This window comes from Festucalex cinctus, chromosome 5, assembly GCF_051991245.1.
Source record: "Festucalex cinctus isolate MCC-2025b chromosome 5, RoL_Fcin_1.0, whole genome shotgun sequence".
Lineage (NCBI taxonomy): Eukaryota > Metazoa > Chordata > Actinopteri > Syngnathiformes > Syngnathidae > Festucalex > Festucalex cinctus.
In genome coordinates, this window is record NC_135415.1 from 10,715,649 (window position 1) to 10,859,827 (window position 144,179).

Genomic DNA, 144,179 nt, shown 5'->3' on the forward strand with positions numbered 1-144,179 from the left:
CTACAGATAAGGGATTATGTGAGGAGACATCAGCTTGACAACGAGGCTTGTGCCCCCACCTATCTTGATATATGCCTTACATTTGACCCGAATTCAGAGAAGCTAATTTCTCGTATCTATGCTCACTTGTTATTGTTGGAGCCAGTTAAGTCTGTGTTATTAAAATCAAAGTGGGAGGAAGAATTAGGTGTGACCATCACTGAGGTACAATGGGAAGAAAGCCTGAAGTATATTAATAGATGCTCTCGTAATGCAAGGCTCTGTTTAATCCAGTTTAAGGTATTGCATCGCCTTCATTTCTCTAGAGCAAGGTTACATGCCATCTATCCAGAGGTGTCCTCCACTTGTGTGAAATGTTCTTTGTCAGAGGACACTCTCAGTCATAGTTTTGTTCTGTGTCCGAAGGTTCGTGGATTCTGGACGGAAATTTTTGAAATGATGTCTGAAATCCTTCATAATCAGTTGGAACCTGAACCTTTGGTGATTATTTTTGGATGTTCTGATAACATTGTAAACTTGAGTCATGCAGAACGTTGTTTCGTTTCTTACTGTATTGTAATTGCAAAAAGATTGCTTCTAATCCACTGGAAAAAGAAGGACACACCATCACCAAGACACTGGCTAAGGGATCTTACAAACACACTTCATCTGGAAAGGATACGATTCATTCTCTCTGATAATCTCTCATCCTTTACCAAAATATGGCAACCACTCTGTGATTATCTTCACCTGTAACATATGAGGTTTGGGCATGTGTTTCTTTTTACACAAGTGATTTTTATGTATGTTGGGACAGATAGGCAGCTGGATGTTGTTTTTTGTTGTTGTTGTTTTTATTTTTTTTTTTTTATTTTTTTTTTTTTTTGTTGTTGTTTGCTTTTTTCCTTTTTCTTAAGTAGTTTTTTTTTTTTTGTATTAATATAAATGTGCAGATGCATACTACTTTCTTTATTGGAATTTGTACTGTACTATTTTGTTTTCTGCTCAATAAAACATATGTTAACAAAATAACATCAAATGAAAAGAAAAAAAAGGAGTAGGAAGAGGTACATGTTGTTGTTATTATTATTATTATTATTATTATTATTATTATTATTATTATTATTATTATTATTATTATTATTATTATTATTATTATTTCTTTACAAGCATTAAACATTGGTGTCCAAATTACAGCCTGGGGGGCCATTGGTGGCCCGCTATATATATATATATACATACATACATATATATGTATTATACATATATATATATATATATATATATATATATATATATATATATATATATATATATATACTTCAACACGATTTATCGCAAATATACAAGATTTTTTTTTATTTAAAAAAATGTTAAACTGATAGAAATATGGCTGAATCTTTTCGTCATTGATGCAGTAATTTCATCATCATTCACAAAATTGAGTTAAAATTAAAGAGATGTGATATTGATTTGTGTTGATTTGTGTTGTGTTTGTGTTGTTTTTCTGCCACTAGATGGCATAATTGCATTTGTAAGAAATTTGTGACAGCTCAGTGTATTTTTCTTTTTATATTAAGAGCTATCTCATCTTTAACATGAAGTAACTTGTGAAATTCTGCACATTTTTAAAAATTGTAAAATACAACCTGACCCCAGTTTCCGCTTAACGCACTAATTTTGACACCCCATATATATATATATATATATATATATATATATATATATATATATATATATATATATATATATATATATATATATATATATATGTGGTTGACTGGTTAGCACGTCCCCCTCCCAGTTCTGAGGACTGTTCGAATCCAGGCTCCGGCCTTCCTGGGTGGAGTTTGCATGTTCTCCCCGTGCCCGCGTGGGTCTTCTCCGGGTACTCCGGTCTCCTCCCACATTCCAAAGACATGCATGGCAGGTTAATTGGGCGCTGCGAATTGTCCCTAGGTGTGCTTGTGAGTGTGGATGGTTGTTCGTCTCTGCGTGCCCTGCGATTGGCTGGCAACCAGTCCAGGGTGTCCCCCGCCTACTGCCCAGAGCCAGCTGAAATAGGCGCCAGCACCCCCCGCGACCCATGTGAGGAATAAGCGGTCAAGAAAATGGATGGATGGATGGATATACATATATATTAGAGTTGTCAGTCGATTCAAATTTTTAATCGAAGTTAATAGCATGAATTCAAAATAATTAACTCACAATTAATCGCACATTAATCGCACATTTTATTTCTCAATTTATATCTAAATATATAATACATTACATGTGTACATTTTTTTTGTTCTAATTTTTCACACGCTTGTTAACATAAATTGGGACGAAATGTTAACCTAATAGAAATATGTTTGCATTTTTTTTAGTCATTGATTCAATAATTTCATAAGAATTCATAATTTTTTTTACTAATTAACATTAAATTAACATCGTTCCTTCGAGGTTTTTTGTCTTATTTATTTTTTTCTTCCATTCATCCCTCCCATCCGTCCACTCACAATTGGAACACACACACACGCACATGAAGTGATTTTGTGTGTTTGAATGTGCGGCATCCTTATTAGCGTGCGCGTTCTTACTGGCCAGCTGTCGAACCCGGCCGACGAGTCCCCGCGGGAATCTCCTCATTATAGCGGCCAGGGAAGCGTCGCCGGCCGCAGGAAATCGGGTCCTTATCTTGCCTAGATGGCCGCCCTGAAGCGCTCTTTTTGATTGATTGATTGATTGAGAGGACTGCACGCCGAGCGAGGCCGGAAAGCGTCAGATTGGCTCCGTGGCGGATGATATCCGAGGAGGACCCGAGCAGGCGAGCGCTCGACACTTTTCAAGCTCATTTGTACACTCCAATGTGCAAAATGGAGCTTCCCGTGTGCTTTTCCAGCTCTGCTCATCGAGTTCCTGCTGCTGAATGAAAATCGATCCCGTTGAGGGGCTGAATTTTGACCAATGTCACTCACAGTATCATTTTTGTCTTCCAATTAAAATGGCAGACATCTATTTATTCTCAGGCAAGTCGAGCGCAAAGTGAGTGTGCGAGTTTCTTTCTTTTTGCTATTTTGTGGTGCTGTCACTATCGATTATTTTTAGGATCGATTAACTCATTTGCTCCCAAAAACGTATAAATACGTTCTATTTTAAATATTGCCATGCTCCCAAAGACATATTTATACATTTTTTTGATTTTTTTTTGTATGCTAGAGCTTACAGAAGGCTTTGATGCAGCCTCTCAATTGAAAACAATAGTAACAGCAATGGTAATAAAAAAAATAAAAAAAAAAAAAAGCCAGCAGTTGGCAGAAGAGTATAAGAGATCAACCAAGGCCATGTCGCAACGAGCTCTTTTTGCCAGTGTTTTCAACAGGTTTGTGAATAATGATGAAACATAACTATATTCTAATGCTAGTTGCTACAAAAATGGAAACAGAAATATGGCAAAAATGGCTGCTGGGAGTGAATAAGTTGAGATTACTCAATCGATTAATCGGATTCATTTTAATTTAGCATACAAAAGCTTTACTTTTTTACCCTGGTGACTATTTATTAACCAGTGATTGTGGGTTATTTCGTACTTTGTATTCATATTGTGATTTAGTGGGGGGGGGGATTGATGTTGTACTATGGTAGTGGTTCGCTAATTGTTTTCCAAAGTAAGAGCAGATATTTGAAAATGTTTTATTTTGATGAAACACAAGATAATTGGCCTTCTCTCATCAAGGACTACAGAAATAGATTAAACAATGACTGCTGATATGCTGACAATAAAAAAAAAATGGCTCCAAACGATTACTCGATTATTCAAATCGACAAATTTGATAATAAATTAATTGGTTAATAATGGTTTGCTTTTTAGGTCATCAAATATGAAAACAAATGCAACTTGACACGTCACATCCCAAATATATTGACGACATTTACATTTATAGAACGTGCGTGATCTTATATAAAAAAAATAAATAAAAAAAAAGTCTCATCAAGTTTACCATTGCAAGAATGTTTTTTTTTTGTGACAGAAGTTTGTGTTTGTGCTTGCAGCAAGGAGGGAAACCCTTTGCTTCAAATCGAAGTGGAGCCCACTTCCGATGTGAGTCAATTTTTGCTTTTTCATGTCTATTTCCATAACTGGATACGCATTGTTTTGCTCTCATGGCTGCAAATAAAAAAGAAAAAAAAAGGGGAATGGTTTGGGCCCTCAGGTAAGTTGTGCGTCACAAGCAAGCAAACAAAAGACTTGCTTACCGTAAAAATGAATGACATATTTAGCTGAACGAACGAGCGGCCATGGAAATTGCCTTGAAAAATATATTCCGGCAGGCGGGCGTCTCGGAATAGATCGTTTTCAAGCTCGCAATAGAAAATATGCTTCATAACACATGGCAATGAATCATACATTTAGTTACCCCCCTCTGGCTTGTTTTCCCCTTTCATAACTCCCTAATTTTTTTGTATCCATCAAGGCCTAAACTGGAGTCATATTTCAAAGCAAAGCAAGAGGAAATGCAAATGTAACCGTCTCGGCATCCAAATAAGGGCGTTAATTTACTTGCTTCGTCTTTCAGCGACCAGATTTAGAAAGAAATCTCGGCATCACGACATTTCTGGGCCCGAGTTTCATTTTTGAAGGGGCCGCATATGGAAAATGAGGCTACAATAAGGCCCGTTGGAAACAAAAAAAGTCTTTCTCCATTTGCAGGAATTGAGAAAATCAAAATGGAAAAAAAAAAAAATCATCAATTTGAATTTGTGGAAACATACAGAAAATATTTTAAATTTTTATATTTTTTTAGTTCTAACGAGAAGTTTCCAGGAGGGATGTAATGATAGCCAAATATCACAATACGATATTATCACGATATGAAGCTCACGTTACGATAATTGTCACGATATTGTGGGGAAGTTGGCAATATTTAAAAAAAAAAAAAAAAAAAAAAGTCACAATATTGTAAAAAAAAAAAAAAAAAAGCTCATACTAAAAATAAAAAAGCACAATATTGTGCTTTTGTACATAACATCAATGTTATGTTTTTATTATTACATTTTATTATTATTATTATTATTATGTTATTATTGTTATGCTGTTAATGCACGCACAGTTTTTCCACATATTAACTTACTTCACAAGCATATTATGACGATCATCTGACGATTAGCGTGGATTTTAAACATAAAAGGGCCAAAACATGGCTTGTAAAAATTAAATTGCACTAAAAAACTAGCCACCAGAGGGTGCTAGAACTGCACAAATGGAAATCAACCCGACTTTTTGAACAGATATGTTGCATTTAAATATCGTGACATGACGACGACGATATATTGTGGCAATTTTTAATATTGCGATATCACCATTATTGCCATTATCGTTACATCCCTAGTTCCTAGTGTTAGCAGTAGGGGGTGGGAACCTCTCGATACCTCACGATACAATGCGATATGCGATACAAGGCTTACGATAATGATTATCTCACGATATGACGATACTGTGATTATGTACTCTTATGAGGCGCTCCCCCTAGTGAACCGCCAAGTAATTGCTCAATAAGTCATCAACAATGGAGCCGTTATAGTGGCGGTAGATTAATGACAAATATCGCGATACTGGCGTTAATCTATCGGGAGATAAAGTATCACGATTTATCGTGATATCGATATATCGTCATACTCCTAGTCAGCAGCGTGACTTATGAGTTAACTGAAAATGTAGACAAATCCCAAAATAAAAATTCAGTGAAGTTTTCAAATATGTCGCTGAGCGACCAATTCTTGCGAATGTAGTCAATTTTGGCCTTTTGTAAAAGGTTGCAAAAATGTCAGTGAAAAATTGTCTTGAACGTGTTCAAAATTTCTAGACGAGTAAAATCTTTTACAAACATTTGACAAACGCTGACGAACAGGTTGTTACGTTCGCTAGCATTCCAGTGAGATAGCGGCTTTTATCCACCTTAAGATTTGGAAACAATGGCAATATTGATTTGTCAAAATGCCAACATTCATCACGTTGACCATTTGGTGACCTTTGGGCGGCGGCGCCGTTTTCCCAGAACGAGGAGGCGAACGAGGAGGAGTCGGGCGACGACGAGTTTGAGGAGATGAACCTGTCGCTTCTGTCGGCGCGCAACTTCCCGCGCAAGGCCAGCCAGACCAGCATTTTCCTGCAGGAGTGGGACATCCCGCTGGAGCAGCTGGAGATGGGCGAGATGATCGGCCGGGGCCGCTTCGGCAAGGTGTTCCGCGGCCGCTGGCACGGCGAGGTGGCCGTGCGCCTCATCGACATCGAGCGCGACAACGAGGGCCAGCTCAAGGCCTTCAAGCGCGAGGTCATGGCCTACCGCAACACCCGACACGAGAACGTGGTGCTCTTCATGGGCGCCTGCATGAGTCCGCCGCATCTCGCCATCATCACCAGGTCGGTGACAAAGACCCAATGATTCGTTTTTTTGGGGTTTTTTTTTTTGGAGCTTGTGGATTATTCATTTTTGGGTTACGCGAATTAAGCCCGTTGAGTCGGGCTCAAAAATGAACGGAGCCAACTTCTTGAGTTGTCACACAAAGTTGTGTCAAATGAAACCCACAAAGAATCTCAATTTTGGTCTGTTATTAGATAATTCGACACAACTTTTGAATTGGGTCCGAAATGAACCGAATGAAATTCATAACCTTCGAAGCGACCCAATTTTTTTGACTTGTTTTGTGGGTTTTTCATTTAACTCATTTTCTTGGTTTAATTGAATTGGGTCAGAAATGAACCAACCCAACATTTCGAATTACTTAACCCAAATACTTGGGTCAAATTAAATTCATAGCCCTCGCAGCAACCCAGTTTTGCGACTTGTTTTGTGTGAGCCAACTTTTTGGTTTAATTGAATTGGGTCAGAAATGAACCGACCCAACATTTTGAGTTACTTAACCCAAAAAGTTAACCCAAAAATGAACGGAGCCAACTTTTTTAGTTTGCCACACAAAGTTGAGTTAAATGAAACCCGCACAGCAACCCAATTTTGGTCTGTTATTAAATCTTTCAACCCAGCTTTTTGGGTGAATTGAATAGCCCAATTGAATTGGGTCAGAAATGAACCGACCCAACGTTTTGAGTTCCTAAATAGTTGGGTCAAATTAAACGGAAAAAGTTGGCTCACACAAGAACAAATCGCAAAATTGGATTGCAGTTAACTTTTTTGGGTTAAATAGCGCAAAATATTGGGTCAGTTCATGTTTGACCCGATTCAATTAATCCAAGAAGTTGAATTAAATGACGAGCCAACAAAACAAGTAAAAAAAAAAAGGGTTTTGAGGCTTTGAGGGTTACGAATTTCATTGGGTTAAGTAACTCAAAAAGTTGGGTCGGTTCATTTCTGACCCGATTGAATTAAATTTCTAACCCTTGAAGCAACCCTTTTTTTTTTTTAACTTATTGGTTAAATTAAATTCATAACTCCCACTGCAACTCAATTTTGCGATTTGTTTTGTTTGAGCCACCTTTTTTTGTTTAATTGAATTGGGTCAAAAATGGACACAGCATTTTGAGTTACTTAACCCAAATAGTTGGGTCAAATGAAATTCATAACCCTCAAAGCAACCCATTTTTTTTTTGTTCTTTTGGCTGTTCATTTAACTCAACTTCTTGGGTTAATTGAATTGGGTCAAAAATGAACCGACCCAACATTTTGATCACCCCCCCCCTCTCCCCAGTGCAACCCAATTTTGTGATTTGTTTTGCGTGAGCTAACTTATTGGTTGAATTGAATTGGGTCAGAAATGAACCGACCCAACTTTTTCAGTTACTTAACCCAAATAGTTGGGTCAAATTAAATTCATAACCCTCCCTCGAAGCGGCCCAATTTATTTATTTATTTATTTATTTATTTATTTATTTATTTATTTATTTCTAACTTTTTGTAGGCTCTTCATTGAACTCAACTTCTTGGGTTAATTGAATCGGGTTAAAAAAGAACCGACCCAACATTTTGAGTTATTTAACCCAAAAACTTATATTTGAGTTTTTTTTAATTCAAATTTATTCCATCCATCCATTTTCTTAAACCGCTTATTCCTCACAAGAATTAATTTCATAGCAACCCCCCCAAAATTGGGTTGTTTTGTGGGTGAATCGTTTTACCCAACACGCTTCACATGCACGTTCGCCGTCGACAGTCGTTGCGTTACGCACGTACGATAGCATCACGCAGTTACATCATCACGGATGTGTACAGTGGAGCTCATGGAGCTTCCAGGCTTTTGTTGGCGATTAGTATGCATGAGTCGTTGGCTTGATGTCTTTTTTTTTTTTTTTTGGTCCTCGGCCCAACTGCGTGCGTGGCACAGTCAGGGTGGTGCGGGACTTTCGGTCCTCAGGTGCACGCCAGGGGGGGGGCGGTGCTAGACCTTTCTATTAATACGCTGCGGCGACATTGCAAAGAGTGATGCACCTCGTCCACAAACGTTTTTTCTCGAAAGATAAAGTTCACCTTTATTCTTCTCACAAATGGCTCAGCAGAAAAAGTAGCGGACACGGGAAGTTTGAAAAATGGCATCCGAGAGATGTCTGCTACGAGAACTATTCCGCGTGTGTCGCAATCCAATCTCGCCAATGTTCCGCTCGTATACTCCGACAGCTGCTGGTGGCGAGCAGGAGCGGCGGCGGCGGCGGCGGAATCTGTCAGATTGTCCTGTGGGTCGGTGGCGGGCGGGGGCACTTCTCCTCTCATATGTGTTTTCTCCTCCTCACAGCTTGTGCAAAGGCAGAACGCTTTATTCGGTGGTGCGCGACGTCAAGGTCGTCCTGGACGGCAACAAGACGCGGCAAATTGCGCAAGAGATGGTCAAGGTAACACTACAACAGCAGACAACAACAACAACATTCATGTGCCGAATGCTTACACATTTATATGTATATTTAAGCATTTGGAACACCGTGGAAAAGTGAAGAAAAGCCACTGATGTGCATATATGACTGGATAGCCTAGACATGCCCGTGCAAGCCGTAGAAGTCGCAGGGCGGCCATCTTACCACTCCCATCTCGCAAGCAGACTACTGTATAAACTAGGGGTGTGAATTACCTTGCACCTCGTGATTCAATTCGTATCACGAGTCATAGGTGACAATTCGATTTGGGATCGATTAATCCCGATACATATGTCAGTTGATTATTGCAATATTTTTTTTTTAAACTCAAATTTAGAAAATACTAATCAGTAAACTCGTGCACTGTAAAAATTGTATGAAAATGTGTTTATCTGAAAACTTCAGGCTTATAACTGTGAGCCACTGTATTTAACAAACAGGTTGCAATCTGTTTTATGTTTGAACAGCATTGAAAAAAAATATTAATCTTTAATGTTCCATTAATTCTTCCATGCTTAAATTGTTAACCCTAACCCTAAGTAAGATGTTTCAAGACATATACAGCTCATAGGCTCTTTTGCTGCATTCGAGGATGGTTGGAAGTCGGATACATATTTTCTCAATTTTGATTCATTTATTATTTTTAATCATAGTTCATAAGCATTCCACACAATTAAACAGTATAATTTCATGCCGGGAGACAGCGGCATACTGTCACGTATGTTGCGTAACGCCAAGTTATGTCGAATATTTATGAATGAAAAAAGCTATCTAGTTTTATACTCAAGTAAATTCTGTTTTGCCATTCACGGTCTGTGTTTTCAAAGGGGAAACCATCGTAGAGTGACGTCACTTGTAGTTCGTTGGTGAAGTCGGGGGTCCTTCTTTTTTTCTGACTTTGCACGTAGAATTTCCGAGTTTAAGGGGGCGTTCCCGTACACACTTCCTGGTTTGAACTCGGAAAAGTCCCACATCTGACCATCCTTGAATGCAGCATTAGTATGGGGCCGAGGTGGGGGGTTGTGTTGGGCTGGTCAATATTTTTTAATAAGTGGACAGTTTTTGAAGACTCCCTTTTTCTTTCACCGCTCAGTTCCTTAGACCCCGATAATAGATCTTTTGTTGAATTACAGTTATAATTCTTTCATATCAAATATACAAGTTTCCTCCTGTAAACATCATTAACTCATTGACTGGCAGCCATTTTCAGTGAAGCAATCCCGTTCGCTCCCGGCTGTTTTACTGGATTTTGAATGATTTTGCATGGCCCACAGAATATTGTGCTGTGTTGCGATAAAAAACATCGAATTTACCAAAAGAAAGATTAAAGTCTCTTCTTTCATCATGAAAAAATTGTATCTGTTTCCGTTTTTCAGCAGTTGGCATTAGAATATAGCTAAGTTTATAATTGTGGGGAAATCTGGTTGATCTCATACTCTGCCACCTGCTGGCAGTTTTTGTCATTACTACCATTTTTTTTTTCACCCGGTCTTTGCAGTTGAGAGTCTGCATCAAAGCCTTCGGTATGCTCTATCATAAAAAAACAAATAAAAAACCTAAAAACAAAACGTATAAATACGTCTTTGGGTTACACATTTAAAATAGAACGTATTTATATGTTTTTGGCAGCAAATGAGTTAGGTATATCATTTATGCATGTATTTAAGGTAAGTTGTCAATTCAGTCCCCTTGTTTATGTTTTATTTATCGGCTATCCAGTAACATAGAGATCGGTGTGGAAAGCTCTGTAGCGTCCGGCGTCATCCCCTGACCTCAACCCAATTGTTGCGTGTCGTGTTTGCAGGGCATGGGCTACCTCCACGCTAAAGGCATCCTCCACAAGGACATGAAGTCCAAGAACGTCTTTTACGACAACGGCAAAGTGGTGATCACCGATTTCGGCCTCTTCACCATCTCGGGGGTCCTGCAAGCCGGCAGGTGATTGGTCGCAACCTGAGCTGACTCGGTGGCGACAAAAAAACAACAAAACAACGTTTGTTTGTTGTTGTTGTTGTTGTTGTTTTTTTTGTTTTTTTTTGCTCCCACGTAGCCGTAGAGAAGACAAGCTGAGGATCCCGAGCGGCTGGTTGTGTCACCTGGCCCCGGAAATCATCCGGCAGCTCTCTCCCGATACGGAAGAGGACAAGCTGCCTTTCTCCAAACAGTCCGACGTCTTCGCCTTCGGGTGAGCCTCGCAGACGCGCGCCGACGCGCGAACCTACCTCAAATCCAGCAAGCGCTCGCGGCACGGAAGACGATCACTTTTTCACTCTTTGAGCTCGTCAGTTCACGTTTCGGCTTCTTGGTTGTGAATTTTGCACTTGGGGAAAAACTTGACCGACTCACAACCGCCAGTAGATGGCGGTAATGCACCATTTCGAGTGCGATGAAAGCTCTTTGATCATGACGGTGTCTCAGCGAGAACTGATTGGATGATGATAAGAAGCTCGCAATGTGATTAGTGGAAAGTTACAGAAATAATAATTATTATTATTTTATTACTATTATTATGATTGTAATGATTATTCCATCCATCCATCCATCCATTTTATGAACCGCTTGCTCTTCACAAGGGTTGCGGGGGGTGCTGGAGCCTATTTCAGCTGACTATGGGCAGTAGGCAAGGCAAGGCAAGTTTATTTGTTTATTATTGTATAGCACATTTCATACACAAGGAAAGACAATACATAAGCATCAACAACACAATAGTTAACATTCAGAGGAAGAAGAGTAAATAAAAGTAGGTTACAAAATTTACTAGGAGAACATACAATGAAAATATTAAAACATTATTCAGCAAACTTTAAAACATTTAGCGTAAGGAATGTTAAAATAATCATAAAAATAATAATTAAAAAGAAAAAAAATAATTAAAGCTGTTTAAAAGTCCCTAATCAAAGGTATCTGAAAAAAGCAAAGTTTTTAACCTGGATTTAAAAGCATTTACACTCGGGGCTGACTTCACTTCTGTTGGCAGCCTATTCCATCTGTGTGCAGCATAATAGCTAAATGCAGCTTCACCATGTTTGCTGCGAACTCTGGGTTCCACTAGTTGGCCCAAGTCTGTGGATCTCAGAGCCCTGCTGGGTTTGTACTCAATCAGCATTTCTTGGATATATTCAGGACCCAAACCATTTAGTGATTTATAGACGAGTAGCAGAACTTTAAAATCGATTCTACAGCTGATTGGGAGCCAGTGTAAATCCTTAAGTACTGGAGTTATATGTTCTGATCTCTTTGTTTTGGTCAGAACTCGAGCTGCAGCGTTCTGAATGAGCTGCAATTGTCTCATGTTCTTTTGAGAGAGTCCAGTCAGAAGACCGTTACAGTAATCTAGTCTGCTGGAGATAAAAGCATGGATAAGCTTCTCTTGGTCTGCTTGAAGCATCCAGTCCTTCAGTCTGGATATGTTTTTCAGCTGGTAAAAGGCTGTTTTAGTGATGAATTTAATATGATTGCTGAAGGTCAGATCTGAGTCTATTAGTACCCCAAGATTTGGAACTTGGTCTTTAGTTTCTAAAGACAGTGACTCAAGCTGTTTTTTAACAGCAATCCTCTTTTCTTTATTGCCGAAAACAATGACCTCCGTTTTGTTTTCGTTCAGCTGAAGGAAATTTTGGTTCATCCAGTTGTTAACTTGCTCTAGAGAATGACACAATGCGTTAATAGAACTGCTGTCATTTGGGGACATTGATAAATACAGTTGTGTGTCATCTGCATAACTATGATAGTCAACATCGGCGTTCTGAAGCATTTGACCCAAAGGTAACATATACAGACTGAACAACAGGGGTCCAAGGACTGACCCTTGAGGCCTGTCATGGCCTTTCGATCAGATTCAAAATTTCCAATGGTCACAAAGTAACTCCTTTCCTCCAAATAGGACCTGAACCATTTAAGGACTGTTCCATTTAACCCCACCCAAGTTTCCAGCCTGTCTAACAGTATACTATGATCAATCGTGTCAAATGCTGCACTGAGGTCCAACAAGACGAGCACCGATACCTTCCCTGCATCAGTGCTCAATCTTATATCATTCAGTACTTTAATCAGAGCTGTTTCTGTACTGTGATGAGGTCGGAAACCTGACTGGAATTTATCCAAAAGTCCGTTTAAGCTCAAGAAATTGCTGAGTTGATAAAAAAACACTTTTTCAACTATTTTGGTTAGGCGGGGTACACCCTGGACTGGTTGCCAACCAATCGCAGGGCACACAGAGACGAACAACCATCCACACTCACAAGTACAACTAGGGACAATTCGGAGCGCTCAATTAACCTGCCATGCATGTCTTTGGAATGTGGGAGGAGACCGGAGTACCCGGAGAAGACCCACGCAGGCACGGGGAGAACATGCAAACTCCATCCAGGGAAGGCCAAAGCCTGGACTCGAACCAGAGTCCTCAGTACTGGGAGGCGGACGTGCCAACCAGTCAGCCACCGTAATTAATTAATTTTAAATTATTATGATTATTGTTATTAATATTATTATTATTAGTATTAATAATTAATTATTACATATTTTATTATTATTATTATTGTTATTATTATTATTATTATTATTATTATTATTATTATTAGTAGTAGTAGTCGTAGTCGAAGTAGTATAACAATAATAATAATAATACTACTACTACTACTACTACTACTACTACTACTACTAATAATAATAATAATAATAATAATTATTATTATTATTAGTATTTTTTTTTTCTTGTAAAAAGACTTTGTTCCTTCCATGAATATTACTTTTTTTAAAAAAAATTTGGATGCCCCACCCCCATCAACTCAAGATTCCCAATGGGATCAAGGGATCAAAATTACATGTACATGAAACTTTCTCATCCGGACAAGAAACATTTTATTTGTTTCTCTCCCATATCACTTTAGGGGCTCCGTAGATGTTGTCCTCGGTGTTGAGATGGTACAGCCCAAGTTTGAAGTCAATTGGGTTCAGCGTGTAGGACAAGGGGGCAAAAGTATGACATGTATAATAAATGAAAAAACTATATTGTGCTATTTAATGAGTAAATAAAAAACCAACATATTTTTAATGGAAAAAAAGAACATATATGACGAATGAAAAGGCATTTATAACAAAGTAAAAATCACACCAAAATGAAAAAACATATGCTGTTTAATCAACGAAAAAAATATATGTAATTAACGGGAATTTAAAAAAAAAAGAAAAAGAATGCGGATTTCCATAATCGCGGGTAGATTTTTGTTATGTAACACCCGCGATAAACGAGGGAACACTGTACTTGAAATTCATCACTTCCTGTTCATTTTCCGGTATTTTTTTGTTTTGTCCTGCCTACGTTCTGGTGCACTTTCTTTTTTTTTTTTTTTTTGTGGTGCTCTTTTAAGTTGGGAAGCACAAAAAATTGTCAGGTCCACTTCATCCTCCTATTTTGTCTCGATATCGTGTCGCAGAAATAAAAAAGGCCACATTGTGCATAATACAGTGCGAAAGTGTCGTTTTTTATTTTATTTTATTTTATTTTATTTTTTTTACATCAATTGGCCGGCTTGTTAAGTGAGAAAATGTTTGAGGATGCTGTCAAGAAAACGAGCGGCGGCGGCGGAATTAGCATCCTTAACAAGTTCCCACCTGGCCCCGACCGTCCACTCCTGAAAGTCATGCTGAGGTGGGATAAAAATAGTCTGCAAAAAAATCAAAAAAATCATGGAGAGCTCATGAATATGCAAAAGCACCATCGGCGTTGTGACCTCTAGGTGGCAGGACAAAGGCGGAAGGGCCATCTGCACCTTTTGAGCTCTCTCCATTTGGACTTGAAACCATAACCTGTGTTTTGAAATCCGCTTTTGAAAGTTGAACTCGCCATTGAAAGTCTAACCGGACCCGAGGCGCTCATGTCAAACCTTTTGAAACGCTTCTTTCAATCCCCGAAGTCTGACTTGTGAGGCTTATCAAGTGTCAACTTCCCTCCCTGCGTCATGTGACATTTTCCCGCCTTCTCCCGTTTCAGCACCATCTGGTTCGAGCTGCACGCCCGCGAGTGGCCTTACAAGAGTCAGCCGGCGGAGGTCATCATGTGGCAGGTCGGCAGCGGCGTCAAGCCCAGCCTCGCCCACGCCGGCATGGGCAAGGAGATCCTGGTGAGGCCCGCCCACCCACCACAGAGTCTCGACTGAGTCGCTGGGCACATCACTATCGAGCAAGGTTATTTTAGTGAACTCAAACTAACGAAAAAAACTAAAACTAAAATTCCCCAAACAATTTTGCTAAGGAAATAAATTAGAAATGAAATACCTTTTTAAAAGAATGAAAACTACCTGAAAATACATTTGATGTTTACAAAACGAACTAAAAGTAATTATATAATAATTACAATTATTTTTATAATTATTGTATAATTAATTTTATTAACTAATTAATTTATTAATTAATTTTATATTAATTAATGTTATAATTAATTCTAATAATAGCAACATGTCCTTGGTTTTAGTCTTTAATAATTACTTGAATGCATGAGCCTTTGGGATGATTTTAAATGAGATTTGAAGTCGATTTATTTTAATACTAACCGGAAAAAGGACGTTTGAAAATGTGTCACACAGAAGTAACGTCATCTCGCAGCAGCCAATAGAAGAGCACCAAAAGATGACATCGCTTCCATGCTAGTTTTTTTTTAACATTGCACACAAGTAATCCACATTTTTTTAAACTAAAACTAATACTGAAACTAACTAAACCTAAACTACAACCAAGCATTTATTAAAAAAAAAAAAAACTAATAAAAAGTAACCTGAAACCACCCTGAAAAGTAATTAAAACGAACTAAATGTATTTAATTTATTGAAATTTGTTTTTTAAATAATGCGTACAAGTAATACACATTTTTTAAAACCAAAACTAATACTAAAACTAACTAAAACTAAACATTTATTTAAAAAACTAAAACTAATAAAAACTAACCTGAACCACTCTGAAACCTAATTAAAACTAACTAAATGTAATAAATTAATTAATTAATTTTTTTAAAAATATTGCGCACAAGTAATACACATTTTTTAAAACTAAGCATTTATTAAATAACTAAAACTAATAAAAACTAACCTGAAACCACCCTGAAAACTAATTAAAACTAAATTGATTTAATTCATTTAAATTTGTTTTTCAAATATTGCACACAAGTAATACACTTTAAAAAAAAAAAAAAAAAGTAAAACTAAAACTGAATCTAACTAAAGCTAACTAAAACTCAGCATTTATTTAAATAACTAAAACTAATAAAAATTAACCTGAAGTCACCCTGAAAACTAATTAAAACTAACTAAATTTATTTAATTGATTGAAATTTGTTTTTTAAATAATACACACAATACACATTTTTTAAATCTAAAACTAATACTGAAACTAACTGAAACTAAACTAAAACTAAAATTTATTAAATAAATAAATAATAAAAACTAACCTGAAACCACCCTGAAAACTAATGAAAATAACTAAATTTATTTATTTGTGTTTTTTAAATATTGCGCACTAGTAACAAATTTTTTTTTAAACTAAAACTAATACTGAAACTAACTAACTTTTTAAAAATTTTTTTTTGCTTTTTGTCAGGACATTTTGCTGCTGTGCTGGGCCCTGGAGCAGGACGAGCGTCCCAGCTTCTCCAAGCTGGTGGAGCTGCTGGAGAAACTACCCAAGCGCAACCGCCGCCTTTCGCACCCGGGACACTTCTGGAAGTCTGCCGAGTACGTCAAATGAGTTGGACTCACACCCGCACATGTACACGCACACGCACGCACACACACAAAAAAAAAGAAAAAAAAAATCATGGGTGGCAACTTCCCGTCCTTTGCGAATTCCTTTTGGGGCAAGCTTGCAACGCCGTATTTTTTTTTTTGCAAGTTTGCTCTTTTTGACTTTTTGCGCGTCCGCCCGCACATCAACATTGAACAAAAAAGCTTTAACAGCCGTTCGGCTTCTTTCTTCCGTTCCACCCCCCCCCCCCCCCTCGGTTTTGCACATTGGCGCCCCAGCGCATGAATGTCAACCCTTCATCGTTTTGGGTTAAGATATCCACATGGGAAAACATAAATATCAGAATTTGTCTTCAGTTTAGTGAAATTGCCAATGTGGAGGGAATCAACATTTTGGATATTCAAACGTACTTGGAAGCTAAATGCGAAATGCTACGTTGTGTTAAAGGGATACTTGACTTCATTGAGACATTTTCAGCAGGAAACAGTTCATATTTTGTCTATAATAAATGTGGTAACTTCATTATTTTTCATGCACTATTAATGCCTTTTAAAAAAGTCATTTTTCTACTTGCTGTGGACTGATGATAACATCACCTGTGCTGACGACCAATCGTGGCTCACTTTGCTGACAAACCACAGAAAACAGGTGAGCCGTGATTGGCCGTGACCTACTTCCTCAGCACAGGTGATGTCGTCATCATCAGTCGACAGCAAGTAGCAAAATTGATTTTTAATAAAAGTATTCATTGTACAAAAAAAATTTAATGACATTATCAAATTCATTCTGGACAAAATTTTTCACTGCTAAAATTTGTTCAATAACTTGTGCATGAACAAGTAAAAAAAAAAAATCAGCTTTTTTTTTTTTTTTTAGCATTTTCACTTTCATTTAATAAGAACATAGACATTTTTTATTTGTCATTTTTATTATTTATTTTTATGCCCACACGGCATAATTTCCATTTGACATTGTTTCCCATAATGCCACGGGGTATTTACTTGCACGTGCACAAACGTGGCTGACGTTATACCAATATATTGGAAAATGAAGTATGTAAGTTAAAAAAAAAAATGTTTATTGGTAATGTCAATGATTTATTATTCTGTCTGCAGAACATGATTTTCCTGTTCGGCATCTTGCGCCGAGGTATTGACTTGGCACGTGCGCGTACCTCAAAGCCATTATGGGAAAATAAATGATGTTAGTAAGCCTTTAGCGTACAAGTACCTTTCACCACATTTTCAAATGCAATTACACGTATTTATTTGTTCAAAGGGACTTTTGCAAAGCCTCATTTCCATCCCAAAATTCCGATTCTTTAAGAAAAAAAAAAAAAAAAGAACAAGCAAGTATGTATTTAACTCCAAAATGATGACTTTTCAATACAAGAATTACACTTTAAAAAAAAAAAAAAAAAAAAAAAAAAAAGATAGCCAAGTAGTTATGCAGCATAAAAAAATATATATTAGAAGCCCAAAATTAATCATATGAATTAATTAATTAATTATATTAATTATATATATGTATAAATATATATATATATATATATATATATATATATATATATATATATATATATATATATATATATATTTATATATATATATATATATATATATATATATATATATATATATATATATATATATATATATATATGTATGACTTCCCCCAAGTGCTTAATTCAACATAAAAATAAATTAAAAATCAGTGAGTTGGTAAATAATTGATTAATAATGAATGAATTAATTTTTTTAATTGTTTATATCAATCAACCATCGTTGATCAAAATCGTTTGATTGACAGACGTCTCACGGGAGGCGAAGATTGCTTTTCATTCCCTCTTAAAAAAAAGAAAAAGAAAAAAAAGAAAAAGACAATCGCACCATGTTCATTCAAATTGTTGCAACCCCCCCAAAAATATATATTTAAATTTATTCTTATGTGAGCTATTTAGCTGCTGCTGATGATGATGTTTTTTTTGTGTGTGTGACTTTTGTCGGGGACCGGACGACCTGCATATATGCCATATAAATTCAGCTCAGGAAAAATTGAAGAAACCACAAAAAAAGATGCAAAATGGAACTTTCCATTTTGAGAAAATAAGAAACAGTACATGTGCGCTTTTGTTTTTTGGCAATTATAGATTTCCGCGATTGGCAAATTGACATTTCGTTTATTTTTCGGGGAGCTTTTGGGAATTCTTGACTTGTTGTTTTAGTCGATTACTCACTTATTTGCAGAAAGCATTTAAAAAAAAGAAGAAAAAAAGAAGTTGCATTCATAAGGGCATTTGAATTATTGACGCAGATTCATGTGTCGATTTTTTGTTGTTGTGACAATTATAAGGGAGAATCAAAAATGTTTACAGATTTTCCCCTGGTTGCAGATTTTGAATCTTTCCGGTGTTCTTCATGGAATCCATCCCCATTTGTGTATTTAAAAAAAAAAAAAAAAAAAAATTGCTGGTCATTATAAGGGAGAAAAAATTATACACTTTCCCCCCCCAGTTATTTAATTTTAGAATGTATGCTCATTTCCAACTAATTTGTGGCAAGTGGAAAATATGTACGATATATAGTTTTTTGTTTTCTTTCTTACATTTTTTTTAATGGCAATTATGAGGGAGCGTAAATTAATCATGACCTCTTTTTTTTTGTTTTTTTTGCATTTGTAAAGTGTGTCAATTATTAGTAGATGTTCATCAATACTGGTGGTCGGGCTTGTTCACATTGCCGCACAAATGATCGCGCTGTAAATAGCAACGTTGGCCAAAAAAAAAAAAAAATCATATTTTTGCAATTTTGCAGTGATCTCTTCTTTTTTTCCAGAGCTGTATTTATCAAAATTATATATATATATATATATATATTAATGGTGTCAGTTAAACGCGTTTTTAACGGCGTTAACGCAACCCCCTTTTAACGGCGTCATTTTGTTTTTTATCGCGCAATTAAAGCTCATTTGGAGCTTTCACCTGGCAACTAGATCATTTGTCTTTCACTTATGGGAGTTCGCCACTGTGTATACAGATCAGCGGTAAATGCAAGGCTCTCATTACAATACTTAAAGCTGATTGGGCAATGACAACATGTGCGTGGTCTACCAAACTTTTGTTTTGACCAATCACGGTAATGGATGAAAAGTTTGTCTGCGTTGACATTGCTGGTTAGGAAAAAAAAAAAAGCAACAACAACGGGGAAAGAGAAGCATCATGGCGAGCCGTAAAAAGGATATAAATTCAATTTTGAACGGCAAGTTTACTTTAAAAAAATTACCTAATGGTGGCATTGACAAGAGCAAAGTAATTTGTATGTATTGCCATCGCGAACTGAACTACCATCGCAGCACGTCCAGCTTAAAATACAATTTGATAGCCAAGCACACCGTTGATGCCGATTCTCCGACCCCTCGTCAAACCCAGGCATCCGTGGATAATTTCCGACAGAAACCAATGGATGAATCAACTAAGAAGAGACTCACCGAAGCGATTACTGGACGTCTCTCAGTCACCACAACTACCTCGGGGTAACTTCCCATTATTTTGACACTGACTGGGTGCTTCGCTGCCATGCTTTGTTATGAAGACCGAGGACCGGCATTTCGCCAATACTGTCGCAGAGCACTTCAGGCAGGTCGCTAGTATATGGGACATCAAATCCAAAGTCTAACTGACCACATATGGCGCGCGCAATATGATCGCGATATGAAGGCGAGCTTCCCTGTTGTCTGAAAATGTTAACAGGCTTGTCTGTTTGAGCAACTGGCTCAAAGCAAACTAGGATGCTGTTAGCCATTTCAGTTATTTTTCTAATCAGAAAGAAATCAGAAACTGGGTTGAGCTGGTAAATAATGACCAATATATTGCTGCTAAGTTTAAAACAAACTTTAGAAATAGTTTGCTGCACTATAAGCAGAGTCTCTGAGTTTACATTTCATATGCACTTTGTTGGCATTTTACATTGCCCCAATTTTAATCCCTTGGAACGGGCTGTTGAGGGGCTGTTTGTGTGACTTTGCGTGTGTTGAATTCAATACTTTTTTTCAATAAAAAAAAGAAAAAAGATTTGCATACGAAAATCAATCCTCTTATTCACGTTAACGATGTTACAATTCGATAAAATAATGGGACAGAAAAAAAATCAAGGGATTTTTTTTTTTTACAATAAATAAAATGTGCGATTAACTATTAGTTAACTATGAAAAAATGTGATTAATCGCGATTAAATATTTTAATCGCTTGACAGCACTAATATATATATATATGTATGTATTACGGGTGTCAAATTTAGTTCATTAATTTAAAGTTCTGCTATTCTTTGCCTGAACTAAGGGAATTCAACGCAGCAGACACGTCCACGTCAAAATTTAACAGTAATAAATATGATAATAATAATAATAATAATAATAATAATAATAATAATAATAATAATCATAACAACAACAACAACAACAATCATAATAATAATAATAATGCATATATTTGTGGTAACTGTGTTCTAGTTGTATTTTACATTTTTTTTAAATGTGCAGAATTTCACAAGTTGCTTTTTTTTGTTAAAGATTGGATACCTTCTTAACATGAACATTAAAATGCACTGGGCTGTGTCTTACAGATGCAATGATGCCATTTAGTGGCAGATAAATGACCGAAAACACAAATCAATATCTCACTTGAAAAAGTATTTTTTAATTTTAGGAATTATTTATGAAATGACTGGATCAAATGACGATGATGAAAAAGATGCAGCCATATTTCTATTAGTTAACATTTTTTCCCCCACTTTTATGTTGAAAACTTAAAAATATTTCATTGCACATTTTATTGTACATTTAGAAATACCCACTACACCCCCCCCCACACACACACACACACACACCCACACGCACACGTGTGGAGTTGTCAAGCGTCAGCCGACGGTTGCTTGTGATGCTCCGCCCCCTCGTCAATATGAAAAGCGAAAATGCAAACGAGCGGCCGTTGCGTGGCCAACACATGAAACATTCGTGCCAAGTGTACAGAACAGATTGTAGACCAGCTTTTGCCGGATGATTATATGATTATTATCAATAGAATGATTATCATTAGCGTGTTTTTTTTTTTCTCTCTTCTTCAACTACTTTTGAATGTAGAAGAAGTTTATTGTCTTGTTGTTATTTTTGCAATTTTGTTTGGCTTAATTTTCTTTCCTGGATGTGTTTTTTGTGTTGTAGCTTGTAAACAAATATACGGTATCACGTATACGGAAATATTCTTTTTGGGAATTGTGAATGTGAAGGATGCCTTCTTCTTCTTCTTCTTCTTCTTCTTCTTCTTCTTCTTCTTCTTCTTCTTCTTCTTCTTCTTCTTCTTTCTTTCTCTTTTCTTCTTCCTGTTTGCACCGGCTGATTTGCACTCATCCTTTGTCAACGTTTGTGGGTGACAATTAAAAAGCTCTTTTTCTCTTTCTTGTATGTCGTCTTTTTTTCCCCACATAGAAATAAGGAATTTTCCAGGGTCAAATTATTATTATTATTATTTTCACGATTCCTAAGAAGAATTTTTGTGTAGTTTTAGTTCCAAAAGTTTCTTGATGGCTAAAAACTACAAGCCACAACTTTTCAAAAGTAAGAGAAGAATGTGAGAAAAATGCTGAGTCACTTTTGAATATTTTGTTCATCAGTTGTTATTTTGCAGCAAATGAACAAATGAATCGTATTCAAAGAATTGAAGAAAGCAATTAGATCCATTTTTGAACAGTTTTAAATTCATATCAAGATTTTACTCAAGTCAATCTGTTACAAGCTTCTTACACAATCGTAGAAAATTTTATTGTTATTATTATTACATTTATTATTTATTAACATTAAAATAAATAAATAAATAAAATTATTAAATTATTATTATTATTAAAACATTTGAAATGTGAAAAATTTCTCCACTTTTTTAATGATTATTATACTTAAATTTATCATTAAAAAAAGTAATAAATAAAAAAATATTAAAATATTATTATTATTATTATTATTGTTATTATTGTTATTATTATTATTATTATTATTATTATTATTATTATTATTAAAACATTTGAAATGTGAAAAATGTCGCCACTTTTTTATGATTATTATTCTTAAATTTATTATTAAAATAAAATAAAATAAATAAATTTTATTATTATTATTATTATTATTATTATTATTATTATTATTATTATTATTATTATTATTATTATTATTAAAACATTTGAAATATGAAAAATGTCGCCACTTTTTTATTTTTTATTTTTTATTTTTATTTTTTAAATAACTGATACCAGTAGAAGTACTCAACTCTTGAGTAGTCACTGATACGGATATCAAATTCAATACTCGAGAGCGTATATTCTTCTTCTCTTTGTTTGTTTATTTACACAACCTTAAAAAAAATAAAAAATAAATACAAATATGGCAGCAAAAAATTACAAATAAATACAACATGTGATGGTGAGGTAGAAACCAAGGTTATTTTAGTTAACGAAATCTAACGAAAAAACTGTCGGGAACGAAATAAAATAAAAATGAAAATGCTTTTTAAAGAATGAAAACTAATCGAAACTACATTTTATGTTTACAAAACTAACTATAATGATAGCAAAAATGTTGTTCGTTTTAGGTAATTAATTTAATGCGTGAGCCTTTGGTGATGATTTTAAATGTGATTTTTAAGTCGATTTATTTTAATATTAAGCGGAATATGGACATTTGAAAGTGTGTCACACGGAAGTGATGTCATCTAGCAGCAGCCAGTTGAAAAGCACCAATTAAGATGACGTCGCTCCCATGCTGTTTTTTTTAAAGATTGCGCACAAGTAATACACTTTAAAAACAAAACCAAAAACTAATACTAAAACTAAGCATTTATTAAATTGCTAAAACTACTAAAAACTAACAGAACCACCCTAAAAACTAATTAAAACTACATTTATAAAACCAAACTCAAAGCTGAATCAAAACTAACTCAAATGAAAAATTCCAAAACTATAAATAATAATGCTGCTAGAAATTTCATTACGGGCTTATCAAAGACCCCACCTAAGAAGAATAAACTAACATTGAAATACCACAAATATGCTACTTCCTCTTCCTCTTCACTGTCTTGGGTCCAGCGAGTTGGGGTGAAAAAGAAAAAAATAAAATAAATAAATAAATCAGAATCTGTAGAAGGCGCACCTCCATAAAAGGCACCAGAGCGTAAATGTTTGGGTGCGCTTCATGCTGGCTGGCTAAAGTGATAAGACCGCTGACAAGTTTGGCAGGGAAAAAATTTTGTGCTTTTGTGCTATGACTTCCGCAGAGATGCTGAAATTTTTCTTATCGGAGCTCAATAAATGGAACGGAATTGTCATGAAATGAATTGCGACGCGCTAAAACGACCACTCGGACTTGCTAGTTGTTCACTTGAGACTTGCTTGTTAGAAAATGATCCACTGTGATCCTTAACCGCCTACTTAAAAGTCTCGCTACAGTCGTGAAGTTCAGAAGGTCAGGAGAACCAGAGGAAAGATCAAAGGGAATGAAGATTAAGCAAAGTGAAATCCAGCAGCAACCAAGACACCACCTGCGCACCCACATGGTTACAAAAACCGGAATCTTACACCAAACCCAGAAACCTTTTAAATTCCAACAGATTAGGGAGATCTCAAGAGACCAGAGGAAAAACTAAAGAGAGGACAGAGGGAAGGATAGATGAAGTCTGTTTTCCTTCCATCTGAGGTGTACTAAGAGTGGATATGTCCTGAGAATCGGGTCCAAAATGATCCGATAATCTTCAGTATTAAGGTGTTCAATATTTTAAGAATTATTGACAACTATATTTAGAATCGATTAATCAACTAACTGGATTCATTTAAATTTTGCATTAAAGTGTATTACAAAAGCATTTTTCTCCCCTGATGACTGTTTATTAACCGATGATTGGCGGTTATTCTGTACTTTGTATTTTTATAGTGATTTTTTTTTTTTATTGAGGGATTGGTATTTACTATAAAAAAACAAATTTTAAATAAACAATTACTGTTGATATGCTGAAATCACAGGATTTTGACAATTGTAAATAAGTGGCTCCAAACGATGAATCGATAATTCAAACTCAATGAATCGATTTATTATTATTATTATTATTATTATTATATAATTTTATATTATATATTTTGTAATTATATTATATATATATATATATATATATATATATATATATATATATATATATATATATATATATATATATATATATATATATATATATATATATATATATATATATATTAGGGCTGCACAATATATCGAAAATATATTGATATCGTGAATATGCATAATCGCAAAGACATGCAATAGAGATTCATATGGAATTTTATGCTTTTTATCGGAATTTGCCCAGTCAGCCGCTAACTAAAATGTGCACCGCCATCCAATATAGTTGAACATTATCGAGAGGTAATTTGTCGATTAATTTGATAATCGACTACTACATCGATTAATCGATGAAATTTTACAGCTCTCGCAGTAACCTTCTGTGGTAGTGTCTAAGGGTGCACCGATCGATCGGCCGATTTATCGGCCCTGATTTCCTTAATTTTGGAAGATCGGTGGTCGGCCGATCCCTTAAAAATCAACTGATCTTTTCCACCAATCTCATCTCTGAAAAAGTCAGCCACTGTCCTCTTCTTTTGAGATGACTAAACGGATTTTAATTTTTATTTGAGAGAACTACTTCATGTGCAGTTAAAACAACCCATTTGCATTATTTCGCCGATATTGTTCAATGTTTTCCAATAAAAGATTGGAACACTGAAGGTATATGCTGCTTGTAATGAAAGAAATCGGTATTGGCAAAAAATCGGAATCGGCAGGTCAGACTTTTTAGAAGATCAGGGATCAGTGATCGGCCAGAAAATTGGGATCGGTGCACCCCTAATATATATAATGAATCAGTTATTCGATTTGCTAATCGATTACTTGCTGATTAATCGATGAATTTTGACAGCTCTAGCAGTAAACTTCTGTGGTAAGTGTCACCAAAACACATGCACAATAAAAAAAAAAAAAAAAAAGGAAACGACAGATTGGCAAATGATGGCCGATTAAAAAACGTTATAAAAGGTCCCTGAGTGAAAAGGTCGCAAATAAAATCTAGTGCCTCAATAATCCAATCATAAAAAAAAAACCGTGCATTTTATTTCCTGCCGACACCGCAAAAGTACCCTGGAGCCACTTTAGCGCTGACAAAATGTTGAACGAGGTTCAAACCCCCCCACCCCTCTCCTTCTTTTTCAAAGACGCCCACGGAGCTCATTATGTCCGGGAAGCGTTACATTAGACGGCCAGCTTTGAGGCGGGAGAGCAGAAGGCGGGGCGAAAAAAAAGCGCGTCCCGCCGGGGCTCGACGGATGTCCTGAGGCCAACCTGCACGCCGTCACCGCCACCGCTGAACGTGCGCCTTATCCTCGCTCTAATTATCCGAGAGTCCCGTCGGGTGCGACTCCATCTACTGGAGAGTAAATCGTCTGACGCTCGAGACACAACCGTCCCCAAAGAAAATAATCCCGATGTTACGTAATAATCGCAAAAGACGACAGGATGTGGCCCTCGCCTCGCCCTCGTCTGACCTGCAGCCAATCGTATGCCGGCCCATCTGCTCATTTGCGTGCAAAATGCGTTCTGCGGCTCGTCAAACGCGGATTCTCCAACAACAGGGTTCGTTCTTTATCAGACATGCAGATGAGCTGATTATCTCGTTTGCTCCCAAAAACGTATACATCTGTTCTATTTTAAATATATTAAGTGTCCCGAAGACATATTTATAAGTTTGTTTCTTTTTATGCTAGAGCATACAAAAGGCTTTGATAACAGCCTCTCCACTGCAGTGAACGGGTGAAAAAAATGGTAGTAATGACAAAAACGGCCAGCAGGTGGCAGCAGAGTATAAGCGATCAACAAGGTCCATGTTGGAAAAAAGCGAATAATGATAAAACTTAGCTAGATTCTAATGTTAATTGCTGCAAAACAGTAACAGATACAAATGTACTTTTTTCCTGATGAAAGAAGACTTTAATCTTTCTTTTGGTAGGTTCTATGTTTTGATAGCAAAAGAACACAATATTCTGTGGGCCTTGCAAAATCAAGTCCAAATCCAGTAAAACAGCCAGGTAAAAAGGGGGTGGCTTCACTGAAAACGGCTGCGAGTGAATGAGTTCCAGTCACAAAACCGAAGACCTCCTTTCATACTGTCGAGCTCCTCCTTGGCCTACCGCTGCACAGGAAAACCAAGACGCTCTGAGCCGACTGAGAAAAAAAAGTCTGTTCAGTCTCTCCGGTCTGCGTTAAGTGTTGTAAAACCTGAGATGGGACTTGATTTCAAGACCACATTTTCAAGGACTTGGTTTTGTCTCCAACTCCACTCGTGAAAATCTTGGCCATGTCTGGGACTGCCCGACTCTGGAATTATTAACCCTAACCCCTAACCCCAAAAAATGCAAAATTCCAGTCAAGTGTGTCTGTTCAAATTTGAACTAGCTTCAAAAATTGACGCCTCCCGGGCTATATATCGTCTGACTCCACATTACTTACAGTATTTGCACAATTTAACGATTAAAATTAACTTCTCACCATTCATTTTCAATAGGACAGACATTGAACTTTTTCCAAGTATCACTTTTCATGCCCACTTCCATACATATTACTGATCATCATTACCAGGTGTCTGATACTGCTCGGTGGCCCAGTTGGTAAAGTGCATTGTGCAGTAATCAGGAGGTCATAACTTCATAATTTATCTCTCAATTTACATCGTCTCATTCCACATGCATTCAAATCTTAGCATTCAGCTTTCAGTATTCCCACACAATTTCCACAGAAATTGCACTTAGTCTAGTTCCTTGTAATCTTGTAATTTTTTTTATAAGGTACAAAATTGCATATTTTTTTCTCATAAATTTGTAAAGTTTTCTTCTTGCAAATTTGCCACTTTATAACGTCACAAACTGGCGAGTTTATTCCTCGTAATCTTGCAAGTTGTTTTTCTCGCAAATGTGCCATTTATAATGTCATAATCCTGCGAGTTTATTTCTCGTATATTTGTACATTTTTTCCCCCACAAATTTGTCACTTAATGTCACAATTGTGCGAGTTTATTGCTCGTAATTTTTTTTCCTTGCAAATTTGCCATTTATGTCATAAATCTGCGAGTCTATTGTGTGAATGCTGAATGTTATTGTGATTTTTATTCTCCACACTTTTTTTGCCATGTAACAACTGTCACATAATACTTCCGATTTACACTGTTCAAATTTCAACTTGCTTCAAACATTCACATATATCGTCTGATTCCACATTACTTACTGTATTCGCACAATTTAACGTTAAATATCAACTTTTCACCATTCATTTTCAATGGGACAGATATTGAACCTTTTCTAAGTATCACTTTCCACACCCACTTCCATACATATATAACTTATCATCATTACCAGGTGTTTGATACTGCTCGGTGGCACAGTTGGTAAAGCGCATTGTCCAACTAGTAGGTTATAATTTCACAATTTATCTCTCAATTGACTTCATAAGCATTCCACATGCATTCAAATTAGGGGTGGGCGATATGGTAAAAATGTCATATCACGATTCTTTAAAAATAAATTCACGAGTTCGATTTTATCCCGATTCTTTTTTTTTTTTTTTTCTACATACTTTTAGACTAATCTTCACATTTCTGAACAGTTTTGAAAATTTAAAACATTTAAAATGTATATAAAACCCTAAAAGAAAAAAAACAGACATCTAAAGCCAACTAAGCTTTCTGAACATGTTTCAATTGAAATAGTGCAAAATTTTTATCAAATTCAAAATCGGGTACACGTCACCAGCTGTGGTCGATATTCTCCCAGACTACAGCAGGCAGTAAAGAGTGCCAACGGTGTATGAACAGCGCTTAACACCACTATAGAAATTGAAAATATTTTATCCTCAATCGACAAAAAAAGTTTGGAATGAGTTAGCAAAGTAAATAAAACACAGAATTGGAAAGTAGAAAACACTGTTTACGACAGTGTTTGCTCGTCCGCGACTCCGCATAGTTTACAAATTCTCGTCGGTGCGCGTGTGGTCAATGTGGATGTGCCGCGGCGCGGGGAGAATTGCGTACCCGTCGGCTGTCGGGTAGGGTTCCGAGTTGGACGGGCCGTGCTGGCACCAGCGGGGGAGCGTCCCCGCGCCGGCCGCGGCCCCAGGCCGGGGGGGAGCCCAAACCGAGCTGGCCGGCCCGTCCGCCTCCCCGTGGCTCCGGGCGGCAGCGGCCCGGCGGTCGTGGCTCCCGCGAGCGTCTGACTCATCCGCGGCCGCGCGCACCCTCGGCCTCTCGTTCGAACGTTATTTGCCCCACAGATGCGTCGGGCTCCAGGTGGAGGAGTGGAACCGTCACTTGACTTCGGTGCTGGGGTCCATGTAAGTTTATGTACGTGTTTGTGTGTGTGAGTGCGTGGAGGGAGGGAAAAAAAAAAAAGACCACATGGATGCATCAAGCACAAACCAAGCTTGAGCCCGCATAAAGTTGAACTGTATAGAATGTGCCACAGACGATCTTGACGATCTGTCAGCTTTATGAGATCGCCAACACATTAAAGTTCTTAACGATCTAATATCGTCATATCACCCACCCCTAATTCAAATCTTACCATTCAGCTTTCAGCATTCCCACGCAATTTCTCCAGAAATTGCACTTATATCTTGTATATTTGTGTCACGAAGCTGCAAGTTTTTCTCGTAGATTTGTGCGTTTTTTTTCTCGCAAATTCACCACTTTATAAGATCACAAAACTGCGAGTTTATTCCTCGTAATTTTGGAACTTGTATACTTACAATGTTAATTTTGTACTTGCTTTACTTATACTTTACTGCATGACCGATTTCAGTTTCATGTCCAGCACTTTGGATGTAGCAATGCGTGATTAAAAAGTTAAAGTTAAAGTTCTTTATAAACAAAATTGAGCTGAGTTGAGTTGAGTTATTGCGATATTGATATATCGCCGCACTCCTAATTTTGAGACGAGGTTTAAGGGTTTCCAATTAAGACAGGAGATGAGTTGAAAACAATGATTTTTTTTTTTTTTTTTTTTTTTTTTTTTTTTTTAATGTGTGAATCGAGCCAGGGTTAGCGTTTCCAATCCACATTTCAAGGCAGGTCTTTGCCAATTTGCCGGTCCACAAATGAACATTTTGTGCACCTGTGAGACAGCACAATTTGACTCCAAAACTCCTAAATAGGAGCCGGCGGAGATCAAACGTGACGAGACAAAAACATCATCAGGACGGGGCCGCATTGCATCTCATCGCTCGGGCCTAATAGCCGCCACCCTGCTCGCTCGCCGGCTCATTTGCAAGCCGTCGTTGGTGACACGGCAGAAGAAAAACAAAGAAAAAAAAAAAAAAAAAGAAGATGCTTGTTTGCCTTCTGGCTCAAGTTTGCACAAACAAAAACAGGCCTGCATGTATTACAATCTCATTTCCTGTCTCCAGGAATTCAATTGCAATGCAAAGGAAAGAATAAAAAAAACAACAACAAAAAACACGTCAGCTCATCCGCGGGCAAGACGGCAACAACAAAAAGTTTACCAAAGTAAAGAATAGCCAAAGAAATCATCATCTTGAAAAAAATAAAATAAATAAATTGTAACGAGAGAATGCATTTTTCTGGAGAAATTTAGCGTGAAGACTGACAGGAAAAAAAAATTGGTTGTAGTTGTGTGTAATGATATTAAATGAGCTGGAAAGAGCCGAACATGTTGACGTCAGAATTAGGAATGCACGATAATGCTATTTTTAACCGATACAGCAGTCATTTAGAAAGTGCCCATGTCGATAACCGATAAGTAAGCCAAGGATAACTGCAAAATTTACTTCAATACGATTGAAATCAAATTGGTCAATAATTGCCAATAATTATCAGCGGATTTCTCTATTATCTGGCGTATCTGTATGATTGGTCGATAGTTGCCGATAATTTTTGGCCAATTTCTTTATCCACCGGTTTATATGTATGAAATCAAGTTGGTCGATAGTTGCCGATAATTTTTGGCAAATGTCTTTATTATCCGGTTAATCTGTATGAAATTAAATTGGTCGATAGTTGACGATAATTTTCGGCAAATTTCTTTACTATCTGGTTTATCCGTATGACGACAAATAGGTCAATAGTTGCTAATAAGTATCGGCCACCGATGTTATCGTTAATCCCTTGTCGGAATGGTTTGAATTGGTCGACGAAGGTGATCAGAACCAAAAAAACTGCAGAATAAGAAAAATGATGAGGAAGCACGGAAAGAAGGAAGTGGTTGGGCAGATCGATTCAAATATTGATATCGTCGATACCAAGTTGGTGTTGTTATTGGCTCAATACGGGCACAAAAATATCGATATCGTAGTTTCGTTTCAGTTTGGCTGTTTTATGCACTGCTGCAGTTCGGTCAAACGTATAAAAGGCATGTCACAGGAGCGTGTTTCACTCGTGTGCCATCATGTGACTTAGCATCTCATCTTTGTAGTAGATTGCATGAACGCATACAGTGTTGTACTTGGAAAATTTTATATATATATATATATATATATATATATATATATCCATCCATCCATTTTCTTGACCGCTTATTCCTCACAAGGGTCGCGGGGGCTGCTGGCGCCTATCTCAGCTGGCTCTGGGCAGTAGGCAGGGGACACCCTGGACTGGTTGCCAACCAATCGCAGTATATATATATATATATATATATATATATATATATATATATATATGTATATATTGCATGTTTAATGTTTTATATTTTTGTTGCATAATAATCTTTAACCCCTGGGCACAAATATTATCTTGTTTAAATTCTTGTGATTTTGTCCAAAAAATTGATTTTTTTTTTAAATTTCAACCAATCAAAATGTTCAGTGGCACTAGACCTAACTATACATATGTAGTTTTATTTATTTATTTATTTTTAATGCCCCTCTGGACAAATAATAGCAGTATTATTCTAATACTAAGATAAGAACGACCTCAGATTTGTTTTTTGTTTTTTTTAATTTACATTTTGCGTCATCATTTATCATTTCCGTGTTTTTTTTTTTTTTAAAGCCCCAGTGTGTAGCTCACGACCGCCATCTATCGGTCAAACAAGATAATGCAATGATTTTAAGCACACGAACTACGGCGTCCCAGAGAGACCCTACTTCAACAGCCTACCACCAATTTCACCGGAACAGAACGCAAACTTCTGGTATTCCCTCGAGTGATGACGTAAGTGAATTGCATTTGTTAGACATACTGTACAGATCCCTAATAATTGTGATTTAGTCATTTAATTTCAGAATTAATATTTTTGTCTGCATTGTTTGGAAATACTGTACGTCAGCTAATGATAATGGCTATCTATGTTCATATTTGTTAGTGCAACTAAACCATGCAACAGAGAACACACAGTTATGTTATATGTTTTATAGACATGTGGACCATCTCAAAGAGGGCGAGGAGGGGCGAGAGAGACGACGAGGAAGAGAACGCGGAAGAGAACGCGGTGTCTCGTAACGTACAATTATGTCATCATGGAAAAATAATTCCATTCGAGCATGCATGTGAATGGCTCAAAACATACCTTTGCTTGGAATATGTGGTATTTAGATTACATCGTTTGCTGATATGTTTAGTATATCGTGCAAAAATAATGGTGTTAACTGAACTAACACATCTGCAACTCAGACTCGTAATTCCCCCCGTGTCTTGTTGCTACTAATCACTCAGAAAAGTGCTGCTTACAAAAACATTTGAAACCCTTTACTCAGATATCGATTTGTCACCATGTTGAACAATTTTACCTAATAAATATCACTAAGCAACTTAATTAGTTTTGATTGAAGATACAACAGCTTCCTTGTACTTCGATGTGCAGGAATTTACATGGCTTTCACAAATAGTCTTGCTCATGTAATGTGTACTTCATTGGCTCAGTGACTTTCAGTTCATTGTTTGGTACCTCATCTGACATACAATTGTTACCTTCTTGCAGAGACTTGTACAGGAAATGACCATGGAGGAACATGAAGATATCCAAGTCCAGCTGATAGACTGACAACAAGAAATACTTTTTGACACATTGCTGGCACATCAGCACCACCATGATTTCCTGTACCTGGATCCCAGACTGCAGCACCTTGGTGACTTGTGGCAAATAAGTGACACTTTCCCAGATCCTCGAGGACAATACAAAGGTTTTTTACCTGGCATATAATTAGTCCATGTCTGACACTGGTTGTTGTAGTTTGTATAACTTGTATATTGTTGTTGTGTGTTAATTTGTACATTTTGAATAACTAAAAAATACTATTTCCTTTGGCGTCAACATGCAGTGTTCATTCGACACCTAACCTAACACTATTTTACATGACTAGAAATGTAAAACATCAAAAGCCTGGAGAATTATTATAAATGCTTGCAATGACAAGGAATTCTTCATTGGCCAATGAATGTAAGGTACATGAAAATGAATGAATAAAATAAAGTAAAATAAAAGTCTACATGAAATGAACATATTAACTAAAAAAAAAAAAAATGCTGTTAGAATATAATGAGCGACATGAATTGCAGTTGATCCAGAAATTTACCAATACGCTGTGCATTTCAGAATATGGAAAATAGACATACAGGTTTGGGCCAAAAGTAGTGTTACAGAGCAGGTATGTGTTGTACACAGCTAAAATATCTGATTAACTCAATACCATGATGTTTTTGTGTGTGTGTGTGTGTGTGTGTGTGTGTGCTGACATTGTCCCCCATTAACATTGCAACATTCCTCAAACTCTCCCGAACACATAGTATGATCTGTAACACTACTTTTCGCCTACTCTATGATGTTATTGGGGCAAAATTAAGGAAGGCTTGTCCATTGATTGTGTGAACAGACTGCAGTAAAAAGGAAGTCACTTCAATGTTTGCTGGTTTTATTAAGTTTGACATGCTCCTTGACTGCACAAGTACATGTTATGGAGTGAGGGCATGTTCCCACCAACGATGATATCATATTCTTCAAAGGCTTGCTGAGGAAAGTGAGGGAGGAGTCACTCCATGGCTTCAGACACCTGGTCAGCAGGTCCTGTGTAAAACAAGTGGTGCTTGTACATGTGACCATTCCGTATTGCTTCACACAAAAAGTTCATGTAGTGTGTAATACCGTCCATATGTAAATGACATACCAAGACGTCGGCTGACTTCAGTTTGTTGCAGCTCAGATATGGTAGGTGGAGATACTGGTGGTACAACACCGAAGCCTTCTGGGGTCCTCCATTCAAGTGTCCTCATTCGGGGCATTCCAATATGGCTGCTGACTCTCCCCTTGATATTTTTTTTTCTTGCAGGTCGGTGATGTATTTAAACGGTGCATGAATGCTTGTATACATCAGAATATGGTTCTGGAATCCCTCAAGTTTGGCTGTTGATCTAGTGTGACACAAACAAAAACACAATTATAAAATAAAATAGAATAATTGATGATACTACTATATGTCACCAACTTTCCAACAAAGCCCCCAAAATAGAGGTAAGATCTTTAGTTTTTGGGCCCAAAACATTGTATTAGCTAGATAAAAGTAACTTGACTGCATAGAATATGCAAAGGCTGCTTGCTTGTCGAGTTTCCGTGGAAAACGTAGCAGCCTGTAAATTCTTGTGCACCCAATTACACAATGGACCAGTACACACTTGAGTGAGAGAGTTCAGACTCTAGCAGTGCTTACGGTACAGCCAGCATTTAAGTCCAGAAAGTTATTCCCTGCCGAAAATTAATTTCGAGAACACTATTTTCACCAACCACAACGAAAATAATTTTCAACTCCTCCACTAATACAGTATGCTTTAGATTCTCCATTGAAGTTATGGGCAAATATACCTCCGAAATCACAGTTACATTACATTGCACAATAACTTGCGCATTTACTCTAAATATAACGTGCCAGCGGGAATCTTTTTTTTTTTTTTCAAAGCAAGTAGCTTCATAACGAAAACGTTCGAGTGGTGCGGAGTTGCTAATCAACAGATACAGTGATCGTAAAACAAAGGTACGAACATCGTATTAATTAGTACGGTGTATACTTTTTCTCTCGCTCTCAAAACGTAAACACAAAATGTACTCTTACTTACCGGTCAAGTAGAAAGCAGTCGAAGGCACCGGCACGTCCCAAACCTAGTCTGTTCCTCATTTCTCTCCATCTGGCAAATGCGGCTACAATATAAACTCTTGTTTTGTCGCGCTGAAATAAAATAAATTCCCAAAGTAAGTGTGATGCTTGATAATGCTCTCTTCGGGGACCGGAAACTCTTCTTCTTCGTGGACATGCGGTCGCCATACAAACCGGAAGTGCGTTCCAAAAACGCGTTAAGAAATGGAGCGCTGAAATTTGTCTTTGACGGCACCCGTAGCAGAAAGATGGCGGCGAAACATGGCGGACACTAGCAGGCGAGGCCCGGACATGTAAGATAATTTGCGATTTCTAGACTAACCGTTATATTTTAAAAAAGTACGTTTATGCGATACAACATATCTTTTTACATACTACTAACACAAACAATTTATTTATTTTTTCGAATGATTTATTGTTTCACCACTAGATGCCACTGTATAATACTGAGTGTACCTTTAAGAAAAAAAAAAACACCCAAAAATGTTTCATGTCACAGGATATATGACATAGCTTTACTTTCTTTTTCTTTCTTTTTCTTTGTCTTTATTTTTCTTGTCTCTTTTTGTTTGTCTTTTTCTTTCTTTTTCTGTCTTTTTCTTTCTTTCTTTTTGTTTGACTTTTTCTTTCTTTCTTTATCTTTCTTTATCTTTCTTTCTTTATCTTTCTTTTTCTTTCTTTTTCTTTCTTTTTCTTTTCTTTTTTTGTTTTTCCTTTTTATCTTTTATTTTTCCTTCTTTTCTTTTCTTTTTTCTTTTTTCTTTTTTCTTGTTTCTTTTTTCTTCTCTTTTTCTTTTCTTGTTTCCTTTTGATTTCATTTTTCATTTAACTTTGTTTTTCTTTCTTTTATCTTTTCTTTTTCTTCTTTTTTCTTTCATTTTTCTTTTTCTTTCCTTTTTCCTTTCTGTTTTCTTTGCCTTTTTTTCCTTCTTTTCCTTTCTTTTTCCTTTTTTTCCTTTCTTTCTTTTCCTTTCTTTTTTCCTTTCTTTTTCTTTTTTTCTTGTTTTTGCTATTTCTATCTTTCTTTTTGTTTTTTCTTTTACTCTTTCTTTGTTTTTCTCTTTGTTTCGTTTTTCTTTTCCTTCCTTCCTTCCTTCCCAAGCAAGGGTCCCTCGACGTACGTCAGCCGAGGTCTTATTCCGCTAGCAGCGGAGTCGCCGCTTTTCAAGTTTAATTGCCTCCAATTAACGTTTTCTTGTTCTCCTTCTTTAAAAGAGACCCGGAGGGAGGAGCCTCCTCTTGAGTAGCGCTCTGCTCTGTTCTAAAAATAGCTCATCAGTGAATCGAAACCAACTTGCAAAAGAATTCAAACACAAGAAGAATGTATTTATTTGAACGTAACATGGTACAGGTTTGTGGTGCAACAAATATTCTATATTTTGTTTCAAAAAGTTGTTTGGAAATGAATGGAAATGGGTGCGTGTGGGGTTATTTACTCAAATACAGTATTGTAAAAAAGGGCAACAAAAATGGCGGATAATTCAATTCAAATGTAACATTGTAAACAAATTCTCAAATACACGTGTGTGGTTCATAAGTGTCAATAAATGAAATATAACAACAGATTGGGTTTGGAATTGTCTCGAAGGCCTTCCTGACAAACGTTTTGCATGACTTCCCGTAATGTTTACAAAGCATCGCAACGCCGAACGACACACTGACGGTCGGCGCAAGTCGCGGCCCAAAATGTGGACGTGTCTTAAGTCAACAGTAAATAGTCAACAAAAGTAACAGGATATCATTAGGGAGCGGAAACAAGAAATTATCAGCATATTCAAATCTCAGTACGTTTTTTTTTTTTTTTGTTGGCGGTTTATGTAAACTGTGTGTAAACTGTTTATTTTTTTAAATGAATTTATTTACATTTTTATGAATTATGTATTAGTTTTGGAACCTAGCCCCAGCGAAGAACGAGGGAACATACACATAGTCTTTCTTGTTTTCACTAAACCTCAATAGTATATTTCTGAAGAATACTTGTGACGCGGTTCGGGTAAAAGTTAGACCGAACGAACGCGTCTGGCAAATTCCGCCAGGTCTCGGAGGCGGTGAAAACGAGGACCTGCAACGTCTGCTCACCAAATTGTTTGCACTTAACAATCTGTCATGATGCCGATGCTTTCTGTTGGTGGTGTTGTTGTCTGCTGGCGGAATCGCCGCATTGGACGTCGCCATGGAGACTGAAATGAATGCCAAAGCTGCCTAATGAAGGAATAAATAGGTGCACACCTGTACAAGCGACAAAACAACTCGCTGTCTTCTGGACCGCCTTCAAACTTTCCTTGGAGGAGTCCTCAATTTGCCTTCCTTCCTTCCAACTTTCCTTCATTTGCTTTTCTTTGTTTCCTTTGTTTCTTCCTTCCGTCATGCATTTCTTTCTTCCTTCCTTCTTTTCTTCCTTCCAGCTTCCTTCCTTCCTTTCTTTCCATATCCTCCCCGTCCGACCTTCCTTTGTTAATTTTCTTCCCTCCCCGCCACCTTCCCTTGTTCTTTCCTTTCTTCTTTGCTTCCTTTGTTTATTCCTGTTTCTTCCTTCTGTCATGCATTTCTTTCTTCCCTCCTGCCTCCTTTTCTTCCTTCCTACCTTTATTTATTCATTCATTTCTTCCCTCCCTCCAACCTTCCCTTATTCCTTTCATTCTTCTTTGCTTCCTTTGTTTATCCCTGTTTCTTCCTTCCGTCATGCATTTCTTTCTTCCCTCCTGCCTACTTTTCTTCCTTCCCTGCTTACTACCGTCCTTCGTTCTTTTGTTCCTTTCTTTCCTCCCTGCCACCTTCCCTCGTTCCTTTCATTCTTCTTTGCATCCTTTTTTCCTTCCTTCCTTCCCTCCTCCCTCTCCTTGCTCATTCAGTCCTTCATTGTGTCCTTCCTTCTTCATTGCTTCCTTCCAACTTTCCCTCCTTCCTTCATTCCCCCCTTTTTCTCATTGCTTATGTACTCTTTCCTTCATTCCTGCCTTCATGGCTTTTCCTTGGGTCTTTCCTTCCTTTCTTTTGTGATTTGTTCCTTGCTTGTGACTTCCTTCCTTTGTTGCTTCGCTAATCTCGCGAAGGGCCTTTGAGAGTCATTTTGTGACGAAGGAAGCAAATCCGCCTATTTCCCGTCTCCGACAACGTGACAGACAAAATCTGAAAGTATTATATTTGTTCCTTTTAGTAAGTGCATGTGACGTGCGGGAACACGGAAGAGCCTCCGCCGCCGCCGCCGTCTTGGGTTGTGCGCGATGATGGCGCTTAAGCGTGGGTGGTGGTGGTGGTGGGGGCTTTGCACGGTGATCCGCACGCGTGGCTTGATGAGAGGGCAGATGGCGGCACTCAAGCAGGAAGTGATCGACATAATGACATGCGTGTGTGTGCAGGCGCAGGCGTGTGCGCACATAAGCACCTTGCTTAAAAACGCAATCGAAAGTCCCAAACTGTTGAATTGCACACGTCTTGGTTTGCGTTCCTTGATGACTCAAAGAGAGAGAGAGAAAAAAAAAATGTCAATCATGTTTGGGATTTCTTAACGGGCAATGCCAATGATCTTTTTTCAAAATAGGACGTCTGCTTTTACTTTGGAAAATGGTCACCATTGTTTTTACCGATTTTTTTTTTTTTTCTTTTCTTTCCTTGTGTCCAGCGAGACAAACGCGTGGGAGTCATTTGCAAGATAAGCAACTTAAGGAGAGCGGAGCTGCTCTGCCATCTTTGGAGAAATGAAAGCAATTATGTGCTTCGATTCGGCGTGGAAAGCGTAACTTCACACGAGCGATGATGATGATGATGTTGATGATGATGATGATGATGATGATGATGATGATGATTAGGGCTGGGTCTAAAATATTGGTATCAAATCAATATTCCTTTTCATAGCACAATATTGATTAATAAAACCATGAATCGAAACTTTTTTAACCCGGCTTAAAAAAAATAAAAAATATAATAAAAGATTTGGACTTTTTCAAATGTAAATCGAAATTTGGAAGATGATGGTGTTCTGTTGTAACATATTGCAATAACTTGTGGATACATAGAAGAAAGATTTCAGATGAAATCAAAGTTTGATACTATGTGAGATGATCTATTTTTCAGTTAGCTCATGATCGTGAACCAAAAACAAAATGATTTGATGTTAATTTTCAACCAAATTATCGTCTTCTTTCGGACTTCTTAATTTTTGTTACATGCTAATATCACATTCTCCAGATCTCTCCTTTCGCTCTTTTCTTTTTGATCTCTTCTTGCTCTCTTCTCTCCACTCTTGCACTCTTCTTTCGCTCTTCTTTATTTCTTGCTCTCTTCTTTCTCGTTGGTCGCTCTTCTCTCGCTCTCTTCTTGGGCTCTTCTTTCGCTCTTCTTCCTCTCTTGTTCTCTTTCGCTCTTTTGCTCTTTTTGTCTTGCTGTCTTCTTTCTCTCTCCTTGCTCTCTTTCACTCTTTTTGCTCTCTTTGCTATTTCACTCTTTTCTCTTCTTGCGCTCTTCTTTTGCTCTTCTTGATCTTTCTCTCCTTTTGAGCTCTTTCTTTCTTGCTCTCTTCTTTCTCCTTTCGCGCTCTTCTCGCTCTTCTTTCTCTCTTCTTGTTCTCTTCTCGCTTCTCTCTTTTCTCCTCTTTTCTCTTTATTTCTGTTTTTCTTTTTCTTTCCATTCCATTTGTCAATAAATAAATGAATCAACCTTGGTGTTACCAGAATGAATTGCTGCTCATGTTCAATGAATCCATCAAAAAAATTGTTGAGCGGACAATGGCATATACATGGTGGGGGTTGGCGGTCTCCAGAAGAGGACGCAATCTCCATCTTTCAATTCTCTCGCTCAAATACCCCCCCACAACTCCACCTCTGCCTTGGGAGGGCGAGGATGAGGACGAAGAGTCTCCCGCCGCGAGCTGAGCGATGACGACAGGCAGGCAGTGGCGCCGAGCGCCCCCCACATACCCGAACACGTACCCCCACCCCTACCCAATCCGCGCTGGTCCCTCTCTCTCTATCTCTCTTTCGTGTTGCTTTAAAAGGCGCCCGAGCGCTGCGCTGGCCACAAAGCGAGCCTCCAGAGAGGCAGAGCGCGAGCACAAATCTCCGCTTCATTCCCACACACCCCCCCTACCCGCCCCCCCCCACCACGACAACATTTACCCTTTTGGACACCCCCACAACCGTTCCTCCTCTTGCTTTTTGTGGGGGTGTGTGAGGGATGAGCCACGCGTACAGCTGAGGAGTTTCACACCAAGTTTTTTTATTTTTATTTTTTTCATTTTATTTGAAGGGTGCTGCTGCACATCCACTGAGCTTTTGCTCACATTCTCAGCGGGTGAGTTGATCTTTTTATTTATTTTTTTCATTCTATGTATGTGCGGCGCGTTTGCGCAAATTTGTGTTTGTGCTGGTGCGCGCGTGGAGGCAACTTGAAAAATGTTCGACTTCACACCTCCGCTGCTTGCTGTTATTCCCCCCGCCCACCTGCTCCAGTGATGGAGAACTTGTTGCTGAGTAAAAATCATCCACACCAACACGATTGTGCAATGTTTTTTTCTTTTTTTAAAAGGCCAAACTAAAGCAAGCATCTCGAACATTGCATAACAATTGCGGAATTCAGAATGCAAATGCACTGCAGGTGAATTTCAACTCATCCAGCCCAAATTGTATTTAGAATTGTCATTTTATTTTATTTTTTTAATATGTTACGATGAGTGCAGAGAGAGGTTTTGGTTTTGTGTACATCTTGTGTGACAAGATACGGTTAATCTGTTTTTTGCAATCTTGTTTATGGAAGCTAGCGTGCGTCTTGGACAACAAAATTGTCACTCCTGTTGATGAAAGCGTGAACGTTAGCATAACGTTTGAAGACTCAAAAGTGCCGTCAATGTTAAGAAAAATATCAAGTCAGTGAAGTCATCGATGTTTGCCATTTCTGATGTCCATTTCGAATGATGAAAACAATGATGGACGTTGAATTTTTTTATTTATTTTTTGTTCTGAGCTATCGACGGTTCGGCTTGAAATATTTCTGATGACTGTTGACGAATGCCGAATGACCAAAAACATACTTGAGTACGTTAAAGATTAAATTGTCGCCAAACACTTGTGATCAGTTTTGTTTACGAAAAAAGATGAGACCGCTGTTAATTGTGAAGGAAACAAACGTGCATGTTGACTTGTGAACAAGAGGAACAAAATAACTCGAGAGAGCGGTGAATGTTTGCGAACTTGAGTGAAATGTGTTTTCTTTAGGGTTCCTCAAATGTTACAAAGATGTTCACAGGCAGTTCTTCTCGTCACAAAAGACATTTTGAACATGTTCTGACAAATTTTCACCGTTTGCGAACAACCTTTGAACTCTGATGAGAACCAACATTTGCTATGTTCACAAAAGTAGAGGGCTACCAGTTTAAGAGAACAATTTCAAACTGGATTCATTTCATATCACTTTTTATGAAAGTTTTTATTTAAAATTTCACTTTAAAGGGATACTTGACTCACTGAGCCATTTTCAGCAGTTAAAAAGTTAAGATTTTGTCTAGAATTAATGTGATAACTTCATTATTTTTCATGTACAATTAATACCTTTAAAAAGTACGTTTTCTACTTGCTGTCGACTTTAGACATCACCTGTGCTGAGGAAGTGGCGAACGACTTATAATGACTTAGTTTACTGACCAAACCCAGAAAACAGGTGAGCCGTGATTGGTCGTTACCTGCTTCCTCAGCACAGGTAATGTCGTCATCATCAGTCGACAACAAGTAGAAAAAGAAAAAACAAAACGCTTTTTAAGGTATTAATTGTACCTGAAAAATAATGAATTTATCAAATGAATTCAGTGCTGAAAAGTATTCCTTTAACTTTATAAGATGCTGCGTTTTGCTCTTGTTGAAATTAAAACTAACATAAGTGAAAGTTGAACATTTCAGGGATGTTAAAATGTGGGAATCTATTTACTATAGAGAAGTTTACTGTTTTGTAAGAATTTTAAAACAAAGATAATCTTATTTGCTCTGTTATGCTGTAAGAAAAAATATTAAACATTTGAAAATTTGGAAAGTTGTTTGAAGAAACATGCTTTTTTTTAATGCTAATAATTTTTTTAATATATATTTTACTACAAAAGAATATCAGCTTCAAATATTACCTCCTTGCCTGCTAATAATCGGTATCGAGATCGGATTTATCGCTATAAATGACCGAAACGACTGTCGACGTGACAAGGAGTCGACTGAACTGCTATCTTGTACACAAATATGCAAATCTCTATTTACACAAGTGTGTGTTCCATCCGAGCGCGTGTGAATCGACGTTGCCACTTTTGACAGCGTCATCTGCTCGTTACCAAGGAAGCGAGCGTGAGTCAAAGCCACGGGAGGCGCCCGATGGCCAGGCCGCGCTGGCTTTCATCCACATTCGGGCAATCGGCTCACTTTTCGGTCATCCTGCGTCTCGGCGGGGGGGCAGCCCAGCCGGCAAAACACCGGCGTGGGATTCAAGGCCTTGATTTATTCGTTCGCCTCGGGCTAACAGCGCTGCGTTTTGGTCTTCATGGAAACGTGCGCGTTGAAGACTGACTCATCGCCGTTTATGGAATCACAAACGTTTTCTTCCATGGAAGGTTCAGTCGATATTTACCAAAACGAGCGCTTTTACGCTTCATTGACGGCAAAAGGGGTTGCTGGAGGCACGCCCCACCCACCAGGAATTAGTATTAATTTTATCCGCCAGTTTTGATTCATTTGCTCCCAAAAACGTACAAATACGTTCTATTTTAAATGTTTTGTGTCCCAAATACATAATTATACGTTTTTTTTTTTGTTTTTTGTTTTTTACAGAATGCTTTGACGCAGCCTCTCAACTGCAAAGAACAGTGATAGTTATTACACAAATGGCCAGAAGGTGGCAGCAGAGTATAAGAGATCAACCAAGGCCTTGTTGAAAAAAGCTCAATTACTCACAATTCTAAATAGATTTGTGATTAATGATGAAACTTAGCTATATTCTAATGTTAATTGCTGCAAAACGTAAACAGATAGGAATATATGAAAGAAGAGACTCTAATCTTTCTTTTGATAGGTGCCATGTTTTTATAGCAATAGATCACAATATTCTATGGGTCTTAGAAAATTAGTCAAAAATTGAGTAAAACAGCCAGGAATGAAGGGGATTGCTTCTGTGAAAATGGCTGCTGTGACTGAATGAGTTAAATATCGTCTCAGTTTTATTCCAGTCTCAATCATGATTGATTGTTTCTGTCACAGTTAGTCAACCTCATCCCGATTTTATTTAGTCCATTTTTAGGTGACTGTAAATGTAGCATTTTAGTCTAGTCTAGTTTAAGTCATCAAAAATGGTCGTTTTAGTCAGGACGATCATTATAACACCTTTATTTTATTTTATTTTTTTGGACAGCAGCTAATGTTGAGCATTTCGGATCTAAAACTGCTTCACATAAACGATATCAACAAGTGGCTAATATGGCTCCATGCTACGAGCTAGTAAGTTAGCCAACATTAGTTAGCAGTTGTATTAAATGGACAGCACCATGAAAAATCAACTTTTTAGTACTTTTTGCCATGTTCAAATGCTAATTCGTCACCAAACACATGACTGAAGTGGTGTTTTCCTCCATTGGCCCCTCTGAGAAATTCTCGATCAGTTTGCTCTTCAAGCAGTAGCCCCTCCCAACCTGAGAAAACGAGCGAGAGCTCACTTTATGACATCATAAAGTGCGGACCCACCCCCCGCATCCCCTCTGCGTACTTAACGCACGCCCACTTTCCCTGAGACCTCCATGGGATAGTGACAAAAGTAGCCTTAATCAGTAAACTTTCTGTCCAAATGAATCGAAAGCAATCGATTATTCTTCACATTTGAAATGCAAAAGTGCAATGACAATTGGTCTTAAAATCACACGGTTCAGGCTGACACTTGTGAAAACTACAAGTCAAACATATGCACTGTTGAACCTACCTGAACGAATAGTATTGTGGTTAGTGTGCTTGTTCGGTAAGCAGCAAGTCACCGGTTTGAAACCAGCCAAGTTTTAGTTTTTTTTTCCCTCTTCCTTTCCTCTCTCATCTTCTCTCTCTACACAATTTCTTGTTTCAAATGTTTATTGAAGAATTGACTTGCATCAAGTTGCGTGGCGTACTCAGGAGTGCTCCAACAGCAGCGTCAATCACACAAGGAAGAGGCGGGGTTTTACTGAGACTGGAATTTTACTTCCGTATTACAAATCTAACCAGCAAAACACCTAATAGTTCATAAAAAAAAAAATTTTTTTTAAAATGACATCGCCATGGTGTCAAAAGTAAGATTTCACCATTTTTGGCTATAGTTAACTTTTGGAAGGGCTTCAAATACCGTTGTGTAATCCCTTTAACATTATTGTTGGAATGTTATAGCCGTTGGATTAATGGTACATTGTAATTATATTTGTCTTTTTTTTTTGTTAACTTTTCACAATGAATCCACTTCTTGTCTGTCCCGTGTGTTTGTGCATGTTGCACTCACAAGCTGCAGATTTGAAAGGGGGCGTGTCACTTTGTGTCACATGACAGTGTTACAGTGGCAGATTAGCAGAGATAAGATTTTACAAAATCATATCGTTTTCGTTCATAAGCTAAAATGTACATCGATTTTAGTCCAGTTTTCATGAAGTGAAGTACATCTTCATCCCGTCTTCATTAGTTGATAAAAATACATACTGATTTAGTCCCGTTTTATTGTATTATTAATGAGGGTTTTAGTCTGGTGAAAAATGTGTGTTGACGAAATTATTTTATATTATTTTTTTGTTTAGTTTTCGCTGACAAAATTAATACTAGCAGGAATGGTGAATGCTGAAAATAAAATCATTGTGTCTTTTTAGGTGGGACAAAAGGATGGACTCGGGTCCCGATTCCCATTATTCAACCTGTCGTGACATATTTTTAAGTGCCGTCAAACTGTCCACATGGGTGGAATTTTCTTTCGTTTTGCTATGTTCCTAGACTTTGCACGGGCTGAATTTGGCGTAAAGGGGGCGGTTGCGCCGTTGTGGGATGGAAAATAGCTGATTCCGAGCCATGATAAACCATTGGCGAAGGACTTTTTAAGCCTGATGGACTTATTTAACCTCGTGCAGCGTGTGTCCGCTCCCACACGTGAAAAAAGGTCATTCTTTAGATCTGGTTCTTGTTTATGGTTTCCCAGAGTCAAATCTAAAAATAGTGGACAATGTGATATCTGATCATATGGTTGTTGGCCTGAGTCAAGACGCAGAATTTTTAACCCCCTCACTGCTGGTCAGTTCTCTGATGCCTTTGATGAGCTTTGTATTCAAACTTCAAGGAGGAACTCGGCTTGTGGTTCCACTCACGCTGCCTCGATATACTCGATTCAGTGGCTCCATTCAAAAACCGTGCGGTCAAAAGTTAGACCTGAGCCCTGGCTCAATGAGAAAAACAAAACAAAAAAAACAGAAAAAAAAACACGTGCGGCAAAACGGGAATTCCGCAAAGCTGAACGAAGGTAGGAACAAAGACGGGTTGCAACCACTGCTGAAGAAACCCGGTCTCGACCAACGTGTACTGTCAAGTTTTAGGCCAGTTTCTAACTTGCCTTTAATCTAAAAAATTTGGTACACATGCAACTAAACAATTTCTTGGACGGAAATAACATCTTGGAGATTTTTTTTCCATGCAGGTTTTAAGAAAACGCATAGCACAGAGTCAGTCAGCCCTGTTAATGAGTTTTTAATGACGTCCTCCTGGCAAATGACAGTAAAGACATATAGACCCCTTCAAAGTTTGTAAACAATGTGACGCAATTTAAAGGGCGGGGCTTAGCTGGAGCAAAAACACCCCAGTGGCGTGTGGTTCTAACACGATCATTGAATGTCTTTTTTTTTTTTTTTTTTTAATTCTTTATTTTGACTCTCTTCCAAGTATAAATATTATTCTAAAACTGAGTCTATTTGGTCCCACTCTAAAAAGAGTCAAATTGACTTGAGAATTTGCTGTGTACTTAGTTACCTGCCACCAATACGATTATCCAACGTTGCCGGCAGGTCGAGCAACAACTCCATTGTGGTTCTCGTCTGATGATGATGATGACGATGATGACGATGATGACGATGACAACCCTTTACTCAGGCCATGTAAATCTTTCCACGGCTGTCAATGTGATGAAGTGTCGCCTTTGTGATTACACAAAAATAAAAACACACGCACACACAGCAGCGGCATTATCGGCGTTGTTCCAAGGTATCGCCGTGTAATCCCTCTGACGGAATGATTGCCAGCCAACAATAACATCTCTCGTTTGTGAAGAGATCAAGCGTAAGAAGTCAAAAGGACAGTTAAGTCCAAACAAAATAAATGCAGATGGAAGCCGTTTGCTTTTTTTTGATTATGTAATCATCTCACAAACTCCCTCTCCAGAGCTTTATATAGTTTGACAACTGGTTGAAATGAGAAGAAAAGGACTAAAGATGTTTCAAAACAAAAGTACAAAAATAACTTGCAGCTTTTTTACCATTTGCCTGCAGCGTAACAATGAATGCTGCTTCACCATGTTTGCGTTGAACTCCGAGAGCTTTTACTGGGTTCATATTCCCAGAGCATTTCTCGAATGTATTCTGGACCCAGAGTGTTCCGTGATTTAGAAACCAGTTCTGGTTTCCTTCGGAGGTCGTGACGACGACCGTGAACCCAAATATAAAAGTATGACGGCCTCAGCAAATGAATATTTCATTTGTGCATATTGTTGCTGCTATGTGCAAAACAATTATGTCCATTTCTTTTTTTAAATTTTCTTCATTTTTTAAATTTTTGGGATGTCTGCATTCAGTTTAATCCAAAAATGTTAAAAAAACAAAACAAAAAAACCCCAAAACAAACAAAAAAAAAAAACGGGGGGGTCGGAGGTTGTGGGGGTCAACGGACATAAGTGTTTTTCACATAGCAGCGACGATATAGAATGTTAAAATTCTGTTGGTAAAAAATTGTAGTAATAATAATAATAATAATAATAATAATAATAATAATAATAATAATAATAATAAGGATTAAAAAAAAATCCGATTCATCTGGGGTGGTTTGGTTAAAAATCATTTAATTCAGGAATTTATATTTTATTTTTTTGGTCCAGTTTTTTATTAAGTGAAGGCCATTTTCATCTCATCTTCAATAGTTGACTAAAATGCATACTGATTTAGTCCCAGTTATTGTTTATTAATGAGGGTTTTAGTCTAGTCTAGTTTTAGTCCGGTGAAAAACGGATGTTGACAAAATTATTTTCGTTTAGTTTTTGTTGAAATTAACACTAATCTGCTGAAAAAAAAATACAGGGGTAAAATGATTGTCCTGACTAAAACTAGACCAATAAAATGACGTTTTAAAATAAAGACTAAAATTCTTGATTTATAAAAATGGACTAAATAAAAACGGGATGAGGTTGACTATGATATAAACAGTAGCTCCAGCTTGTAATTGGGCAAAGTAGAACTCAAAAAAAAAAAAAAAGAAAAAGTTTGTTGCTGTCTGCTTTCTTGCCAAGTGCAAACATTGATGTTCAACCTGACTTTTGGAACGTCAGTCACCTGTCACGACTCGATCCGACTTGACACCCTCGGTCGGAGGGGGGGGGGTCACATCGGCGACCTGCCCCAGTTGACCCGTCCGGCTCTCGGTGAGTCATTTTGATGATGTCCTCGAGTTCACCTGCCTTGTTCTGAAAAGTTTTTGAAAAGGTACAGCTGAATGAAAATGAATCAAGCGAAAGCTGTGCTGTGACACAGCCAAGTAAACTTGACGGGCGTAACACAGAAAACAACTTGCTAAGCAGGTTTGGAAGAAGTGGGTCGGGATGAGGTCGCTGCAACAAGTCCTCCAACAAATAACGACCAATATCATTTTACCACGCACCAAATTGTTTGTATTGTAGTTTAGCGACCTCTAGCCGCCATGTTAAATAGCGAAAAAAATAAAATACAAAATTGTGATTCGAACCCAGATTATTTTGTGCGAAAGACTAATGTCTAATTTACTGAGCTAACTCTCCAGCAACAAGCTTGGTGTTCATTTTTAGTCTTGACATTTTATGTCAATTTGCCGTCACACGTTCCGTCTTCACATTGGACACTGAAAAGACCACTGGAAGAACAGCTGTCGGATAAACACTCGTCTTTGGACCTGACGGACTGGGTTCGAAGCACTCTTTAGTATTTTTGTGCTATTTATTATTAGGAGTGTGATGATATCTCGATATCGTGACAATTTGTCTCGCAATAGATTATTGCTATACCTACGCAATTATGGCGATATTTGTAGTTAATATACAGCCACTAGAACGGCTCGATTTTTGATTACTTATTGAGCAATTCCTTGGGGGGCCACTAGGTGGAGCTCCTCATAAGAGTGGCGGGGAAATAGATGCGAAGAAGACTCATCAGCTTCCTTTTAATTATGTAAGACGTTTATCTGTCCAGCAGTTTTGCGTACATTTCTATGAAAAATGTGTATTATCTTCAATTTTAACATTTTAAAACATTTTATATTTAGACTTTTTGAAGTGCACAGTTTCTGAGGAATATTAATATTGATTTCATATTTAAGTATTTGTTTTTATTTATTTACTTTTGCAGCGTTAAAAAAATGTCTGTTTATAAAATGAAACAATTGACTATGTGAAGGACACAAATTTGTGGACAAAGTTTTCTGTTAAGAAGACATTTGTATTGGTTGAAAAAAAGATATGCTAAAGTACTCACTGTGAAGAAGACATCAGTTTTACTGTGTTTCAGTGATGGTACAAAAAGAAACAGTTTTCTGATTGGAAAAAACCCTCAGTTTATGTCTTGAGTAGTTTTATCGCAGATTATCGTGGATTTATTACCTGACTAATATATTGATAATCGCGGTCTCGTCGAATCTTGAGCCTTGTATCGCATATCGTATCGTAACATGAGGTACCTACAGGTTCCCATCCTTATTTAACATGGCCTCTAGAGGTGCCTACAACATTTTTAGATGACAGCCTAAAACATTTTTAGATGTTGGCTGGAAAAACATCTTCGTAGTCCCTTCAGACCCGCATTTTTTTTTTTTTTTTCTGATGGGCAAAATGTATTTGTTTTTCCCACATAAGAACAAAATGGAAATGTTTTTTCTCACAGGATTCTTCTGTGCTCCGCCATGTTGTGGTTTGCGTGTGTGCTTGTGGGTACGATCATGGGGATATGGGGAAGAGGTGTTTTTTGTTTCTTTTTATTGTATTATGGATCTTTTAATTGTTCAGCACCTTGAGATGCATTTGAATGTGTGAAAGGTGCTATATCAATAAAGTTTTATTTGATATAGTTGACAGGAGGATAATATGGCTGTAACGTGTTATAAACTTGTAACATTTTTTAACCTGAACCTCATGCAAATCAGCTTGCAATTGTGATTGGTTATGTAAGAACCAATCATGAACCAAAAGTGGTGTCATGATCCAAATGATGCGTTTTGTTGGTTGCGTCACGCGAATATGTCAAGCGTCTACGGGTCTGAAGGGGGTTAATTGACCAGGACTGGTTTAGCACCCAATCGAGGTCCTGAGGAGGAACGGCTTGACTCCATTACGGCTACGTTTGCGTTTCAGAATACAAACAAAAAAAGCGAGTGCGTCTTGATCTGCTTTTTTTTCCTTACTAACATTTGATGGCGAACCTGATCTCGGGACATCAGTCTGCGGATTCCACCGCCAGGGAATCGCATCGGAAAACTCCCCACTGACCCGTCCGGTGGCCGAGGTGTTTCCAATAATGTCCTCATGTGAACCTGAGACACCCTCAAGGTGCGGTAGAACCAAATGAGGTGAAAATCAATCAAGCTAAACTGTGCTTGTTGTACCGCGACGTCTGGATCAACTGTTATTCCAGTCTTGTGCCCGACAAAGAAAAACAATCCCAGTCCAGCCTGTGTCTTTTGTGAAATTCTCAAAAGAAGTTTGTTTTGGATCTGCTCGCTCACCAAACTCGTCCTATTCAGCTTCCGTGGACACAACTGATTGCACATTTGCGTGTCCAACTTGCCTTCAAGTATTTCTTTCAGCTGTTCGAGCTATCGAGGGATGTAACCATATCCAAACGTCATGGTAGAATATTACCACGATATGAAGGTCACAATAAGATAATTATCACGACATTGTGGTGAGGTTGGTGATACACAAAAAAGGTCACAATATTGTTAAAAAAAAAACAACAACAAAAACTCTTACAACCCACTCAAACAAACTCATGACTAATCGACAGATTAATCAAAGAATCAAACAATTGCTAGTTCCACCTCTAATGCATGGAATTATTATTTAAAAAAAACAAAAACAAACAAACAAACTCATGGATAATCGACATATTATTCTATTCAAACAATGTTAGTTCTAATGTTGTTCCGATACCGATACTGGTATCGGCAGAGGCCCCGATACTGCATTAAAACAATGGTATCAGTGAGTACTAACAAGTAACATGCCGATACCATTAATTCCAACGCTAATATAGGTCTTTGGATGCAGCATCTTGTGTCTTGCTCGTGCACAACATTCACTGACATGTGACATGTTGACTGCATGCCGATCTAAGATATCCTATTGTCCCTTGTATGCTCTGAACCAATGGCAGGACAGCTTTTTCATGTTGAGAGAAAAAAGAAAAACTTAGATATCGGTATGGTATAGGCAACGGCCGATACTGCAAAGCTGGGTATCGGTATCGGGGGCAAAAAAAACACTTCTAATGACCCTCATTCCCACTCAAACTGAAGCTTAATAGACAAAATAAACTTCCCGCTAAGCCAATTAGCTTTGAAATTAAATGAGTCTCCTTTTTTTTTTTGCTTTTCAGGAACTGATCAGTGACACGCGCACACGCGCACGCTCACGGTCGCCATGCACGAGTGCGAGGCCAGCGTGTGCCAGCTGCAGCCCAACATCATCTCGGTGCGCCTGTTCAAGAGGAAAGTGGGCGGGCTGGGCTTCCTGGTCAAGCAGCGGGTCTCCAAGCCGCCCGTCATGGTGTCGGACCTGATCCGAGGCGGGGCAGCCGAGGAGTGCGGCCTGGTCCAGGTGGGCGACATCGTGCTTGCCGTCAACAACAAGCCGCTGGTGGAGCTGAGCTATGAGCGCGCCCTGGAGACCCTGAAGAACGTGTCGCCCGAGAGCCATGCCGTGCTGATCCTGCGCGGGCCCGAGGGCTTCACCACTCACCTGGAGACCACCCTGACGGGGGACGGCCGCCCCCGCACTGTGCGGGTCACCCGGCCTGCCTTCCCGCCCTCCAAGTCCTACGAGAACTGTTCACCGCAGCTGCGGGCCATTGAGAACCTGTCGGCGCCGTCTATCGCGCTGCTGGCCGCCCAGGACCCGCTGCTGGGGGGCCGCGGCGGGGGCGGCGGCGGCCTCTTCTGCAACGGCCTGGAGGAGAACAATGAGCTGCTTAAGGAGATCGAGCCCGTGCTGCGCCTCATCCGCAGCGCCAAGAAGGAGATCAACGGCGAGGGCCAGAGGAACGTTGCTCGCAGGGATGCCGCCGTCCAAGTGACCGGGTAAGTCTCTGGGGCGAAAAATGATACACGGAGTCCTCGAGGTAAGGCGCACTTCACCTAAGGCGTTTTGACTTTACAACCGTCCGCCATTTTGGCTCTTCGTCCGCCATTTTGCCTGCAGTGTTTTCCCCTCGTCCGCCATTTATGCCTTAGCCAGTGCTAGCGCTTGTGCAGTTTTTTCAAAACTAGACATCATAAAAAGATCGCAGAAAGGAGACACTGATGAACATTTGGGCTTCAGTCGAACAGCACCACCAGGCGGAAGATTTCCGCAAGCGTTCTATTTTTTTCCGGACGCCGCATGCGAATTTTCAGTTGAAGAAATGACATGAGCCGGACAGGAAGTTGGGCGTCTCACATCAAGCTAAATCCGGTATATTTCAAAATAAAACCATTTGCAAACTGTTTTTTGGGGGGAGGGAAGCTAGCCAACTTCATAGCATGACATGTGTTGGGCATTTAAGAAAAAAAAATGAGCTCAGAATAAATTAAACATGACAAAATAACACTATTTAAACACAAAACATACTTACCCATGGTAGAAGTCCCAGAAATAATGTCCAAAAAGCATATGGATGTGATAACAGGCAAGCATGGCTATTGTTTACAAATAGGAGTCTCTCCAGTCTATACACGGTTGTTATCGCATGATCTCAACTCTCCAGCGTGAACCCCTGTGATCTTGTGGACAATTCCGGACATGCAACGCACGCGGTGTGATTTGCAGTTTGTGCGGAAGCTGTATGGAAAAGAACCGCGTCCTTTCCGTAGTCGGTGTGAGTTGGGCGTTAGCGAAACTGGTTCCATCACCGAGACGTTGCGGGATGTGTGGCGAAAGGAGGTGATGAATTTGCAAAACACTCGGATTGATGTGTGAATTTGTTGATGCAAATTTCAGAATTTTGATGAGAGAATTTGAGGAAGGTGCTCAATATTTAAACGGAGGAGTGGCTGTAACTAGAGCTGTCGAAATTCATCGACAAGTTAAGCAAACTATTTTAATAATCGTTTGGAGCCTTTTTTTAAAAATTTAACATTTCCAAATCCTCCGATTTCAGCATATCAATCGTAATCTTTCGCTGAATTCTGTCGTCCTTCATGAAAGAAGATTGATTATCTTCTGTGTTGAATCAAAACAAGACATCTGGAAACTTTGGAAAATAATGACCAAACTGCTAACATAGTACATCAATTCCCCCCGCCACCTTGTTTTTGTTTTTTGTTTTTAAATCAATGCACAGATATGAAGTACAAAGTAAACACCAATAATAAACCATCAGGGGAAAAAAATGCTTTTGTAATACAATTTAATACGAAATTTAAATAAATGATTAATCGATTCTAGAAATATTCAACAGTGACAAAACTCAGAACAGTAACCATTTTCACTTGGGATCGTGCAAATCGGTCATGAGATGTGGAAAAATATCTGCAGCGATTTGTGAAAAATGTGAATTGTGAATTTTGGGTACGTGGAAAAATATATTCCCAACATCCTGACTGAGCTGAACCAAATCTACTGCCAACGGGATCCGTTGTTACGACGGCGATTCTGTACATTAGTGAGGCGGACCCCCTCACGATGCCCGATTTGGTGTGTCGAGGTCTTTTAGTTTGAAGGAGTGACAGCATCCAACACCCTTGATATTTCTTAGGCAAACATAAATTCTACAATTATTGTTGAATTGCTTGAATTATGTAATGAAACTTTCAAGTTCTCACGAAATGTCACCAGATTGAACGGAAACATTCTTTAGAGATGAGTGTGGCTAAGCTTGGGCGTGTTTCGGGACTTTTTTTAACATCTTGTGCGAAACTAAAAGTATCCCGCAGAGTTCTTTTTGTTTTGTTTTTCCATGTTATTGTTAGTGATGAATGAACGTTATTCTACGACTGCCACTGCTTCCTGGTAGTTGGTGACGCAACCGCATGCCATTAAGTGGCTAAAAAGCGAGACAAGCGGTGGGAAAAGTCGACTAACAACAATCACGTCACCTTTTGTCCATTTTAATGATAATGATGATGATTATGTCAGCGCCGCGGCCAACGCATTTCAGTGCACTCGCTCCGGTGAGCCATTTGAAATCAAATGGAGACAATCAGTTCGTCCATCTCCACCCTAATCAATATCTCATTTTTGAACCGTCCGCGCGTGTCGGCTTCTCATCCGGAAATACCCTTTAAGATGATTTATGGAGAACGGTGAGGCGGAGCTTTAGCTAGCTTGCTTAATGGGGTGCTCAGACGCCATTTTGAAACGCATTTTCCAATCCCTGGGATCGATCTGGGAAAACATGCTGACATTTAGCCGAGTGCGCTAATGGGAATCGTTCAATCACGTCTCGGCGAGCGCACGGGTGCGACGTGGTCAGAGTGCTTTCCTAAACGGGGAGCTACTTTGAGCTGAACGGTTGAAATGTATCAACTTGACAAGACGCGTTTCTAACGTTTGCTTCCTCTCAAAGATGGCGCCAGGCGGCTTCCTGCATTTTTTTTGTTTGTTTGTTGTCGCCGTGTTCTCACAAAAGATTTTTTTTTTTATTTGCTTCTATGAAAAGTTTTTGTATGTTGTTCATTAGAGGGGTGTGAATTGCCTAGTATCACGATTTATAGGTCCCGATTTGATTTGATACCGATTAATGCTGATATGAATCTCTATGAAAGTTTTTGACCTGGATTTAAAAGCATTTAAAGGTGGCAGGTGCCAGGCTCCCTCTAAAGGGCGTCCTGACTCTAAAGTGGCACCGCCTCCGTTTTCCACGTTAAAGACAATAATAACATTAATTATCTTTACTTTCAAATAATTCGGCGCCTTTTCCTCATGTAAGCCACACCGCATTAATAAGCGTCACTGTGGTAAAGTGACGCCCTGCCGCCCACACTGTGTGGGGAAAAATGAAGTGGCACTCTGTGGCGCCGCCCAACTCCACATTTGATAAAGTTCTGAAAAATAAAAAAAAACTCATGTGTTTATCCGAGTCCTGATGGGGAGACGACATCCAATTCCGATCCAGTCGGCAACCACGTGATTTGGCCCGATTTCCAATCACGTGATCACGGTATCCCTAAATTATAGTGACAATATCCATTTAATCCCAGTCAATTCATATCGTATAGGGCTACACGATATTGGAAAATCATGCCATAGAGTTGCTGAATATAGCGATATCGATTCGGAGAGAATTGCCTAGTACCTGACGATTCGATTTGTAACACGATTCATAGGTCACGATTCGATTCGATTCGATTCCGATTAATCCTGATACGAATCTGTAAAGTCGATTATTGTGATTGTTTTTTTTAACTCAAATTTAGAAAATACTCATCAGTAAACTTTTACATATACACTAGCAATTTTATCCGTATCACGATTCAATTTGATACAGATTAATACTGATACAAATCTGCAAGTAAATTATTGCGATTTATTTATTTATTTTTTAAACTCAAATTTAGAAAATACTCATCAGTAAACTTGTACATATGCACTGGAGATTCGATCCGTATCACAATTTATAGGTCACGATTCAATTTGATACAGATACAAATCTGTAAGTCGATTTTTGTTTTGTTTTTTAACTCAAATTTAGAAAATACTCATCAGTAAACTTGTACATATACACTAGCGATTTGATCCGTATCACGATTCGATTTGATGCCTATTAATACCGATACAAATCGGTAAGTCGATCGTGTTTTTTTTAACTCAAATTTAAAAAATACTAATCAGTAAACATGTACATGTACACTGGCAATTCGATCTGTATGTTTTGTTGAATATTTTTACATTAAAACTGGATGTTTAAAAATCGATTCGGCCGCCTATTGAATCGATTCGAGAATTTTGTGCTGTAATATCACAATATATTGCCGAATCGATTTTTTTAAGCACCCCTAATATCAATATTGTTGCAATATTTAACGTGTACCTAACGAAATTACATTTTTATTATGAATGAAATAATAATAAAAAAAAAATAATTATGCACCAAAATAAGCAAACTCACTATATTCTTAGTTAATTAATTTTAATTAGCTCTTGATAATCAACTATCGGATGGCGGTGCACATTTTAGTTAGCGGCAAATTGGTCAAATTCAGATAGAAACACAAAAATTCCGTATGAAACTAATTGCACGTTTTTGCAATATTTCATGGGCCAATACTACGATATCGATATTTTCCGATATATTGTGCAACCCGATATCATACATGAGCTCTCGAGGTTGATTTGAAATCTCGCATTGATTTCGGTTTTGCTGCAGGAGGAAGGTCGGTCGTTTGAGAATTGTCTTCTACTTTACGACACAATTTATGTAATTTTATTTATTTATTTTTTAATCTTGCATTTGATCGAGATGTTGCGCACCGTTTCCTGGATCGTTCGCCACCTCCAGAGAGACGATTGCTCGCTCTGGGCATGTGTAACATGATTGCGCACAACAGGCACGGCCACATTCTTTCCAAGGAATGGAACACTTCCTTATCACAGCCCAATCATATTCAAAACAAAAATATTCAGCATGTGCCTCCGCCATTTGTTTATTTGTAGTCAAGGAGGGCCGATAAAGTGATAAGTGGCCGATATTTGGAGCCCATATTCATTTCCAATAAAAGGGAAGTATTAAGTTAAATGCAGACTGAAAGACATAAATGGCTTCCTTATTGTTTTGACAGGAAAGTTTCCCAAAGTGTTAACCTCCAAGTGCTCAGCATATATGCTCAAAAGGGACCATAGAAAATTTAAGAAAAAAATATAGTAAAATGAGAAAATTATTACTTCAAATAAGAAAAATTATCTGCCACAACAGAACAAGAAAAATTGACTTAAATTTACTTGTAAGATTTAGAAAAATAAGGAAATAATACTATTCCCATATCAACCACAGCGGGATTGAAAATAGTATTTTTATACAAAAAAAACAAGTTATATTGACTTTTTCCAAGCTGTAATGAATAGAACTATTTTCTTCAAATACATATGTATTTTTATTTTATTTTTTTTTTACTCTTGGATAACTTTGCCTGAATGTCAAGCAGGGAAGTAAGAGGTCACATTTTTTATTGTCTTTGGTGCTTTATAAATAAAGTTGAGTAGACCCAGGCCAGGATTGAACCCACAACCTCCAAGTCTGAAGGTAGGCACTCTACCACTAGACCACCCAATTTGGATAGCAGAATGTTGGAAAGATGAAAAATAAGCTTAGTAAATATAACGAGAACCATACTTGTCATTTTTCCATTTATCTTCTTATTTCTTTTTGTACAAGTTTACTGGTGAGTATTTTCTAAATTTGAGTTAAAAACAAACAAACAATCGACTTACAGATTCGTATTGGTATTAATCGGTATCAAATCGAATCTGTAAGTCAAAATTATTTTTTTTTAACTCAAATTTAGAAAATACTCATCAGTAAACTTGTACATATACACTGGCGATTCGATCCGTTTCACGATTCGTAGATCATGATTCGATTTGATACCGACAGGGCCGCCGCACCCTATACGCAGAGTACGCATAGTGCTTGGGCCCCATCGTCCGTGTGGGGCCCCATTTGCCTGTGGGCACGACCCCGTCGTTTTTCTGGCGGTATCTCATGAAGTAAATGAAGACGTTGTGCAAGATAAGTACTCAAAAACAGTTAACACAACAATCCTGTTGAAACATTAGGACAATATAGTGGAGCAACATGTGGAAAGCATGCACAGAAATAAAGCTTAGGGCACCCAAAGGGGTAGCGGCGGCACTGGATACCGATATGAATCTGTAAGTTGATTGTTTTTTTGTTTTTGTTTTTTTTACTCAAATTTAGAAAATACTCATCAGTAAACTTGTTCATGTACACTAAGATTTGTATGAAATGTGTTCAATTGAACCTGCAACACTGTATTTAACAAGCAGGTTGCAATCTGTTTCATGTTTGAACAGCATTAAAATAAAAATATTTAGGCTTAATGTTCCAATTATGTTCAGTGAGATATTGAATAAAATCTTTGGACTTTTTTTTTTTTTTTTTTTTTTGAAGGATGTGTACTCATACATGCTGAGCTCTGTAAGTAAAGTGTTAAACTCAGATTTTTTATGTATTTTTTTTGTTTCAATATGAAGCCAAATGTGCAGAGTTCCCAGGTTCACTGAAGCTAACTCGGTTTTCAATTGATCAGCAAATTCGCTAAAAAAAAAAAGACGAACATCAGTGGCGTTAATTGGCGAGAATCTCTTGAAGCGACATTCCCCGTTTTGTCAAAATGACAACAAAAACAAATGATACGAAAGTGGCAACAGGAAGTGGCCCGCCATCGAAGCTTCTGACTCACAGAAGGTTGCGACAGAGAAACTGGAATCGTAACAGAAAGGCAGACTGCTGGACTCCTTGGAAACGTTTACGCCCACGCACATGCACACCAAAACATTCACAACATCCGTTTGTTGTGGAAAATGAAACATCCGTGACACGCTTGCTGTGAAGATGGACCAACTGATTTCTTTCCTGAGCACGTGTTGACTTTTTTACCTCGGGGACGGACGCACGCACGCTACGGCGGCCGCCGTCACCCTTGAGCCGAACATGCTCGCTAGCAATCATAGCGCGGTGGTTTTCTTTCTCGTTGAGCTTGCCTCATGCAACCAAATTTGAGCTTTACTTCTTTCTCACATCCAATTCTTCCAATTGGGGTTAATGAACCCCCAAAACCAAAGAAATGTTCCAAAATTTAGGGATGTAAGGATATCCAAACATTACGATATGATCACCGTATGAAGGTCACAATCCGATAATTATATTGTGGGGAGGTTGATGAAAAAAGGTCACAGTATTGTAAAAAAAAAAAAAAAAAAAAAGAGCTCAGACAAAAAAAAACACAATATTTTGCTTTTGTACATTACAGCAATGCATATAAACAATGTACAATCTCTAACACTTAATGTAAAACTAATGAAAAAACTAAAACAAAAATTCAAAAAAACGATTTTAATAAAATGAAATAAAAATGAAAATATAAAAAAATAAATATATAAATAAAATAACCGAAAACTGAAACTACATCTAATTATAGCAAAAATGTCCTGCGTTTAAGTCGACTTATTTATTTTGATATGATACCGGAATAAGGAGGTTTTAAAGTGTGTCACACAGAAGTGATGTCATCTCACAGCAGCCAATAGAAAAAGCACCAAAAGATGACATCACTCCCATGGCGTTATTTAAATATTGCGCACAAGTAATACTCTTAAAAAAAAAACAATAAAAAAAAACAACTAATACTGAAACTAAACTAAAACAAAGCATTTTTTTAAGATAACTAAAACTAATAAAAACCAACAGAACCACCCTGAAAACTAATAAAAAATAACGCAATTTAAAAACCAAAACTCAAAACAAAGTCAAAACTAACTAACATGAATAAAATAAAATATGAAATCATTCATATTCGACTTATTTTATAATGTACATATTATATTTTTTCTATGATAATGATTAAGATAATTCTATATTTTCATAAGTGCTCCATAAATTAAAAAAAAAAAAAAGTTGAGTTGGTTTAAAAAATAAAAGGTAAACATTGCTATCAATGATTGTGATTCACTTTATTTAAAATAGTAGTTGATTAATTTGATAATCGATTACTTGCCGATTAATCGATGAATTTTAACAAACTAGACTAAGTGCAATTTCTGGAGAAATTGTGTGGGAATGCTGAAAGCTGAATGCTAATAGGTGAATGCTAAGATCTGAAGCATGTGGAATGCCTATGAAGTAAATTGAGAGATAAATTATGAAATTATGACCTCCTGGTTACTGGACAATGCACTTTACTATGCCACCGAGCAGTATCAGACACCTGGTAATGACGGTAAGTTATATATACGGAAGTAGGCGTGGAAAGTGATACTTAGAAAAAGTTCAATGTCTGTCCCATTGAAAATGAATGAGGAAAAGTTTATTTTAAACGTTAAATCGTACAAATACTTTAAGTAATGTGGAATCAGACGATACATACCCCGGGAGGCGTCAATTTTTGAAGCAAGAATCGGAAGTATTATGTGGGAGTTGTTACATGGCAAAAAAGTGTGGAGAATAAAAATCACAATAACGTATGTGGGAATGCTTCAACATTCCCACAATGACACAATTTGTCAAATTTCGCCTGGAAAGAACAAAGTTGACATGAAAGTGGTCATGCCTTTTTACAGCACCAGAGCTTGTTGATATCAAAAGGCAAATCACGGTTCAGCAAAATGCCGTTTTGTTTTTTTTTTCCTTATAATTGGGCGGCTCATAAAATTATTTATGACGCTTGTTTAATTTCACACTTTGATGGCCGACTCCACAGCTGCTCGCCGCTTTTTTGTTTACAAGCAATTAATAATTCAACTTTCCATTATCCGTCCCAGACGAGTATCCTGAGCATGCCGCTGGCCCAGAATGCAAAGCGGCGAACGTCTGGACGAGGCGTCGTCGTGCGACATTCTTGGCTTTTTCGCACGGCCAGCTGTTATTTGCACTCCGATACGGTTCGCGGGCGTGAGGGGAAAAAAAGAGCAAGCTAGTGAAGAAACCAGTTTTGGGACTCGGCCCTTGAAGGGTCACGCCACACCCGGGAGATTATCCGCACATTCGCCAAACCATTCAAAGTCTGCAAGCCAGCGCGTCCATCCGCTCTCTTGTCGTCGTGCGCGTATTAGGCCACGCCTCCTTTGGCCTCCCTGGGCACGGTACTTAAGACGGGCACGCGTAGACAACAGCGAGACCTTCTCGTCTTTCTTGGCGCGGCCGTCACGTCTGGCAGTAAATTTTGTTGTCGCTTTGCCAAGCCTGCAGTCGGAGTTCATCAGTTTTGGCACGGTAAGCGATGAGCCGTGCGATTTTAATGCTTGTTAAACGAGAATTTCCAGCAGACGTTGAGGGTGAGGAGGATCCATCGGTGCCGAGGATCAAGATCCATTATCTTTTCCCGCTAGTGTAATCTTTTTACAAGTGCTATAAACAAAAATAATCATCATCCTCATGGTCGATTCAGCGATGTGATTTTTTTTTAATCTAAACTAAAACAAAGCATTTTTTTAAATAACTAAAACTAATACAAACAGAACCACCCTGAAAACTAATTAAAACTAACTAAATTCATAAAAGAAAAGTAATTAAAATGAAAAATTCCAAAACTATAATTACTATAAAATTAATATAAATAAATAAGGACGTTTGAAAGTGTGTCACACAGAAGTGATGTCATCTAGCAACGGCCAATAGAAAAGTCCCATGGTATTTTTTTTAAATATTGCACACATTGAAAATAAATACATAAATAAATCAAACTAATACTGAAACTAACTCAAACTAAACTAAAACGAAGCATTTTTTAAAATAATTAAAACTAATACAAACTAACAGAACCACCCTGAAAACTAAGTAAATTTATAAAAGAAAACTAACTAAAATGAAAAATTCCCAAACTATAATAACTATATAATTAATATAAATAAATAAGGACGTTTGAAAGTGTGTCACAAAGAAGTGATGTCATCTAGCAACGGCCAATAGAAAAGTCCCATGGTATTTTTTTGAAATATTGCACACATTTAAAAAAAACAAAAACAAAAGAAAACTAAAACTAATACTGAAACTAACTCAAACTAAACTAAAACGAAGCATTTTTTAAAATAATTAAAACTAATACAAACTAACAGACCACCCTGAAAACTAAGTACATTTATAAAAGAAAACTAATTAAAATGAAAAATTCCAAAACTATAATAATTATATAATTAATATAAATAAATAAGGACGTTTGAAAGTGTGTCACAAAGAAGTGATGTCATCTAGCAACAGCCAATTGAAAAGTCGCATGTTTGGTTTTTTTTAATTGTGCACAATACACATTTTTTTTCAAACTAAAACAATTACTGAATCGAACAAAAAGTAAATGAAAAGCATTTATTAAATAACTAAAACTAATAACTAAATAAATAAATACATAACTCAAACTAAATAAATTTAAAATACAAAACTTAAAACGAACCCAAATCTAACTAAAATGGAAAAATTCCAAAACTAATAACCCTGCTCGGGACAAACTAAATCAAAACCAACACGTCTCCTGTGACTTTGCCAAAATGATCGCTGAAAGATATTTTGCCTGCCTGTTGCCAACACTGCAGGTGAGATGTTGCACAATCTGCTCTTTGGATTTTATTTATTTATTTTTTTTTCTGGGAATGGTTGGGTGTCGGGAGGTTCCAACACATAAGGTACATCACGAGCACCTTCTTGGAGCTTGTCACTCCAATCGTCGTCGTCGTTTGCCGATATTGCCAGGATACACCAAGTAGCTCTTGGTGGGGATCATCTGAATGGGAATAAAACAAACAAACAAACATAAGTTTTCTTAAATTGTGTGTTCTGACTGCCAAGTAAGCCCTCCGTCATGTCTATATAAGGTGTGGTATTTGTATGTAATTCTTTCAAAGTCAAACAGGGTGAGGTGTGGCGCCTCCAGCGCTCGCCACGTTTTGCCAATATGTGAGAAGCTGCGTTAATTATGTTGATGGCCCCAGGGAATTTGGACACCGCATGTTGCTGAAGCACCTAATATGTATTGAGACCAAGACAACAACAAAAACGCTAATGGCAACCTGGAAAACCGCATCAGATGTCTCTGTTGGTAAACGAAGCCGTGGCGGCATGGACAACCTCAAACGATAAAGTGTCTCTTTTGGCTCTATCGTGTTCACTTTTGGCCATTTGACAGCTATGAAAAGTATACGCTTTTTTAAAATTATGTATTAACGTATTAACTGGCAGCCATTTCCCCCGTTCGCTCTTTTACTGGCTTTGGACTGATTTTGCAAGGGCCACACAATATTGTGTTCTATTGCTATAAAAACGTGGAACCTGCCATAAGAAAGATTATAGTCTCTTCTTTCATCAGGGAAAAAAAAAAATTTCTATCGTTTTTCAGTAATTAGCATTAGAATATAGCTAAGTTTCATCATTATTTACATGGCCCTGGTTGAGTTCTTATACTCTGCTGCCACCTGCTGGCCGTTTTTGTAGGAGGATGCAGTCCAGAGGCAGCATCAAAGCCTTCTGTATGTACTAGCATAAAAAACGTATAAATACGTCTTTGGCACACCTAAAATATGCATGGAAGATGCCATTTGGAGTCGAATAGACGCCCTCTGCTGGTCATAGAGAAGTAGTGCATTTTGATTGACGGCGTGAAGGAAGTAAAAAGATTTGCACTGCCGCCGAATTGTCCTCAGCGGATGACGTGCGCGGCTGCTATTTAGGGACAGGGCGTCTATTATTAAAAAAGTGATTTGCCAACTGACTGTCAGCATGATACAGCAAAATCGTCAGCTCTACAAGGCAAGGTTATTTTAGTGAACGAAAAAACAAACTAACATTGAAAAACTATTTCCTTAACAAAATAAAATAAAAAGGAAAATGCTTTTTTTTAAAAAACATGAACTAACTGAAACTACATTTTATGTTTACAAAACTAAAACTAACTCTAACTACAGCAAAAATGTCTGTTTTAGGCTTTGGCAATTAATTTAATGCATGAGCCTTAGGGGATGATTTTAAATATGATTTGAAGTAGATTTATTTTGACAATAACCGGAATAATGACATTTGAAAGTGTGTCACACGGAAGTGATGTCATCTCGCAACAGCCAATAGAAAAGCACCTTCAGATCATGTCGCTCCCATGCTGTTTTTTCAAGGGACACTTGAACAATTTTCAGCAGTGAATATTTAAGATTTTGTCCAGAATGAATTTGATAACTTCATTATTTTTTTTTATGTACAATTAATACCTTTAAAAAGTTTTTTTTTTAACTTGCTCTTGACTGATGATGACATCACCTGTGCTAACGACCAATCATGGCTCAGTTTGCTGACCAAACCCAGAAAACAGGTGAGCCATGATTGGTTGTTACCTACTTCCTCAGCACAGGTGATGGCATCATCAGTCGACAGCAAGTAGAAAAAAAAAAAAACTTTTTAAAGGCATTAATTGAACATGAAAAATAATGAAGTTAACATGTTAATTATCAAAAAAATATTAACGTTTTACTGCCTAAAATTGTTCAATGAGTCAAGTATCCCTTTATATATTGCGCACAAGTAATACACATTAAAAAAAACTAAAACTAATACTGAATCAAACTAAAACTAAGCATTTATCAAATAACTAAATCTAATAAAAGCTAACAAAACCACCCTGAAAACTAACTAAAACTAACTAAAATAAAATAAAAAACTCAAAACAAAATAAAATCAAATTACAATAAAAAATTGCAAAACTATAATAACCCCGCTACAAGGTTTCACTAGGCTATCATTTTCGCCACCATGAGAAGACGCCCCCCCTAAAAAAAGTCTCATGAAGCCATGCCTGAAGAATTGCGCAAGTCAGTCAAGTCATTAGCATCGGGACCAAACGAAAAAAATTCAGACCCTGAAACCTGTTTTGATGGAGCAACGTGAAATTTGTTGGCAATGGACACCCGCAAAAAAAAAAGAAAAAAAGAAAAAAAAAAGTGACTTTTCCCTTGTTGCAGGGACCTCGGCGTGGGAAACGGAACTTGGCCCCAGCTTTCATCTGAAAACAACAGGAGACGGGACAACATGCCGGTGGTGCTGCACAACATGGAGGCTGAACAGGTACAAAAAGAAAATCGACTAAGTGCAATTTCTGGAAAAAATTGCGTGGGAATGCTGAAAGCTGAATGCTAAGTTTCGAATGCATGTGGAATGCTTATGAAGTAAATTGAGAGATAAATTATGAAATAAGCTAGTTGAAATTTGAACAATGTAAATTGGAATTATTCTGTTGGAGTTGTTACGTGACAAAGAAGTGAGGAGAATAAAAATCACAATAACATATGTGGGAATGTTCCAGCATTTGCAAGAGGATCTCAGCTTTGCAAAGCAGCGCAATGACTGCCAGACACCAGTAGATGGCAGCCTTGCGTGGCGTCGACTTGACTATCAAACGTTGCATTTGAAATTGTCGGAATTTCAGCCTCTCAGGAGTATTTTTTGTCCAATTTTCTGTTGTTCTCCGAGAAAAGAGGTTGATGATAACGTTGTTAATTCGATTTTTTTTTGCCAATTTTCTGGCACAATACAATAACTGAATGCTAATCAATTTGTTTGTGCACTTTCTGCACTGGCAATGGTTTTGTCATAAACAAATGCAAATAAAAACATAATGTCAGATTCATTCGTCCTAGTTAAAGTATTCCGACAAAACGTCGAGTCTCTTCTATTAGTACGGTGGCCCTGAAGTGCAAAAACACAAAAAACACAAAATAATCAACTGCAAATCAAAAAACACAAACTGAAATAAAAAATAAACAACACACACAAAAACAAAACCACACAGCTAATCAAAAATCACACCAACAAAAAAGGTCATCACAAACACAAATTGGAAAACACACAAAAAAAACAACAAAAAAAACAAAAAGGTAATGGCAAACAACAAAAAAACCAAACACACAAACAAAAAAAAACCCAAAAAGTAATCCCAAACACAAATCAAAAAACACAAAAACCGTAACAAAACAACAAAAAGGTTACCGCCAACACAAAACGACTTACCGCAACATTTTCCTAACGGAAGTTGTTTTTGTTTTGTTGTTGTTGTTTTTTATTATTAAGATTTTTTTGCCATTACATTATTGTTTTTTTTTCTCTTTTTGTGTTTGTGTTTTCTGATTTGTGTTTGGGATTACCTTTTCGTTTGTGGGATTTTTGATTTGCTGTGGTATTGTGTTTTTGTGTTTTTTGATTTTGTTAGTTTTTTTGTTTTTGTGTTTTGCACTTCAGGGCAAAAAACAAAACAAAACAGAAAAATACCAAAAAAGTAATCCCAAACAAAAATAAAAAAAACACAAACACAAAAACCGAAACAAAACAACAAAAAGGTTACCGCAAAAGTAAAACAAATTACCTTTTCCTTTGTTTGTGTTTTCTGATTTGTGTTTTTGATTACCTTTTCGAGTTTGGTATTTGTTGATTTTGCTGTTGTGTGTGTGTGTGTGTGTGTTTAGTGGTGTTTTTTCAATGTGCAGTTGTCAGTTTTTTGTGTTTGCGTTTTCCACTTCAGGGCCACCGTACAGTAGAGCTCAGTGCTGCCACCCAGTTTCTTGTGGGCCAACGTGTAACTACACTTGCTTGAACATTTTCATCCTCATTTGTGTTTTGATAGGAAGTCAGCTGGCGCATTTTCTGCGTCCTCTGGGGAAAGAAAAGGGAAAATAAAACATTGGCTCTCCATCCAATCATCTTATCACCTCGACCCCCCCCCCCCCCGCATCCTACATTCAGATCCTTCCGTTGCCGCCGCGGCGACGTTAAATCCGGATTACGCGATGGTGTCCTAATCTGCATGTGCTCCGTTTTGATCCTGGAAATACTTCCCACGGGGCAAAATGGAGGACGCCCCCCACTCCGAGACCCCCCCCCAGATGCTGCTAATTTGGGGGTGGAGGCTTGTGTAGCGTACCGAGAAGTCATACAGGAAATAATTAATTATATATTTTTTATATTTGAATTAAAAAAAAAAAAATTATTTAAATTATATATGTAAATATTTCAGTTTTTTGTAAAAATATTTTAATTTATAATTTCCAATAAAAAAGGTGAATTTTCAATTAAAGTTAATATTTTGCTAATAAAGTTTATTTAATTCAGTAAATAATTCTATTTTATTTAAACAAAAAAATCATTACAATTTCCTCCGTTTATTTGGATTACATTATTTTATTTGCTTTTAGAATACATTTGTAAAATGTATTCTTTGGTGAAACAATTATTTTTCATTCATTATTCTCTTCATTGAGTGATCTAAAAATAAAGAGAGGGACAAAAATAGAATTGTCATTCATATTTAACTTATTTTGGAATATACATATATTTTTTTCTATGATAATGAAATCGCTCCATAAATTTAGTTGAGTTGGTTTAAAAAATAAAATTTAAACATTGCTATCAATGATTGGATTCACTTTATTTATTTATTTATTTATCTATTATTATTATTATTATTTTAAAAAGGTAAAATTGAATAAAAAACTTACCATGAGAAAATTACATTTTAGGTAATTCAATTTGACGGTGATTAATTTAAAAATAATTTAAATAAATAATGGGCAAATAAAAATATTTTAAAATGTTTTTGTTTGTTTTTTTCAAAAATAACTTTCAAATTTCGGAGTCAAATACAGTTTATGTAATTCAATTTGACAGTTATTAATTTTAAAAATAATTTAAATCAATAATAAGTAATTAAAAAAAATTTTTAAAGTGTTTTTTTTCAAAACAGCTTTGAAATTTGGGAGTCAGAATCAAGTGCGTTCTGTGTGGAATCGTGTATGCATGTGCGGCGTTGGTTGACATAACGCAGCAGGAAGTTGCATCACACGTCAGCGTTTTTAATTTGATCAAGTCTGACGACGCGGTGGGAAACATGTTCATCATCCCAGGCTTCCATATCCTCGCACTCCACTGCGGGATTAGCCATGCATGCACCGCCAAGCCGCCCTCCTGCATAATGTATCATTTTCATAATGCTCTGTGGGATGCAGTCGCAGATGGATTGCTCGCTGACGTCCATTAAAAGTGCATGCCGAGTTATCGGTCGCCGTGCGTGGGTGGGTGGGAGGCGCTGCATTATTTATTCATTTATTTTTTATTTTTTTGGGCGGTATAACCCTTCCCCAAAAAGTTTCACTTGTTGATGCGTGAAGAACAAGCGGCGCATAAATAATAAAATATTTCCATATTTGTCCTTGTCACTTGTCACGTTGTCATTTTTATTTGACAATAAAATAAATTGGTAGGGCCTGCTCGATTATGGGGGAAAAAAAACGATAATCACGATTATTTGTGGCAATAATTGGAATCCCGCTTATTCAATTATTTATTTGTCTATGCACTAATTATGCAAGTTCCCTTTGGATGAAACAAAATTTATTAAATTAAATTATTTTAAAATGTAGTAAAGGTGCAAATGTATAAATTTAAACGTCTCAAATTAGTATTAATAATCTTTTTTGACAATAAAATAAAATGTATTGCTTGGTAGGGCTGCTCGATGGGGGGGTAATCACGCTTATTTTTTGGCAGTAATTGAAATCCCAATTATTCAAATGATTATTTATTTTTTGGTACAAAACGAGAAAATGTTTAAACGTAAAAAAATAAAATAAAAAATATTAAGAAAAATTAAATTATTTGAAACACTAATTATTCAAGTTCCTTTTGGATGAAACAAAATTGATTACATGTATTTTAAAATGTAGTAAAGTTGCAAATGTATAAATTTAAACAACTCAAAGTAGTATTAATTAGAATTAATAATCCATCCATCCATCCATTTTCTTGACCGCTTATTCCTCACAAGGGTCACGGGGGGGTGCTGGATCCTATCTCAGCTGGCTCTGGGCAGTAGGCGGGGGACACCCTGGACTGGTTGTCAGCCAATCGCAGTAGAATTAATCTTTTTTGTTTTTGTTTTTTGTTTTTGGTGGTATAACCCATCCCCAAAAAGTTTCACTTGTTGATGCGTGATGAACAAGCACCACATAAATAAAATATTTTCATATTTGTCATTTGTCACGTTGTCATTTATATTTGACAATAAAATAAAATGCATTGCTTGATATAAGACATAAAAAAAATAATATATATAAAAAAAATAATAATCACAATTATTTTGGCAATAATTGAAATCATTATTTTTTGGTGCAAGAAAATGTTTAAATGTAAATAAATAAATAAATCAATATTAAGACAAATAAAATTATTTGAAACACTAATTACGCAAGTGCCTTTTGGATGAAACAAAATTTATTAAATTTATTTTAAAATGTAGTAAAGGTGAAAATGTATGTATAAATTTAAACAACTCAAAAATGAGTATTAAATATTATTTTTTTTTTACAATTATGCTGATTTTGTAATTGTGGAGTGTAATAATTGAAATTGTAATTGAATTTCGATTAATTGCACAGCCCTGATTGCTTGGTGGGCTCGTATGCAAATACGGTAGCATGCATATGTATGTAATTTGCAATATGAAATGATTTTCCAAGCAGCAAGTGGTGAGGTTTTTGCGGACATTGACTTGCTGTGGCAGGACTAACTTTTGCGTTATTGATTCCGCCGATCTTAAACGGCGCAGCCTGCAATCAATCAATAGCCATCTGAAAGGTTAGCGGCCGATCGTGTTCATCAATGCAAACAAGAAGTCGATGTCGCAAAAGTCTCCCCATCGTGCACTTCATCATCAGCTAGAGTCGGGCGCCGCCGTCAATCCATTTCATCGACGCAGTGTCCTCGCTGATGTGAACCAATTACACTTCCCCAAACATGCTTGCATTTTTTTTTTTCAAAGCGGACTTGTGGGCTTGTGTTTGTCACGAGCATGAAATGATGGCAGATGTGTTCTTTCAGCCCCCCGCCCCGGGCAAGACGTCACCCAGCAAGACGCTACAGAACGGAAGCCCCTCCAAGTGCCCCCGCTTCCTCAAGATCAAGAACTGGGAGAGCGGAAGCGTCTTGAACGACACGCTCCACCACAACGCCAGCAAGGTGAGACCAGACCAGCGACCACAAAACCTCCGTTTGGATTCTTACCTGCAAGATAGAAAACCCATCACTCATTTGACATCGGCGCAACCTACATATACAAATGTTCTCTCTCTCTCTCTTGTTCTCTCTCTAGAGGGAGGGATGAAGACTGAGAGAGTGAGTGAGAGAGAAATGGAGAGATTGGAGAGAGCTAGATGAAGGAGAGAGATGGAGAGAGAGCTAGATGGAGAGATGGAGAGATAGATATAGAGATGAAGAGAGAGAGAGAGAGAGAGGGGGGGGGGGAGATGGAGAGCGAGAGATGGAGAGATTGAGAGCGAGAGATGGAGAGATAGCGGGAGAGAGGGCGAGATGGAGAGAGATAGACAGAGAGAAAGAGTTGGAGAGATAGAAATGGAGAGGGGGTGAGGGGGAGAGATGGACAGAGAGCTGGAGAGAGATGGAAAGAGAGAGAGATGGAGACAGAGATGGACAGAGAGATGGAGAGAGAGAGATAGAGAGATGGAAATAGAGATGGAGATATATATATATATATATATATATATATATATATATATATAGAGAGAGAGAGAGAGAGAGAGAGAGAGAGAGAGAGAGAGAGAGAGAGAGAGAGAGAGAGAGAGATATGGACGGACAGATAGAGTGAGAGAGAAAGACCTGGTGAGATAGAGATAGATGAGAGAGAGATGGAGAGAGAGATACAGAGATGAAGAGAGATCTAGATGGAGAGATAGAGATTGAGAGAAAAATATGGAGAGAGAGATAGCGGGAGAGATAGGGAGAGGGCGAGATGGAGAGATAGAGATGGACAGAGAGAAAGAGATGGAGAGAGATGGCGAGAGAGAGAGAGAGACAGAGAGAGAGTATCACATGTCTAACTAGTGTTGGGGCGTGTGTCTGTATTTGAGGCGGGTCTCAAGCAGTCCAATGGCGAGGGCCAATAAACCATGCGCTCGCTCGGCCCGATGACGGAATGCGACAGGCGGGCCAAAAACATCCGCTCGGCGTCGCAAAGGCGTCGGAATGCAAATCTGTTTTGAGTCCTGTTGACACTCGTCAAGCAAACTTAATAAGAGAGAAAAAAAAAAAAGTATTGAACAGACAAAGGCGCATTTGAGCGCTGTCCTCCAAAAGCGGCTGCACGGCGACCGGCTCCACTATTGACAGTTGTCGGCAGTTACCAGGCAACCAGGAAGTTGCCACGCGATTGGATAACGCCGCCCGGCCGGCTCTCGATAAGCAGGCAAGTGGCGAGCGGTCTGTTTTTTATTAGCATAGCGCATTTGATACGCATCCGCCTCCAAAAAAGGGTCAGGGCCTCAATGCCCCCAATTTGCTTTTATTTTTAACATCCCTTTTCTCATCTGTTTTTTTTTTTTTTTTTCCCCCGCCGTCACCTCTCACACTCGCCTCGTTCGCCCCGCTCTAATCTTTCGCCTTTTAATGCCGTATATCCTCTTATTTTTAGCTGTGTGCTCTCACTTTTTTTTTTCCCCCCATTTACACTTTTAACTTGGTGGCGCTTTCTACACGTCAGCTGCAATCCAACCACTTCTTCATTACCGGCAAATACTTCATCCGGTATGTTTTTCCACGGTTTGGCGTCGAGGAAAGCTTGTCTGTGAAATTCCAGTTTGTGAACCGACTGTAGTGATAAACTACGGAGCCCCTAAGGTGACATGGTAGAGGAAAAAAAAAAAATCAAAGATTGCGTTCCCTCGCAATCTCGCAATCTTTGCGAGGGAACGCAAAGTTGTTTTTTTCGCCTACCATGTCACCTTAGCTGTGCCGTAAACACTTCCGGGTCATCTTCCATGTGAACAAAAGCGACGAGGACGGAACGTTGTAAACATGAAACAAAACAGTGGGAAAGCTTTCCCAAAGCGACGAGGATATATGTATGTATATATATATATATATATATATATATATATATATATATATATATATATATATATATATATATATATATATATATATATATTCTCGAATCGATTCAATAAAAAAAAAATCGAAGAGCTCAGAATTGTTCATTCGGTAGTCTTACCGATTCAATGTCTTATCATCATTGCCTTTTTTTTTTTTTTTTTGTGTGTGTGTGAATCGATTTTTAAACTTCCATTTTTAATGGAAAAATATTCAACAAAACGAGCATGGAAGAATGTTATATGAACGGAACATTAAGCCTTAATATTTTATTTTAATGCTGTTCAAACATGAAACAGATTACAACCTCTATAAGACTGAAATTTCAGATAAATAAATAATACATTTTCTTATAAATCTTACACTCTACAAGCTTACTGATTAGTATTTTCTAAATTTGAATGAAAAAAAATCGCAACAATCGACTTATAAATTCGTATCGGGATTAATCGGTATCGAATCGAATCGTGACCTGTGAATCGTGATACGAATCGAATCGTCAGGTACTAGGCAATTCACACCCCTAATATATATATATATATATATATATATATATATATATATATATATATATATATATATATATATATATATATATATATATATATATATATACATGAAGCATAAAGTTGACATTTGTGGTGATATTAGTAGCCACGTAGACGGCTCATTCATTCTGCGATGACATGACATCATCATTAGGGGAGGGGAAAAAAAAAAAAAAAAAAGAGAGAGAGGTCTCCGTGAAGCCTGGTTCACACATAAAGAGAATGGGGCTGTTTTTGTCCCGATATTGCCCCTTCCCGACCAAGGACGTCAAACGCCCGACAATCTTTTGTCTTATACGATTATCTTATAAAATTATCTTTATATGTGAGATGCGTTAAGAGTGGATTTGTCCCGTTAATTGGGTCCAAAGCCAGTCGGGGCCGAGAATCTTAAATAATGAACATGTTCAATATTTACAACAAAAATCTTAACGTCTGCGGGGACGTGGAGGTTTGCCTGCGCCATCAACTGTGATGTCAAACGGAATGTAGCCAATCAAGAGGCGCCTTAACTGAAAAAGATGGGAAGTGTGCGTATACAAAAACAAGCATATCAGAAAGCATGTCCAAAAGCACAAAGTCCGGTGGACCTCTACCATGGAGGACCAGCTTGTGGGAGAAGTAGTCCGCCAACCACCATCACTACTTCCAGTTCGTCGCGTTTGTTGTCTTCCATGGTGTGTCTCGTCGTTTCAGTTGGTTTTTTTCCCCCTTCCGGTTTTGATTAGATCACGTATAATTGAGCGAGAGGTCTCTCGCGGCGGACTGGAATTTTGATGAGTGTTAAGATGATAATCTTTAGGTTTGTGAGGGAGCTGTGATGAGATTATCTGCGCACAATACACACAATACGACCAAAGCTGTGAAATGCCCGATTTTTTAATCTTTATGTGTGGCATCTGACAAAGATAAAAAATATTTTAAGATTTGAAAAATCTTTAGATATCTACCAGGCTTGAGATGGGGTAAACGCCGAAGATGCAGAAGAGATGTGTTGTGACGCATCTTCTTCTAGGCATGAGGGTCACTTTGGGGACACGTAACGTTCGCACTGCAGACAGACTGAGGTCGCAATTAATAGTTAATGTGAATACTTACTCAAAATAATTAACCTTGCTCTCGCAAGATGAATTCTGGCAGTATTTGTGAGTTCACAAACCCCGGAGAATACAACTTGTACCACTCGCGCTGATATCCGCCGATATCCTCTGTGATTGGTCGGAAGCCAGCGCCGATGCCGGAGCTAACAAACAAACCTAACATGGACAAATGGGCGCTACGATGAATTGTGTTCTTGCAGAATGACTCACCGTTTCCTTGTTGAATGTTGAACAGCGAGAGGAGGTGCGTGCGTTTCTAGCTGCTATTGCAAGGCTAACACATGCACGACTTTTGGCCACGATCTTTTCGTGGCAAGTCGTGCAATTTTGAGGCACGAACTGGGAGGATCCCGCACTGTTCACGACGAGTTCATGAATGCGTGACCATTCATGTTCACATTGACATGAACTGGCACGACGATTTCACGCATAGTTTGCGCATAGTTTTGCATAGTTTACGCACTTCCCGCGTTTGCACGACGAGTTCGCGGAACTCGGAAGGTGTCGTGCCGACCTGGGCACGCCATATAAAAAGGGGGCCTCCCCAACCCCTATTATTTAAAAATTTTTGCCCCGACATGGCACGCAGTCACGACGGGTTTACGCACACTTCACGCCACTTTACGACTAGTTCTCACACTGAGTCGTGACAATTCGTGCCACAAAATCGTGCAAGTGTCACCCTTGCAAAAGATGTTTGTGCTTTCCCCCCCTTCGGCAGGAACAAAGACGGAATTTTCAGCCATGGCCGTGATTGGTTAAAACAAACGTGTAGAACGTCGCATCGTCCAATGAGCTGGAGTTAATGTACAGACTGTCCCGCCTTTTCCCAACCAGATGGATATTGCGGAGAACACAATTGAGTGAAGCGTAATATCCAGCTGGCTATTGCCAGGTTACAAAATAAACTTCAAAAAATCGGAATTGAGCATTGACCATGTGGTCTGAACAGTTCCTTGGGGAATGGACGCGGTGCGTTTTCCGTACGGCGGCCGTACTGACGCCGCAAGGATAGAACGCATTCAAGTTTACGTGCTAATTTACACCACCTGCGGTGCGGTGCGTCGGCGGCGATGCAGAACGACTGCGGCGATGCGGAAGGTTTCCGCAAGCGTTCTATTTCTTCCGGACGCCGCATGCGGAATTTCGGGAAGTTGAAAAAATTACACGAGCAGGAAACGGGTGTCTCGCATCAAGGTAAATCCGGTATATTTCAAAATAAAACCGTTTGCGAACTCGTTTTTTTTTTTTTTGGAGGGAAGCTAGCTAGCTACATAGCATGACATGAGTCGGACATTTAAGACAAAAAATGAGCTCAGAATAAATTAAACATGAGAAAATAACACAATTTAAACACAAAACGTATGTACCCATGGTAGAACAGCCACATGGTTAGAAGTCCCAGAAATAATGTCCAAAAAGCTATCGATGTGACAACAGACAAGCGTGGCTATTGTTTACAAATTGGACTCTCTATACATGGTTGTTATTGGGCGAACTCAACTCTCCAGCGTGAACCCCACGTGAATTTGTGGTCAGTCGGACACGCAACGCACGAGGTGTGAATTGCAGTCCTTGCGGAAGCCGTACGGAAGCTGTACGGAAAACTAGTTGTTGTTTTATCATTTGAGGCGTCACAAAGGCAGCATACAATATTGGCATCAAAGTCCCTCTTCTGCTTGTTTTCGCCACTTTTTGGTTCAAAACAGAAGATTTTTTTTTTTTTGGGGGGGGGGGTAAAAACCACAATGTGTACTGCTAATTGTTCAAATTAAAAGGTAGAACAAAGTGGCGAAAAAGGTTGCTCGTATTATCTCCGATGATAATATTGTGTGCGTCTGCAAATATCAGTCAAAGCGCCTTGAAAAGCGGCTGCCAGAAATCTCCGCTCATTTGATCCATCCGCCCAATTTCCTTGCGGTGTTTGGCCAACAGTTTATTTTGGCCGTCGCGAGCGAGCGAGCAAGCGAGCGCGTCCTTTCCCCGAGACGAGCCATGTTTGGAGTGACACCGGAGTGGCTGTGGCAGCCCGTCATCGTCTGGCGTAACGAGACGAAACGACAGCTGACGTTAGTTAGAATCATCCGAGTGGACTCTCTGTTTGCATGGCTTCCTCCTTTTCCGTTTCGTCTCGGTCCGGATTTTTTTTCCACGCTTCGTCCTGTCGCGGCGCAGACGTCGTGACTCACCGCCTCCATCGCATGTCAGCCGTCTCACGCAAAAAGTAGTCGTATAAGACCCTCGGGACGTTTGCCGTCATCGGCATAAATTTTTTTTTTTTTTTTTTAAATGGCCTTTTATTGGAATTGAGAAGAACAACTTATTTTTTTTTGCATGATGCCAGTTTCTCTCAGAGTTGTGAAATTTGATCCGTTTGTCTGTCATGAGTAGACCCACAAAAAAAAAAGGTTTAAGGAGTCATGTGAGAAACTCCGCAGGAAGTCAGCCATTGGATGTTTTTTTTAAGCAGACTCTGAAGCAATAGTGTAAATGTCGTCAACGAAAACTAAACAAAAATCATTTCATAAACACACATTTGTCACCACACTAAGACTAGATGAGACTAAACCCCTTATTAAACCCAAATTGACCTTATTCAAACCCAAAAACGTATAAATGTTTTTTAAAACTTTTCCTTCAATCCCAAAAACATATTTATACGTTTTGTTTTTTTTTTTGTTTTTTTTTTTGTTTTTTTTTTGTTTTACTGGGGTTTTTTTATGCTAGAGCATAAAGAAGGCTTTGATATAGCTCCTCACATGAAGCGGTCGTTTAAATCAATGTTAGTTATTACAAAAAATGGCCAGCAGGTGGCAGCAGAGTACTCATGTAAGTAATTAAGTCATGAGTAGACCCGCAAATGCGAGAAACTCCACAGAAAGTCAGCCATTTTGGTTAGAAGCATCCGTGTCCCCAAACTTGCCTAAGTAGCACCCCATTGGATTTTTTTTAAAGCAGACCCTTCAGCAATAGTGTTAATTTCGTTAATGAAAACTAAACAATCATTTCAACACACATTTTTCACCGGACTAAGACTAGAGGAGACTAAAACCCTCATTAACTCATTCAAACCCAAAAACGTATAAATACATTTTTAATACTTTTCCTTCACTCCCAAAAACCTATCTATACTTTTTTTTTTTTTTTTTTTTTTTTTTTAATGGTTTTTTTATGCTAGAGCATACAGAAGGAAATACAGCTTCTGACATGAAGAGGTCGATTAAATCAATGATATTCAAAAAAAAAACGGCCAGCAGGTGTCAGCAGAGCATAAGAGATAAGCCAGGGCCACGTTGCAACAAGCTCTTTTTGCCAGTGTTTTCAACAGGTTTGTGAATAATGATGCAACTTAGCTATATTCTAATGCTAATTGCTACAACAGAAACAGATAGAAATATACTTTTTTCCTTTTACTTTGGTAGGTTTCATGTTTGTATTGCAATAGAACACGATATTTCATGGACCCTGCAAAATCAGTCAAAAAGATGAGAGGAAAGTTTTATGTGACATAGTTTTAAATCCGGAATGTTCAACGTTATCTGCTGGCAATAATAATAATAATAATAATAATAATAATAATAATAATAATAATAATAATAATAATACAGGGCTTAAATGATTGTCTTGACTAAAACATTTTTTGTTGACTAAAACTAGATGAATAAAATGTTTTCTTGGACTATTTTGACAAACATGCAAGATTTATAGTAGACTATAAATTGATTAAATAAAAACGGAATGAGTTTGACTGACTATGCTAAAAACTAATAAGCGTGATTGAATTCCAGATGCCCACCTGCGCTGAAAACGTGTGCCAGGGTTCCATCATGATGCCCAACCTGCACGCCCGCAAGCAGGACGAAGTGCGGACCAAAGAGGAGCTCCTCACCTTGGCCACCGACTTCATCGACCAGTACTACACTTCCATCAAAAGGTAAGACCATGTAAATCCCGTCGTGATGGTTGGTTAGGAAATGAGCAAACGGCTCCCAACAGAGTTGATGCAATTGGAATCATTTGTTGAATAACGATTCTCAGGGGACTCTCATATAGAAATATCCAGAGGGGTCAAATCCAGGTCCAGAAAGTGAAATCTTTGCTAGGTTTGGATTTGGGGGCTTCATCTCAACGTTCAGAAAGATTTTGTTTTCTGTAAGCGAGCCCACACATTTCATCATAAATCTGATCCAAGCGCATTTTGCACCGCTTGTGATGCTTTTCAAGTTTGATTTGATTTGATTTGATTTGATTTGATTTGATTTGATTTATTTGTTCATTTTTCCTTTCGGACAGCATTGTGACAAACAAACATTTCAACATACAATTTTAACATATGATAACCGAAAAGAAAAAGGGCTGGCAGGAAGAAGCATAAAGCTTATAAATTCCCGCCCCCACTAAACTAGGACGCATAAAATCAAGAGTAATAGTTAAGGATCAGCAGAGATGATAAAATTTCACACAGTTCATCAAGTCCATGAAGTTGATTATCCAGTTGATTACATTCGGAAACTTTTGATTCAGGCAAATGGATTCAAAAGTTTCCGAGTTGAATCCTGATCGGATCTAATTTTGACAACAGTGTGAACGCAACACTAACACTGTATCTGTTTGAAAGGTTTTCATGTAAGGAATGTTTTGTTGATTGCCTTGTGAACTTTTAGTTTTTGTTTGAATGTTTGTGATGCTTTTCAAGTTGAATCCAGATCTGATCCAATTTTAACAACAATGTGAACGCAACACCAACACCATCTGTTTGAAAGCTTTTCATGTAAGGAATGTATTGTTGATTGTCTTGTGAACTTTTTAGGTCGCCGAATGGTAAAAACGAGTAAGTCCAGTCCACTCTCCCTTTATTTTTTTCTTGATTCGCAACTGCAGGCGCTTTCTGTAAATGGCTGCCTTCGGGGTTCTAATTGGATGAAATTCTTATGCGGTGTGGGGGATGATGACACCACCTCTTGCCTTGGCATCGGCTTCACAACTTTCAAAACTGAAAATCATCAGACTTCGAGATTTTTTTTTTAACCTTTGATTGAGTAGCTGATTTATTTCTGATGAGATGTGTGCGCCCGTTCTTGACGCCGCCTGATTTTTGCACAGGTACACTTCAAAGGCTCACGCGGACCGGCTGGAGGAGGTAACCAAGGAGATCGAGGCCTCGGGGACGTACCAGCTCAAGGACACGGAGCTCATCTACGGAGCCAAGCACGCCTGGAGGAACGCCGCCCGTTGCGTCGGGAGGATCCAGTGGTCCAAACTACAGGTGAGGTGAACCGATTGTTTTTTATCTTCCGAATGAAGAGTGAGGACTTTTGTGTCGTGCGGTCGCAAGTGCTGCCAAGTCAACGACAGAGGCAGAAGACGAGGCTATACGAGGCATGTACCTTTCCTACAAAAATTTTACAAGAAGTTATCGGAACCATTGTGGGGGCTTTCGCCTCGACAAAAATGAAACATACAGCTAACATTTGGTTAGCTAGCGGTTAGCATTTGCGCATGTAGCATGTAAACACGGACTATTTGTAAGTCCATGCATGTAAAAAGAATCCCAGAAATAATTTAAGTAATTTCACTCATAACTAAGTCTAGCCCATATGATTGTCCAGGCTGAATCTGTTTAATCTTACCTGATATGAAGTGTGCGCTGCAAACACGAGCATTGTTGATGATAGCCTCAGTCCAGTCCTTTCGCCTAATCGCATTTAACCACAGCCGTCTGCGATTACTTCACTGGCAGAGGCTGGGATGCAGTAGAATTTCAAGATTTTGTTGGTGCTTTTATGGTTCTGACAACCAAAAACACAACAAGACGACATTTTCTACAGACGGCAGGCAGCGGCAAGTTGTTTTTGCCTCCAGTAAACACTGTGACATCATTGTGACGTAGACCATGAAGCGGCCCATTGTGGTGCCTCAAGATTGAAAGTCTGGAAGGTTTTTTATTTTATTTTTATTTTTATTATTTATTTATTTTTAACAGTAAGTCAAAATGGATAATTTGTATATCATAGTGATCATTTTCGTCACAATTTTTTTTTTCAGATGAAAATTTAATGAAAACTAAACTAGAAGCCTTTCATTGAGACTATAACGATAACTAAAATTGACTAACAATTGAAAATAAAACTGACGAAAATTCACGCAAACGTCAGTTAAACATGTTTTGTTTAAACAATTAATAAAGACGCCGTTGTATTAAATGTCTTGCGTGCAAAACTATAGTTACAAATCGGTGTTATCATTTTCTGTATAAATGTTGAAATGTATATAAATGTTGAAATGTATACTTTTTTTTTTTTTTTTTATTGCAGGTTTTCGACGCAAGGGACTGCACAACAGCTCATGGAATGTACAACTACATTTGCAACCACATCAAGTACGCCACCAACAAGGGCAACCTGAGGTAAACAAAAAAGCAAATCAAAGCCAGCGTCCGTCCGTGCGTCCGTCCGTGAGTCCGTCAGCGACTCTCCATCACGCCACTCGTAATTACATGTGACATTTCATCTCCGCTCGACGGCATCACGCTCGTTAACCGCGGCCTGACCTTCAGGGGAGTGAAGACTCGGCGGCGCGTCTCCGTTTGGTGCGGCGACAAAACGGACAACGAGCTTCACTTGAGGGAATTTGTTTTGTTTTTATCATCTACGCCTTGTCGGAGGAGTTTTCCTTGTTCATCGGTCTCAATAAGCTAGCTGAATGTAGCGCGAGATTGCACAAGCGGCAGATTGCTCGGCTGTAAATGAACCCTACTGGTTGGTTAACGAATGGCTCAACACAAATGACCCAATGCTCACTATTGGTCCCAATTTTTAATCACATCACATAATAGTCTTTCAGCTGAATGCTCAATTCAACAAGCAAACAACTCAAAAAGTACAATCAACAAACTCAAAAAAGTTCTACCACATTCCATAATAACCAAAGTCTGATAGCTTAATGCTAACATATAGTTTATTACTCCATAGAGAGGCTAACAGAAATGAGCATAAATCACAAAAACAAAAGAGAATTCAACAAGCAAACAACTCAAAAAGTTCTATAAACAATCTCAAAAAAGTTCTATCACATTCCATAATAACTTAAGTATGCTAGCTTAATGCTAACATATCGTTCATTACTCTATAAAGAGGGTAACAGAAATGAGCAGAACTAAAAAAAAATGATGCAAAAAAGAGAGAATTCAACAAACAAAAAGTTCTCTCAACAAACAAAAAAAGTTTTGTCAGATTCCATAATAACCCAAGTCTCCTAGCTTAATGCTAACATATAGTTCATTACGCCATAGAGAGGCTAACGGAAATGAGCATAACTCACAAAAAAGACACAAAAACAAAACAGAATTCAAAAAGCAAACAACGCAAAAAGTTCTATCAACAAAGTCAAAAGTTATATGCATTCCATATGTCTGCTAGCTTAAAGCTAACATATAGCTCATTACTCTATAGAGAGGCTAACAAAAATGAGCATAACTGACAAAAAATGACTCAAAAAAGAGAATTTAACAAGCAAACAACTCAAAAAGTTCTACCACATTTCATAACTAGATTAAGTGTAATTTCTGGAGAAATTGCGTGGGAATGCTGAAAGCTGAATGCTAAGATTTGAATGCATGTGGAATGCTTATGAAGTAAATTGAGATAAATTATGCAATTATAACCTCCTGGTTACACTGGACAATGTGCTTTACAAACGGTGCCACCGAGCAGTATCAGACACCTGGTAATGATAAGTTGTATGTATGGAAGTGGGTGTGGAAAGTGATACTTAGAAAAAGTTCAGTGTCTGTCCCATTGAAAATGAATGGGGAACAGTTGATATTAAATGTACAAATACTGTAAGTAATGTGGAATCAGACGATATATATACCCCAGATATACCCCAGAATTTTTTTAAGTTAGTTGAAATTTGAACAATGTAAATTGTAAGTATTATGTGGGAGTTTTTACGTGGCAAAAACGTGTGGAGAATAAAAATCACAATTACATATGTGGGAATGCTTCAGCAGAATGGTGCCCTTGCCCTGGCCCGAGTGGGTCTGTACCATTTTTACTGGCACTAAGCAACTTTGAGTAGGATGGTAGGAACACTACCACACAAAAAAAAAATACAAATGTGCTGACTGCTTTATGGCGTACGTCATTTCCCCCTTCCGCCATTCTTTACAAAGTCAACTTGAATGTCGACGCAGGATTACTGCTTTCCTGGCAGAAGCTGCAAAACAACTGAAAAGTTTTGTCTGAGGAGCCCAAAAAGAAAATGGGAAGCTTCCCGGATAAAAGCACCAACATTGGCCAGGCTTTCACTCGCTGACGTGAGCTAAAAAAAAAAAATAAAAATAAAAAAAAACTACGCAATGTGCTTGTCCTCATGGGAAATGTGTGCTTCTTTCAGGCATAACAATACCGCTTTTGTCCATATGGCACTGCCATAATCAACGTAAACTGAAAGTTCCTTAGTGTTGCTTTAATGCTAACATGTAAACATAAAACTCCATAGCCAGGCTAATTTCCATTAGCAAACAAAAACAAACAAAAAACACGGATACACGAACAAAAGAGAATTCAACATTGTTAACATATTGGAGTTAAAATATCTGCTAGCTTAATGCTAACATACAGTATGAAACGCCATATGAAATTAACGTTGTATTTTTTATTTTATTTTTTGTGACATCGCAGGTCGGCCATTACCATCTTCCCTCAGAGGACGGACGGCAAGCACGACTACCGCGTGTGGAACAGTCAGCTGATCCGGTACGCCGGCTACAAACAGCCTGACGGGAGCATCTTGGGAGACCCCGCCAATGTGGAATTCACCGAGGTGCACACTCGCTTGTTGAAACCGTTTCTTACAACTTGACTCATTTTTTCCGATTATTTACGAAATGGTCCACTGAAAATCCTGTTGTAATGATTCACGAGTCGGGAATGAGTGAAAGATCACTACAAAGTGTTACCTTGAGATATGAGTGACCGCATATTACCTTTGCAAAGTCTGCTTAGCTTAATGCTAACAAACAATGCAAAATGCCATTGACAGGCTAATAAACGGCATCAATGCGGTGGCGGTTACTAACCTCACTGGCATATATTCTTGATCCTCTGTAAAGAGTGACCAGTATGTCTGCAGGTCACTGAGGAGTCGCGGCCATCTATCCTTTTCTGTTATACTGCCCCCTGATGGCTAAGGTGCACACACAACGTCGATTGAATCGAAGCAAAAAAATGTGGCAGACTTTTCTAAAATTCTAAATCTAAATTATTATTATTATTATTATTATTATTATTATTATTACTATTATTATTATTATTATTATTATTATTATTATTATTATTATTATTATTATTATTATTATTATCATTTAAAACAACCCCCAGCCCCATTTTTATTTTTTATTTTTTTCCCCCAATCCATTTATAATTGGCTGCGATTGGCTGGCAACCAGTTCAGGGTGGACCCCGTCTACTGCCCACCCCCGTGACCCTTGTGAGGAACAAGCGGTTCAGAAAATGGATGGATGGATGGATGGATGGATGGATGGATTTATAATTGGTGTCCAGTTTTGTTGCATTTCTTGGGATGCGAGAACAGATGCCGTTTTTTTTGTGTGTTTTTTTTTTTTTTTTTTAATGTTATGCATTTATTTATTTATTTATTTATTCATTTCAGATTTGCATGCAGCTGGGCTGGAAGGCACCCAAGGGTCGCTTCGACGTGTTGCCCCTCCTGCTGCAGGCCAATGGCAATGACCCAGAACTCTTTGAACTGCCCGAAGACCTGGTCCTGGAGGTCCCCATCACACACCCTAAGTGAGTCGCACCACATGGTCATCAAAAATAAAAAAAGTAAAATAAAAAAAACACTGACGACGTTTACATGCAGGCAATAACGAGGGATGTTAATGATAATGGTAATATCGTGATATTGCGATATTAAAACTGCCATAATATATCGCCGTCGTCATGTCACGATATTAATTCTGTTGCTCCCAAAAACGTATAAATACTTTCTATTTTAAATATTACCTGTTTCCCAATGACATATTATTATTTTTTTTAGGTTTTTAGGTTTTTTATGCTTTTTATGCATACAGAAGGCTTTGATGCAGCCTCTGAACAGAAGAGAACAGAGGTTGAACTTAAAGCAATGGTAGTTATTACAAAAAATGGCCAGCATGTGGTATTAGAGTATAAGAGATCAACGAGGGCCATTTGAAAACAAGCTGTTTTGCCCACAGTTTTAAACATGTTTGTGAATAATGATTAAATTTAGCTATATTCTAATGCTAATTGCTGCAAAACAGAAACAGATATTTTTATAGCCACAGAACACAGAACAATTTTGTGGGCATTGCAAAATCAGTCAAAATCAGTCAAAATCCAGCCGGGAGTGAAGTGGGTTGCTTTCGCGAATATGGCTGGGAGTGAATGAGTTTAAAGCAGCACATCTTTTAATAAAAAGTCGGGTTGATTTCCATTTGTGCAGTTCTATCACCCTCTGGTGGCTAGTTTTTTAAGTGCAGTTAAATTTTCACAAGGCATGTTTTGGCCCTTCTATTTTTAAAATCCATGCTAATCTAACATGTTTATTCCTGTTGTGTGAGACGGTTAGCATTTATAAGCACGGTTTCATGACACAAAATTTTTGCCTGGATGATTTTGGGGTCATCGCAAATTGTGCAACAGCAGCCAATTGCGAGCCCGCGGCTGGCTCGGCGGGTGGATGTCAGTCTCCCGGCAGAGCCGAAGGGAGGCCCAAAAGTGGCTTATTTGCTCTAATGCTTCTTTTGGCTACGCACTCCCGTTTGCCAGTTGGGGAACCGATTAACAGGTGGGTAGGGGTCATCCGTAAAAGCCGATTGTCCGTTAAATTGAAGTGCTCCAAAAAAAAACGGCCAACATTTTCTGCAGGTTACGCTTAGAAGATTTATCGACATCTTTTAATCAATTAATCACTTAATTGGTTTCATTATAAATTTGCATTATAGTGTAAAAAACATTTTTTTTTTCCCTGATTACGGTTTATTAACCAGCGATTGGTGTTTATTTCGTACTTCATATTAATATTAGGGATGTAACGATATACAAACATCACGATACGATATCACAATATAAAGGTCACAATACGATAATTATCACGATATCGTGGGGAAGTTATAAAATATAAGATATAAAAAAAGGTCACAATATTGTAAAAAAAATTTGTTTATACTAAAGAAAAAAAACATAATATTGTGCTTCTGTACATTACAGCAATCAAAAATATAAAAATATTATATCCTAAATATATAAATATAATATATTGAGGCACTTAATTGCTAATGCAAGCTCACATTGAGTCACTAGCATATTACGTTACCCTTCATTTGGATTTTTAACATATAAAGGCCAAAACATGCCTTGTGAATTAAACTGCATTAAAAAAAAAAAAAAATTGCCTTAAACTGCATTAAAAAAGAACTAGCCACCAGAGGATGCTAGAACTGTACAAATGGAAATCAACCCGACTTTTTTAACAGATGTCCTGCTTTTAATATTGTGACATGACGACGACAATATATTGTAGCAGTTTTAATATTGTGATATCACCATATTGCCGGTATCGTTACATCCCGAATTCATACAGTGATTTAAAAAAAAAAAAAAAAAAAAAAAAAAGAGTGATTGATGTTGTACTATGTTCGGTTATTGTTTTGTAAATGAAAATGTCTTATTTTGATTCAACATAGAAGATAATCAGTCTTCTTTTATGAAGAACTACAGAAATCAGTAAACAATAACTGTTGATGTGCTGAAATCAGAAGATAATTTTACATGTAAAAATAGCTTCAAATGATTACTCGATTATAATAGTTGTCGACTAAATGGACATTCGATTACTTGTCGATTAATTGATTCATTTTGACTGGGAATGCTCTAACTGTTGAGTTCAACCTTGTCATTGTTTTTTTTTTCTTAATTGAATGTGATGGCTTTGGGTGTCTCGTCTTGGTCTTGGTTTTGACACGTCCTTGACTCCCAGAAGTCTGGTCTTGGTCTCGATGTCAGGTTTACCTGTTTACCTGTTTACACAGTGTAGTAGTTGGTCTATGTGTGTGTGCATGTGAGTGGAAGATTGCTGAGTACATGTGTGGTCAAGTTTGCAATCATTTCTTAACAGAAGAGCAGGCGGCCTGAGCAGACTGTCTCGAACCATTCTGCTGCGTTTAGATGTTCTGGTTCTTGAGCTTCTTTTAAGATAACATATAGCTAGGCTATGGGAATGTATGGGAATTATTCCTACACTTGGATAGCAAAGTCGTGAGCGGATTTTGTCCGTTGAATCTGGAATCCGTTTAGTTCCGATGTTGGTTCAATGGAGTTTTGACTGTTTTCATAATGCTGCTGTTGCTGTGCCCAGGTACGAGTGGTTCAAGGAGCTGGACCTGAAGTGGTACAGCCTGCCCGCAGTCTCCAACATGCTGATGGAGATCGGAGGCCTGGAGTTCACCGGCTGCCCCTTCAGCGGTTGGTACATGGGCACCGAGATCGGCGTCAGGGACTTCTGCGACAGCTCCCGTTACAACATCCTGGAGGTATAGACCATTACTGGACCCTCTTGTTGGTCTTTTGAATAGTGAAAATGATAACGGCAATCCCTGCGATTGTATCGGTACCACAGGATGTCGCCAAGAAGATGTCTTTAGACACCAGGAAGACTTCTTCTTTGTGGAAAGACCAAGCCCTGGTGGAGATCAACGTCGCCGTACTCTACAGTTTTCAGGTGCCTCCCTCCTTCCGACTCACTTCAGTGACGCAGCAGTTTGTTTTGACTGAGAAACTCGACTGGACAAGAATCATGCTGAAATTGATGGTTTGGGATGTCCCAAATCGTTACAACTTTTGCAGCTTAGAGTATTGGTGATATTCATCAGCACGATCGTACGCTCTTACTTGTTTTATTTGCTCCCAAAAACATATAAATACCTTCTACTTTAAATGTTTAGTGTCCCAAAGACGTATTTATACGTTTTTATTATTATTATTATTATTATTATGCTGGAGCATACAGAAGACTTTGATGCAGCCTCTCAACTGCAAAGGACGGTTGAAGACAAACTGCCAGCAGGTGGCAGCAGAGTATAAAAGATCACCCGTAACCTCAATGCATGTCCAATGTCGACTCCCGAGGCGCCATCTATCGACTAACCCAAATACGAACCAAGCAGCCAGGGAGTGCGCCCTCCGCTGTGGGCGATGCGGTACTGCACCAGGCCGAGCACTTTTTCAGTTTTTTTTTTTTTTTTGTTCCCGCTCAGGTGTGCAAAGTGACCATTGTGGACCACCACTCGGCCACCGAGTCCTTCATGAAGCACATGGAGAATGAGTACCGCGTGCGAGGCGGTTGCCCGGGCGACTGGGTGTGGATCGTGCCGCCCATGTCAGGCAGCATCACGCCCGTCTTCCACCAGGAGATGCTCAACTACCGCCTCACGCCGTCCTTTGAGTACCAGGTGGGTCCCTTCGAACCCGACTTGCAAAAGGCCAGCACACCTGCCTTGAAACACGAACTCTTGTTTCAAAGGATACTTGACTCATTGAGCCATTTTCAGCAGTAAAAACTTTGTCCAGAATGAATTTGATAATGTCATTATTTTTCTTGTACAATTTAATAACTTTAAAAACAAATTTTTCCACTTGCTGTCGACTGAAGATGACGTGACCTGTGCTGAAGAAGGAGGTACCGTTCTGGGTTTGGTCATGATTGATCGTTACCCACTAACTCAGCACAGGTGATGTCATCTTCAGTCGACAGCAAGTGGAAAAATTTGTTTTTAAAGTTAATTGTAAATTGCATTTTAATTCATTTTAATTTAATTAATTTATTATTTAATTTTATTTATATTTTATTTCATTATTTATTATCTATCCATATATATATATATATATATATATATATATATATATATATATATATATATATATATATATATATAATGATAGTAATATAATAAAAATACAATATTTCTAATTATATTTTATATATATTGTTTATTATTTTTTATTTTATTTGCTTCATTTATTTAATTTTAATTTAATTATTTTATTTTTTATTTTATAATTTTTTTATTTTATTGTTATTTATTATATATATCTGTGTGTGGGGGGGGTGAGTCAGCGTGTGTGTATCTATGTATGTATGTATATAAAATAATAAACATAAATATTTATAATATTATATATAAATTATTTATTATTATTTACTATTTATTTAATTTTAATTTAAGTAAATTTTAATGATTATTATATTTTAATTTATTATTATTTTTATTTTTATTTGATTAGTTAATTGGAAATTGTAATTTATTGAAGGTATTAATTGTACATGTAAACTAATGAAGTTAGAAAATTAATTCTGGACAAACTTTTTGCTGCTGAAAATGAGTCAAGTATCCCTCTAAGATTGCCAGGTTTGACACCCTAACCCTTTACCCTTTATATGCCGCAGGCGGACCCATGGCACACTCACGTGTGGAAAGGCGTCAACGGGACGCCCACCAAGAAGAGAGCCATCGGCTTCAAGAAACTGGCCAAGTAAGTGCTCGCCTGTGAACTCCCCATGAATAATAAGTCGTCATAACGCTAAATCAAGAGCCGCTCGTCCTATATTGTGCAGAGCGGGCCTGAGAATCGCCCGTCGATTCTGAATTTTCTTCAAGTGCAATAAGTCAGGCCTTTCATAAATGTAAGAAAATACTTTTTAAATTCAACCGTGAATTTCATAATTGGCCTGAATTATGGGGTTAAAGAAATATCAAAAGAATTGAGCATGCTAATGCTAATATTAAGTTAGCATGCTACATTAGCATGCGAAGTTAAGGCTAAGCTAATGCTAATGTTAAGTTTATGTGCTAAGTTAATGCTAAGTTAGCATGCTAAGCTAATGTTAAGCTAATGTTAAGATAATGCTAAGCTAATGCTAATTTAGCATGCTAAGCTAATGCTCATACTAAGATACTGCTAAGTTAATGCTTAGCTAATGTTAAGCTAATGCTAATGCTAATTTAGCATGCTAGGTTAGGATGTTAAGTTAATGCTGGTGCTAAGTTAATGCTAAGTTAGCACGTTAAGCTAATGCTAAGCTAATGCTAAGCTAATGCTAAGCTTTAAACAAAACAATTATCGGCTTATCAGTTATCGACATCGGCACTTTCTAAATTATTGGATTATCTGCATCGGCTGAAAATAGCATTATCGTGCATCCCTTATAAAAATATATTTCTAAATGCACTAAATACACACCTTTTATAATATTACTATTACTACTACTACTACTAATACTAATAATTACTAGTTATGTAATTACTTTGTAATTTTAACATAATTTATCCTTCATTTTCCTTCATAGGCATTCAGCTTTCAGCATTCCCACGCAATTTCACCAGAAATTGCACTTATTCACATTGATTCATGGTTTTATGAATCGATATCAGGCTCAAAAAGGAAAATCTAATTCAATATCAATTATTCAAATTGTTTTAAACCCACCCTAAACGGCTTTCCAAAAAAAATAAAAAAAACCTTCAGTGGAAATGGATTAGTGTTAAAGGTCGGAATTTGCCTTTTGTGTCGGCAGGGCGGTGAAGTTCTCGGCCAAGCTGATGGGCGCGGCCATGGCCAGGCGGGTCAAGGCCACCATCCTGTTTGCCACTGAGACGGGCAAGTCTCAGGACTACGCCAAGACGCTGTGTGAAATTTTCAAACACGCTTTTGACGCCAAGGTACGCCACTCTTGCCCGTGCGTTGCGTCATCCGGCCCAGCTTTTCGTCACGCTCGCTCGGCTCACCGGCCCAGGTGGCCCAAAAAGCTCGATTGTGCGACGTGCGCGTTTGCCTCCGGGTTTGTCTTTTCCTCCACGGATAACAAAGCGGAGGCATGCGGATGTGTGGGTGAGCACACAAAAACACCAGCGGCGGCTTTGGCGTCGCGCTCGTTTCCTCTTTTGAGCGGCGGCGAGGTGGCCCGCGTGCAGTGACTGGACCTGACATGGTGCGAGCGTCACAAGACTGACCAAAAATGACGACTTTTTAATAAGGTTTTACAATATTGTAAGCATTTTTTTTGTTACCAACCCCTTTTTAAGATTTTAAAATAAAACAATTTTTACTGACTTCTGATTGCAAAACTCTATGTATCAAATTTTATAAATTGTGTATGTGTTCGTGTATGTGTATATATATTATATATGTTTGTTTATATTTATTTATTTGTTATATATTTGTTTATATTTATTTATTTGTTATATATTTGTTTATATTCATTTAATTGTCGTATTTTTTTATTTATTTGTTGTATATTTTGTTCATATTTATTTATTATATATTAGTTTTATTTATTTGTTTTAGATTTGTTTTATTTATTTGTTTGTTGTATATTTGTGTTATTTATTTATTTGTTGTATATTTGTTTTATTTATTTATTTTTTGTATATTTGTTTTATTTATTTGTTGTATATTTGTTTTATTTATTTATTTGTTGAATGTTTGTCTATATATTTATTTGTTGTATATTTATTTGTTGTATATTTATTTATTTATTTATTTATTTATTAGGGCTGGGCAATATATCGTAACTGCAACATGAATATTGAAGACATGAATGTCCGTGTGCAGGTGATGTCTATGGACGACTACGACGTGGTGGACCTGGAGCACGAGACGCTGGTGCTGGTGGTGACCAGCACCTTCGGCAACGGCGACCCGCCTGAGAACGGGGAGGTCGGGCTTCCTCACTGACCTCTTTGCCCCTTGACCTTTTTCCCCATGACCTCACCCAAAGTGGCAAAATCTTCCACGGCGCCAGCCAGCAGTTAACAAAAGCACGAGTTTGAATATTTAACGTGTCCGCAAAATAACGAAACAAAACTTAAAACCCTACTTTGAAAGACAAACCCTTGTTTGAAACCGTACCGCTTACCGTGGCTCCAAACTACAATTTGAAACCCTACCTACCTCTGGATTGACATATTTATTTGACAACCCTACCTGTTGTTTAACCCTGACTTGCAACACGAATGGCTTAAAACCCTACACAGCTAAGTTGTCAGTGTTGAATCAACACCTATGGACTTAAATTTAACACTTAATAAGTGTTTATATTGGTCCACATTAAAAACAGTTCAAGAAATATTTTCGAAAAATAACAATTGTGTACAAATAAGTCTTTCTCAGGGCAGCATTTAACTGTGAAAATGTTAAAATTACACTTCAGGAGTTTAAATCAACTCACCGAAATGTAACCCTGAAATGTTATCAATCCAGTTTTTGCGGTGGAGAAACTATAACCATGTCTTCAAGACTTACTTTGAAATCTTTATATTGGCTCAAAACCTTACTTTCAAAGGCCAACACTTATTTGAAACCCTAACCAACGGCTTAAATCCCCAATTAGAAGCCATAAAGCCTGACTTGAAACCCAAATTTGAAATTGAAACCGGCAACCTGGCTTCTCAATTCATCCAAACCCAAAAACATATTTATACATATTTTAATAGTTTGTCGAGCATACATAAGGCTTTTTAAACACCTTCTGACATGGAGAGCTCGCTTTAACCAATGGTAGATATTGCAAAAAATGGACAGCAGGGGGAAGCAGAGTATAAGAGATCAGCCAGGGCCATGTTGCAATGGCTTAAAACTCAATTTTGGGAACCAAAACAAAAAGTTGGAAAGCAGTTTTTGTTGCCACCCTCGTCTCCCCACCAACTCCCCCTCAACTGTTGATTGTTTTTGTTTTTTTTAATCGCTCACTTCTCACCGTAGAAATTCGGAGCAGCGTTGATGGAGATGCGACACCCGACGTCAAACACAGAAGACCGAAAGTAAGCTGGCGCCACAGTGATTTATTTATTTATTTTCTTCTTTTTGTCGACACCAAACTAAATGGGGTGGAGCTAAGTGTCTTTTTCACAATTTCCTCAGGAGCTACAAAATTCGCTTCAACAGCGTGTCGTCGTACTCCGACACCAGGAAGTCATCCAGCGACGAGCCCGAGGCCAAAGTCAACTTTGAGAGCACCGGGCCGCTCGCCAACGTCAGGTATGACCAACCGACCGACCGACCGACCGACCGACCGACCGACCTCCTCTTTCAGTTTTTCTGAGCTTTCGCAGACTTTGCCAAACTTTTTCAGGACACCGTTTTTTCCCCCAACAAAATCTATGTCTACCATCTAGTGGTGAATAGTGATATTACAAAATTTCTACAGTTGATCCCTTTTCTTTTTTTTAAGTCTCTCTTCCATCCTTTTTAATAACAATTGATCCCTTCTTATTCGCAGTTTAGCACCTACGTAATCGTATATTGGTAGATTTTTTTTTTAATATTTTGAATATCAGGAAATTAACATTTTTAATTGTAATTAATCGCATGACTTCAATAGTCAACTCACGATTTGTCGCAAATTTTATATCTGTTCTAAATGTACAATATTTTTTTTTCTCTTTCGTACACTTGTTAACATAAATGTGGAAAAAAATTAAACTAATAGAAATATGGCAGCGTCTTTTAGTCATTGATATAGTAATTTCTTAATAGTTTATAAAATTCAGTTAAAATTAAATAGATGTACTCTACGTAAAAAACGTGTCTGATATTGATATCTGTTGTCATTTTTCTGCCACTAGATGGCACAATTGCTTTTGTAAGACATTGGTGAGAGCGCAGTGCATTTTTCTTTTCATGTTAAGAGCTATCGAATCTTTAACATGAAGTAATGTGTGAAATTCTACGCATTTTTAAAATGGCAAAATATAACTTAACCCCAGTTTCCACAAATATATGCATTATTACATTTATTTCCTGTGTTAAAAAAAATAATTAGTGGCGTTTAAAACTTTAAATTAATGCACTAATTTTCAACACCCCTAATTTTGTATTTTTGTCGCTTTTTCCTGGATTTTTTTCCCCCATTCCTCCCTCTTTGTCCCTTGAAAACAAATATTGAATGTTTATTAGCATTTTTGGAGGATTTTTTTTTTCTGTGTGTGTAAAATGGAGTAATAGAAATATAGCTGCATCTTTTAGTCATTGATACAGTCATTTCATAATAGTTCATAAAATTTAGTTAAAATTAAAAAGATGTATTTCACAATTAATAAAAGGAGTGATATTGATTTGTGTTGAGGTCATTATTCTGCCACTAGATGGCACAATTGCTTTTGTAAGACGGTGAGAGTTCAGTCTCGGTTTTCACACTGTCGTTGTTAAAAATAAAATGTGGGGCAAAAAGAAAAGGTTTGGTAAAGCTTGCTTGAATGAAGGATGAGTGGATGGATGATGGACAGATGAGTGAATGAAGGGGAATAAGGATGGTTGGATGATCAGGATGATGCAAGAGGTGAAGGAGACCAACTGCTTTAAAAAAAAATTCCCGTTTTCTTTTCACTTTCTGACTTGGTTGATTTGGGACGGATGGATGGACGGATTAACGGACTGATGGATGAAAAGCAGCAAAGAATCCTTTTGCCGGGGTGTTGGGGTGTCACGATGCAACAATCAAAATGGCTGTCGGGAAGGACGATGTACGGATGAAGGGTGACGTCAAAGGAAGGCAAATTGTTCCTTTTGAATCATCGCTTTGCTTTTGACTGGCGGGGCGGCAACCAATTAAAAGGTGTGGGTGTGTGTGTGGGGGGGGGATCCTTGGGCCCGCCTTTGGCGCCCGGCCAATTGAGCGCCCGTCCGACCGCAAACGTCTGCTTGTGAAACACAGCCACCGCGCCGACGGCCCGGGAAAGCCGAGTGACAGAAACGACAAGAAAGACTCGAACGCTGCGCCTGCCAACAAACGACAAAAACCGCTCAAGTATTGCAAAACGGGGGCAACGGCAGGACTTTCTACATGTCTTGCTTTGAGGAGGGGAGGGGGGGGGCGGTCCTTTTTCAAAGCATTAACACTACCCCCCGCCCGATTTTTCTGTGCACGTAGGTTCTCGGTGTTCGGCCTGGGCTCCCGGGCCTACCCGCACTTCTGCGCCTTCGCCCACGCCGTGGACACGCTGTTCGAGGAGCTCGGGGGTGAGCGCATCCTCCGCATGGGGGAGGGCGACGAGCTGTGCGGCCAGGAGGAGTCCTTCAGGACTTGGGCCAAGAAGGTTTTTAAGGTGACTTGTTTTTTTTATGGTTTTTTTTGTTTTTTTTCATGGCGCCAACCCTGCTGACCTTCTTTAACCAATGGGTCCCGACAACACCGCTTTCACACTGCAAAAAACGAAATCTTAACTAAGATATAATTTCTTAAATTTAACCTGAATGTGCTTATTTTGCTTTGACAAGTTATTTTTTACTTCAAATGAAATTGTCAGACAAGATCATTGTGCTTATTTTTAGATACTTTTTACTTAACTCATTTGCTCCCAAAAACGTATAAATATGTTCTATGTTAAATATTACCTGTGTCCCAAAGACGTAGTTATGTTTTTATGTTTTGTTTTGTTTTATGCTAGTGCATACAGAAGGCTTTGATGCAGCCTCTGAACTGAAGAGAACAGTTGAAGCAATGGCCGCCAGCAGGTGGCAGCAGAGTATAAGAGATCAAACAGGGCCATGTTGCAACAAGCTGTTTGCCCCACAGTTTTAATCAGATTTGTGAATAATGATGAAACTGAGCTATATTCTAATGCTAATTGCTGCAAAACGGAAACAGATAGAATAGACTTATACTTTTTTTTTTTTTTTTTTTTTTTTACCTGATAAATCAAATCAAAATCAGTCAAAATCCAGCAAAACAGCAGGGAGCAAAGCGGAGTTTGCTTCAGTGAAAATGGCTGGGAGTGAATGAGTTAATGTTTAACTTGGTATAAAGTAGGGCTGGATATCGATTCAGATTTCCAGAATCGATTTGATTCATCATTCACAATGATTTTCAATTCTGTTTAGTTCACGCAGTACCTATTTTAGACAGTCAAAAGTATCAATGCTGCAAATAAAAACAAAAATTGGTTTTATGTATTGATATTGGGATATGAAAAGGCATATTGATACGATATCGATATTATGAAAAGTCATATTGATACGATATCGATATATCTATTTAAACTCAAACCTAGTAGAAAGCAGCTATTGTTGGGGCGAATTGCATGAATAATCTTAACAGATGGAAGTAGTTAAGTTTGTCGCTTCTTTCGGAAGAGTGCAAAGCGTCCAATGGGGGCCCCGAGCTGTGCATTGGCTCAACTTGTGCGTTGAAACCGTTTTGCCATCTTTTCCCGCCTCAAGGCCGCCTGCGACGTTTTCTGCGTCGGCGACGACGTCAACATCGAGAAGGCCAACGACTCGCTCATCAGCAACCACCGCAGCTGGAAAAAGAGCAAGTTCCGCTTGACGTACGCCGCCGAGGCGCCGGCTCTCACCGACGGTAAAAAACAAAACAAAACCCATGTTTAGTCTTTTCCACTGCTTCCCACATTCAAAGCATGCAGCAACATTTCACACTTATGCAGGGTTCTGTAAGAGCGCCTTGCTACTGAAATTTCAAGGCTGTGTTGCTCTTGAAGTGAAGTAACAGTGCATTTTAGATTTGTCCACTAGGCCGCACTAATGTGCTCACATTCAAAGCATGCAGCAACATTTGATGCCTTTTACTGCCGCTTCCTGTAAGAGAGCTTCGCTTCTGAAATAAGACTGTTGCTTTTGATGATGCGCATGTTTTTGTTTGTCCACTAGACTGCGCAAATTGTTCGACATTCAAAGCATGCAGCAACCCTTCACACCCTATACAGTAATCCTGCAGGCCTTGCTCCTGAAATGACAAGCGTATTGCTATTGATTTGGGATAACGGTGTTTTTGTGTCCATTACGCGGCACTAGTTTTCCCACATTCAAAGAATGCAGCAACATTTTATACGTGTTACCATATTCTGTAAACAGTAAAGGATGTCGTTGTGCCACCCAAACTATAAGTGTGAGACACTGTTGATGATGGATTACACTGAATTTGTTCGTCCATGAGATGGCGCTACTTCCCATCGGTTCAAGGCATGCAGCAACATTTGACACCGTTTACTGCTTGTTAGTGTTTCATTAAATCAATGTTTCTGATACTGTCTGTCCGATATGAATGTGCATTACCTTTGTAAAGGCTAATTTATTTATTTATTTTAGCATTGATGACAATATTTGACTTGATGATTTTTTGTTTCTTTTCCTTCCAGCACTGTACACCATCCACAAGAAGAGAGTTTACGGAGCCAAAATGCTGGAATCGCAAAACCTCCAAAGTCCCAAATCCAAGTGAGTGTGTTGGTCTATTAGTTGTTTTTTTGTTGTTGTTGTTGTTGTTTTTTTTTTTTAAGGAATTTTGTTCAATTTGAAACATGACATTCATTCATTGACCCATTTACTAGACAGGAAATGGCGCCGCATTGCTCTGAAATCATATCTTAACAAAAGGCTACTAGCTTAAAGCTAACACATCTCTGAAATGTCATTGAAGGGTTAGCTAACTGAAATTAGCATAACCTTCAAATAGCTGCAAATTCACACACACAAAAATACTCATGTAAATTGTAAACTGTCTCCGCTGCATCACATCCACTTGAGCGCACTACTGCCAGCCATGTTGTGGTGCAAGTTGGTACTACACTCCACAATCACATTTGTACAACAGCGTATTAGGCCACGTATAAATATTTTTATTTTTTAGAGGGTGGGGGCAATATGCAGAGAAAAAAAAACTTGCAAATTTGCCACTTTCTAAAGTGAAAATGTATTTGTTTTCTTCTCGCAAATTTGCCACTTACAAAAGTGGCAAACTTGCCACTTTCTAAACTCACAAATGTATTATTTTTTTCTCTTGCAAATTTGCCACTTCAAAAAGTGGAGAAAAAAAAATTCTCTCCAACTTCCCACGTTAGGAAGTTGCAAATTTACGATTTTTTTTCTTGGCAACTTCCCAAGTTAAGTCGAAAACTTATGAGTTTTTTTTCTCGCAATTGTGCCTCTTTAGAAAGTCGCAAATTTGCCACTTTAGAAAGTCGTAAATATCTGAGTTTTTTTTTCTCAAGTTTTTTTTACAGTTTTTTTTGTCGCAAATTTGGCACTTTAGAAAGTCGCAAATTTGCCACTTTGGAAAGTCGTAAATATGCGAGTTTTTTTCTCAAGTTTTTTTTACAGTTTTTTTTGTCGCAAATTTGGCACTTTAGAAAGTCGCAAATTTGCCACTTTGGAAAGTCGTAAATATGCGAGTTTTTTTCTCAAGTTTTTTTTACGAGTTTTTTTTGTTGCAAATTTGGCACTTTAGAAAGTTGCAAATTTAGGAGTTTTTTTTCTCGCCAACTTCCTACGTTAAGAATAGTGTTGTTCCGATACCGATACTGGTATTGGCAGAGGTGCCGATACTGTATTAAAGCAGTGGTATCGGTATCGTGACTACTCACAAGTAACATGCCGATACTATTAATTCCAACGCTAAGATAGGATTTTGGATGCAGCATCTTGTGTCTTGCTGGTGCACGACATTCACTGATATGTGACATGTTTACTGCAAGCCAATCTAAGATATCTTATTGGCCCTTGAATGCTCTGAACCAATGGCAGGACAGCTGTTTCATGTTGAGAAAAAAAACCTTAAGTATCGGTATGGTATCGGTATCGGCCGATACTGCAAAGCTCGGTATCGGGAGCCAAAAAACGGTATCGGAACAACACTAGTTAAGAAGTGGCAAACTTACAAGGTTTTTTCTCGCAAACTTGCGTCTTTAGAAAGTCGCAAATTTGCCACTTTAGAAAGTCGCAAATTTAGGAGTTTTTTCTTTTTTTTTGGCAAATTCCACTTTCTAAACTTGCAAATTCAAAGTTTTTTTTCTCGCAAATTTTCCACTTTAGAAAGTCGCAAATTTACAAGTCTTTTTTTTTTCCTCGTAAATTTGCCACGTTAAAACGTCTCAAATTTACGAGTTTTTTCTTTTTCTCTGGCAAATTATATATATATATACATATATATATATATATATATATATATATATATATATATATATATATATATATATATATATATATATGTATACACATATATATATGAGTTTAGAAAGTGGAATTTGCCACAAAAAAAAAGAAAAAACTCGTAAATTTGCGACTTTCTAAAGAGGCAAGTTTGCGAGAAAAAACCTATAAATGTACACATATATATACGTGGCCCTAACCCTAATTACACCGTCGTATTTTGGCTCTTGTCTCCAAAAATAAAACAAAAATCTGGCAGTGAGCAGGTGTTATTGCTTTGCTGTTTTCAGCCGCTCCACCATATTCGTGCGGCTGGACACCAACAAGCACGAAAAGCTGAGCTACCATCCGGGCGACCACCTGGGCGTGTTTGCCGGCAACCACGAGGACCTGGTCACCGCCCTCATCCACAAACTGGAGGACGCGCCCGATGTCAATCAAATCGTCAAAGTCGAGTTCCTGGAGGAGAGGAACACGGCGCTAGGTGTCAATACCCGCGCGTGTGTGTGCGTTGTTGTTGTTGTTGTTGCTGTCAGTGTGTGTCATGTGAGTGTGGGCGTGTGTGCTCCCAATCATGATTTTTCCTGACATTCCGCGCTTATTAATTAGTCACCCTGCACATGCTGCTTTCTCCTGCCCTTGTTCATTAGCATTATTATATATTTATTATTTAAATTTTTGACCTTTTGGCACTTTCTCATTTTTCTTGAGGCAAAAAATAATAATTGGGCCGTTGGGGAAAAACATCCTTGCAGCATATTAATGGACCCGCAACTTCATCTCGACTTGAACACACAGAGCGAAACCAAGATTTAAGATTTAGGAAATCTTAAAAAAACCAAAAAAACAAAAAACAAAAACATATACACATACGCAGTGCGCACACATACACACTTGTGTACACTTTTGTGCTTAATGGGAATAACAGGAGGCTCTTTGTAACCATAGCAACACATCGAGAAGAAGCGCTTTCAAGCCGAGCGGCATCACATAGGCTCATTGACGTACCAAGGACGCGTTAGCGTGGCCAAGTTGACCAAATTGTGATGTTTGTAAACAAAAAAACAAAACAAAAAAAGCCGAGTGGCAGAAAAATGATGACCTCATTCATCACCTGGGATTCGACAGTTTCTCGCCCACAGATATGTTCATCAGGTATGCAACAGCTAGCAAAGCAAGGGGGTAATTTAGGTGATCTTTAGAAGTCATGATAATGGTGACTTAATAATACATAATGTTATAAGGTTAATAGAATTCAAAGGTCTCGTGGAGCTGGCAACCGACAGACGATTCAATTCAGAATAAATTTTTGATTCCAAATGATTTTGATTGACTGACTCGCTAATGCTAATTCGCGCGCTACTCACGGCTATTCATACAAAAATGCTTCAAGAATGTATACAAAGAAGCATTTTAACATTACTCACCGGCATATGCTCTTCCTACGCTGCAAAAAAAAATCAACTTTTATTGGTATAACTTGATCGTGACATTTTTCCTTCTACTCTCTCTGTGGCTACAACTTAACTGTGTATCAGAACTCACGGAACTACACTTCCCCTAAGTGGCCAAATCAGATAAAACATGAACAGCATTCCCATTACGCAAACAAGGGCAAAAGGCAGTATAAAATTATTTTAGTGCATTTAAAATCGATTCTGAATTGTACTAAATGAGAACCGCAATTCTTATGAGAATTTATTTATTTTTGCTCATTGTTCAGAATGAAGGGCAAAAAAACAAAAAACTAACTTTTTTTCCCCCTAGTGAAAGAACATTTTCTATAGGCCCATTGCATAAATTTTGTCGAAGAACACGACACTCTTCAGGTGTTGAAAGATCTTTCAAAATGCTCAAATTTGCTGACAGTGTTTAGTAAAACGTTGATTTACCCAGTCCAGCGTCAAGAGCACGTCTAGTTTTTTTTTTCTGTTCATTGTCAACCAAGGTTATTTTAGTGAACTAAAACTAATAAAAAACTAAAACTAAAATAAAAAAAAACATTTCGCTAACGAAATAAAGTAAAAATGAAACTAAAACTGAAACTACATTTTGTTAGCAAGAATGTCCTTCGTTTTAGTCTTTTGGTAATTAATTTAATGCATGAGCCTTTGGGGATGATTTTAAATGTGATTTTAAGTCAATTTATTTTGATATGAACGGAATTTTGATAAGAACGGTTGAAAGTGTGTCACACAGAAGTGATGTCATCTAGCTGCAGCCAATAGAAAAGCACCTTCAGATGACGTCATGCCCATGGTGTTTTTAATTAAATATTGCACACAAATAATACACGTAAAAAAACTAATACTGAAAATAATAAACTAAGCATTTATTAAATAACTAAAACTAACAGAACCACCCTGATAACTAATTAAAACTAACTAAATTTATAAAACAAAACTCAAAACTAAATAAAAACTAACTAAAATGAAACATTCCAAAACTAAAAACTAAAATAAACTAAAAAGCATTTTGAACGTTAGTAAAACTCATCTGAAGTGTAGTCGGGGCAGTGCAGCCTCAGAGGGAGGAGCTAAAGTAGAAATAATTGTGGTTGCGGTACGACTGGGCAAGAGAGTTACAGATAGCAAGCTTGATGTTGTGAAGCAATAAAAAGTGTATTGAGTATGGAACCCTGCGGGATGCCGTTGAGAAGTTGTATGCAGCTCTTGAGTGACGGCCTTCTTACCGTCAAGTTGTTTTCTCACTTGGCACCGCCTTGGTCAAGATGACAGAAAAGTTTATTGACGTGTCATGACCAAACGTTGTGTACACTAGCTAGCTAGCTCATGATCTCAGGCTTCACGCGTCTTTCCCGGCCCCCCCGGCAGGCGTCATCAGTAACTGGACCAACGCCAGCCGCATCCCGCCTTGCACCATCTTCCAGGCCTTCCAGTACTTCCTGGATATCACCACGCCGCCCAGTCCCGTCCTTCTGCAGCAGTTTGCCGCCCTGGCCACCAACGACAAACACAAGAAGAGACTGGAGGTGCTCAGTAAGGTAAGTTGCTCAACGTACGCTGACACTGGGCAAATCATGTTTGCGTTTTTTTTTTTTTTAGTGGGACGGAAAATACCTGTTCATCCCTAAATTTACATATGGCGGTGATTGTGAGTGTAACTCCCAGAAATTGGCACAGTGCAGTGAAAATGTCTGCAAAATTCAGCTTAGCAACGTGAAATTTGTTAGTAATTGCTGTCATGACTTCATGACATGTCTTGGTCCAGCCCCTCATGAAAATTATCAAAAGTTAACACCTGCATATAGAAAAGACGTTTGCGATTTCAGTTTGAAGCGGCCATATTGGTCTGATAGCAATTGGGCTGAGCAACATGTGTCACGAGTAGACCCACAAAAAAAAGTCAACTGCATAGCAACTGACAAAGTCAAGTGCATAGCAACTGACAAAGCCGTCATCAGAAGAGACATAGCAAGAGACGGCGTCATCATCAGAAGCATCATAAGTGCATGGCAACTGACAAAGCCACGAGGGCTGGGAATCTTTGACTGTCTCACGATTCAATTCGATTACGATTTTTGGGTCTACGATTCGATTCAGAATCGATTTTCGATTCTCGATTCAAACGATTTTTGATTCAAAATTATTTGATTGACAAATGATTTCTGCTTCAATTTACAGATATGCACAACATTGTCATGATCTACTCCAGTCTGCTTTGCAAGACAAAATGACAAATAGAGACATTAAAGTGTATTTTTTTGTTGTTTAAACATTTATTAATTTTGTATTGTAAGTGTCCTTTTCCACAAAAACAGCATGTGGGCTACAACTGCCTTTCCCCTTCTTCTTCGTTTCTAATTTAAATAAAATCGATTTTTAGATATTAATATCGATTCGATTCATAAATGAGAATCTCGATTCTTTTATGAATGTTTTTTTGGCACACCCCTAAAAGTCACTGTCATAGACATAGCAACTGACAGCGTCATCAGAAGCTTCATAAGAAGTGCATAGCAACTGACAAAGCCACTATCATAAGAGACATAGCAACCGATATCAGAAGAGACATTTCAGCTGAACAGCAACTGCTATCATCAGAAGAGACATAGCAACTGAGCGTCATCTTCATAAGAATCATAAGCAAGTGACAAAGCCACTATCATAAGAGACATTGCAGCTGCATAGCAACTGCTAACATCATCATAAGAGACATAGTAACTGTCAGCATCATCAGAGTCATAACAAGTGCATAGCAACTGACAAAGCCACTATCATAAGAGACATAGCAACTGACATCATCAGAAGGCACATTTCAGTTGCATAGCAACTGCTAACATAATCATAAGAGACATAGCAACTGTCAGTGTCGTCATCAGAAGCAACATTGCAACTACATAGCAACCGCTAACGTCATAAGAGACATAGCAACTGACAAAACCACCATCATAAGAGACATGTCAATTGACGACAATATCATCATAACACAATGAGCCAACCCAAAACTCAAAAAAATAAACTCCAAACTTTAATAAGACAATTCATCAAAGGCTGATCTCTACCAAATGTCTTGTTTGTATTTTTTTTTTCAATAATGCATTTGCATATTGGTACCTTCTATCTTTTATCTATCACATATAAGTAGTTCGTTCTCTACAGTTGACTACATGCAGATATTAATAGTCTACCTGCTCGTTCTCATTGTTTTGCATTTTTGCGAGGTTACTATGGCCTTGATATCCTCTATGATTTCTGATTACATGTAGCTAATAATCAAAGTTCATGAACATTAAACATCAGCTTCATTGCCGCTGCACTTGGCCTGATGGAAATAAAAACAGCGCGTCATTGAGCTATACGTCCATTCAAAGCATCCGCTCACTTTCTCGTTCTGGCTGAGGCCAAGCGGTGACTCACGTATCTGCGTCGTCGACACATAAAGACGCCGGAAAGGCAGCCCTCTGAATCGAGTTGAGGAAACAAAAGTGCCACGTCGCATTCCGTTTTTATTTTTGTGTGAACTACATGTGAACTGAAGCTCTCTTTTCACATCCTTTTTATGCGTGTGGCACAGATTTGCCTCCTCGTTGAACGCGTTGCAGTCGAGGCCTTATTTAAAATGCACAATGACCCCCCCCTTTTTTTTTTTTTGCTTCTTGCTTTACATAATATTGTAATTAAAAAAAAAATTAAAAAAAAAAAAAAACACCCTCAAAACTCCACATTTTCTAAATTCTAGCTTAGATCACAAGGGATGGCGTATTCCGGCTATAGCTAGCCCAAAGCTGGCATAGCATTCAACATCTTTGCTCAATTTTACAGCAGCTAGCCTGAAAAGCTAGCATGCTAGGCCAAAAGCATTGCTAGCATTTTTGTCGACAAATGAAAACAAGACGAAAACGTCCTTCACTTCATAAAAATTGACTACAATCTATGGACATTTTAGTTCATGAACAAAAATGAGTGTCATTTGACACAGCACAAACACATGGGACAGAGAGGAAGTAGATTCACGATGAATGGTTTAAAAAAAAAAAAAAAAAAAAAAAAAAAAAAAAGGAAGTAAATCATAGATATAACTTAGCATTAATCAAACGGCTTTAACGTTCCAGCAATGTTAATGGGATTGCTAACTAATGCTGGCTAACTTACTAGCTCATGTTATGGAGCTATAGTGGCCACTAAAAAAATATACAGGGGTAAAATGATTGTCCTGACTAAAACTAGACGAAAACGTTGACAGTTTTTAGTTGACAAAACTAGATGACTAAAATTACCTTTTCTTGGACTAAAATAAAGACTAAAATGCTAGATTTATAGTCAACGAAAAATGGACTAAATTAAAATGAACGTTTTAAAATTACATTTTTAAATATGTTAGACAGGCGGCACGGTAGTCGAGTGGTTAGCACGTCCGCTTCCCAGTTCTGAGGTCTCCGGTTCGAGTCCAGGCTCGGACCTTCCTGGGTGGAGTTTGCATGTTCTCCCCGTGCCCGCGTGGGTCTTCTCCGGGTACTCCGGTCTCCTCCCACATTCCAAAGACATGCATGGCAGGTTAATTGGGCTCTCCGAATTGTCCCTAGGTGTGCGTGTGAGTGTGGATGGTTGTTCGTCTCTGTGTGCCCTGCGATTGGTTGGCAACCAGTCCAGGGTGTCCCCCGCCTACTGCCCAGAGCCAGCTGAGATAGGCGCCAGCAGCCCCCGCGACCCTTGTGAGGAATAAGCGGTCAAGAAAATGGATGGATGGATGGAATATGTTAGACAAAATTAACACTGCCCTCGAGGACGCAGCCTACGAATTTGGACACCGCTGTGCTGCAGTATAGTGGCTAGCCCTAAAGCTAGCACAGTAATCAACATCTTTACTTGGGGTATAGGAGTTAGCCCTGAAGCTAATGTAACGCTCAATGCTATAAATTGAGAGAGGTGCTGAGCTGATTTTCAAATCCCAGTTACCAGTCACCACTAACGCTAATGCAGCAATCGACATCTTTTCTCACAGTGAAGTGGCTAGCGCAAAAGCTAACGTAGCAGCAAAGTGAAGAGAAACTTGAGGATGTCTGACTCTTTCTAGTCCACCAGCTGCTCGCGTCTTGTATCAGCAGAGTGCTGAATGTTTTGCCTTTGCAACCGACTTTTAGCCACCTAATATAATCTCCTTCCAAATGTTGATGACACGCGCAAACAGTTGGCGGACGCGTTACGCCGCTTTCCATGTGTTTGCGCGGTTAAAAAGAGGAAACCTGCTTTGGCTTTTGCCGGAAAAGGCAACAGTTGTGCGTCTTACCGTCTTTAATCCGATAAACTGAGTCCAATATAGTTTCTAATCTTTGGAGACGGCATTAACTGTTACATTATACTAGAGTAGTGTTCATTTTATCAGCCATTTTTACATTTAGTCCCAGTTTTGGTCCACACTTGTTAGTTCTTATCAAAGTCAATTCACCCCAGTTGTATTTAGTTCATTTTTATTTGACTATAAATCTAGCATTTTAGTCTGTATTTTAGTCCAAGAAAACATAATTTTATTCATCTAGTTTTAGTCAACAAAAACTCACCGTTATAGTCATGACAATCATTTTACCCCTGTATATTTTTTGCAAGCAGATTATGTTGAATATTAAGGATCTAAAACTATTTTACATAAAAATTTTCTCGCCACTTTTTGATGAAAAACAACTTGACACACAATTACCGTATATCAACAAGTGGCTACTATGGCTCCATGCTAAGCTAGTAAGTTAGCTAGCATTAGTTAGCGGTCGAATTAATGTTATTGTTGGAACGTTTTAGCCGTTGGATTGTTACATTATAACTATAATTTTATAATTTTTATAAAAACCTTTTTTTTTAAAACTATTTCAGGGTGAATCCACCTCCTGTTTGTCCCATGTGCTTGTGCATGTTGCACCTGCTAGGTGCAAATTTTAAAGGGAGTGTGTCACTGTGTCACAGTGACAGATTAGCAGAGACAAGATTTTACAAAATCATATAATTTGTCTCGTTTATGTTCATGAACTAGCACGTCCGCTTCCCAGTTCTGAGGTCTCCGGTTCGAGTCCAGGCTCGGACCTTCCTGGGTGGAGTTTGCATGTTCTCCCCGTGCCCGCGTGGGTCTTCTCCGGGTACTCCGGTCTCCTCCCACATTCCAAAGACATGCATGGCAGGTTAATTGGGCGCTCCGAATTGTCCCTAGGTGTGCGTGTGAGTGTGGATGGTTGTTCGTCTCTGTGTGCCCTGCGATTGGTTGGCAACCAGTCCAGGGTGTCCCCCGCCTACTGCCCAGAGCCAGCTGAGATAGGCGCCAGCAGCCCCCGCGACCCTTGTGAGGAATAAGCGGTCAAGAAAATGGATGGATGGATGGATGTTCATGAACTAAAATGTCCATCGATTATAGTCCAGTTTTTATTAAGTGACGTACATTTCTGTCTCGCCTTCATTCGTCGACGAAAATGTATACTCATTTAGTCCCAGTTATGTTTATTAATGAGTATTTTAGTCCGGTCTGATCTAGTTTTAGTCTGGTGAAAAACGTGACGAAAATTATTTCCTTTTCGTTGACGAAATTAACACTATACTAGAGGTGCAATGGTTAATCAATTAATTGACAATAAATCAATAATTATGATAACTGATTCATGGTTTCAAGAACTTGTTGACTTTGAAAATGGTCCAAATGGTGCCAATTTCAGGGTCTGCAGGAGTACGAGGAGTGGAAGTGGTACAACACGCCCACTCTGGTGGAGGTTCTGGACGAGTTCCCGTCGGTACAGATGCCGTCCACGCTGCTGCTCACGCTGCTGCCTCTGCTACAGCCGCGCTACTACTCCATCAGCTCGTCGCCCGACCTGCACCCCGGCGAGATCCATCTCACCGTCGCAGTCGTCTCCTACCGAGCCAAAGGTAAACCGGCCGAGAAAGCTTTCCAGTCCAGCTACCAAATATTGATACCAGCTTTGTTATTATTAATATTAGGGTTTTCCAACTGCTATGGATTGTCTTAATTTTGTTATTGAAATGACTCGTGGCTGAATGGTGCCGCGTCCAATAACGTCATGCGTCACTGCTCATTCATGAGCAGCTAGCCAGAGGATGCATCCAACGTTAGCCGAAAGCTAACATGTTGTGGAACAGGATAGGGGAAGCCTGCTTTAAAATATATGCAGTACTCTGATCAATGTAGAAGTACTTTTTTATATACAAGATTTTTATTTTGTGTAAAATGCACAGTGAGCCAGTGAAGGGAGGTTATGAGCTCCCTCTTACGTGCTCCAGTTAAGAGACGAGCGAGCAGCATTTTGGACCAAATGGGTTCGCTTGAGGGAGGGCTAGGGTTGCGAAAATAACAAGTAACTAAAAGTAATTTAACTTTTTCCCAGTAATGAGTAATGTAACTAATTACTTTCAAATTTGGAGTAATAATATTACATTAGCTTTTTTTTTTGTGCAAAAGTAATTGTACTATTTTCATCCCGACCAGTTACGGAAACGGAGAAGTAAGAATTCCAAAATTCAAATACCATACAAAAAAAAAAAAAAAACATCACACAGCACAAAACATCAGTAGTATATTCTGGTTTTCAATTGTTTTGTAAAAGTCTGCCGAATAAAGGCACTGGAGATACAGTAAAAAAAATTTTTTTTAAATAAATAAAATAAAAAAACACAGCTGTATTGCCACCACTTTTGCGCAAAGCTATCATCATCATCACATCACCAGAAGAGCAATAGCTCTTCTGGTGATGTGATGATGATGATGATGGCGTGTAAACATACCACCGCTCTTCCAAAAGAGACCGAGGGTGTGAATGAAATGTGATTGGTTGAAAACGCACCGCATTTGGTCTGGAGGCAAAATCGGAACAAAGCGCAGACCGCAAGGCTGACGCGCTGCCAAATACGCACCGCTTGCTCATCAAAATCAAATAAGGCCCGTTATGACCTGCTGAATAAAAATTCATCTTGATCAAGCACTAAGGTCAAAGCAGCAAAAAAAATAAAAAATAAATAAAACACAAACAATTGTTTTTAATAGCAGCAGAATTAGGGCTGCAACTCGGGATTATTTTAATAAGTTTCCATTAATCAATGGATTGGATGGGGAAAAAAATCATTTCTGTCCCTCTGTTCTGAAACATAACATGATTTCAAATTGAAAGTGCTAAAAAAAAAAAAAAAAAGTACAAACACAAACTAGAATGATTCACTTCCTGGTTTGGTCTGTTGATATCAACTTGCTTTTGTGGTGCACGCTTGGGTCACCGGGGGTCAGTATCACGCAGACATGCGTCATACGGAAGAGTTTCACAACCGACTCTCAACAGGTTTGCATTCGTGTTGATTGGTTTTGTTAGCCCAGCTATGGTTAGCATTAAGCTAGTGGACTCGTTAATGAAACGGTTTGATCAAATTTTTCTTATTTTTTGTATAAACTTCAACTTGACAATAAAGAGCTCCAAGAAAGCATAAACAAGCAAGTGGGTTAAAGTTGACCCTTGTTCATCATTCATCCCTTCCAGATGGGGAAGGCCCGATCCACCACGGAGTTTGCTCGTCGTGGCTCAACAGGATCGAAAAGGGCGACATGGTGCCCTGTTTTGTGCGAAGGTACAACCGAAGTGAACCCGGCAAACGCGTGCCAGCCAGCCTCGCGTTTCTAACGGTGGTTTGTTTGTTTGTTTGTTTGCTTGTTTGCTTAGTGCGCCTTTATTCCGGCTTCCCAAGGACCACCAAGCACCTTGCATCCTGGTGGGCCCCGGGACGGGCATCGCCCCCTTCAGGAGCTTCTGGCAGCAGAGGATGTTTGACCTTCAACACAAAGGTCAGAGGAAAGGGATCGTAATACTCTATTCAAGTGACGAAAATGGTGTTAGGTAGTGTCGAGAAAAATCACAGACCAGATTAAGGCCAGTTCCGTCCTGTCCTATCCCGTCCTCAGCGTCCAGCGTCATTGAAACTCAAATTTCAAAGAGTTCATGACATAAATAAACACATTCGTCAAATGCTCTTGCCAGGGACCAATGGAAATCAAGGGGATATTGCGAGTGCGCCCCCTACAGTTGCTTTTGTGCATGTCCTCGTTCAGGTGTGGAGGCGCGGCCCATGATCCTGGTGTTTGGATGTCGCCAGTCTGAGATGGACCACATATACAAGGAGGAGACCATCCAAGCCAGGAACAAGGAGGTGTTCAAGGAGCTCTACACTGCCTACTCCAGAGAACCCGAAAAACCAAAGGTACACCCTCTTGACGCTTGGAACAGAAATCTTTTTGGAAAACACAACTTGCTGACACTATGGCGGAGGCTTTAAAGTTGTCTGTGTGCTAAGAACTGCGGTCAGTCTCTAGCCTCCAAATTCACAAGCCTTTCCCCATTATCTAAATTGATAGGGACCGCGAGATTCTCTCCTGAGTTGAACCTTCTCTTGGAACTAGATCCTTCTTATGAATCAAGGGCCCTGTCCCAGGACTGGGACTTTTTCTCTGCATAGAAGCTTCTCTTTGGAGTAGAACTTTGTGCCTTAGACTGGATTCTGTCTCTCAGGACTAAAATGACATCTCAGTTCTAAAACCTTCAGTCCATTATGTTAGGAACTCAAGCCTTCACTTGAGACCATTATCTTGAAACTATTACCTTTTCACTTGGGACGAGACCGTGTCTAGACTAAATTGCTAGTCTCAAAACTTCAACCTTAACTGAGTACCGCTACTTTCTCTTTGTTTGTAGTAGCGAATCTCAGAATACAGAGCTTCACTTGAGACAAGACCATTCTCTTGGGACTCGTACCTTTTCCCTAGACTACAACTTTCTTTTTCTACTAGAAGCGTCTCTTGGGACAAGCACCTTGTTTCAAAACTAAACACCTTTTTCAGTTCTCGAGGACCAAAGTCCTGCAGGTTTTGGAGGTTTCCCCTCTTCCAACACAAGCTGATTCCAAGCAACAGGATCGTTATCAGTCTTATGCAGAGCTTGCTGTTTAGCTGATCATATATCATCTGTATTGGAGAAGGGAAACATCCAAAAGCTGCAGGACTCCGGCCCTCGAGGACTGAGTTTGCCCACCCCTGGCCGAGTACCTTCTGGCCTAGTAACTTTCGGTCAGGTCAAGAACCTTCTTTGGGGACCTGATCTTCCTGATCATTCTCTTGAGACAAGACCATTCTGATTGAGACTTAACCAGTTTCTCTGAGTCTATCTCTCTGGACTAGAACTTTGTTTCAGGAGTAGAACCTTCTCTAATGACAAGTTCTCTGCAAACGACAACTTGTGTTTGGACTAAGTACGTTCTCCCGTTGGTTTGGAGTAAACATTTCTGATCATCAGATTGGAACTGACATACCATGTTGTTTTTCTTTAGCAAATCTTTAGCATCATGGTGGCGCTCTGAAGTCCAGTCCGTTGATTTGTCCGATAGTTTTACATGTGTTCTCCGTGGCCTAGAGATGACCCGCACTCTCCGTCCCGGTCCTTGTTGTTGTTGTCCTTCAGAAATACGTGCAGGACATCCTCCGCGAGCACCTGTCCGAACGAGTGTACCGGTGCCTGCGCGAGGAGGGCGGCCACATATACGTGTGCGGAGACGTCACCATGGCGGGAGACGTCCTGAAAACCGTGCAGCAGATTGTCAAGCAGCACGGGAACATGACCCTGGAGGACGCCGGCTTCTTCATCAGCAAGCTGAGGGTAAAGAGACATTTCGTAGGATATCCAGTTTGTATGCTCGCACATCACAATGAAAGTGCCACTTTTCAAGGGATACGCACAAAAAAAACAAGCCCGACGTGCAGAGAAGTCATCAGAACACACAAATTGACCTTATGGCAAAGTTGTCAAATCTTCCTTGTGATTTCTCGGTCAAGCAAAGGGGGCTTTAAATTTTTTATTGAAGGGTGTCTTCACTCCGTCACCATGCAATTTTACCCAAAAACGAAAGAAAATACGCATCACTGTCTGATGAGAAGTCATGAAAATACCGAGTCGCCTCACTCATTTCGACCGATTGTCGGCAAAACCAAAGTTTTTGGACATTTATTCGCATCAAGCAGGGTAAGAATGAATTTATATGACTTCATAGTTTCAATGTTTTGTTGGTGTTTATCGTAAATAGTAAGTCAACAAACACGTGGACGGTTAGCTACCCGGAGCTATCGTTAGCCTTTGGCTAAAAACAACAAAGGAGACATAGTAGTTTCTGGTAATTTTGGAGACATTCGACACGACATTCGGTCGTGTGTGCAAAGTTTGTTCTGTTGGCATTTATCGTAAATAGTAAGTCAACAAACGTGTGGACGGTTATCTACCCGGAGCAATCGTTAGCCTTTGGCTAAAAACAACAATGGAGAATATTACCTCAGTGCAGATGTTGTAGTTTCCGGTTATTTTGGAGGGATTCGACTGGTTGTGTGTGCAAAGCTTATTCTGTTGGCATTAATAGTAAATAGTGAGTCAACAAACATGTGGACTGTTAGCTCCCCGGAGCTATCGTTAGCCTTGGCTAAAAAACAACAAGTGAGAAAATTACCGTAGTGCAGACGTAGTACTTTCTGGTCATTTTGGAGGGATTCGACTTGTCGTGTGATCTTCCACAAAGTCTGATGACATTTTTCGTGGTTGTTTGAGGGTTTAGGAAAGGGAATAAACCGGACAGTGTCTCTCTTGTGTCTCTCTTACACAAGCCATGACTACCGCAGGATGCCGGTTAGTCGATCGGGATAACTGCTATCACTCTTATACAAGCCGTGACTACAGTGTTTAACCATTTTTATTGATATTTTTTTTTTCTTGACTTTGGATAACCGCTCATTGCACCACCGGGAGCTGGATTGCTTTTGTTTGTCATGCGGGCGTGGTTTACAGTCAGGTCAATTGAGTTTCACTAGCAAAACGCATGCAAGCCGTTTACTTCCTGATCGGAGAATTGGCCACAAGATTTTCAGCGGCAGAACCCGATGCATTGAAATAAGGCCAAACTCTGCCTGCTACTCGTACTCACCCATCCTTAAGTGATGTTGTGGGAATGACTTTTCAACTACTATATGGCATCTGTGCAAACATTAAGCTGATCATCAGGAGGGTGTTGGAAAGGATTCCCACCGTAGATATGAACATTGCCTTCAGCAACCAACAAGTATGATGATGATGATGATGATGATGATGATCTCGGCAGGACGAGAACCGCTACCACGAGGACATCTTTGGAGTCACCCTGCGCACCTACGAGGTCACCAACCGACTGCGCTCCGAGTCCATCGCCTACATCGAGGAGAGCAAGAAAGACTCAGACGAGTACGTCTCACAAACCACCGCACTTACAATATGCCACTATTCTTTTCTACATGTGTTTATATGTATGCGTGGCAGGGAGTAGTTTTCTACGGAGCCCCTAAGGCACAGGTCTCAAACTCCAGTCCTCGAGGGCCGCAGTCCTGCATGTTTTAGAGGTTTCTCTCTTCAAACACAACTGTATCATTTAATGAGGATCATTATCAGGTTCCTGCAGAGCTTGCTGATGAATCAGGTGTGTTTGGGGAGGGCGACCTCTAAAACATGCAGGACTGCGGCCCTTGAGGATTGGAGTTTGAGACCTGTGCCCTAAGGTCACATGGTTGGGGGGGGGAGGGGGGAACTTTGCATTCCCTTGCAATGATTGCGAGAATGAAAACGTTTTTTTTTTTTTTTTTTTTTTGTGAGAGGACGCAATTTACAATTTTTAATCATAATACATACTATAATGTACAAGAAAATGTTTTTTTTTTTAAATATTTATCTTGTTAACATAAAAGTAGAAAAAAAATCTAACTTTTAATCAATAATAAAGTAATTGCATAATAGTCCATAAAATTGAGTTGAAATTAAAAAGATGTACTGTACTGTAAAAGAATAATAATAATAATAAAAAAATAAAATAAAAAATACTGTGATATTGATTTGTGAGATCAATTTTCTGCCACTAGATGGCATAATTGCATTTGTAAAATGTTGGTGACAGCTCAGTTCATTTTTCTTTCCATATTAAGTGCTATCGCATCTTTAACATCAAGTAACTTGTGAAAATCTGCACATTTCAAAAATTGTATAATATAACTTGACCTGTCTCCACAAATATACGCATTATTATTAAATGTATTACTGCTAAATTTTGACAAGGACATGTCTGTTGCATTTAAATTATTATTTGTTTTTTTATTAAAAAATTTAAATCTTTAAAATGGCTGCCCAAACATTTTGAACATGGATGTCATACACTGTCTCATTCTCACGGATATGTGATGAGAATGAATTGCAATTCCACTTCCTGTCATTCAAATTCAACATCCTGTGTCGGGGGCGGAGCCAATTCACATTCCAGTTCCGCCGCTGAATCCAATTGATTCTGAATTTTGCGCAGCCTGGTGTGGACGGTTCTTCTTATGAATATCCTTGGCTGCCATCACGTCAACAAAACAAGCGTGTTTCCATGGATACGTGTTGGCGGCAAGCCTTTCCTTTTCTTTTTCTTGATAATGAAAGTCAGCAAGAGTGTTAACATCTCTTTTTTTTGTATGTGTGTCTCCTCGCAGGGTTTTTTGCTCGTAGGCGGCCGACGCAGACGAGGCCAGGATGCAGCAGCACTGCTTCCGCAAAACTGTGCCAATACTTTTTCTACTGAAAACGCCAACCTGGAGAAACGATCCGGTCTCTATACATTACTGTATGTGTTTTTTTTTTCTTTTATACCATGTTTGTGTTTCGGGGCTGCTGAGGTTCTCTTTCTTCCGCTGGCGTTAAGCGGTTGTTGTGCGTGCGCCTCGTGTTTTGATTTAATGACGACCGTGCATGAGTCCAAGAGACGAGACGATCCGCTAAGTAATCTGTACTCCGTGTTAACCGTGCCCGCACCGCAAAAAGGCTAACGCTGTTTTTTCTGGTTGGTTCGTTTTTGTTTTGATGTTTGAACAAGTTGCATGCGTTTTGGCCGAAGGAAAGTTCAGTCTTCGACAAAGCATGATGGGATGTCGGAACTTTATTGGCACGCAAACGACTACAATTGTCCTCAAAACAAATTGAAATGTTTTTTATTTTTTTTCCAGACTTCACAAATGCACCATTAAAAAAAAAAAAAAAAAAAAAAAAAAAACATCCAAATGCTCTTTTTTTTTTTTTTTTGTTGAATGTAGTTTTTCCCAAAAAGAAGATCGAATGGAGACAATTTTTCCCGCCAGTTTTGTCCTTGACAAATCACACTAGTGACAACTGGTATGTCCCAGCCAACTCGAATGCATCCTCAAAAAGCAGCATTCAGCATTCCTATTCTGAAACCATTGACTTGTTTTTTTCTTAACTCATTTGATCCCCAAGACGTATAAATACGTTCTATTTAAATGTTTTACGTGTCCCAAAGACTTATTTACACGTTTTTTTTTGTTTTGTTTTATGCTAGTGCACAGAAGTCTTTGATAAAGCCTCTCAATTGCAAAGAACGGTTGAAGAAATGGTAGTTATTACATAAATGGCCAGCAGGTAGCAGCAGAGTATAAGAGATCAACCAGGCTCCAAATTATAAATAGATTTGTGAATAATGATGAAACTTAGATATTAAAGCTAAAGCTAATTGCTGCAAAACGGAAACAGATACAAATGTACTTTGTGTATGTATGTACATATATATATATATATATATATATATATATATATATATATATATATATATATATATATATATATATATATAAATTAATTAATATATAATTAATATATTAAAATCAGTCAGGGAGTGAACGGGATTGATTCTGTGAAAATGCCTGGGAGTGAATGAGTTTAAAAAAAAAAGTTTTTGCTTGTAATATTGCAATTTCAGTCGCTACCATTTTTTTTTAATTCCCATGATGATATTGTTTAAAAAAAAAAACTTTTCTCTTCATGCATTCTTCTTGAAAATTGAATTCTCAATTCTCATAACATTAGTGCTTATTTCTCCAATATATGACAGTCTCAAAATAAATACAGTATATACGTATATTAAAAAAAAAAAAAAAAAAAAAAAACGACACAAAAATTGTAATTATATTCTTGCAGTTGTGACATTTTTTTTTTCTTTCTATTCGGCCCTCTTCAGTTAGCTTGGAAGCTAGTATCGCACCAAAAATCACAAACATTATATATATATATATCCATCCATCCATCCATTTTCTTGACCGCTTATTCCTCACAAGGGTCGCAGGGGCTGCTGGCGCCTATCTCAGCTGGCTCTGGGCAGTAGGCAGGGGGACACCATGGACTGGTTGCCAACCAATCGCAGGGCAATATATATATATATATATATATATATATATATATATATATATATATATATATATATATATATATATATATATATATATATATATATATATATATATATATTTCTGCAATTGATTTGTTTGGTTGTCTTGCTTTCTATTCAGCGCTATTTAGCTCGAAAGCTAGCATAGCCCCAAAACAGTGAACAATTGCAGTCACATATTGTCAGTTGTCACTCGTTTGACATTCTAGTCGGCGCTCTAAACTCTACTAAAGTAAAAGTCAACATATACTGTAGAACAAAAAAATACATTAAAAATCGGGTCAATTAGTGTGAAAATTCCCATCGGCGAAGGTTGCCGTGATTGTGTATGAATGAACGTCTCCTGTATTGACCTTTTTATCGGAATGACAGCCGTGTGAAGTCAAATGTGCAGCAGGTAAACAACTGAAACCGCGTGTTCAATGCTATATGCGGTCAATATATACAGAATATAGCTGCTACGTTAAATATATACAGCATATTCAAATTTGTTTATAATTTAATTTAAAGTATAAATCTGAAGAGTACCTTGATCTTTTCTAAGAATGTATTTTCAATATGTAAATGTGCACGAGCATTCAACTATACCCCCGTCTGCCCTATCTTTTAGGGTAACGAGGCTCAATGCATGATGATCTCGTGTCTTCTGTATTCATTATAAAAAAAAAAAAAGTCTGTTTTTGCAGCACTGTGTGTCGTCTCTATGTCAAAAAGCAGCGGGCCGTTGGGCGGCTTTCTTTGCTTTCTTGGCTGCTTTGGTTCGTACGTGTGCGCTTTGCTGCTACTGCCGAGAAGACGATGACGGCGATGACAAAAAAGCACGACGCCAGTAGTTCGTGCCGATTTTTTGCTTTGCGTTTTTCTTCTCTCTCTCTGCGCCCGGGAATCACCTCTGTGCTCCAAACTCCATTGGAATGCATAACCACTGCAAGGACTGTGCATTAATTTACCAAATAAAGTATAACATTTACAAAATACACACAGGCTTCCTTTGTACTTCTTTCACTTTAGGGACTTTGCCTTCAAAACAGCTTGACTTGATGACGACGATATATTGTGCAGTTTTAATATCGCAATATCACGATATTGCCGTTATCGTTGCATCCTTCCTATTATTCCGTGGATAAGGACAAGACAGTACGCTGAACAACTGAAGGAAACAAGACTTTTTGAAGGAACAGAAATGTACATGCAGAAAAAAAATATTAAAGAAATTCTTCTGGCTGAAGTACGAGAGAAGGCAACGACACACAAACAACAAAAAAGTAATACTGTTCAATGATCGTTTCAGGGGACTCATCTCAAGCCAAAACAGCTTTTACCTTCTGGATGGCTGCAAGGCCTACAAATGAGCAAAAATAAATAAATAAATAAATAAATAAATACAGTTCAAGACTTTTTGAAGGCTAAAAAAAAAAAAAGATACATTTTTTTCATGTTCATTCCAATTGAAGTCAAACTCTAATAAAGTTCAAACCAGATGTTCGATAAAAAGCCAACAGAACATTTTTACATAATAGTGTCAAAAGTGTAGGTAGAGAGACAAAAATATAAGAAAAAGCTATTTAAGACTTTTTGAAAACAAGGAATTGTAATACTGTTCACTGATCATTTCAGGGGACTCATCTCAAGCCAGAACAACTTTTGCCTTCTTGATGGCTGCAAGGCCTACAAATGAGCAAAAATAAAAAATACAGCTCAAGAATTTTTGAAGGCTAAAAAAAAAAAAAGAGAGATAAATTTCATGTGCATTTCAATTGAAGTCAAACTCTAATAAATAAAGTTCAAATCAGATGTTCAATAAAAAGCCAAAATAACATTTTTACTTCATAGTGTCAAAAGTGTAGGTTGAGAGACAAAAATATAAGAAAAGCTACTTGTTGAGACTTGTTGAAGGCAAGGAAATGTAATACTATGCAATGATCATTTCAGGGGACTCATCTCAAGCCAAAACAACTTTTGCCTTCTTGATGGCTGCAAGGCCTACAAATGAGCAAAAAAAAAAAAAAAAAAAAAAAAAAAAGCTCAAGAAGAAAAATGTCTGTGCCAAACGCGAGCTCAGCGTAGAAACACAGAATGCACGGATGTCAGATTTGTGGTAGCGAAGCGGTCACCACGGCAACAAACTCCTCGCCGCCACGCTGCAGGGATCGGAGACGTCGCCAGTTAGCGCGTGGAGAAGGCGAGCAGACTTCCTCTTCCTTTAACTAACCACACTTCAATGAGGACCAAGGTTATTAAAAACATTTTCATTTGTGACATTTTTTTTACAAAATGAAAAATAACTGGAAGTACATCATTATGTATATAAAGCATTCTTGAATTATTGTGAGAATGTCTTTGATTTTTTATAATTATTTATTTATTTATTTTTATTCTTTATCGCTGTACATCCACACAGAAGAATGAAGGTCAAACAGTTGTTTGGGAATTATAGTTTATCACACAATACTTATCAGAGTTGTGAAATGGCAGTTGCAGAATGTCAAAACCCTGCCAGAGTTTGTACTGAACAAGTCACGCACACACGCGCACACACGTGTGTCTTTGTATCATGTGGGGACTTCTTGACATGATGCCTTTGCCCAGGGGCAGGCAGTCTCGGTCCTCGAGGGCCGGAGTACTGCAGGTTTTGCAGGTTTCCCTGTTCCAACAGAAGCTGCTTCCAATCAACAAGATCGTTATGAGTCTTATGCAAAGCTTGCTGATGAGCTGATCATATATCAGTTGTGTTGGAGAAGGGAAACATCCAAAACCTGCAGGACTACGGCCCTCGAGGACTGAGATTGCCCATACCTGCCCTTGCCTAACCTCAAGCATCAAAAATGTTTGCCTACCCCCATTCCTTACCCTAACCTCAACCATAACCCAATACAAACATGAACTCTATAATCAAGTCTTGACCCTCAAAAAGAGGTCTGAACTTGTCGGGACCACCAAAATGTCCCCACAATTTCAGGTCCGTCCCCACAGTGGTAGTTAAACCTGAAAAAATCACACACACTCTCAGGTTTACCTGTTTGAGATCTATTAAACACGACACAAAAAGCGAGGAGAGGAACTGACCGATACAATTCACTCCTGCACTCTCTGAAGATTCCTCTCCTCACCCTCTCTATTTATTTGGTTTTCCACGCCCTTTCCACGCCCCTAGTTATATGGGTGTTCCAACCCTAAAAATGCAAACGCAAGGCATAGTTGGAACACTGTACTTGTTTTTCTATGTATTGTGCATGTGAGTGAAAGTTGTTGAGTACATGTGTGGTCAAGTTTTCAATAATTTCTTCACAGAAAACAGGCGACCTCAGCAGACTGGCTCGAACCACATGCTGCGTTCGATGTTGTGGTTCTTGAGACATTTTTGAGTCATCTTCATATAGCCAGGCTATGTGAATTGAGTGGTAACAGAGCAAAGCATTCTTCATTGCAAGCAGAAGCAGTTCTTCATTGCAGCAAATGTATGATAACTTATTATTTACAATTATTCCTCCACACACATCCACATTGGTTTTTGTATCGTGGTGGGGACTTCTCATTGACATAATGCCTTTGCCTAAACTCAACCATCAAAAACGATTGCCTACCCCCATTCCTCACCCTAACCTCAGCCATAACCCAATTCAAACCTTCAAAGTTTTGACCCTCAAAAAGAGGTCTGAACTTGCGGGTACCACCTAAATGTTCCCACAATTTCAAGTCGGTCCCCACGATGGTCGCTAAACCTGGAAAACCGAACCAGCGGGTGCGACGTTGCGTGACCAAGGAAGATACTCGAGGCTGGAGTGTGCGGGCTCCAAGCACTTCGCTGGAGACTCGCTTGGGGACACCTGATGTTCTCGACGGTTTTGAGAGCCAGCCCTGCTGTCAAAGCCATCCATACTTGCGGCGAAAGTGTCGTTCAGGGGCCGTGTTTCTGAGCCATAAAGCAGGATGGAGCGTATGGGCGGAGTTGTAAATCCGGAGCGTCGATCTTGCGTGAGATTGTCTGGTGCCGCCAAGAGAGGTTTCCAAGGGGCTCGTCTGCGAATGATTTCTGGTTTTTAGGTCACCATTATCTGTCACCATGGAACCCCGGATACACAAACGTCTTGACAGGCTCTGCGATGTCGCTACCAATAAGAATGGGAGGCGGATCTGGCCCATCGCCGGCGTACATGGAGTTGGTTAGTAGGGATGTAGCATATTAAAACTGCCACAATATATCTGCGTCGTCATCACATCTGTTAAGAAAGTCATGTTGATTTCCATTTGTGCAGTTCTAGCACCCTCTGGTGGCTACTTTTTTAATGCAGTTTAATTTTCACAAGGCATGTTTTGGCCCTTCTATGTTTAAAATCCACGCTAATGGTCAGATGAAGGGGAACATAATTTGCTTGTGAACAGAGTCAATGTGTGCGTGTATTAGCAAGTGCCTCAATATATTTATTATATATATATATATATATATATATATATATATATATATATATATATATATAATAATTTTATAATATTGTTCATTGCAGTAATGTTTTCTTAGTATGAGCTCTTTTTATTTCTTACAATTTTTATTTTTTTATTTATTTTTTTTACAATTCGCCAATCTCCCTACAATATCGTAATAATTATCGTATTGTGACCTTCATATCGTGATACTTTCGTATCGTGTTGTTTGGATATTGTTACATGCCTATTGGTTAGTCAGACTAGACTAAACTAAACGCTCATTAATAAACAATAAGTGGAACTAAATCAGTATGCATTTTCGCCGACGAATGAAGACTCGGGATTTAACGATAATCAAACATCTCGATACGATATTATCACGAGATAAAGGTTACGATACAATAATTATCACGATATTGTGGGGAAGTTGGTGATACACAAAAAGGTCACAATATTGTAGAAAAATAAGTTCATACTAAAGAAAATATCTGACACAATATTGTGCTTTTGTACATTACAGAAATGAAAAATATGAAAATATTCTATACAAAATATATAAATATAATATTGAGGCACTAACTTGCTAATGCAAGCTCACATTGAGTTCACATATCGATTCACAAACATATTAAGTTCCCCTTGATTTGGATTTTAAACATAGAAGGGCCAAAACATGCCTTGTGAAAATTAAACTGCACTTAAAAAAAAAAACAAAAAAAAAAACTAGCCACCACAGGGTGCTTGAACTGCACAAATGGAAATCAACCTGCTTTTAATATTGTGACATGACGCCGACGATATATTGTGGCAGTTTTAATATCGCTATATCATCATGATGTTGCCGGTATTGTTACATCCCTAATGAAGAACAGACAAAAAATGTGCTTTACGTAACAAAAACTGGACAATTTTTTTTTTGTTTCTTTTTCATTTTCCTGACAGGCAATACTGTCCCCTAGTGGTGTTGTTATTTATAGGCTACATATTATAACTCACAAAAAAAAAATAATAATAATAATAATTGAAATAAGCCTCACAGTCAGGCAGCAAAAGAAACTGAGTAGAAGGCTGAGTGGAAGGCCGAGGTGGTCGTTTTCGACGTGAGCGGGCACAGTGCCGCAGGTAAAATATTCTTTTTACCGCGACCACCTGCTCAACGTGATTTCAATTGATCCCGACAGGAGGCGAGGCGCGTGGGCGATGACCGCGCGCGCCGGGGGAAAGTGCCTGACACCCGGGTGAAAATAAATCACCGCCACACGGACACTTTGATGGCTCCCTTTCAGTTTACTTTCGTTTACACATTCTTGAACAAAAAAAAAAACATGCAGGTGTAGTAGAAACTCATTACGGGCTTATCAAAGATGCCACCTAAGGAAATTAAAATGGAATTCAAATGTATAACAATGCGGTGTAAAGCCTCAACAAATTTATATATTCTACCTCAACTAATTATTATTCAAACATTTAAAAAAAATTCCCATAACCACGCATATGTTGAAACCAAGCTTGTAGAATATGTTTGTAACATACATATTTTCTAATAATCCTTAGAGATGGCATATGAACACTTCAGCACAATAAAAGCAGAATTATTATTTATTTTTTTCTTTCAATAAACTATCCACACCAATATGGAGGACCAAAACTGCCAAAATTCAAAATTAAATAAATGACTGAATAAATAAATGACTAAAAGGGAAAATAAAAACGGATATAGAAAAAATATATTTACCTGACTGAAATTGCTTTTTTTTCGTCGACTAATATTGTTCTTTATTTTCATCGACTAAAATTGGATTAAGACTAAAATACAACCAGATAACTAAATTATGACTAAAACTTAAATTATCTTTAGTCAAAAGACTATAACTAAAACTAAATTAAAATTTCTTGTCCAAATTTACAATATTTTTGGCACTAACAGAACCAAAAGCGACACGGATTCAATGATAATTGAGTTTTAGTTAGTCTTTTGAGTAAAATTAATTAGTTTTAGTCATAATTTAGTCATCTGATTATATTTTAGTTTTAATCCAATTTTAGTCGACGAAAAAAGGGCAATTTTAGTCGACTTAATTGACAGTTCTATGTTAAAAAATATATTTTTTTTAAATGACGAGAACTAATTTCAAATTTCTTGTCAAAAGGAACAATATTTTTTGCACGAATGGAACCAAAAGAGACACGGATTCAGTTGCTGTTGTTTGACAGGGGCCAAGCGAGCGCTCATTCATTCCAAGTCACGTCCTCGCCCGCGCGGGACCAAGAGACGAGTGGCCCTCCAAGACGGCGGATCATGTATGGACATAACTTACAAAAACGCGACACGGAATCCAGATGCCTGGCTGGACACGTTGGATGCAAACAGAATGAATCGCATTTGCACGTCGTTCGGAAGTTGCTCGTTTGTCAACTTCCTGCGTCTCATGTTACATGGCGGCGTGTCCGTCTCTTGTCCAAAATGTCTGCCTTATGTTTCATTTCAAATCAGTGTTAAATTTGGCAAGAAGTTTTAATTTAATTTTAGTTATAGTCTTTGACTAAAATGAATTCGTTTTTGTCATAATTTAGTCATCTGATTGTATTTTAGTTGTAATCCAATTTTAGTCGATGAAAATAAAGAGCAATTTTAGTTGACTAAATCAACAGTTTAGTCGATATTTTCCTTCAGCATACATTTTAACTTTTATACAGAAAATGATGACAAACTAATTGTGGGGCCCCAGATGAACTTGCGAACTGGTTTGCGAACTGGTTTGGCCGATGATGCATGCAACAATCCTGTCGGTCAGATATACTTGGACACCAAGTCTCGAGAATTGATTGGGACCGCCGGGCCTGACATTCTGATTTGCCCAGAATTGTGTCAGGCCTGCGGTATGGAGTTAAAATAATGCCAAAACCCCGTAAACACAAAAAACGTGATCTACGTACAACAAAACGTGATCTAAGTACATAAAATGGGATCTACGTACACATAACGTGATCTACGTACACAAAGAAGCATATCTTCAATTACAACAACAACAAAATGTTTTGCGTACGTAAAAAGCAATTCTACATTTACGGATACAATCGGTTCTCAAGACTTGACGTCCAAGTACATCCGGCCAAGGCGATTGTTGCATGCATCATCAGCCAAACTTGTTTGCAAGTTTTTCTCAAAACATCTGGGGCCCCACAATTGAACCCTGTGGAACACCAAAAGACCGTGCGGGACTCAAGAGCAGCCAAGGCTAACAAAAAGTTCTAAAACGTCTGTACGCAGTAAATTTTGAAGAGTAGAAGTTTTGTTTTGTTTTAAAAATATATATTTTTTTTTAAATTTACTCTTCCAGGTTTCTAGGATGTCTTTTTAAGAGTACACTGTAAAGAAAAAAAAAATCTGTTGTTTTTACAGTAAAATTATGTAAAAATACAGTGGACATTTAAACAACTTTACAGAACAACTAGTTTATTTTACTGGTATTAAATTATAATAAACAGAATCTGCATGTAAATTTTACAGAACAAAATGTTAAGCTATCTGTAAATTACTGTTGAATCTTTAAAAGGATATAAAAGTAGATGGGCGGCATGGTGGGCGAGTGGTTAGCATGTCCGTCTCCCAGTTCTGAGGACTCCGGTTCGAGTCCAGGCTCCAGCCTTCCTGGGTGGAGTTTGCATGTTCTCCCCGTGCCCGCATGGGTCTTCTCCGGGTACTCCGGTCTCCTCCCACATCCTAAAGAGATGCACGGCAGGTTAATTGGGTGCTCCGAATCGTCCCTAGGTGTGATTGTGAGTGTGGATGGTTGTTCATCCCCGTGTGCGCTATGATTGGCTGGCAACCGGTCCAGGGTGTCCCCCGCCTACTGCCCAGAGCCAGCTGAGATAAGCGCCAGCACCCCCCGCGACCCTTGTGAGGAATAAGCGGTCAAGAAAATGGATGGATAAAAGTAGATTTGTAAGGTTGTTTGTATTTGCACAGTATTTTTGTTTACAGTTATTCTGTTAACCAGATGTTAACCACAGCTTCCAGGCTGACAGGCAAACAAAAAAACAAATTATTTTATTTTTTACACATGATTTTACTGTAAATGTAAATATTCTTATCTGTAATGTTAATTTGTAAAATGCATGTTTCTTTTGGCATAAACAAAAAGTACCAAAGAACTTAATGACAAAAAGTGTTATTCTAACATTCCAATAATGTAATTAGAACTGTATGTAACCGAATGTTTTTTAAGCAGTTTTTCTGTGTTTAAATTACAGTAATTTATGAATTCTCCCCAAAAAATTAATCGTTTTAACGTTTTCTTACTGTCAAAGCAACAGCTGTGTTGTTTTACAACATATTAATGTAAATGATACAATGAGTCTGTGTCTTTGTATTTACATTTATTTTATGTGAAACTTTTTACCGAAATTCGTTAATTCTACAGACACTTTTTACAGTGTAAAATGTACTCTACAAAGTTGTGTGTGCCGAGCTCCCACTAATGCCACACCTGGTGCTGTAAACGAGCCAACGGAATTTTTGTGGCCCAGCTCTGCAAGTCAGGGTCCAACAGAACAAGACACGCAGTCTCCAGCGTCATTAGGCAGGAGGATGTCATTAAAAACTGGTAATAAGGCTGACACCGTGCTATGCATCATCTTGAAAGCTGACTGGAAAACCTCCATGACATGAGCCAGGCGAAAGATTTCAAACCACTTTTCCCCACAAATGGTTGAAATCAAAGTCTTGTCCATCTCGCGTCTCATTTTATGTCTCATCTGTCACTTCTTGTATGTCAGTATAAATGACAGGATAGCCGATACAGGCCAGTGCAACCTGTTGAAGTCACAAGGCGGCCATTTTGTTACTCCCACCTCGCCAGCAGACTACTGTATAAACTATACGCTACAGGTGAGACATATACAGGCCGGAGGCGGGGTGGAGGGCTTGTACCGGGGTGCTCACTATTTTTTAACAAGGACAAAAAAAAAACGGCCTAATACTAACTGCCTATGATCTGTTTAATTTAATGTCTCACCTGTACGTATCCGTATAGTTTATACAGTAGTCTGCTCGCGAGGTGGGAGTAACAAGATGGCCATCCTGTGACTTCAACGGCTTGCACTATCGTGTATGGCAGGGGTGGGCAAACTCGGTCCTCGAGGGCCGGATTCCTGCAGGTTTTGGAGGTTTCCTTCTTCCAACACAAGCTGATTACAATCAACAGGATTGTTATCAGCCTTATGCAGAGCTAGCTGATGAGCTGATCATATATCACCTGTTTTGGAGAAGGAAAACATCCAAAACCTGCAGGCCCTCAAGGACCGAGTTTGCCCATCCTTGGTGTATGGGCTCGCGGCTATCCAGTCATATATACAGGTCAGTGGTCTGCAACAAGTCACTTGGAGTTCAGAGGTAAAAATAAAAAATAAAATAAATACTCCGAAAAACAGTTTTTTTTTTTGTTTTGTTCTGTTTTTTTAATAAGTTTTTCTGAATAGTTTTTTTTTCTCCTGTTTTTCTGAGTAATTTTTCCTCTTGTTTTTATGAATAATTTTTCAGATTTTTTTTTTTTTATGACAGAAAAAAATATTCAGTAAAACAGAAAAAAAATAGTCCAAAAAGTCAGGAAAAAAACAACTAAAAAAACAAAACAAAACAAAACAAACAAAGCTCCCCCCAAAAATAGTCAGAAAAATAGGAGTTTATTTTTTGGGGGGGTTTTCAAGTGAATGTAATACGCTTCCATAATACGGTTTGTCGTAGTCACTATTTTTTTTAACAAGTTTAAAAAAAAAAAAAACATAAAAGTGAAAGGCCATAAATCATTCTGTTTTACTGTTTTAAATGTTCTCCAATTTCAATTTTACTGTAAATGTATAGGATCATATGCCGAGAAACGTTTCTTGGGAGGAGCAATATGGCGGCCTCGCGACCTCAAAAGTCTTGGCCTATCGACTATCCAGTAATATATATAGGTCAGTGGTCAAGCATCACAGCTCAAATGTCTCATGTGTCCATTTTCATGTCTGTCATTTGAGTGGAAGAAGAAATGAACCATTTGGCACTGTTCTTCTTATTAGCCGCACACTCCCGCAAGTAATCATAAAATAAAATGTGGAATTGCTGACCTGCACGCCTCCGCAAATGTGTAACTTCATCTTCTCTCTCTGCAACCTTTTTTTTTATTTTTTTATTTTTCAGAACAACAGAAGCCGCCGCTGCTTTCTGTGTGCGCTCGTGCGCCCTTGCTTGCATGTGTTTGAAGGGGCAGCAAAGCGCCGGCGGTCGCCGTGGCAACCAACACTTCCATCATCGGCTTCAACTTGCGAGATAATGGCGCCGACCGTCCGCATATTGCAGGTGATTCCCCCAAACACCCACCCGCCCCCCAAAAGGCGCACCTACGCTCCGTGGACAAAAGTATTGAGACATGCCTCTTCATCAATCAGACTGATTGGTGAAGTGTGTTACTCAAAACAATTACGAATAACAAACCACATGGAAGAAGAAGAACACAAATGTTGCTGATCACCACCACAAAAACAAACATTCCGGTCGTCCATCAGCAAAAGAAAAAAAAAAAAGACCAGTGTTATAAAACGCGATTCTATTCATCAACCACTCACGCAGGTATTGGAGTGCTGTTCTTTCGGCCGGTGATCTCATTTCATGTTACGTAACGTCAGTGGGTAGAATAGCAGGACGCTGTATTGTGTTGCCAACACGTCGGCCGCACACAAAAGATTGAAGTAGCGAGCGCCGGCTCGGCTAGAGAAAAGGCCACCATTAAGTAAGCGACCCGATCGCCAGCTCGCTTATTAGCGCTCGTTTGCAAAAACCGCATGGTGAACTCCATGCATAAGCCGGTCGACAACTGTCAGAAACGAGGCGTTTACTTTTTGGTTTTGCGGATCTTGGTTTTTGCTCGGAGTCTTCTGATGTTGTGCAGCAGGGTTCACCAATTCCGGTCATCGAGGTCCGGAGTCCTGCATGTTTTTGATGTTTCTGCCCACTAGCACACCCGATCCATATAATCAGCTCATCAACATGCCTGATAACGATCCTGATCTTTTGGTATCAGGTGTGTTGGTAGGTGGAAACATCTAAAACCTCCAAGGACTCCAGACCTCAAGGATCGGAATTGGTGAACCCAGTTGTACAGATTGCCGTTGTAGTTGGTCGATATTTCAAACCCGTCTTTCGGGAAGAGGGAGAAAAGGATGCCAAAAAAAAGTGTCGAAGCAAGGATGCAACCTCATTTCTTGCCGCTTTTGATGTCAAAAGGGGTCGGACATGATGTCCTCGTACTAACCTGATAGTTGCCTCCATGTTGCCATGCAAGGATCTGATCATATTGTGTAGTTTTGGTGGGCATCCGACTTTCAGGAGGATATTGAACAGCCCGTCACGGTTAACCGGGATGAAGCCCTTGAGAGTTCCATGCAAAATCCACTCTGTGACTCAAGCAAGATACATTCAGCCAACAAGCACGACTCCCCTTTGTTCTTGTACACTGTAGGGTGACAATCTTGGCATCATTCGTGTATTGCTGGACGCCACCCTCACGCCAGCGCTGGCAGATTGTCGTGGAGTGGTTGTAGAAGGGTGGATTAGCATTTTGATGAGGTCTGCGGCGATGCCGTCAGTCCCGGGGGCTTTGCCGCAAATTGTCAATTTGCTGAGTTCTTCCTCTGTTGTTGTCCGTTGTTGTGGTGTCCGTGTCCTCCATGATAGGTAGGGGTTCGATGGCATCACGTGGCGAGGTAACAATACTTTTCACTCTGGAGTAGAGCTCTGCGTAGTTTTCGACCATAGTCTCCATCTGTGTAACCTTGTTGGGGATCACTTCCCCACCGATTAATTTGAGGGGTGCGGTCTTTCCCTGGTTGGTTCGAGAGCTTTCTTGATGCCCTCGTAGATGCTTTTAATGGTGCCTGTTAATAATCATTGGTGCATCTCCTTGCTGTCAGTTGCCCCTTTTGCTTCATCACCATGGATTGGCACCAAAACAGTCGCATCTCCAAAAGGTTTTTCTTCCAAAGGTGGCGAGAGCTGATGTTGAGTAGTCTTGCCTAGATGATTCCAAGTCTCAGAGGCTGTGCTTTTTCGATGATCTGCAGAGATCAAAATCTGCATCTTCAAAAGAAAGTTCTTCAAGCTTTGCTTCATGTTGCATCAGCTTGGAGTTGTGGAGTTGCTTGTTGATGCCGCAAGGACACTTTGTGTTGTGGCTTCGTCTGGAAGAAGATGTCGGTCACAGAGCAGAGCCCTTGCAATCACTGTCCCAAGGAACCCAGACCAGGAGAGCCAGGAAATTTAGTCTGTGACCAATCTGGCATTGAAATCACTTAGGATGTGAAGGCATTCACTCCTGAGGATGTTCTTGATGACCTCACTCAAGTTGACATAGGATTAGTCTTTTACCTCAGGTGTGGAGGTCAGAGTACGAGCATAGGCATTGATGAGAGTAGGACCGTCAGAGGTATGATGGAGAGTCAGCAGTTGTTCCCATCCCTTGTTTCCTGGTATAGCCATCTTTAGCAAGGTCTTCCTGACTGCTCTCCACGGTGCTTGATGCTCTTCCCCCGGCTGTCTTGCTTGCGTCTCTGACGTGGTCCGGTGGTCATTGTTTCAGAGCTGGTCTCTTTCTGTTTGTTCTTGTTTCCTTACTTGCGGTCTGCTTGTCAGTTCTTACCTACCCATGCACCCAATGAGGAAAACAGACATTGGTAGGACAGCACCCTATTGGGCTGCCCAGCTTGAAAGATGTGAGAATGTCTCCTACCACCGGAAGCCGCCCCTGACGCTATGTTCTACGCCAACCAAGCACTGTGGCTTATAACCGAGAGACTGCTACTTCCTGTGTCGGTTCAACGCTGTGAGGTGAAGTTGGCGTGTCTTCTCCAGACACAGGCCAGGGAAGGTGGGCTATGGAGGTTAGCAGGACCCCGCTCTCTACCGCGATGATTGGTCCAAGCGGAATGGCGCCGTTTGGGACCATTGACGTCACAGGAGTTGCCAGAACGGGATTGCATGCAACCATGAACTGCCTTTGGGACTCCAGCTCCGGATTTTTCCTCGAGGCTGACTCCTGAAGCCTATTTTGCAAGAGGTTGCCGCAAGGCAGTGGGACTTTTCCTTATCTGCATATGCCAGGTAGCACAGGATACATGTGTGGCAGGCAAAGCCTGACCTGACACAAAAGGTCCACAAAAAGGTCTCAAGGCACCATGCCCTAGAAGACACAAGAAGTCTGCCATTTTGGTTTGAAGCTGACATTTGCCGCTAATTTCAACAGGTCCTTGAAAGGTAGACTCCAACCAAACACTTTGTTTGGTTTCAACAAAATATTAACCATATACACAGACAGGCGAACAATTAATGTATCCCGCCAGTGAAGTCAGATGGACATTTGTAATGACATGAGGAAATATGTTGCGAATTATAGCCCTAATTACATCTTTTTAAACGCACTTATTACTAACCTTGAAAGTTGATGGTAGAATTTATGAATGACTTTTCAAAATACTTTGCACCCAGTAAGGACGTAGCTACACAGTACCTGCCAGTCTCACTGCATCTTCTAATCCGTCAATAATCCACAAGAGTGTTGCCGTATTTTGACATTGAGGCTTTTGAGAAGGATTTGCTTTTGCACGTCATTTAAATACCCTTGGCTTTCATGTCCGGCAGAGGGTGGAAATGCAAAGAGGAAATACGTGGTAAGTCACCACACGCATGTGATCCACACATTTGTCTTTTAATCATTGTGGAGACTTCTCATTTACATAATGCCTTTCCCTAACCCTTTCCCTAACCTCAACCATAAAAAATGATTGCCTATCCCCATTCCTTACCCTAACCTCAACCATAACCCAAGTCAAACCTAAACTCTAAAACCAAGTCTTGACCCTCAAAAAGAGGTCTGAACTTGTGGGGATCACCAAAATGTCCCCACAATTTCAAGTCCGTCCCCACAAACACACACACACGCACACACACAAAGCCCTGTTACGAAGAGCCTAAATCCACCAAGCTCTTATAATTACTCAACTTTTTTGAACATTCAGGATCTGAAGCCAGTATTGGCTGAGCAACATGAAAATTGGTAGACGTGTCCACCATGAGTAGATCCACAAAAATATCTACGGAGACATGCTGAAAAATACGCAGGAAGCCTGCTACTCTACTTTGGTTCAACGGCACCATTTTACGGACATTTTGGTCTTTTCCTGGGTACTTGTAATGTTATAGTTTGGTTATGTTTTATTTTCAGTGATTTATGTTGACTTTTAGCACCCTCTAGTGGTGAAATGAGTATTACGTCTGACTCACATGTGCACTCGGTGGCGCGTTGGCCCACGTAAGGCTGTAAGTAACTATTTGTGTTCATTTGCACAACTTTCTGTCAGCTATAAAGAGCCAATAAGTCCGGTTGAATGTTTTTCTAACTTCAAAATGTTGGTAAAAACGAGTCAGTGAAGATGTTAGCATTCGTTAGCGCCTTTATGCTATCGGACTTGAGTTTGCTAACTAAGCTAACCATATTAGCGTACCTTGATTGTTTTATCTACTCTAATTCAGAACGCATATCTTAACAACATAAGAGTGCATGAGTCCGTGAAGATGTTAGCATTCATTAGCTCCTTATGCTAGTGGACTTGAGTTTGCTAACTAAGCTAACTGTTAGCGCACCTTGTTTTATCTACTCTAATGCAGAACGCATATCTTAACAACATAAAAGTATACGAGTCAGTGACGATGTTAGCATTCGTTAGCTCCTTATGCTGGCGGACTTGAGTTTGCTAACTAAGCTAACTGTTAGCATACCTTGTTTTATCTACTCTAATTCAGAACGCATATCTTAACAACATAGAGGTGCACTTATAGGTGTGATTATTATTTCTTTACATTTTGTGATTGGTGTATGCTAATTTAGTTAAATAGAAAACAATGTTAGTCAGATATTTTTAGCGTTGTACTAATATGCTGTATTGTATTTTTGTTTGTTTCAGTTTTACAATAAGAGGAAAATGACGGGTTGATTTTATTTATTTATTTTTTTATGTAACTGTCGGAGAAGGTTTCTATGACCAACATGAAGTTTGGTCGATGTGTCCCGTCATCATGAGTAGATCCACAAAAAGTCTCAAGATGATGCCATGCGAGCAAAGACACAGGAAGTGCGCCGTTTGAGGCTCATTTGGCCATTTCCCGGACTCACAATACGAAGGAAAAGTGTCCGTTTGGATGTGGCTCAATTTGACGTCTTCCTCGGCCCGCACTCTGTTTTGCCGCGAATACCGGCAAATGTCGGAAAGATCAAAGAGAAGCTGACAGCTTGATCGTTCTATCCGTGTCGAGACCTCACGCGTTTGCACGGCAGCCGAGTGCGCAAAGGGCCTCTGCATGGGAGGATCCGCTGAGCTTATCCGATGACACGCTCTCAAAGGGCCTGTAATTGATTCACTTTAATCTGGGCACATTGGCGTGTTTGAATAGTTTGTTTTGACAGCGGCGTCTCTTCACATCCTTTCGTGCGACCGACGCTCGGTTAATTCACGTTCACATCCTCGACGGCGACAATAGCAAACCGACCGCGTTTCCTCACTTTCATCCCCGAAATTTGCGTCCGGCCCACTCGCTCAGCATGCGCGCGTTTCCTCCCCGCCGACATGAGCGTGACTATCTGGTGGCGCATGTGTCACGTCGGCGTGCGGCGAAGCCCCTTTCAACTTCCTCTCTGATAGGGACAACTTGCCAGCAGCCTTTTCCCTGCACAACTTTCTTTCATGACGTTGGCCCAGCACGTAGGAGGGCTTGCCTTGGCTTATTTTGCAGCCAGTAAGATGCCCACTTTGACACCAACCTGCAGGAGCGGGCATCGACCGATGGGGAATGCCAATCCTGGCGCGCTGTAGGCTTAGTTACGCTCATTAGGTATGCCTGCACAATGATAGACAGCCGGAGCACCAATTGGGCTTTTGCAAAGTTAATTAAAGCACATTTTGACGATGGCGTATTTGGGCCAGGTTGAATATTTTTGGTTTTTGAGGGCAGGGGCAATATGCCGAGAAAAAAAACTCAAAAGTTTACGAGTTTAGAAAGTAAACTTGTAAATTTGTGAGAAAAAAAATCATAAATTTACAAGTTTAGAAAATGGCAAACTTGCGACTTTCTAAAGTGGCAAATTTGTGAGTTTATAAAGAGGCAGATTTGCGAGAAAAAAAACTCAGAAACTTACAAGAAATACATGTAGCAAATTTGAGACTTTCTAAAGTGGCAGATTTGTGAGAAAAAAACCTCTGAAGCTTACGAGAAATACACAAATTTGCGACTTTCTAAAGTGGCAAATTTGCGAGAAAATTTTTTGTACATTTCTGAGTTTATAAAGTGGCAGATGTGCGAGAAAAAACTTGTAAATTTGCGAGTTTAGAAAGTCACAAATTTGCGACTTTCTAAAGGGACAAATTTGTGAGTTTATAAGGTGGCAGATTTGCGAGAAAAAAACTCAGAAACTTACGAGAAATTCACGTAGCAAATTTGCCACTTTCTAAAGTGGCAAATTTACGAGAAAAGAACTTGTAAATTTGTGAGTTTATTTTGAAAATCTGCGATTGGCTGGCAACCAGTCCAGGGTGTCCCCCGCCTACTGCCCAAAGCCAGCTGAGATAGGCCCCAGCACCCCGCACGACCCTTGTGAGGAATAAGCGGTCAAGAAAATGGATGGATGGATGGATGATGTAAATAATTATAGTTGTGTGAGTCATTACAGTTGCTACTAAAAATGGAAAAGGGTCAAGTTGACCCGCTTAATAGTCAAGGAGGAGTAGACACTGGCTCAAGAGTTTTGCACTTAGCAAATTAGCGGGTTCCATCTATGCACTGGCATCCAGTGAACCCACTTGCAAACATGATTCTCAGGAACATTACTCATTAATCATGTTCCTGGGTGAATTTGACCCAAAAAGTGTCAGAAATAGAAAAAAACAATTCCAGAAACATGGAAGCCTACTTGAGACTCATTATAATTGCTACTTTATTCAGTTAGAAATCTTAACAATGGGTCAATCTGACCCACAACATAACAGGAGGGTTAAAAATATGCTAAAACATAAGATGGATTTTATGATCGTAAAAGATCTCAAATCTGAAAATAAAAGATTTGTTTTCTTAAATAAAATAATTTATGGGCTGATGACAACAATGGAGTGTTGAGGTTTTGGTCAGGACTCTCCAAACTGTCAACTCTCAATAGCAGATGCATCATGGGACATTGGGAACATGGTCAAGTTGATCTTAAATGTCATTGGAAAAAGAATAAAAACAATAAATCTTTATGGGAGTATTTCACCAGATATAAGAGTATTTACTGTCTGTAGGTGACTTTAGGAATATTTGTTAAGGAGTATTTAGGAAACTTTAAGGGAGTATTCCCTACATTTGCATTCATTTGCATAGTACATTTACATATATTTACATTCATTTAGGATTGTGTGTGTCTAGGATTATTAGCTTACGTTTAGGGAGTATTTAGCAAAAGTAGATAAATGTGAATTTAGGTCACTTTCAGGGAATGTTTCCGTTGATTTGTGAGTAATTTTCCCATCTCTGCAGTACAGGCTAATTTCACTAAGTATACTATTACTGATCCTTGTGGTATTTTGATAAGTCACAAATGTTATTAATTAAATCATCTGTGAAGGCTTTTTTTTATATAGTGAGACAAAACAACAAAAAAAGTCTTTCCCTTCAACGATATCAAAGTGTGTGCCACAGAATTCTCTCACTTTTTGATGTCTTTTGTCGCCGCCAGAAAGCCAGTGAGAAGAAAAAAGGGGCAAAAAAAAAAAGCCAATCAGTCGGCTGCATACGATTCAGAACCCGAGTGTGAAATTGCTTTGTTGAAGGATAGGATATTTGCTGGTGGACATTTCTCTTTTTTTTTTTTTTTTTTTTTTGCGAACGGTGGCTCCTGGAGAGTCTCATCTTTACAATTTTGGATGCTGCAACTGTGCGAAAAAAATAAAAAAAAAGCGTGCTGGACTGACACACCACGCGGCAGCTTAATTGGATTCTTTGTTGTTGTTGACGACGATGATGATGATGATGATGATGACGATGATGATGGTAATGATGCGACCGAGCAATAGAATGCGAAGCTCCATTTATGAGTTTGCGAGAGTAGTTAAGCGGAAAATGGAAGTAATAGACTCGAATGAGGACAACCACACTTTTAGTGTTTTAATTGTCTTAACATAGCAGAAAAAGTCAGGAAATTGCGCGTTTGTTGTGTTATTTCCTGGTTGCAATGCTTCTCTACAATTCGTCTTAAAGTGTCGGAAAGCGTCCTCATTACCCTTTTACTGCAAATCAATGAATATATGGAGCTGGAAACAAAATATGTACGTTCATTGCAAAGACGTTTGATTCACATTGTCGTAATATTAACTTGCGTTTATTAATTAAACTTCAGTAACTGTCAAATGTTAAACCTTTATTTGTACTATTCCTGTCTGGCTCATTTGAATGAAATTTTATTTTTGATTTGTAAAGTTTTTATATATTGAAAGGAAATTGTTACATTTATTCTTAACAAAATTTTACGATTAAATAAACAATGGTGAACATTTACTTCCAGCCAAATGAATTAATTAATTGTGGGAAGCATTCCCACATATGTTATTGTGTTTTTTGTTCTCCACACTTTTTTGCCACCTAACAACTCCCACATAATACTTCCAATTTACATTGTTCAAATGTCAACTAGCTTCAAAAATTCATGCTTCCTTGGATATATATCATCTGATTCCACATTACTTCCAGTATTTGCACAATTTAACGTTTAATATCAACTTTTCCCCATTCATTTTCAATGGGACAGTCATTGAACTTTTTCTAAATATCACTTTCCACTCCCACTTCCATATATATAACTTATCATCATTACCAGGTGTCTGTTACTGCTCGGTAGTGATGTGCTTCTTGGGTCGAATCCCTGAAGCGTGTGCCGAGTAATGTAGATGAGTGGTTCATGAACGGCGTGTCAGTGTGTGTGTTGATGACGTACGTGGTGACGTTTGAAGCCCCACGAAGCAGGTGTACCACGTGACTGATTCAGGAAATGATTCGCTAGGTTTGAGTGTAGTTCGAAATGAAAGCGGCAAAGAAACGCTATGGGTTCCCCTTCACTTTTTCTGTTTTCCGGTCCCTTATTGCGCTACTTTTTTTTCTTTTGGCATTCGATTTGACGAGCTTATTTTTGCGATGGAACCAGCAAGAAAGAGATTTTCCCATGTTTGGGACTGTAGCACTTTGAGCAGATCTCACCTTAGAAGGTAATGCACTGTAATTACGGTACTATTTTAACAGATTCCAATAATAAAATAAAATAAAATGTGACAACACATAAAATTCACATTTTTCTGTTCACAGTTGAAAGTCCCCTTCAGTACTGGGAATCACAGAAATATACGCGTCCAATTCTATACAAACTTGCTATCTCATATCGATGCACCCTGCTTCATCAGTACCATGTGAAAGAGTTTTTTTTTCCAAAGCAGGTGAAATTCTCTGCAAAAACAAACAAACCGCCTGAGTCCAAAAACTTCGGAAAAAATATTGTTTTTAAATAAAAATGAATAAGCACTTTATTTACCTCCTTATTTCACATTTTCACTTGTTGCATAAGCACAAACATAGACAAAGTAACAGAACAATTCATGTTAAAACACTCTTCAAATATATATTCTTTTGTATTTAGAGCATGATTTACACCCCACCATTTTATTGCATGCACCAAGCATGTTATACATTTTTCTGTCCACATGATGGCGTAGTCGAGGAAATGAATCATCTTGAAGCCCCTACGTGTGTGTGAAGCATTTCACTGCAGGGCTTCATTGCTTTACGGGGCTTCATTTTGCCATCACTACTGCTCGGTGGCACAGTTGGTAAAGTGCATTGTCCAGTAACCAGGAGGTTATAATTTCACAATTTATCTTTCAATGTGCTTTCAGCATTCCCAAATTAAAAAAAAAAAAAGTATCGAAAATTGGTACCGTTGAGTACCGGTCTCGATTCGCAAGTACCGAGTATTGGAAAAGTACCGGTTCAAATGTGAAAGGTAGCCATGCCTAGCCCTGTTTCTCAAATTTGGACTTTTTTTTTTTTTTTTTTTTTTGCATCATCTCCACACTCGATCATCAAACAAATGTAAATATAACTCAACTCAACTTTATTTATAAAATACTTTACAACAAGCATTGCTGTATACAAAGTGCTGTACATGGCAATGAGTACACAACTTTTTCTGCATACAAGTAAATACATGTTACATCAGTAAATTAATAACAAGTAGACGAGTGAATAAATAAATACATAGATAGATAAATAAATAGAATATACATCACATTTTATTTACCGTGGCTATAATAAACTTGATTTGACTTGACTCCTTCCAACATTTTGTTGGATATTCTAAAATATATTTATAAAATATTTTCTCAGCCCCTCCATGTATCGGTATATACACATGAGAAGAAAAACTTAAGATTGTCGAGCGTTTGATGTCCCAGACTGGGAAGGGGCAAAATCGGACCGCAAAATTTGGTTTTATGGTGTTGCTTCCGTTCTGAAAATAGGGTTCGAATCCCAAAGGGCTGACAAAACGTGTTTACCACCCAAAATCGACATGCGTTTATGTCTGATTGTCTCTCTTTCTGACTCACTAACTGTCAGTCAGTCAGTCAGTGTTGGCGATATCAGATTCTCACGCGGCCCTACCCTGACATCTGCTGGTTGTTCGCTACACTGCAGTGGACTCGTGACGTCAGTGACCCAGACTGAAAACGCTTGCCTCAACTGCTTTTCCGTTCGAAAGTTGCTTCATTTTCATATTATTATTATTTATTTATTTTATTTTTTATTTTTTTGCTCAGTTAAACACCCTCTTCTTCTATTTCGTGTCTGTGAACATCAAGAATGAGCCCATATGATACCGCTGTACACCGGTCAGCAGTATGGAGGACCAAAACTGCCAAAATTCAAAATAAATAAATGCCTGAATAAATAAATAAATCATTAAATAAAACTAAATAAATACATGACTAATTAAATAAATAAATGCCTAAAGGTGAAAATAAAAACGGAGATAAAATATCATTAAAAAATTAAATACAAATGTATTATTTTTAGTTTCACTTTATTTATTTATTTATTTAGTCATTTATTTATTTATTTATAGATTTTGGTAGTTTTGATCCTCCATACAGCAGAATACGCGGTCCTCAATACCGTCGCAAGATGGCCGACTTGTGACGCGTAGTTTATGGTCGGCCTAAAAAAAAGGGGGGAGAAAAAGTGACACCACCGAAGAAGGAAAAGGCGGAAGTTAGCATCGCTTCAAAAACAAACGCCCGACCAGCCGAGTGTGAATTAGAAAGACAAAGAAAAAAAACACAATACAAAACCTAACAAAAAAAAACACATCAAAATGTTGAAAGATTTTGTGAGGGAGCGACTTATGGCGGCCGCCGACGAAATCTTCGAAGTGTTTGAACGGACGATCGCGTCGTACGAGGAGCAACTTTGTCGAGCGAGAGAGGAGAGCGAGCGACACCGACGAAACCTGGAAGCTTTTTGCAACCCATCACATGTCACACACCAACAAGGTTTGTGCTATTTATTTTTGCTTCAACTTGATGATTTGACTCATTCCAAACGTTCAAATATGCGTTCGCTTATAACTGCTTGCTACAGACAATGCAGGTAAGCCTACGGGTGCTAAATTTCAAATATAAACTCATTTACACGGGGCCAACATGATACTATATACCAGTATTGTTTCCCCGTCATAAACACAAACAAATGACTACTACTGTATTATTTAAAATGGATTAACAGCAACAGACAATAATGGTGATAATTATTTCTAATACTAAAGTAATTGCAGCCACTACTCAACTCAACTCAACTCAAGTTTATTTATATAGCGCTTTAAAACAGCCTGAACTGTCACAAAGCGCTTTACAGAAGACACACAAAAAACACAGCATAAAACATTAACACCAGTACAATCCAATCACAACAAATCAATATTCTTCCATCCCTACATACGCTTTGATGTTTGAAGCAGTTTTTTAGATGAAAGAGGACAGAATCAGTCTCCTTTCAGCAGTTGATCAGAGACGCCAAGTAAACATCCGACGTCCATTGGACCTCCAGATTATGTCCGTATCGCGTCCGCCGGTCGTGGACCTTATTTCTACGTCCATATGACCGCCAAAATAGGTTGACTTTTGACGTGTAACCATGGCCTAATATGGACGTTGATATGACGTCCCATTCTCACCATGTTTTTACTTTGCACAAGGACCAAAAAAATAAAATAAATAAAAAGTATCATATACGCTGCATTATTTGTGTTTTTATTTTTATTTTTTAGTTAATTGAAAAAATACACGAATTTGTATTTTATTGGGTTTTTTTTTTTTTTTTTTTTTTTTTTTTTGGTAACTCAAAACTTTACGTTTCGACGCATATGTTGGAAATTCATGCTATCGTGCGTGTGGTGCATATACAGTACACAGCTCAGCTCACCATCAAGGTGGGGCGGTGGGCTAGGCAGCACTGCACTTGCCGTGCCTAGTCTGCCGGAAATAAGAAGACGAAGAAGAAGACTCGCGCATGTGTATTCAGGAACAGACAGGAGGTGGTCCTGCTGAGCGGCTCAAGGTAAGTTTGTCCTTTTATTTTCTTATCGCCACATTTATACTTTTCGCTTCTTGTTCGTTCCCACTGTTTATATGTTTGGTCAAGTAGTTATTCACCTCTTCATATGTTCTCCTTTTCAGATGTATGCTAAAGCAGTGTGGGAGGCGGAGGGCACGGTGCCATTCATCTGGACCGAACTATCCGATGGCCACGTAGCAAGCACACATATTGTCATGGTTCGGTGGGGTTGTTTGTTTTTTTGTATTTTGTGTGTTCATGTTCTCATTTGTCTGGTTAGTATTTTTGATATGTTCTTGTCTTGTCATGCGCAACTATGTCCACCTGTCTTGCCTGCCTCGTGTGTTGACCAATCAATGTGTCTCACCCAGCTGTGTCTTGTTGCGTCAATCAGTGTGAGTGTGTAAGTATTAGAGATCGACCGATAATCGGTCGGGCCGATAATCGGGGCCGATATTTGACATATTGGTACATATCGGTATCGGTCTGTTTTATTAATCTGACGGCCGATATGAGCGATCCATTTAAAACTCCGTCTTTTCGCTTCGAATGCAGCCCAGAGCGTCTCTGTCTGTTATGGAGTCCAACTCCAGCAATGTAACGCCCATAGCAGCATTTGATTGGTTAGCCGTGCAAGAGCCAGAACCAATCAGTAGTGTATGCCTGTATCACAGTAGCCGGTCACACACGCACCCACGTACACAACGCGACAGACACATGCTTCGAAGGTAAGTTAAAAGAGAAGAGACTCCGCCGATCGTTTCACCATGATAAGCTAAACACATTGAATTATGTTGTGTATTAAATGCACTATATGAATGGAGCTGCATTGCCTTGCATTGAATCCCCGCTAGCTAACAGTGGTGTGTTCAGCTTAGCATGTAGGCTAACACCCAGTAGCTAATTCGCTACTTGAACTACTCGGGGAGGGAATCACACACATTTTCACTTAATTAAGTAAATAATGTTTGTTAGAAAGGTTCCAAATATTAACAGTTGTCATTATTATATTGTCTAGTTCCATGTTAAGAGTAGAGTAACGTCATTATATTTACCTCTCGTGACGCACACATTGCATTCTGGGTCACGTCCATTACTTGTTGCATAGCGGTTATTATGCAGTGAGATGCCACAATGACACTAAATAGCGTTTAGTTACTTTATATTGTGTTTATTTGTCGCACTGGTTTGCCATTGTGTGCCTTAAGCTTCGACGTCGATTTGATTGACAGCTCGTTGTGCACCTCGTTAAAGTCCGCTCCGTAACAAATTAAGTGTCTCAAACACCGTTTAACTACACGAACGTGTCCTCTTCCGTATGTTTGGCATTAGTAGAGAAGTGCACTAAAGTATAGTGTGCTTATTTGCTCGTTTTGTCTCTCTTTTCACGTCATGTCTGCCGTCATTTGGGACATTATCCTCTCAATGGATGCCACTAATATGTAACATCTACGGCCGTACACGGCTGCAATTAATGTTCAGTGATGTAATTTCGTTACGTGCATCATACTTTGAATAATGAGCTCATGTTTGGTGTGTTGTATAACTTTCTCGTGTGTTAGTAACTATATGTGGACAGCTAAGATAGTGCTTGTTAATGTGAATTAGCAATGTTGCAGCCCAGTTATTACTTAGACAAGTACATCTGTGCCATTAAGTGATACAGTACAGTACAGTAGTGAGAGAATAGTGTGCCCATATACACACACGTGTCTATAAGTGTAAAACACATTAAACAGCAGAAACTGGCAGCGGTCCACCGCAACAATGTCTGTTTAACCAAGTTATTCTTACTATTATTATAACCAAGTTATTTTACTCAACCCTTTTTCTGCGTTGATTGGGGCATCCTAAGTGGCAGTAAACTACATGATGAAGTGTCTTTTGACAGTTCTCTTGTAGAGAGGAGTAGCATGATATTGCTGTTCTCGATTTAAGATCCTCAGCTTATCAAAACTGTATATGGTAACAATAACAATAATCATAATAAGGTCTACAAGAACTGTATGGTGTTCAGGGATGAATAGTTTTTCTCATGGAATTTTTTTATTTATTTTTGCTGTAGTAATAAGTAATGCCACAGCTGATGCACATTTTGAATGACAGGGTTCCTCCTATTACTTCAAAATATAAAAATATAACATTTATAGAATAAAACTACAAGTATCCCAAATGCTATAAAAGGTAATGTCACATTGGCCCCCACATTTAACTCCCCCCGCCACCAACGTCTTATTGCAGATAGAAGGATGTAAAATGAAAAGTGTAGTGTGAGAATCCATTGTAAAGAACGGTTAGGGTTTGCATTATTCAAAAATTTGGTGCCAACATTTTAACTTTTACTGCAAATGAATATCGGCTTCAAATATCGGTTATCTGCCTCCTTGACTACCGATAATCGGAATCGGTATCGGCCCTGAAAAAAGCATATCGGTCGATCTCTAGTAAGTATTATTTTTGTTCAGTTTGTGACACAAAAATGCTATGTCCCTGTCATGGTTCCTTTGTTCCTGCTATTCAGTTGAATTATTCCTTCGTAGTTGTTAGCTCGTGTTTTGGATTTTGTTTTTTGTTTTCTAGTTCGTGGAGTATCTTTTTGGTTTTGGCTGAAGCACATGTGCCTTCTTGTACTCGAGACCTCAACCATGACACGTGTGACTTTAAAACAATAAACCTATTTTAACAAACTGGATTGTTTTTATTTCTTCATTGAGCATTTCATGCATGATTTCACACCACTATTTGTCATTTTAAATCATGAATATATATATATATATATATATATATATATATATATACATACAGGACTGTCTCAGAAAATTAGAATATTGTGATAAAGTCCATTATTTTCTGTAATGCAATTAAATAAGCAAAAATGCCATTTATTCTGGATTCATTACAAATCAACTGAAATATTTAATTAAACTAATATCCTATTTCAAGATGTTAGAATATTTCCCAGACCAAGTAAAAAAAAAAAAAAGCCATAATCAGCAATATTAAAATAAAAGGCTTGCAATATTTCAGTTGATTTGTAATGAATCAGAATGTATGGCATTGTTGCTTATTTAATTGCATTACAGAAAATTGACTGTCACAATATTCTAATTTTCTGAGACAGAAATATCATTTTGGTCTATATAAAGTACCAAAAGGACGTCCACGTGACCTATTTTGAACCCGATTTCAACTTTGAATAGACGTTTTATATATGTCACTAATCTACGTTGAACTGACGTTGACGAAATTACGCAATCTGAATTTAACGTCTTTTCTACGTATGCCCATTACGTAGAAACGACGTTTCTACGTCGGCTTGCTCATTGGGATGCATGATCTCAACATGCACGTCACACACGTTTGCTACTAGCTAAGTTTAAGCTGCTTATAAGCTAGCTCATAAACAAGCAGTCGCTGCGTTCGCGATGAGCACCATACACACAAAAAGAATGGTCCAATTGTCCAGTCCCATCCAAACTGCCTCTCCTCCAAGCGCCGAACCTCCATCCAGTCCACGACCCTAATTAACTGTTGATATGCTGAAATCAGAGGATTTGAACCATTTTAAATAAAAATGGCTCCAATCGATTACTCGGTTATTAAAATATTTGTCGATTAATCGATTAATTTTGACTACTCTATTTCTTTTAGTAAATGTTAAATATTGCAATAATATCTATTGCTATACTCAGCAACTATATCGCATAGCGCATGATTTTCCAATATTGTGCTACCCTAATATATAAACAATATCATGACATACCATTAACTGAATTGTTGAAGGCTAATAATTGTAATACCATTATACAATTACAATAGGCAACAGATTGTCATTTCTGTTATTATTTTTTATTCCAATTTTAGTTACTGTCATAAACAAAAATAACTGTGTTGTACTGTACACCGAAGCACGCATTTCATATTAACAACAAGCATACACATTCTTGCTACTCGCACGTTTATATATATATGAATGTGGACATACGAATGTGTTTGTTTGTGGCAGAGCTGCCTTGCATAAAGCAGAAAGAAGAGGATCCGGAGCCCCGCCTCTTCTTGAAAGAGGAAGAGGAGGAGGCCAACATCAGCGAGTTTCAACCGCCGGCTGAAGACGACGATGAAGACGAAGCACCCGGGTGGTCGCCACTTCATGCTTGCAATCCAGGCGGAGACCACCAGGCGGACGGCCTCTTGGCGCCGCTCTCGGATGGCTACGACGCCAAAGAACTTTGGATGGATCACTCCGAAGATGAAGACAAACGGGAATTGGAGTTGACCTGTCACGAAAGACCAGGTAGAAGGCACAAACCCGTTGCACAAAAATCCCAACAAGCGTTGACATTTGCAAAACGGCAGGAGCCGTAACACCCTCCCTCAAAAAGATCGACCAATAATCGGCCTGGCTGATTATCGGCGCCGATATTGGGCTTTTTGGTGAATATCTTTTAAAAAGTCTGACCTGCCGATCCCGATTTTTGCTGATATCGATTTTTTTTTTCTCACAACAAGCAGCGTATACCTTCAGTGTTCCAATCTTGTTTTATTGGAAAACATTGAACGTTATCGGCGAAATAATACAAACGGGTTGTTTTAACTGCACATGAAGTAGTTTTCTCAACCTCTGAGGAATGAGATGAGTTTGGTGGAAAAAATCGGTTGATTTATACGGGATCGGACGATCACCGATCTTCCAAAATTAAGGAAATCGGGGCCGATAAATCGGCCGGGCTGATCGATCAGTGCAACCCGAGCACTATTGCGGTGCGCAATATTTAAAAAAAATACACCATGGGAGGGACACCATCTTCTGGTGCTTTTCTATTGGCTGCTGTTAGATGACGTCACTTCTGTGTGACACATTTTCAAACGTCCGTATTCCAGTTAATATCCAAATAAATCAACTTAAAACATTATTTAAAATCATCCCCAATGGCTCATGCATTCAATTAATTACCAAAGAAGTTTATTTTCTGGTCCTGGATTCCCAAATGTTGGTAGACTCCACCCATGTGTGGACTTGGACCACTTTTGTTCAAACTGCTTTTTTCCCCCCATTTTTCTAACTACAATTTCATTTTATTTTTTCTCTTGCAGGCAAACAAGAAGATGCTGACTGTGGTGGAAGCTCCGAAACGAAAGATGATGACAATACTTCGGTTGTGGATCCAAGCGCAAGCGCTACAGGCAACGCGGAACGCAGCGCGAGTGACGAAAATGAAGGTGAACGGAACACAAAAAAAAAAATCCAGAACGTGCAAAGACAGGGTACGAAATGTTATCAAACCTATTGAAGCCTCGCGTGACCCCACTTTCTACGACGTGAGGTGACATCACGAACGTGCCCGCATATAACGTGCCGGTATATAACTTAAAAACAATTGCCGTCATTTATACGCAAATTTTCGTGGACCAGCCCTAATTTACGGAGCTCAACTGTCATCATATTGTTCCGAAAAATAACACGAATGCAAATGGACCGCGGCAAAACTTTGCCGGTATACGTCCCAGACGTGTTAAATCGACCTGCTTTCCATATATATATTCTTTCCAGGATGCATTGTGTGGCACAGTTAATGACGTTATAAGGACATTAATCCTTGTCATATCACTTTGTGTAATTTGTGTCATATTTAACATGATTATGTCGGTCTATGATTTAAAATAATAATAATAACTAGAGCTCCGAGTAGCTATAAAGGGCCCTCGCAGCTGTTGATTTTATTGTCCTGAGAGGCGATCAAAAAAAATGAAACGAAATAAAAAAGTACATATGTTTGGATCGGTCTGATGCCAGCGAACATTTTGAGTGGTGGAAAGTAAAAGAATATTCATAAATGACTTAGTTATCACACTTAGAATGTGTTTACAAATTATGTAAAAATACTGTAAGTGTTTTTTTTTTTTTTTTATATGGCTCAAAGGCTAGGTGGCGCTGCATATATAACTGAATTTTGTCATAGAGATACCTTCAGGCCTTGACTATGAACATACATGTCGAGTTTGGGATTATTTGGAGGATGTACCGGGGAGTTATTAAGCATATAATTTTTCATTGCGAAACGTGTTTACAATTTTTGTACAAATACTGTAAGTGTGGTATTTTGGAGAGCCCACGGGTCAAATTCGGCCCCTATAAATTCTGCTACTCAAATAACAAAGACCTTTTTTTTTTTTTTTTTTTTTTTCTTTTTTTACAAATTTAACTTCAAAAGTCCAGAATGCCACTTCTGACCCCTGCATGGGGCCATCTAGTGGATGAATATTTCACTTACATGAGCCAGAGTGGTGGCAACAAGATGGCTGGCAACATGCTGTTTTGTTGAGCTGGAAATCAATCCAAACAAAACCAGCAAACCATCATCATATGGTAAAATTATGTTGTTGTTTTTTTGTTAATCTATTTCATATCATGTTGCAGTATGTTTTACATATATATATATATATATATATATATATATATATATATATATATATATATTAGGGGTGTGAATTGCCTAGTACCTGACGATTCGATTCGTATCACGATTCACAGGTCACGATTCGATTCGATACCGATTAATCCCGATACGAATGGTCACGATTCGATACCGATTAATCCCGATACGAATGTATAAGTCGATTGTTGCGATTTTTTTCCATTCAAATTTAGAAAATACTATCAGTAAATTTGTACATGTACACTGTAAGATTAGTATGAATATATTTATCTAAAACTTGAGGCTTATAACCGTGAGCCACTGTACACAAACAGTTTGCAATCTGTTTCACATTTGAACAGCATTAAAATAAAAATATTAAGGCTTAATGTGCCGTTCATATAACATTCTTCCATGCTCAAGGTGTGAATCCTAAAAAAAAAAAAAAAAAAAAAAAAAAAAAAAAAAAAAAAAATCGATTCTGCCGATTATTGAATCGATTCGAGAATCGCGCGATGTAGTATCGCGATATATCGCCGAATCGATTTTTTTTAACACCCCTAATATATATATATATATATATATATATATATATATATATATATATATATATATATATATATATTCTGATAAATTAGCAACTCTGAGCTAGTTCAAAAAACAATGGGTCAAAAATGACACTTTGGGTGTATGGGGTAAAAAATGTCAGCCACATTCGTTCTGGTGACTTTGTCACAGAGAATGGTGACAGTCTTGTATTTGCCTAAAGACTTGAAATTAGTTCATTTGTGTAATATATTTTACGAAGTTAAAGTCTAATGTCTTGTTCACAAGTGAGCGCAGGAAGGAGCGGGAGATCGACAGGCGGTGTTGCGGACTCTGTATCGGTCCGTCGTGGTGAAGAAAGAGCTGAGCCAAAAGGCGAAGCTCTCGATTTACCGGTCGATCTACGTTCCAACCGATGGTCACGAGCTGTGGGTCGTGACCGCAAGAACGAGATCCCGGATACAAGCGGCCGAAATTAGTTTCCTCCGCAGGGTGTCGGGCTCTCTCTTAGAGATAGGGTGAGAAGCTCGGTCATCCGGGAGGGACTCAGAGTCGAGCCGATGCTCGTCCACGTTGAGAGGAGCCAGCTGAGGTGGCTCGGGCATCTGGTTCGGATGCCTCCTGGACGCCTCCCTGGAGAGGTGTTCCGGGCATGTCCCACCGGCGGGAGGCCCCGGGGACGACCCAGGACACGCTGGAGAGATGATGTCTATCGGCTGGCCTGGGAACGCCTTGGGATCCCGCCGGAGGAGCTGGTTGAAGTGGCTGGGGAGAGTGAAGTCTGGGTTTCCCTCCTAAAGCTGCTGCCCCCGAGACCCGACCTCGGATAAGTGGTAGT

The 144,179-nt window shown here is 38.6% G+C and overlaps 3 protein-coding genes across 8 annotated transcripts in view; all 3 read left to right on the forward strand.

Annotated features, from left to right (window-relative positions):
* Window positions 1-16,778, forward strand: part of ksr2 (kinase suppressor of ras 2) — a 77,758-nt gene extending 60,980 nt beyond the window's left edge. For both annotated transcript variants that reach the window (XM_077521965.1, XM_077521967.1), the window contains 7 exons: window positions 4,015-4,063; window positions 6,018-6,382; window positions 8,704-8,800; window positions 10,623-10,756; window positions 10,869-11,003; window positions 14,811-14,940; window positions 16,409-16,778. In XM_077521965.1, the coding sequence (XP_077378091.1) occupies window positions 4,015-4,063; window positions 6,018-6,382; window positions 8,704-8,800; window positions 10,623-10,756; window positions 10,869-11,003; window positions 14,811-14,940; window positions 16,409-16,555 (1,057 nt within the window). In that variant the 3' untranslated portion in view covers window positions 16,556-16,778. The remainder of the gene's footprint in view (window positions 1-4,014; window positions 4,064-6,017; window positions 6,383-8,703; window positions 8,801-10,622; window positions 10,757-10,868; window positions 11,004-14,810; window positions 14,941-16,408) is intronic.
* Window positions 16,779-39,717: 22,939 nt separating this feature from the next.
* On the forward strand, window positions 39,718-112,054 carry nos1 (nitric oxide synthase 1 (neuronal)). 4 transcript variants are annotated; one of them, XM_077521103.1, is made up of 31 exons: window positions 39,718-40,063; window positions 50,607-51,306; window positions 63,875-63,977; window positions 68,778-68,915; window positions 76,278-76,423; window positions 77,300-77,320; window positions 77,593-77,755; window positions 78,804-78,895; window positions 81,174-81,315; window positions 82,165-82,304; window positions 84,895-85,069; window positions 85,156-85,257; window positions 85,793-85,987; window positions 86,983-87,068; window positions 88,111-88,255; window positions 89,148-89,252; window positions 90,297-90,355; window positions 90,456-90,572; window positions 92,248-92,340; window positions 92,464-92,638; window positions 93,753-93,891; window positions 94,688-94,766; window positions 96,767-96,960; window positions 99,311-99,480; window positions 104,632-104,842; window positions 106,459-106,546; window positions 106,639-106,760; window positions 107,025-107,173; window positions 108,427-108,621; window positions 110,105-110,223; window positions 111,498-112,054. In XM_077521103.1, the coding sequence occupies exons 2-31, from the start codon at window positions 50,651-50,653 to the stop codon at window positions 111,511-111,513; spliced, it is 4,335 nt and encodes a 1,444-aa protein (XP_077377229.1). In that variant the 5' UTR covers window positions 39,718-40,063; window positions 50,607-50,650; the 3' UTR covers window positions 111,514-112,054. The 4 variants fall into 4 exon arrangements, with proteins under 4 accessions (XP_077377229.1, XP_077377230.1, XP_077377231.1 ...); XM_077521104.1 differs by lacking the exon at window positions 77,300-77,320 and having other exon boundaries at window positions 39,720-40,063; XM_077521106.1 differs by lacking the exons at window positions 39,718-40,063; window positions 50,607-51,306 and adding an exon at window positions 60,062-60,152.
* Window positions 112,055-135,020: 22,966 nt separating this feature from the next.
* Window positions 135,021-144,179, forward strand: part of LOC144019454 (uncharacterized) — a 20,167-nt gene continuing 11,008 nt past the window's right edge. For both annotated transcript variants that reach the window (XM_077522538.1, XM_077522537.1), the window contains exons 1-3: window positions 135,021-135,319; window positions 140,386-140,673; window positions 141,474-141,599. In XM_077522538.1, coding sequence (XP_077378664.1) covers window positions 135,142-135,319; window positions 140,386-140,673; window positions 141,474-141,599 — 592 coding nt within the window. In that variant the 5' untranslated portion in view covers window positions 135,021-135,141. The remainder of the gene's footprint in view (window positions 135,320-140,385; window positions 140,674-141,473; window positions 141,600-144,179) is intronic.

Coding starts and splice junctions, on each gene's coding strand:
- nos1 (XM_077521103.1), top strand. CDS start 50,651: ATGCACGAGTGCGAGGCCAGCGTGTGCCAGCTGCAGCCCAACATCATC. Junction 77,756..78,803: donor TCCAGTGGTCCAAACTACAG/GTGAGGTGAACC, acceptor TTTTTATTGCAG/GTTTTCGACGCAAGGGACTG. Junction 85,070..85,155: donor CCCGTTACAACATCCTGGAG/GTATAGACCATT, acceptor TCGGTACCACAG/GATGTCGCCAAGAAGATGTC.